General features: G+C 40.0%; 1 protein-coding gene and 1 non-coding gene across 13 annotated transcripts; both read left to right on the top strand.

Moving 5' to 3' along the window:
- The first annotated feature begins 3,103 nt into the window (after window positions 1-3,103).
- FKBP5 (FKBP prolyl isomerase 5) lies at window positions 3,104-119,999 on the top strand. Of its 12 annotated transcripts, none has more exons than XM_046006364.1 (14): window positions 3,104-3,228; window positions 10,575-10,646; window positions 10,877-10,980; window positions 61,883-62,006; window positions 64,220-64,349; window positions 67,717-67,861; window positions 81,688-81,830; window positions 82,771-82,885; window positions 96,986-97,142; window positions 103,351-103,441; window positions 105,802-105,885; window positions 114,353-114,538; window positions 116,854-117,093; window positions 117,769-119,999. In XM_046006364.1, the coding sequence occupies exons 5-14, from the start codon at window positions 64,245-64,247 to the stop codon at window positions 117,871-117,873; spliced, it is 1,371 nt and encodes a 456-aa protein (XP_045862320.1). In that variant the 5' UTR covers window positions 3,104-3,228; window positions 10,575-10,646; window positions 10,877-10,980; window positions 61,883-62,006; window positions 64,220-64,244; the 3' UTR covers window positions 117,874-119,999. The 12 variants fall into 12 exon arrangements, with proteins under 12 accessions (XP_045862320.1, XP_045862319.1, XP_045862318.1 ...); XM_046006363.1 differs by having other exon boundaries at window positions 64,223-64,349; XM_046006362.1 differs by lacking the exon at window positions 61,883-62,006.
- On the top strand, window positions 25,245-25,348 carry LOC123942868. The gene has a single exon (XR_006818502.1). It is a non-coding gene; the product is annotated as a U6 spliceosomal RNA (small nuclear RNA).
- Window positions 120,000-144,179: the final 24,180 nt, after the last annotated feature.

Here is a 144,179-nt window from a genome sequence, read left to right on the forward strand (position 1 = left end):
TTTTTTCAAAATTAATGAAAAATTGTGCAGATGTGATAAGAAGCCATGAAATGACATATGTTCACTCCACCATGTGTTCTGACTCTTAAAACAATGCATCCTCAGGGCACCTGGCTGCCTCAGCCATTAGAGCATGCAACTCTTGATCTTAGGGTCATGAGTTCAAGCCCCATGTTGGGTGTAGAGCTTACTTAAAACAAAAACAAAAACAAACCCCCCCCCCCCCCCCCCCCCGTACATCTTTCCTGTGCAAATCTGCCTTTGAAAGGATTTTGAAATCAACATACAGGTAGCTCCATAGCAGACGGAATAGGACTTATGTGGGCTGAGTTCAAATACAAGCTTTGCCACTCCTTGAGGTGCTACCTGGAGAAGTTAGCCAAACTTCAGTTTTCTCGGCTAATAAATAGGGCTAGTAACACACACCTACCCCACATTGCCATTGTGAGACTCAAGTGATACAGTGCATGTGAATAAATGTAGTGAATGCCAAGTACTTTAAAAATGAGATGTGATTTGAGCAGGATCACAGTATTCCCAGTGACAGTGACAGGTAGGACTGGCTACATAATTTGCAGGTCCCAGCGCAAAATGAAAATGCAATGTTGAAAAATTATGAAGAATCTCAAGACAGTGACAGCAGAGCATGAAACCAAGTGCAGGTCACACGTCCCTGAAGCCAGCCTTGGTAACAGGCCCTGCAAAGAACCGCTCTGTGCATTAGGAAAGGGCTGTCTTTCCCACACCAAGGTGTCTGCAGCCATAGCCCACATTATCTTTGAGTTCTGAAGGGCAGCAGTGTTTGGGGAAATTGCAAGCATACGTGTTTCCAAATGCCAAGGAGGGCAAGTGCAGTGACCGGAGTGGTTTTCTGAGAGAGTGGGTGGGGCCAGCCAGGCTGCCATCAGAACTGTGGAACTGACTGTTCCCCACAGACTCTGGCCTAGAAAAAAAAAAAAAAGCCTGCAGCTGTATCTACAGGCTCTGTTGTTGTTTGCTGCGGTGTGTTACAACACAGCCTGGCAGCCTCCAGGGCCTTTCTGTCTTCCTCCTGGAAGAGCCTGGTCCCAGAGCATGTGACATGACCACACAGCCCTGCAGATTTGCCCATATTGCTCCTCGCTGTTCCCTCAATTACTAGGCTTTTCCAGGTCTGCGTGCTTTCTGCTCACACTATCCTCTGCAGTCCGGGGATCCCCTTCCTTCCTCTTCCACATCCGTCCGTCTGGCAAACACCATCTCTGAAGACTCCATCTTTTAGGAGTCAGCTCTACTGTCACCTCTTCCGTGAAGCCTTCCCTGCCTTTCCCAGGAAGAGCCAATTGCTTCTTTTTGGAGCTGCCCACTGTAACGTAAGTGGTATTGACAGGTAGTGTGGATGTTACTATTTCCCTGGCTAAAGCTTTCAAGGGCTGCCACAGTGTCTTTTCACCTATGTATACTCTGCACACAGCACTTGCTATCAGTAGATTCTTTTCTTAAATTATTTATTTGAGAGAGCGCATGCGCACAAGAAGGGGGAGGAGCAGAGGGAGAGGAACAGGCGGACTCCGTGCTCAGCCCAGAGCCAGTTGGGGGGATTGATTTCACAACCCTTAGATCATGACCTGAGCTGAAACCAAGAGTCCCACACTTTACCAAGCCACCCAGGCTCCCCTGTTGGTAGATTCTTTTTTTTTTTTTTAAAGATTTTATTTATTTATTTGACACAGAGAGAGAGATCACAAGTGGGGGGGAAACAGGCTCCCTGCTGAGCAGAGAGCCCGATTTGGGACTGGATCGAGGACCCCGAGATCATGACCTGAGAAGGCAGAGGCTTAACCCACTGAGCCACCCAGGCGCCCCTGTTGGTAGATTCTTAATCAGCTTGTGTTGGAAACTTTTAGAACAGATCATTGAAGGATAAAAGGTTGGGTTTGGGTTTAATCACCAGTGTCTTCTTGAATTAATGCATGAATAAATTGTTTCAGTGGCATCTGGTAAAGAGGGAAACTTCCAGGCATTAAGTCAGGCCCCTTGCCCTTAAGGAGGTTTCAGTGTTGGTTCTAGGTGCCCTCTCGGCAGGCACCATCTCCTGAAGGCAGCGATGGTGATTTGTTGAAGAGGCTCTTCAGAAATACCTAAATGACCAACATGACATAATGCAGAGAGCAGATTTGGAGCTAAGGGATGTGGCTTCTGGTTATGAGACATCAGGTTTCCACAGGTGACTATTAAGCTCCAAAGCTATGGGACTTTAGGTTTCAGTTTCCTTAACAATGAGAGGATTGACCTAGTTATCCCCTAAAGGCCAGGTGGGCCAACTCAAGCCTCTCTTCTGAATCTCTATGGGGAACTACGCAGAGGGAGCCACCCTTCCAGCCTTCGCGCTGGAGGAGCTTGGCCCCTCCTTAAGGAGAGTTTGCTCAGCAGGTCTACCCTTTGTTGATGACAGGGGTGGGATACGACAGGGGGCGATCAGAGAACACAAACATTTTTTAAGGCCCTTTGCCATCTCAATCGCCTAGTATCTCACGCTTGAAAGCCACGGCGAAGCACTGTCTTCACAGTCACTCAGTGTCCATGCGGAAATGCATGCTAAACTCGGTCTCAAAGTGGGATTTCCCCAGCCTCAACTGGGCATCTTTGACTTCCTGGTGCTAACCCGGTCCCCTTACCTGACACAAACAGCCAGGCCTACCTCTCTCCATCCTCCGAGGGGTAGGCCGGGTAAACAGAGAGGAGGGCAGAGCTTTCAGAGATACTATTCAGATGTGAAGTCAACTAGCTTGTTTAGGCATGAGTTTCTCTGGAGGTAAGAGATGGTGTGAGGGGGCGTCGGTCAGTTTCCTCCATCCCTTCCCTCCGGCCCCACAAAGGCCAAGGGCCAGACACGTGGGCCGCTATGGAGGGGCGGAGTTTACACTAAGGCGGAGGTGCAAATGGACGGGGGCGGGGCCTCATTTGCATGGACGACGCGCGGCCACCAATCCGGACAGGCGGAGCGACAGCCCGCGCGCCTTTTGGGGGCGGACTGACAGCCCCAGGGCCCTATGGAAGGCGGGTCCTGCGGCCGGCGGGGGCGGGACCGTGCCGGGCGCTGCCCGGGGGATTCGGGCCGGTTCGCGGGTGCTGCCAGTCTCGGGCGGCGGCGTCCAGCGCGCGGACGGCCTGCCGGGCGGGCTGGGGGCCGAGCAGCGCGCGGGTGAGGCAAAGAGAGACCGGGCCGAGGAGCAACCACTGCGACAGGTACCGGCGCCATGGCCGTAGGGATGGGGCGGGCGGCCGCAGCGCCCCAGGAGCCGAATTCCCTTCTTCGCGGTCCGGGGGCCGCCGCGCTGCGGCGCCCCCTCACGCACGGGTTCCCAGCCCCCGGAGCTGCACTTCGGGGCGAACGGTGCCGGGCAAGCCTCGAGGCGAGCGCGCTGGGTGCCCCTAGCCCCACTGCGGAGCCCCTCTGCGCCCCGCCGGCCCGGTGCTCCCTCTCGGAGGCGCGGAGTCCGGCGGCCGCGAGAGCAGCTCCCCGCCCCCGCCGCGCTCCCTCTCGCGGAGGCGAGGCCGGTCGCGCCCGCTTGTCCTCACCCGGCTTTTGTTTCCCGCCCGAGGTGACAGGTCCCGGCTCCGGCTCCCGTCGGCAGCCCCCGACTCGCCCGAGGCTCGGCGCCTGTGACCGCGACCGCCCGGAGCAGGCTGCGGGACCCGCCGAGAGCCGGGCGGCGCGTGAGCAGCAGCCGCCGCGGGCGGGAGAGAAACTTCGCCTTCTGGGGCCCGGGCGGCGGGCGAAGTCGAGCCGGGGTGAGCGGTGCGCCGGGACGCCGCGGGCGCGATGGAGCCGCGCACACCTGGCGGGGCCCGTGGCGGGCGAGGATAACGGAGTGTCCCGCGGCTGCGCTCCTCGCTTTCGGTTTGCGCTCCCCGGGCGGTGGGTGTGGATGCGTGTTCTCCGTTTTCACCTGCCGCCATGGGACAAGTGGCTGGGATACAGCATCCCGGTTCGCGGCCGCTCTTGGAGGGTGCCAGTGCAGCGCCGTTCTAACAGGTGATTATTCTCTTGCCAGGTGAAAGCCAGTTAAAACTTGTTCTAGGGCTCCTCATTCGGTTCACTCCTAGAACGTTAGAACTGCTTCCACTGATGTCTGAAAAGCTGTGCTGGCGATCGTATAGAAGCCAAACCCAGTATTGATTAAAAACAAACCCAACCATTTGATGGGGTCAGCGTGTAGGACGAGCTTGGAGGAACATTGTAGTCTTACTTAACAGTTCGGTTTCTGCAGTGGTGGCAAAAGCATAGTAAGGTACAAAGTAAATGGAGAATGCAGAACTCTAGATATCTGTGGTTCAGGACAGCGTGTACAGCGTTTGGCCGCCATTCAGTAAATTCTGCATGAAGTAGTTTGAGCTCGTAGTTTTGGATTTACTTTTCAGGAGGATGTTTTCCAGTGGAATAAGGCTTAGCGTTGAATGGGAGCTTTCTTTACCTCGCTGAGGATAGACAGGAGTGTTTATTTTCATTGTCTTACCATTTTGTTAGATTGTGGGCAAGGGAAAAGTTAAGGCATATTTCGGTTAAGTATTTTTAATAGTCTATGGAATTCTGTCTCCCCCCGCTCCCCCCCAACACCCGAGGGTTTTTACTTAAGAGAATTATAGTAGCTTTCTCTCTTGCTGTTTGAATCAAAATTCAAGGATAGACTTGAAAGATTTTTTATTATTTTAGGGAAATCTTTATTTGTCATACTTTCACTTAACCATTTTCTCTTCGTCTCTCTCCCAACTGACCTCCACTTAATCTACAGTTACGGCCCTGACCAATGTAAGGCATCTACAGAAAAAAATACATTTAAAAATAATACATAACAATTTTTAAAATGTGGTTTTTACATATTTAAATTTATTTGTAACACCTGATTTAGCTCGATTTTTTTCTGATGTGTCTTTATCATCTTCTGGGGATGATTTATATTTAAAAGAAATGTAACTCTTTAAGAACAAAGTTATAGTTTTGATTTAATTATGCTACTTTATTAGTATTTTACTGAATTGTAATTTTACTATTTACCTAGCTAATTAGTAACACCATTTAAAGCTGAATGCTTTAACCAATAGGCTTGTTGTGACTGGGATTTTTAAAAACAAAATCAAAGATGGTCTTTATGAAATGTTTTCTGTCACTAAAACAACGGGCTTAAATGTTACGAGGTCTTTGTCTTTACAACATTTAACAGAACAAATATTTTTCTGAATCTTTAATTTTTTAGTTATGGTAGTTTAGGTGAATTTCTTTTTTAAAACATAATTTTAACCAGTTCAACATGAAAAACATAAAATACTGGATTAGGCAACTAATTAAAACTTCAATTTTCTGTTTATTCTTGGATTGGAAGAGAACACATACTTTGGGTTATTTAGTTTCCTAAAAGTTTTTTAGCTTAGAATGAATCAGTCTAGAGAAGAAAGAACATTGTCTTTCTGCAGCTGTAGAAGAAATTATTGCTATTAAAGCTAAGTTGTCTTTTTGATGCTTACGGTAGGTTGTCCTGTAGAGTGGGTTTTATTCTGTATAAATAGTTGTAAGGAATCTTATAAGTCTGGGGGTCTTCATTGTTTTGGATGATTTAGGTGATTGTTCTTTAAAGTGTATAGGAATATACTAGTTTTAACTACTGTGTGTAATTTACTATGTATAATAAGTATTATAATCTGTATCCTATGGTGATATTTAAATATACCACATATGAAAAACTTATATTTCATAGTTTTATTTATATAAAAGCATAATTTAGGAACTTTATAAAAGTACCTTTTAATTGAAAACCCATTTTCAAATTCAGTTTTTTCATATTTTACTGGGTTTTTTGTCCACTTTAACTTGTGGTAGACCATATCATAAAATTATCAACCACATTTCAGTTTCAAAATTAAGCATAAGTTGAAGTCTCACATCTATATGGTAAACATTGTGAGTGTATTTAAGTCATTTATCCTCAGGTGTGGTTCCTTTTGAATTTTGAATTTGGGAGTGGGTAAATATTTTTGAATGAATAGAACCACAAAAAACAAGGACATTTATTAAAATAGCTAATTTGAAGAATAAATCAGATGACCCTGTTAGACATGAATGTGGCTTTATTTGACAGTTACATGCATGTTATGCCAGAATATTTCTATACAGGCCCTTACTGTAATTTTTCACAATTCCTAAAGAAAAAAATCTGTACATTTTTTTTTAAAGATGTTATTATTTATTAATGAGAGAGGCAGAGGGAGAAGCAGGCTCCCTGTGAGCAGGGAGCTCGACTGGGACTTGGTCCCAGGACCCTGTTATCATTAACCTGAGCAGCAGGCAGATGCTTTACTGGCTGAGCCACCCAGGCACCCAAAGAAAAAAATCTATATTGTACATATTTTGCCACACCAAATTCTGTAATTTTTTAATACTGAACAATCAAATATGTATATTTTATAATTCTGAAACTATTTGAACTTTTATTTATTTATTTTTTTAAGATTTAAGTAATCTGGGGCACCTGGGTGGCTCAGTGGGTTAAAGCCTCTGCCTTTGGCTCAGGTCATGATCCTAGGGTCCTGGGATCGAGCCACACATGAGGCTCTGTGTTCAGCAGGGAGCCTGCTCCCCCCACCCCCCTGCCTGCCTCTCTGCCTACTTGTGATCTCTGTCTGCCAAATAAATAAATAAAATCTTAAACAAAAAAAAAAAGATTTAAGAAATCTGTACACCTGGTGTTGTGCTTGAACCCACAACCTGGAGGTCAAGAGTCACATGCTCCACCGGCAGAGCCAGACAGGCACCCAGAAACTATTTAAACTTTTTAACCTAGCTGATTAATAAATTAGATTTTATTTTATTATACATTTCTGAATTTTCTACAGTGCATTTTGTTTTTTCAAACGATCTCTGGCCAGTTTTATTAAAGAAAAAAAAAATTTTTTTAAGATTTTATTTGACAGAGTGATCACAAGTAGACAGAGAGGCAAGCAGAGAGAGAGGAGGAAGCAGGCTCCCCGCTGAGCAGAGAGCCAGATGTGGGGCTCGATCCCAGGACCCTGAGATCATGACCTGAGCCGAAGGCAGAGGCCTAACCCACTGAGCCACACAGGCACCCTATTAAAGAAAAATTTTGCATGATTTACTTTTTACCAGTCTTTTCTGGCATGCGCTTAATGATATCAGAATCGCCTGGATCATTGATAACCAGGTTGCATACTCTGGTATTTTCCACATGCTGTGTCCAATTCAGTATTACTGCCACTTTAGTAATGAACATGTTTTGGCCAACGTGATGTAGTACTGTATTTCAGAGTTCCTCAAGGCAGGCAGTTGTTGGCTAGGATGACCAGTTTTGCTTGGCCATCTCTGATCATTTTGTCTGCTTGTACCCCATCATGTAATGTCCACTCACATTGAGTTGGAGCTCAGAGATAATCGACTCTAGTGACTTTTGCTTCTGTGCAGCCACCATCTTCTTGCTTTAGATGCAGGACAGCCCCCAACCAAGAGCAGTCGCCAAGATGGCCAAGGAGAGAGGAACAATCTACAGGGCATTTTTAACTTCTGATAATACATCCCCAAAGCGTAAAAGAAAATGAAATCTACACACATAGGAGATTAAGTGGTTGTTAGTATGAAAGTAACTATTGATTTAAAAACAGTAACCAGGGACGCCTGGGTGGCTCAGTGGGTTAGGCCTCTGCTTTCAGCTCATGTCGTGGTCTCAGGGTCCTGGGATTGAGCCCAGCATCAGCCTCTCTGCTCAGCGGGGAGCCTGCTTCCCCCCCCCTCTCTCTGCCTGCCTCTCTGCCTGCTTGTGATCTCTCTCTCTGTCAAATAAATAAAATCTTAAAAAAAATAAAAACAATAACCACTTAAGTGTGACTTAATTTATGAAAAAGATACATACCAGGTAAAAGACTCTTCTGTCGGAAGAGACAGCTGAAAATTAATTATAGTAGGTCCTTATGCACCCTTGTAACTAATCTGTGTAACAGGTTACTAAGGATATTTTAGCAGTATTTGAAACATTAAAATTCAAGTACTCAAAATAATTATATCTCATGTTTTTTTATGAAAAGAATTGGCCTGTACTCGGTTGAAACGTAAAATTTAAGGTTATATATAATCGTTAAATGGAGCAAGTTCATTTTATGCTTAATTTAGTATTTACTTCCAATCTTTTGGAAAATGGCTAGTTAATGAGAGTAAAGGACCACCAGAGGGAGTATGGGGTCTACACATTTGCTGTATCTGTTTTCTACTCTTGGTCTGGAAGAAAAACACTTTAAGAATAAGATTGAACCCTCCTACACTGTTGGTGGGAATGCAAGCTGGTGCAGCCACTCTGGAAAACAGCTTGGAGGTTCCTCAAAATGTTGAAAATAGAGCTACCCTATGACCCAGCAATTGCACTACTGGGTATTTACCCTAAAGATACAAATGTAGTGATCCGAAGGGGCACGTGCACCCGAATGTTTATAGCAGCAATGTCCACAATAGCCAAAATATGGAAAGAACCTAGATGTCCATCAACAGATGAATGGATAAAGAAGATGTGGTATATATACACAGTGGAATACTATGCAGCCATCAAAAGAAATGAAATCTTAACATTTGCGACAACGTGGATGGAACTAGAGAGTATCATGCTTAGTGAAATAAGTCAGTCGGAGAAAGACAACTATCATGATTGCCCTGATATGAGGAAGTGGAGATGCAACATGGGGGGTTAGGGGGGTAGGAGAAGAATAAATGAAACAAGATGGGATTGGGAGGGAGACAAACCATAAGAGATTCTTAATCTCACAAAACAAACTGAGGGTTGCTGGGGGGAGAGGGGGTTGGGAGAGGGGGAGTGGGGTTATGGACACTGGGGAGGGTATGTGCTATGGTGAGTGCTGTGAAGTGTGTAAACCTGGCGATTCACAGACCTGTACCCCTGGGGATAAAAATACATTATATGTTTATAAAAAAATAAAAAAAAATAAGAATAAGATTGTAATTCTTTAAAACAGGAAAAAGATAATGAAAGTTGGAGGTTGTAGCTGTTTAGAGCTGCTGTTGTTTTTGTAACAGTTAATCGAAACTGTTTTCCTAGTTTTAGAAAATGGTACAATTATTAGAAAAGTGAAAATGATGTATTTTCAGAGTGAATAATGGGTTAAGTGAATAATTACACATCTGCGAAAGTTAAGGAACATCCAAATGCTAAGAATGTTTTTTAAGATTAAAAACGTAGTACATTAGAATTGTGTGTCCTTGAAGTTGCTCATTTTTGGGGAGGAGGAATAAAAGATGAACAAAAGGGGCGCCTGGGTGGCTCAGTGAGTTGGGCCACTGCCTTTGGCTCAGGTCATGATCTCGGGGTCCTGGGATCGAGTCCCGCGTCGGGCTCTCTGCTCAGCAGGGAGCCTGCTTCCCTCTCTCTCTCTCTCTCTCTCTCTGCCTGCCTCTCTATCTACTTGTGATCTCTCCCTGTCAAATAAATAAAATCTTTAAAAAAAAAAAAAGATGAACCAAAGTCAAACACCTTTAAAATAGGGTGGTTTCATCCTTTTATAGTAGCAAACCCTTCCTAAAGCAGGCAGTGGTAAATTTCTAGAACCACTTGTAGCATTCTGCCTCCATCTTGGCAATTTATAAGTGATGTTAAATGAGGATCCACTTCTAGTCCCTAAAAATGATCATCTAATTATCAAAAGCAGGGTTGCAAATTTCAAACCGATCTTTTCAAAAATCAGATTTGTATGTATGTTCCTTAATGTTACTATCTCTGGAAATTAAAGAACCTCCTCTGCTTTCAGCTGAAAATTACGCAGTGGAATTTCAAAGTCAAGATGTGTTTGTCATAGACTTAATGCTGTAGTAAATTACTTTTTGGGATGGAGAAAACATTCTAGAGATTGAGTCCTTTTCAGAATATATTCTCTATGAAGATGGAATGGTCTTTACCTATGTTGCGTAGTAGCCGATGGATTATTTCCCTGTTTAACTTTTTTAAAAAGCAAGACAATAAGATAAAACTTGTAATTTTAACACATATTTTGGATTTTACACCTTGCATAAAAAATTATTATGTAGTGGAGGTAACATTTAATGTTTTGAAGTTCTAGTTTGGGGAGATTTGTTATGAGAAGGAGCTATTTTCATTGAAGCAGAACAGGGCAACTTAGATGGAAAGAAGTCTGTTTCTCTTTTGAATCATTCTTGGGTTAAAACATAATGCTTACTAAGAAAAATTAAACAGACAGCTTTCCCATCTTAGATTTATTTTCACTATGAACTTTTAAGTTTTTAAAAAATATCTTTGTTGGTTCCAGGTGGACTCCTCAGAATCTCTTCATTTATACACACACTCACATAGATAAAACACCTATATTTTTTGTATTTTATATAACTGTATATTTTTGCGATATGTTTATGGGCAATCAGTCCATCTTTCTATACTATATGACTTTATGGGTTTATTTATATGTGGGAACCCTCCCTTTTTTAAGTGAAATCTTATTGCATTAAGGGGAGTAAAGTACATGGTTTGCAAAAAGATTGATGTAAAATGTTCATGCAGCTTTTTTCATAACAGGAACGGACTACTGATTCACACAACATAAATGAATCTCAGAAATATATTCAGAGCAAAAGAAGCCAGGCACAAGTATGTACCAAATGATGCCATTTATGAGAAATATAAGAACAGGCAAAACTTTAGGTGTGGTGATAGAAATCAGGACAGTGGCTTCTGGGTAAGGGTTGTGGTTGACTGGAAAGGGGCAAAAGGGAGCTTTCTGGGGAGATAGAAGTATTCTGTAACTTGACTTGGGTAATGCTAATTCAGTGTATACTTGTTGGGTAACTTCTTATTTTCATATAATTTTTAACTTACAGAGAAGTTGCAAGGCCTAATACAAGAACATCGAGATTCACCGTTGTTGGTGTATGCGCTTGATCAAACTTATTGAGCTGACTACTTAAGATCTGGGCACTTTACGGTATGTAATTTTTACTTTAATTAGGAAGAAAGCTACAACAATTTGTTGAAGAGGACAATGATCTTGTTACCTGCAAAAAGTGAAATACCTCAATTCAGACTTCCTCAGTGCTTTCAGTAGTGATGGGGAAAAGGAGAATCTCTGTCAGCCTTTTTTGGTCTTCACATAGATGTACATATGCCGCTTCTCTCTAAAGTTTCCTAATGACCTGTTTCATTAGAAGAAATAAGATTCTGAAAATGATTCAAGGCAGAACTGCCAGCAAGGAAACCCTGCTTGATTTTGTTATCCTATGCACATCACCTAGGAAGTGAGACTGATAGCTAGCAATACTTTCTAGGAATTGAAGGTATTACTCCTGTTAAAAGAGTTGTACCCCTACAGTGTGCTAGGTTTTGCACAGACATGTATAGTTTTTATTTCTTGGAACTTACAGATGAAGAGAAGGCAAACAAATCTAGTTATCATTTTTGGGTGGTGCTGTTTATCATAGAGAGGAAAGATACGCGCTTGTAAAACATATATACTATTCTTGCTTATCAGTAAGTGGTAAATCTAAGCGGTCAATTTGTTCTCTGCTAGTTGCGGTACTGTCATAGTCTCAGTAGAGTGATACGACTTAAATTTCATCCATTTAAATCCTAGCTTAAACTATGACCATTGTTAAAAACATTCAACTTTCCCGCCTCATTAGTTTATATAATTTTAAATATTTGTTTCTAATTTATGGATATTGGTCCTTTTTAAAATTTTTTTTGCATCTATGTAAAAAGTTGTTTATTTGATTATTTACTAGAGTGGAAGATGTTTGAGATAATATGACAGCTAACCAGCATGTCCAATGAATTAATCATTGATACTGGGGATAAATGTTTATTTTCCCTTTCCTAACTAAAACTGTACCTTTATATGGACTATATATTTTCTTTAACAAAAATGAAAAGTTCTTTGAAGAGAAAAATAACTCTCCAGCGTCAACCAACATGGGTAAATGGATTTTTTTCCTTTTAATGAACATATTTATAGTCCTCTAAAATGACACAGGATCTTTTCCCCTTTCATACACATTAAATTTCATTAGTCTATTGAGAATCAATAAAACATTATTTGAAAAGTTTTTGTCTGTTAGAATTTTGTTTTGAGTTGTCAAGCCTTAACAACAGATAGAATTTTTAAGATATTTGGAGTGCCTCGGTGGCTCAGTTGGCCTTGATTTTTGGCTCAGATCATGATCACAGGGTGATGAGATGGAGCCCCACCTTGGGCTATTGCTAGGGGTGGAGCCTTCTTGGGAGTCTTTTTCTCCCCCTCCCCACCCCTCCCCCACTTGTGTTCACGCTTTCTCAAAAAAAGTTTTGTGGTTTTTTTTTTTAAGATTTTATTTATTTATTTGACAGACAGAGATCACAAGTAGGCAGAGCAGCAGGCAGAGAGAGAGAGAGTGGAGGAGGCAGGCTTCCTGCTGAGCAGAGAGCCCGATATGGGGCTCCATCCCAGGACCCTGGGATCATGACCTGAGCCAAAAGCAGAGGCTTTAACTCACTGAGCCAACCAGGTACCCCAAAAAAGTTTTTTTAATTGAAAAGAATTTTTAAAATATCTGTAGGTAGGCTTTTTAAAGACTTTTTTTTTACTATGGAAGTTTTAAACTACACAGACTGGGGAGAATAGTATTATGAACTTCCATATACCTATTTTCCAGATTTATTAAATATCCGCATTTTCGTTCAGGTACTTTTAAGTTCTCACCACTATTGTAAAATAGTAGTAGTATTGGTGCATCAGATTTTTCTGTTTTTTTCCAAAAGTTCTGTTACAAATAGAGAAACTTCAGAAGCAGCATGTTTTAGTTCAGAGACTTGACTTTGGACAAACTCTAATTATGAAACTATTTTAATTGTTAGGTTTTTTCTGTTAATTCATAGGCTAAGAAAAAAATTAATTTTTTTAGCTTTTTTTTTTTTTAAGATTTTATTTATTTATTTGAAAGACAGAGATCACAGGTAGGCAGAGAGGCAGGCAGAGAGAGGAGGAAGCAGTCTCCCCGCTGAGCAGAGAGCCCAATGCGGGGCTCGATCCCAAGACCCTAGGATCATGACCTGAGCTGAAGGCAGAGGCTTTAACCCACTGAGCCACCCAGGCGCCCCTTTTTTTAGTTTTTCATTTAGAACAAAGCAGTGCAAATATTCCATATCTGTATGATAAGTATTATTCATCTGAAAGGTTAGGTTATCTTCAAATTGTATTATCTGAGGGTTGCTATTGTTTTAAATGTTTTTTTTCCGTAACCTTTTGTTTCTCTATAAAGTTAATCATTGCTCCGCTTTCTAGACCGCAAATCTCTATCTTTTGTCTAAACTTGAGGCCCAAATTTTTACCTATGTCTTGAAACTAAATATGTTTAAATACCATCCCTGTAGCAGCTGCACACGAACACCCCTCCCCTTACCCCCAGCTGAAAAGCTCTTCCCAGTTTTCCTCTTCAGCTGTTAGTAACTTCATTATTCTTGTTGGTTATTTTTACCCTTACTTCCTAAGTTCATTGAGTCACTAAAACAGTTTGTTTCTGACTTTATAATGACTCTTTTAATCTTTTTGTCCTTTTCATTTTCAGTATAATAATCTTGATTTGGTTAAGATGTTAAAGCAGGAAATTGTTCCTAATCTATAATGAACTTCATATACATTAAAAGGAAGCTATGTTCCTAAAGTAAACTAAGACATTTTCTTCCCTTCCAGAGAAGGTTTCAGTCAGCCTTCTATAGGCAAACACATCAGTATTAAGGCCTATGTGTTCACTGTATTTAAGCTAAGGTTCTATTTAAGACTTCAGGATCAGCTCAAATACCCTGGAGTACAGTGGCTGGCAGGGCCCTTGAGTCTGAGATATCACTAAATTAAATTTAGATATCCTAATGGTTGTTAGGATTAACGGGACCCTTCTACTCTACAATACAAAAGCCTAGAGAGAGGAGTCTGAGCATAAAGGAAGTGAGGGAGCCTGAAGGGAGTGTGAGTGGTGTGGAAGAGAGTTTCCCAGGATTATTCTGATTTTTTAAAAAAAGATTTTATTTACTTATTTGTCAAAGAGACAGATCACAAATAGGCAGAGAGGCAGGCAGAGAGAGAGGGAAGCAGGCTCCTTCCTGAGCAGAGAGCCTGATGCGGGACTTGATCCCAGGACTCTGGGATCGTGACCCGAGCTGAAGGCAGACTTTAACCCACTGAGCCACACAGGCACCCCTATTCTGATATTTTGATTTAAAATATAAGTTAACATTTTTAAGTTGGTGATGGTGACTCTGCCAGTGATAGGACAGTTTGGTCCTGAAGTCCTGCTGAACTACAAATTTCTTGGGGGCAATAGCTGCACCTCTGGTCCTGAATCCTTATTGTTCAGAGTCATGCTGCAGAGTAAGTGCAAGTTGAACTTCATTGTGGTTAGGACTGATTCTTCAAGGTTGTTCTGTGGTGCACTACAGATGAAAAGTGTGGTACAGACTCTTAAGTAAGACTATCACTACACTGTGATATTGAATAACATATATAGCTTCTCTGAGCCTCATTTCCTCATTTGCAGTACTGAGGGGCAGTTGTGAGGATTAAATGAGACTGTACATATAAAGGCACTCAGCCCAGAGTCTGGTATATATCTCCGATATGTTGATGACATGTCATTTATAGTACATTAATAAGCACTTTTATATTTCAGATCCTAGCTTCTCTTAGGTTCTAAGTAGTGTTGTTGCAGAATAAGTGAGAAAAAAGCCTGTTCTTAGAATATGTGCACAAAAGATAAATAACAACCTAGGTTCAATGGTAAGTGGTAAATGAGTGGTTTACTTAAGGACTCAAAGAGACAAGAATAATTGTTAAGCAGCTGAGAACTTCAGAAAGGTAACAGAACTTGATCTGAGCTTTGAAGGACTAGTTAGCAAGTTCAGAGGACAGTCTCCTTGGAGCCGTGTTGGAATCCTAGCTCTGCTGCTGTGTAACCTTAAGCAAGTTACATGACCTCCCTCCTAGGATTGTTGAGAGAATTAAGTGAGCTGATACGTGTCAAATACTAAGAATGGTGCTTCAGATATGGTTAAAGCATGATAAATTATTAGTGTAAGTTGAGAGAAGAGAAAATACATTTCAGAAAGCATTGAGTGATAATGAAGGGGAGATAGTCTAGGTTTGTTTGAAATGATGAAGTGAAATTGACTGAGGGGAATAATCTGTGGGAAAATAGTTGGTGATTAGTTGGGGCAGAATTATGAATGATCAGGCCAGGTATTATGAGGTCCTTTCTGTATGTACTGAGGGAACGTGGGGAGGATGTCTTGGGTTATTTGTGAGGCATTCTTGCGTGTTATAGATAATGTTTCTAAGTCTGTTATCTCTGGCATTTCTCTCTTTCTTTCCTGATTGCAGTATAACTGAAACTTATATTCAAACTAATTTTGACAGTAAAGCTCATGAACTTCTATCATGAACCGTTTGTCCACTTCTTTTTATAAACATGAATTTTGGACTTTTTTCTCTCCATATTCCAGTTGTTTACATTATCCTTATTCCTTTTCTGCAGGTTTTTGTCTCCGTTCTCAGAAACCCCAGGCTGGATCCTAAATCGCTAGAGCCTTAAAGTAGAAAGAGCCAGGGAGACAGAGAGGAAGGGAGGGAAATAACCTCTAGTCCAGCCATCTTGCCTTTCAGATGAGGACATTGAGGTTCAGAGGAAGTTAAATCACATGTTCAATTACTGAGCTAATTACTGAGCAGGCCTGTACCTTTTAGAGCTAAACTAGGGCTGTTGTTGTTTTTTTGTTTTTTGTTTTTTTTTTATTGTCGTGCCTAGTGTGATTCTCAGCCACGTGGATGGAAATTATAGTAGTACTACTGATAATTTTTCTACTAATTGCTATTAAAAACCAAGATAAAAAATAATTTTACCACTGGGAAAAATGTGATAGTAATTCACACTTCTTAACAAGAAGTCCATGATTACCTTTCTTGGATGAGCGTTACTATTCTTAAAGTAATATTTGAAACCAAGGCTTCAAAATCTGCCTTAAGAAAAGGGTTTCTTTCTTTCATTTTTAGAGATTTAAATTATAAATACAATAGTGTTGTAATCATAAATAGCATTTTCAAAAAGAAGTGGGCTTTTTGTTTCTATCATTTTACAGATTGATATGCTGGTAAGATTAGCATGAAGGGTTGGGAGCTGTTGTACTTTGACCTCCCGGCCTCCAACCCAATACTTCTAGTACAGTAGTCTCTTAAGTTTACATCTTTTCTAGCCTCTAAGATTTTAGTATATGCCACACATCATGGTGAGAAACTTGTTTAAACACTGTTTTCTTGTACACTGTTTTCCTATGGAGATGCAGTGTGGTGGAAGATCTGTAAAGCCCTAAGCTTAGTTTCACTCTAGATGCTCAATAAATACCCCCTTTTTACAGAGAAATTTTTCTTCTCATATGTAAATAATGTCTCTTCCTAGCCAGCAAATAAATCATTATCACACTTGGGTTTTTTTTCCCCCTTGAAATGTATTGTTTTAACTTTGGCAAGATGGTCTTCCTGCATTTGGAAAATTTGCATGGTGTACAAAGACTTTTGTGTCACTTTAAGTGTAATTTTATCATGAAATCATTTTGTACCTGGTAATAATGTTCTATATTCTTCCCCATGATTACAGAAAGAAACAGGCATGGGTTACATAAAGATGCCCCGGACCTTTGCTTATCCTGCTATATTCTTTCAAAGAAAGTAGGCTTCTGGACTAGATTCATTTTTACTAAAATACTAATTTTTCTTCATTATTTTCAAATACTGTGAAGTTGAATTATATAATCCAAGTGTATACAAAATTTTTTTTTCCATGTCCTCAAAGCTTTGTATCAGATCGCTTACTTCTGTTTCCCATGGTTTGGTTTCTTTTTTCCCATCTTCATTTTTTTGAAGGGAGAAGGGATTTTTTTTTTTTTTCCTCTGTCTTATAATCTGCAACTTGTTTTATATTCGGAGGATTCTTTAGGTAGAAGCCCTGCAATTCTTATACATTGAGAAAGAAAGAGACGGTTGATGTTGGAACTTTCATTCTTATATCAGTAATATGATTTATATTTCCATTTTTATAAATCATTAAATTCCTGTTATTGCTATGTGAACTGTCATGTACCATTTATATACGCTCTAATTATGTTTGGTCATATTAAGTTCATCCACTGTTGTCAAAAGTGGAAATACCACGGCTGGGGTGTGTTTATATATTGCCTCTGGATTTGTAGCCATTGACGAACAGGAAACTGAAAGCTGAAAGTTCAGGAAATGTATTGAGACTTTGTGGAAAAAATATATATAATACTTAACTGCTGAAATTCATGGGCATTTGAAGATTAAAATGTTTATATGTGAGTTTAGTTAGAGATGAATATTGTGGATTCTTAAAACAATGCTGTCAGATGCTTAAGTATGGTAATAGATGCAGTATGTGCATTGTAGGCCAGGAAAGTTGTGCAATGCTAGAGAAAAATGCAACAGATTATTATATGTGTTCAACTGTATGCTTTCAAGAAGAAAAAAAACAGCTGGCACATCCGTCAAATTCTTCAAGGATGTCATATTTTCAGAGACTTGCAGTTTTTGGTTTTAGTTTAGTTTATGGGAAGGGGAGGTCTCTATGTTATAAGGTAGCCCATTTTACTCTTAGGAAGTTCTGATGGTTTAAGTTTTATTTTCTCATTTTGAATTGAACTTTGTTTCCCTATAATTTATTAATATATTCTGTAGTTTTCTTAGTGTTGAAAATAAGATATTAATTGATCAAAATTACTTAATTACTTAAAAATTTAAATGTATGCAAGTTTTTTTTTTTTTTAATGAGGCATTTTAGGTGCCTCATAAAATACTATGCATAGGAACCTTTATTTTTGAACTGATTTTTTAAAAATTTTTGTCAGAGGAGATGTGATTAATGTATATGCCTGGTAACCTGTATTTCCTCTTACTGTACTTACCTATTTTAACAGGCTGTGGTTTATATGGATTCAACATTCTTACTCTTGGAGACAAGTAGGAAGTTTTAAATCTTAGAAATGGGAATTTTTTGAATATTGTATTTTTGTTGCTGTTCTGTTGTATATTTCAACGAAAGAGTTGACTAATGACTATTTCACAGCCACATGAAATGAGAATTCTTTTTATTACAGTGTTCTTTTTAGGAATTTTAGCTGCATTATATGTCTGTGGTTTTGGTCATTTTAGTAGTCTCATTAAAATTAGCCTCTTTTCGGCATTGATTTTGGTTTGTATCTGTTAAGGTCATATGTTCACCTCTGAACCATTTTGGCAGCTAAGGGAATAGAAAGCAATGGCTTGGCAAAGATTCGAGATTACTGATTCCACTCCAGGAGGTGAGCAGTGGCTCCCCACTGGAAAGTCCCAGAATGCTGTTTCTAGCAAAAGAAGGGGAGAAATGGACTTGGGGCTGACAAGACAAGGAGTCTCAATAAGGCTAGACCACAAACAGAGTGGGATGAAAGGATAAGAAGTTGAATTTCATGTGGTAGTTGCTCTGTTGTTGCAGTATACAGTTTTTTCAAGAACAAGAATTTACTATTATTATACTTCTCGTATATGTTCTATTCTACAGCTTTTTTTTAAAAAGATTTTATTTATTTATTAGACAGAGATCACAAGTAGGCAGAGAGGCAGGCAGAGAGAGAGGAGGAAGCAGGCTCCCTGCAGAGCAGAGAGCCCGATGCGGGGCTCGATCCTAGGACCCTGGGATCATGACCTGAGCCGAAAGTAGAGGCTTTAACCCTCTGAGCCACCCAGGCGCACCCCCTCTTCTAGAGCTTCTTATGCAGTACCTGTTCATTGTACAAAAATTTAGTTAATGTGTATAAATTAGTGAAGAAAATTAATATTTCATATAACATTTTTTTCCCTCCTCAGATGTTCTTCTCTTAAACTTCATTTAGCATCTAGCCTAATTCTTTTATATTTGGAAGTGTGCTTGTTGAACTATTCTTTCTATAAATTGTGCTTCTGATAACTTAAAATTAATTATGACAGGAATAGGAGTCCCATTTTTAAAGCTTTTGTTTTTGTTTGATATAATTTACCTATTAATTTGTATCTATTTTATGGGAAACTGTAAGCATGAGAGCAGATAGATACCTAGAAGTCAGAGTGGCTTTTACTGAGGAAATGGGAAAAATAGAGACCAAAATTCCTTTGTTAGCTCTTTGAGAGCGTGGTCTAGGCTTGTCTTGTTCACCATCATGTCCGTATCCTCAGGCACAGTGCTTGGTGCACAGGAAGTATTCCGTAAATGATTGTTGAATGAATGATGAATGGGTGCGTTTTTTCATTAAGCATTGAGTGGCTTGTATTTCCTGCACTGTGGATGATCAAGATCGGTTATATTCATCCAAAATTAGAACTTTTGCTGTGAACAGCCTTTTTTATTCTTTTTAAAATTTATTATTGAAATATAATTGACATGCAATGTTATATTAGTTTCAGGTGTACAATATGTATATTTTAAAATTTTATTTATTAGAGAGAGTGTGTGCACAGGAGAAGCATGTGTTGGGGGAGGGGCAGAGAGAATCTCAAGCAGAATCTCAGGTTGGCTCAGCACTGAGCCATGACCTGAGCTAAAGTCATGAGTTGACCACCTAACTGACTGAGCTGCCTAGGTGCTCCTTGGGTGTATATGTTCATTCAACAATTCATTGCGCTACTCAGTGCCCTCCATAATAAGTGTAGTCACCCTCTGTCACCATACAAAGTTATTGCAGTATTATTGACTATATTCTCTATGCTGTACTTTTCATCTTCATGACTTATTTATTTTATAACTGAAGTTTTGTACCTCTTAATCTGTCTCATCTATTTCACCCATCCTCCCACCCACCTCCCCTCTGGCAACCACTAGGTTGTTCTCTGAATTTAAGAATCTGTTTCAGGGGGTACCTGTGTGACTCAGTTAAGCGTCCAACTCTTGATTTCAACTCAGGTCATGATTCAGGGTCCTGAGATCAGGCTCCATGCTGGGCATGGAGTCTGCTTAAGATTCTCTTCCCCTTCTGCCCCTCCCCACCACCCAAGCTCACAGGCTTGTGTCCTCTCTCTCTCTCTCTCTCAAATAAATAAATAATTTTTTAAAAAAAGAGTCTGGTCTTTTATTTCTTTTTTTCTTTACTTTTTTTGGAGGAGGGTCAGAGGGAGAGGGGGAGAAAAAATCTTAGGCAGGCTCCATGCCCAGCGTGAAGCCAGATGTGGAGTTCAATCTCATGACCCTGAAATCATGACCTGAACCAAAATCAAGAGTCAGAGGTTTAACTGACTGAGCCACCCAGGCACCCCTTTTTCTTTCTTTTTTCTTTTTTTTTTAAAGATTTTATTTATTTATTTGACAGAGAGTGAGAGATCACAAGTAGGCAGAGGCAGGCAGAGAGAGGAGGGGAAGCAGGCTCCCCACTGAGCAGAGAGCCCGATGTGGGGCTCGATCCCAGGACCCTGCGATCATGACCTGAGCCGAAGGCAGAGGCTTAACCCACTGAGCCACCCAGGCGCCCCTTTCTTTCTTTTTTTAAGTGAAAATTTAATACTGATTTTTTAAAAAATGATACATATGACTTGAAAAGATACATGCACCCGTGTGTTACTGATGCATTATTGACAATAGCCAAAATATGGAAGCCACCTAAGTATCCATCAATAGATGAATGGATGAGGAAGGCATGACGCACATGATTATTACTCAGCCATAAAAAAGAATGAAATCTTGTCATTTGCAACAACATGGATGAACCTAAAGGGTATTATGTGAAGTTAGACAAGGACACATACCTTTGATTTCACTCAGGTGGAATCTGTAAACAAAACAGAAACAGACTCATAAATACAGAGAGCAAACTGGTAGTTACCAGAAGGGAAAGGGTGGGAGGATGGATGAAATAGCTGAAGGGGATTAAGAGGTACGAATTTATAGTTACAAAATAAATCAGGGGATGTAAAGTACAGCATAGGGAATATGGTCAATAACATTGTAGTAACTTTGTATGGTGACAGGTGGTAACTGCTTATTATGGTAAGATTTCATAATGTATATAAATATCAAATCACTGATGGTATACTGAAACTAGTATTGTATGTCCAACCATACTTCACTTAAAAAAAGGATATATATGTATGTACCTATACACACATATACACCCCAAAAAGAGAAAATCCCTTGTTTCTTCCCCTGAATCTCATTTCAGGATTAACTATTAGTGGTTTGTTACTATTTCTTTTTAGATATCTTCTCGCATTCACAAATAAATGAATTTCCTTTACACAAATAGAATAATAATAATGTACATCTGTTTTGTGACTTGCTTTTTTCCCCTCCCTTCAAGTCATTCTTAAATATCTTTCTGTATTAATTCACATACAGCTGCTTCTTTTTTTTAATTTGCTGTATAATACTCCACTGTGGGAGGGATAGTAATAGTCCTGTAAGGGGACACATAAGTGGCTCAGTCTGTTGAACATCCAACTCTTGATCTCAGTTCTGGTCTTGATCTTGAGGTCACTGGGCATGGAGCCTACTTAAAAAAAAAAAAAAGTCTAGTAAAGAAGTTTTAGTTTGTCCTATTTCCTTTTTTATACTATTACAACTATGTTGTGCTTAATATCTTTCTGCATATAATTTTTCTTCTGTGAGAATATCTACAATAATTTCCTGGAAGTATTGCCAGGCTAAATGATATTTTGCACTTAAACTTTATAGATATTGGCAAATTCACCTTTGAAATATTTTACTACTTTGTACTTTCACTAGGAATATGAGGTGTTATTTTCTAATAACTCTGCATCCTTTGATTTTGCTGATTAAAAGAGTTCAACTTTTTTTTTTGAAAGATTTTATTTATTTATTTGACAGAGATCACAAGTAGGCAGAGAGGCAGGCAGAGAGAGAGAAGGAAGCAGGCTCCCTGCTGAGCAGAGGGCCCGATACGGGACTCGATTCCAGGACTCTGGGATCATGACCTGAGCCGAAGGCAGAGGCTTTAACCCACTGAGCCACCCAGGGACCCCAAAGAGTTCAACTTTTGAAAACTAATCCTTCCCATAGTAATTTGAGATGTTTAGAAGATGATAGATTAATATATTTCCATTACCAGATGTAATTAGCTGAAGTCATGTGGACGATGGTGGTCAGTGTTGTCTAGAGACCTGTAGTGTGCTTTGCACAGATTCAGATCAGAGAGGTCAAGATGTTGGTTTTCTCTAGTTTTTTTTAAATTTTTTTTATTCTATTTTTTTTTTTAAGATTTTATTTGTTTATTTGACAGAGAGAGAGATCACAAGTAGGCAGAGAGGCAGGCCGAGAGAGAAGGGGAAGCAGGCTCCCCGCTGAGCAGAGAGCCCGACTCGGGGCTCGATCCAAGGACCCTGAGATCATGACCTGAGCCGAAGGCAGAGGCTTTAACCCACTGAGCCACCCAGGTGCCCCAGTTTTCTCGCGTTTTGTCTTAGAATGTTTTCAAATAAACATTTATTAGTGATGTTCCAACGGGGTAGAAGGCTCTGAGTGCTGGTTTGAGAAGTTTTGGATTTGTTGTGCTGGGGAGCCATTTAAAGTCCTTGAATTGGGAGTGTACTGTGTGTGCGAGGCTTTACTGGCAGTATGTATAGAGTGAATGGAAGTGAGTGTGCTGGAAGTAGGTAGGTCAGTGGGACAACTGTGGTAATTCAGGAAGGCAATGAAGAAAACCCTGAATATGGTGATAGATACGAATTTGAACGTAAGGTAGTAGGAAACACAGTGAACAGTTGGCAGGTCCTGTTGGTGAAATGGAGAAAAAATATATTACAGTTGTAAACCTAGGAGAATAGCAAGATAATACAGATTAATGAAATAAATAGAGAATAGGCCAATTTTGGAAAAGTTGATTTTCTTCAAAAAGGTAGGGAAATAAAAGGAGGTACCGAAGTATCTAAGGTTAGGCAATTAGAGATCAGAAACTGCAAAAGGGAAGAACGAGCAATTATAACTAGATTTGGTTATAATAGACGTAGCTGCAAATTAAGAGTGGTAAATTCCAGTATGAAGTAGCTGATGGGAAAAGATGTTGGTTGAGAACTACATTTTGGAAAGGCATGCTCTCAATAATGGAAGATGGATTGAAAGAATCAGGGAAAGAAGAAATTAATAATCTGAGGTATAGGGAAAGAATCAGGATATGTATCTGCATATGATACAGTATTTACTTGGTATTTTCCAGGTAGATACTTTGTTCTTTCTTTGGTAGCGATACCTCAGAAAATTTTAATAGTTATTTTAAAGATGGATTTGAAGTTAATATTCTACTTGAAAAAGGGGTCTTGGAAAAGTAGTTTTGGTGTCATATGCTATGTTCTTTTTAGTTTTATAAAATGCTTTCATCTTTTTTTAATATCTCTGGGTCCTAAACAAGAAAAAATACTGCTTACTGCTGGATAAAGTCCAGATACCTTGTGCAGTTTAATTGGTCATTTAAAAAAATGTTTCCTGGCTTATGAAATGTGGCTAATAACCACTGGTAAGAATCTATCCTTTTAGGACATAGTAAAATCTGTCATAGCACTTGTCAGGATGGAGCCAATTCACAGGAAATGATCTAGGATCAAAGTCAGGACCTCTGACACTATGTGAAATGATTATAGTTGCAAGTTCAGGAGTCATTCTACCTGGTTCCTCTGTTCACTAGCAATATTGTGCCTCTTAATTTCACCATCTGGAAATGGCAATATCTCTTTCTATAGCAAAGTTCTATAGGGTTATTGAGAGAGGCTCCATCATGGAACTTACATTCTAGTAAGGGGAGACAAGAAATAGCCAAGTAAATCTATGTGCCAGGTGGTAAATGGAGGGGAAAAATGGTAGGGCGGATTGTGATCGTTTCTTGTTCTTATATGTTGGGTAATAGGGAAGGCCTCTCTGATAAGAAAGTGTTTGAACAAAGACCTGAAGGAAGTGAGGGAGCAAACTGTGTTTCAGGGTGGGGGTAGGGTGCTAGAGGGGACAGCAAGTGCAAAGCCATGGGGAGAGGCATGTTGGTGGGGGTATAACAAGGCTGGTGTGGCAGAAACAGAGTAAGTGAAAAGAGAAGCAATAGGAAAGTAATTTCAGAGCTAGCCACTGACCAGCATGTAGGGTGTTAAGTATAAGAAGGACTTTGGATTTTATTCTGTGTGAGCTGGGAAGCTGTTGGAGGGTTGCCAGAGTAATTTTTTTTTGTTTGTTTGTTTTGTTTTTAGCTATTCTGATTGTCACCTCTTCCCTTAAGAATACTTCAGTTCTCTATTTCCTTTGGAATAAAGTTCACATGCTTATTCTGGCACAAAAGTCCTTCACAGTTAGCTTCTGCCTATTTAGTTAGCATCATCTGCATCCTTTTCGCATGTACCCTCCACTTTAGCCAAATCGGATTACATGCGGTTCCTTGGATGGGTCATGATGATTCACGTCTTTGTGTCTTTCTGCATGCCCTTTGCCCTGTGAGAAACCCTCCCTCCCAGCTCACAGAGTCATTGGCTGTGTTTTAGAAGGCCCTTTTTGTGCTCCTAGAGACCCTGTGCCTTGTTCTCTCCCCATTCTCCCCCCTAGCAACTTCCTGCTCAAGCCATAGTCCTGGAATGTGCTGTGTGCAGTGTTCTTTTACCAGCCTTGATTTTTACTCTTGCCACACCCTTGCCAGTTGAAATTAGTGTCCATCTTTCAAGAACCAGCTGGAGCACTGCCCCCCTTTGCTTGCTTTATAAACCGCCATCTTTTCTCTACGTTTATAAGTACTTTGTAGCTCTGTGATACTTAATCACAGTTATCTTGAATTGAAATGTTTCTTTGTTTTGCCTCACACAAAATCCTTGACCTTATTTATTTTAGTTTCCATTGTGGCTCCCAGTGTAGGGTCTTGTGCAGAGTTCACGTTTGGTAGGTACTCATGGTATGCAGGATTCATAGGATTATTAGAAAACTGTTGGGTTTGAAGATGCTCAGGACCACAAGAAAAGTTGAGACATCTGTTAATTAACAAAAATTTACTGTGCTATAATGTTGGTGATGGCATGGCCATCTTGGTTCTCTCCTATATTTGCTATTGGTACAAAAAATTAGTGTATCCCCTTTAAAATGTAGTTTGGCAAAATGTATTCAGACACATAAATGTTTCATGGGTTTTGACCCAGTGACACCACTTCCAGAAATCAATTTAAGAAAATAATACAGTGGTCTCTTCTCAGTACATGCACCAGAATTGGAATAATACAGAAAAGGTTAGCATGGCCCCTGTGTAAGGAAGACACACAAATTTGTGAAGTGTCCTATATTTCTTGTAAGTAATACCTCAATTAAAAAAAGAAAAACCTAAAAAAGAAAATAAACCAGAATGACGATTTCAACTACTAATATTGAAAATTTATTATGTGACAGACACCATGCAAAGCCCTTACTTAATTTACTCCTCAAAATTCCAAGAGGTGTGACTACTGTTATTTCACATGATAGAGGAGGTAATTACACAAAGTAGTTGAGCGACTTGACCAAGCACCACTCCTATAACTGCTATGTTGTCAAGCTAAGATTCTCACTGAAGCAGTGTGTTTAAAGCTTCATATGCCTGGGTGGCTCAATTGGTTAAGTGTCCCACTCGATTTCGTCTCGGGTCATGATCTCAGCATTGTAGCATTCAGCCCTGTGTCAGACTCCACACTCAGCAGGGAGTCTGCTTGAAATTCTCTCCCTCTCCCTCTGCCTCTCCTTCTTCTTGTGTGTGCATGTGCTCTCTCTTTCTCTCTCTAAAATAAATCTTTAAAGAATCCATACCTTTTTTTTTTTTTTAAAGATTGTATCTTTAAATAATCTCTACACCCAACATGGGGCTTGAACCCACAACCCTGAGACAGAGTTGCACATTCCACCAGCTGAGCCCGGCAGGCACCCCAAGAATCCATGCTCTTAATTATATGATAAAAGCCTAGGCACAAAAATGTTCACAGCAGTGTTATGTAGCATAGATATATTGGAAGCAGTCTACGTTAGGAATTAATGTCCATCTATTCAATGGGGTAATTTTTCTAAAAGCTTTATTGACATAAAATTCACATAGCATGGTATTCCCCTCTTTAAAGTGTATAACTCAGTGGTTTCCAGTATATTTACAGAATTATGCAGTTATTACCATTATCCCACTTAAGAGCATTTTATCACCCCCAAAAGAAATCACACACCCATTAGCAGTCAGTCACTCCTACTTCTACCATTACCCTAGGTAACCACCAGTCTACTTTCTGTCTCTGTGAATTTACGGACATTTCATATAAATGGAATCCTACAATAATAGGGTATTTTGTGTCTCACTCTCATTTAGCATATTTTCAGGGTTCATTCATGTAGCATGTTATCAGTACTTCGTTGCTTTTCAATAATGTGTTGTATAGATACACTGCATTTTATTTACCCATTCAATAGTTAATGGACATTTGGATTACTTCTGCTCTTTCGCTATTCTGAATAATGCTGTTATGAACATTGATGCACAAGTTTTTGTGTGGACATATGTTTTCATTTTTCTTGGAATTGATCAAATGATAATTTTAACTTTTAGAAGAACCACCACACTATTTTCCAAAGCAGCTGCACCATTTTTACATTCCTACTAGCAATGTGTGAGGGTTCTACTTTTTCCACATCTTTGTCAATACTTGCTATGATGTGTCCTTTTCCTAATATTCATCCTGGCGTATATGGAGTGGCTTTGATATACATTTCCATACGGACTACTAATGTTCAGCATATTTTCATGTAATTGTTTGCTATTTTTATATCTTCTTTGGAGTAATGTCTGTTTGAATACTTTGCCCATTTTTAAAAGATTTATTTATAAGGTTTATTTTAGAGCAAGTAGGATGGGGATCAAGGGGCAGAGGGAGAGAGAGAGAGAGAATTTCAAGTGGACTCCCTACTGAGTGTGGAGCCCACAACCCCGAGATCATGAGCTGAGCTGAAATCAAGACACTTAACTGAATAAGTGACCCTTAAGGGTGTTCAATGTAGGGCTTGAACTCCCACCCCTGAGATCAAGAGTCACATGTTCCACTGACTGGGCCAGCCAGACACTCCTGCCCATTTTTAAATTGGGTTATTTGTTTCTTTGTTACTGAGTTGTAGATTTTTTTTTATTGAAGTCTTGTTGTGATAATATATTAGTTTCAGGTATACAATATAGTGTTAAAATAATGTAGTTAACTACATTATGAAATGCTCACCCTGATAAGTGTAGTTATCTATCACAAATATAAATTTACAGTATTATTGACTGTATTCCTTATGCTCTACTTTTCATCTGGGACTAATTTGTACCTGGAAGTTTGCTCATCTTAATCCCCTTCACCTATTTCACCTCTCTCTAGCCCCCTCCTTTCTTGTAGCCATCAGGTTTCTTTTTTCTGTATTTATGAGTCTGTTTCCACTTGTTTTCTTTTTTAGATTCTATGTATATGAAAACATGTGGTATTTGTCTTTCTCTGTATGACTTATTTAGCATAATACCCTCTAGGTTCATACATATTGTTGCAAATGTATGATTTCAGTCTTTTTTAGGGCTGAGTAATATTCCATTGTAGATATATACCACATTGTCTTTAGTTGTTCATCCATTGGTAGACACTCAGTTTGCTTCCATATCTTGCTTATCATAACTAATGCTGCAATAAACATAAGGGTGCCTGTATGTTTTTGAATTAGTATTTTTGTTTTCTTTGAATAAATACCCAGAAATGGAATTACTAGGTCTTATGGTATTTCTAACTTTCAATTTTTTGAGGAACCTCCATACTGTTTTCTGTAGTGGCTGCACCAATTTACATTTCCAACAACTAATGCAAAGAGGTTCCCTTTTCTCCACATCATCACCAACACTTGTTATTTTTTGTCTTTTTGATAATAGCCTTTCTAACTATAGGTGTTGGGTGATATTTCACTGCGGTTTTGATTTTACTTTCCCTAATAAGTGATGTTGAGCATCTTTTCATGTACCTGTTGGCCATTTATATGTCATCTTTGGAAAAGATACCTGTCTATTCAGGTCCTCTCCCAGATTTTTTTTTTTTTTTTTAAACAAGAGAGAAACATTTAATTTTGCTTGTATGGAAGCTCATAAAAATAGGAAACTCAAAGAAGTAAAAAGCAGGGAGCTTTTATACCTTTTAAACAAAGAAACAATAAACTTTTGAAGAATTGACAAGACAAAGAAGTTTGGGCTTGGTGTAGCATTTCCAGTCTTCTCTGCCCAGATTTTAATTAGTTTGGTTTTTTAGTGTTGAGTTGTAGGAGTTCTGTATTTGCATGTTAACCCCTTATTGAATATATTAGCTGCAGATGTCTTCTCCCATTCAGCAGTTTGCCTTTTTTGGTTTGTTGTTGGTTTCTGGCACCGTGTAAAAGCTTTTCAGTTTGATGTCCCAGGTGGTTTCTTTTTTTTGTTTTGTTTTAAGATTTTATTTATTTATTTGACAGAGATCACAGATAGGCAGAGAGACGGGCAGTGCGGGTGGGGAGCAGGCTCCCTGCTGAGCAGAGAGTCCGATGTGGGGCTTGATCCCAGGACCCTGGGATTATGACCTGAGCTGAAGACAGAGGCTCTAACCCACTGAGCCACCCAGGCACCCCACAGTTGTTTGTTTTTGCCTTTGTTTTCCTTTCCTGGGGAGACATATACAAAAAATATTGCTAAAACTGATGTCCGAGAGTTTACTGCCTGTGTTTTCTTTTAGAAGTTTTATGGTTTGAGGTCTTATATTTAGGTCTTTGATACATTTTGAGTTTATTTTTGTGTATAATATAATAAAGTGGTCCAGTTTCATTCTTTTGCATGTAGCTGTCCAGTTTTATCAACCGCATTTATTGAAGACACTGTCTTTTTCCCATTGTATATTTTTGTCTCTTTTGTCATAACTTAATTTCACTGTATAACCTGGGGTTTATTTCTGGGCTTTCTATCCTGTTCCATTAATCTATGTGTCTCTTTTGTGCCAGTACCATACGGTTTAGATTACTGTAGCTTTGTAGTATAGTTGAAATCTGGTATTGTGATACCTCCAGATTTGTGCCTTTCTCAGGATTGCTTTGGCTCTTTGGGTTCTCTTGTGGTTCCACACAAACTTTAGGATTGTTCTAGTTTTGTGGGAAATGCTATTGGTATTTTGATAGGGATTGTATTGAACCTGTGGATTGCTTTGGGTAGTATGGACATTTTATTTTACTTCTTTATTTAAGAATTTATTTATGTATTAGAGAGAGAGAGAGAGAGATACTGACAGCAAGCGAGGGAGGGTGAGGGCCAAGAGGACTCTGCACTGAGTATGGAACCTGATTACAGGGCTTGATCTCAGAACGTTGATATCATGACCTGAGCCAAAATCAAGAGTCAGACACTTAATCAACTGAACCACCCAAGTGCCCCTGGATATTTTAATAATATCAATTTTCCCAATCTATGAGCATGGTATATCTTTTTATTTATTTGTGTCATCTTTAATTTCCTTCATCATTGTCTTACAGTTTTCAGAGTACAGATCTCTCACCTCCTTGGTTAAATTTATTCCTAGGTATATTATTATTTTTGATGCATTTCTTTTCTTTTCTTTCTTTCTTTTTTTTTTTTTAAGATTTTATTTATTTATTTGACAGAGACACAGGGAGAGAGGGAACAGAAGCAGGGGAAGTGGGAGAGGGAGGAGCAGGCTTGCCCCGGACCAGGAGCTCAGTACAGAGCTAGATCCTGGGACCCTGGGATCATGACCTGAGCTGAAGGCAGATGCCCAACGACTGAGCCACCCAGGTGCCCCTGATGGATTTATTTTCTTAATTTCTTTTTTCTGATAGTTATTAGTCTATAGAAACACAACAGATTTCCTTATGTTGACTTTTGTATCTTGCAATTTTACTGAATTCATTTATTCTAATTTTTTTTTGGTGGAGTCTTTAAGGTTTTCTATATATAGTATCATGTCATCTGTAAATAGTGACAGTTTAACTTCTTTCTTACCAATTTGGATGCTTTTTATTTCTTTTTCTTGTCTAATTACGTGACTAGGACTTCCAGTACTAAGGTGAATAAAAGTGGTGAGAATGGGGATCCCTGTCTTGTTCCTGATCTTAGAGGAAATCGAGTATGATGTTAGCTGTGGGTTTATACATGGCCTTTATTATTTGAGGTATATTTCTTCTGTACTCATTGTTAAGAGTTTCTATCATGAATGGATGTTGAATTTTGTCAAATACTTCTTCTGCATCTATTGAGATGATTGTAATTTTTATTCTTCATTTTGTTAATGAATTTTTTCATTTTTCATTTTGTTGTACCACGATGACTGATTTGCAGATATTGAACTATGCTGTATTGCTAGATTAAATTCCACTGGATAGTGTTGAATGATCCTTTTAATGTGTTTTCAAGTTCAGTTTGCTAATATTTTGTTAAGGATTTTAAAATTTATGTTCATCAAGGGTATTAGTCTGTAAGTTTTTTCAGGGTGGGTTAGTGTCTTTGTCTGGTTTAGCAGCAGGGTAATGCTAGCCCTGTAGAATGAATCTGAAAACATTCCTTCCTCTTCTGTTTTTTTGAAATAGTTTGAGAAGGATAGATACTGTAACTTGTATGTGTTTTATAGAGTTCACTTGTGAAGCCATCTGGTCCTGGACTTTTGTTTATGGGGAGTTTTTTGACTATCAGTTGAGTTTTGTTCCTAATAATTGGTCTGTTGAGATTTTCTATTTTTTCTTGACTCAGTCTTTGAAGACTGTTTTTGTTTCTAGGAGTTTTTCCATTTCTTCTAGGTTGTTCAGTTTGTTGGCCTATAATTTTTCGTTGTGGTGTCTTATAATCCTTTGTATTTTGTGGTCTCATTTTGGCCTCTTTCATTTCTGATTTTATATATTTGGGTTCTCTCATTTTTTCTTTAAGAAGTTGATTAAATGTCAATTTTGTTTATCTTTTCAATGAACCAGCTTAGCTTCATTGATCTTTTCTGGTTTTTTTTTTTTTTTTTTTAGTCTATATTTAATTAATTTCCCCTCTGATGTTTATTGTTTTCTTCCATCCACTAACTTTGGTCTTAAGTCTTTTTTTCATTCATTTTGGTGTAAGGTTAGATTATATATTTGAGATTTTTCTTATTTCTTGAGGTAGGCCTGTATCACTAATAAACTTCCTTCTAAGAACTTTTTCTGCATCCCAAATATTTGGAACCATTGTGTTTCCATTTTCATTCATCTCCAGGTATTTTTTTATTTTTCCTCCTTGATTTCATTTGATCCAGTGGTTGGCTATAGCATGTTTTTTAGTATCCACATATTTGTGGGTTTTTTTTTTTTCCAGTTTACTTCTTGTAATTGATTTCTAGTTTCATACTGTTGTGGTTGGAAAAGATGTTTATATGTTTTAATCTTCTTAAATTTATTGAGACTTGTTTTATGCCCTAACATGTCATCTACCCAGGAAATGTTCCATGTGTACCTGAAAAGAATGTATATTCTGCTATTTTTGGATGGAATGTTTGTATACATGTGTTAAGTCTGTCTGGTCTCATGCATTATTCAAAGCCACTGTTTACTTACTGGGTTTTTTTTTTTTTTTTTTTTTTTGTCTGATGATTTATCTATTGATATAAATGGAGTGTTAAAGTCTCCTGCTGTTATTGTGTTCCTGTCAATTTCTCCCTTTGTATCTGTTAATATGTTTCATATATTTAGGTGCTCCTATATGTGCGGTGCATAGATATTTACAATTGTTATATTCTCTTATTGGATTGGCCCCTTTATCATTATGTAATGCCCTTTTTTTTTCTCTTGTTACAGTCTTTCTTTCAAAGTCTATTTCATCTGATACAAATATTGTTATCTGAGCTTTTTTTCCCCCCCACTTCGTTTTACATGGAATATCTTTATATTGCTTTCAGTCTGTATATATTTTTTAGGTCTGAAGTGAGTCTCTTTTAGGCAGCATATAAATGGATCTTGTTTATCCATTCTATCCCCCTGTTTTTTGGTTTTTTTTTGATTGGAGCATTTAGTCCATTTCCATTTAAAGTTACTGATGGGTATGTACTTAATGCCATTTCTGTCCATTGTTTTTTGGTTATTTTTATAGTTCTCTGCTCTCTTCCTTTGTGATTTGATGCCTTTTCTTGGTGTTATGTTTGGATTTCTTTCTCTTTACTTTTTGTGTATATATATTCCAGGTTTTTGGTTTGTGGTTACCATGAGGTTCATATATAACAATCTATGTACAGGACAGTGTATATTAAGTTGATGGTCACTTAAGTTTGAACACATTCTAAAAGCACTACATTTTTACTTCCTCCTCCAAGTTTTTATATGTAATGTTTTATATTTTTTTATAATTTTACTAATTTTATCTTTTAACCTTTATACTATTTTTATAAGTAATCTTTTTTTTTAATATTTTATTTATTTATTTGACAGAGAGAGATCACACGTAGGCAGAGAGGCAGGCAGAGAGAGAGAGAGAGAGAGAGAGGAGGAAGCAGGCTCCCTGCTGAGCAGAGAGCCCGATGCGGGGATCGATCCCAGGACCCTGAGATCATGACCTGAGCCGAAGGCAGCGGCTTAACCCACTGAGCCACCCAGGTGCCCCCAGTAATCTGCCTTTTTTAATGAGTGTTTAAAAAATTTATTTTATTTAGATTCAGTTAATTAACATATGGTGTGTTATTACTTTCAGAGGTAGAGTTCAGTGATTCATCAGTTGCATATTAACACCCAGTGCTCATTACATCACATGCCCTCCTTAATGCTCATCACCCAGTCATCCCATTCCCCCATCCAGATCTGCTACTACCTTTTAATATATGTTTGCTTTTACTGGTGAAATTTTTTCCTTTCATAATATTAATTATGGCCTTTTCTTTTCAACTTAAAGAATTCTCTTTAACATTTCTTGTAAGGTTGAATTACCGATGATGAACACCTTTAACTTTTGTTGTCTAGGAAGCTATTACTCCTTCAATTCTGAATAATAACCTTGCCAGGTAGAGTACTTTTGGTTTTAGGTTTTTTCCTTTCAGAGCTTTGAATGTATCAAGCTATAGCCCTTTCTGGCCTGCAAATTTTGTGCTGGGAAATTAGGGGACAGCCTTATGGAATTTCCATTGTATGTAACTGTTTGCTTTTCTCTTCCTGCTTTTAAATTTTTCTTTAACTTTTGCCATTTTAATTATTATGTGTCTTGGCGTGGATCTCTTTGGGTTCATCTTGTTTGGGGCACTCTTTTCTTCCTGGACTTGGATGTCTGTTTCTTTTTCTAGGTTAAGGCTGTTCTTAGGTATTACGTGTTCGAGTAAGTTTTCTACTCCTTTCTCATTGTCTTCTCCTTCTTGGACCACTATAATATGAGTGCTGATATGCTTGATGTTTTCACAGAATCCCCTTAACTAATCCTCTTTTTTTTTATTGTTTTTCCTTTTCACTGTTAAGCTTTATTGTTTTCCACTTTTCTGTCTTCCAGATCTCTGGTCCATTCTTCTGCATCTTTTAATCTGTTGATTCCCTCTAGTGGATTTTTTCATTTCAGTTATTGTATTCTTCAGCTCTGAGTGGTTCTTTTTTGTATTTTCTATTTTGTTGTTCAGGTTCTCACTTCATTCAATCTTCTCTCAAGCCTGGTGAGTTAATTTATGACCATTACTTCAAGCTGATTGCTTATCTCTGTTTCATGTAATTTTGGTTTTGTTTGTTCTCTCGTTTTGAACATATTCCTCTGTCCCTTCATTGTGTCTAAATCTGTGTTTCTATGTATTAGGTAGGTCAGCTACATCTCCTGGTCTGAAAGTAGTGGTTTTATGTAGAAGATAATCTTTGGTATCCAGTAGTGTGGTCCCCCCTGGTCACCATAACCACGTGTTCCAAGGGTGTCCCCCTGTGTTGGCTGCATGTGTTGTCCTGTAGGCTGTGCTTGGGTTGCAGGATTTTTTTTCTCTTTCAGTGCCCATGGTTCTTGGTCACTCCACTTCAAAGAATGAAGAGGTAGACCAGAGTGGTAGAAAGGGAAGCAAGGTTTGTTGAGCAATTTATTGAGTGATAGCAAAGTGATAGTACAAAGCTCCCAAGGAGGGAGGGGACCTGAAAGGATTGTACTGGAGTTTCTAGGTGTAGGGGTTTTTATGGGTTTGTTGGTGAGTTGTTTCAATCTGATTAACCCTCCCTGCACCTGTTATCCAATCAGATTTTTTTCACCTATCATATGGGAAAGTGTGGAGGGTTCCTTCCAGGGTGGTGTAAAATCCTTTTAAGGGTGGTTTCATCTTAGGGCAGGGGGGATCCCTTGTCCCTGCCTGCCTGCCTTCCAGTTATCCTCCATCACTGTTGGACATGGCTGACCCTCAGCCTGGTTGTCAGCAATGACGGGCTGCACCCTGTAGCAGGGGGCACTGGTGTGCAGGTTTTGCCCCTTGCATGGCTGCTGAGTGGTTCTGATGGAACTTTTAGGGACATGCTAGTGAATGGGGCCAGCCCTCAGCCCTGTTATCTGCAATTGACTGGCTTCTACCTCTGGTTACACTGGTGGGCAGGGCTTGCCCCCCCCCCCTTTATTCCCATGGCTAGCTGAGACACCTCACTGTGGCTAGTAAGAGCATGCTGGTGTGTGGGGCTAGCTCCCTCATTCTTCAGGGCAGGAGTCTGGAGGTGTGCTTGGAGGGGTACCTCCTAGCTAGAGCTGGCTGCCAGGTATGACTGAGCAGTAGTTGCCCCATACCCTCCAGGTATGGTGGGGTGAGAGCCACCAGGGAGGGACACCTGCCAGGTGGGGCAGGTCCACAGGGGAATGCTGGGGCTGGGCTAGCATGCTTACAAGGTAGGTAGAGAGTGCCAGAACAGGCTCCCACAAGTATCTGGCCAGTAGGTTGACGGAGGGCAAGAAAAACGGTGCCCTCCAGCACTTCCATTTTCCAAGAAAGTTCCTGCAGATTGCTATCCCCTCCAACACACGTTTCCAAAATTAGTCAGTAAATCTCCTTCACATAAAACCCATGTACTAGGCAATTTCCAGTACATGTGCTGGTTTTGAACTGGGTGGTACTAGTGCCCTGGCCCTTTAACAGAGGAGTCTCAGTTTCCTATAGCCTTGTGGCTCTCCCAGAAATAAGCCCCTTTCAGATTCCGATAATATGGGGTCTCATCTTTTTGGTGCAGGTCCCAGGGCCAGGGGTGTCCATTGTGGGCTTGATCTCCTGTCTTCTCCATGCCTGTGATATCTCTCCCTCCTGCTGGGGGTTGCAGCATTGGGGGTTTGGTTCACCAACTGTTTATCTGCCCTTCCTCCCCTTCTTCTTCTTCTTTTCTTTTTAAAGATTATTTATTTGAAAGAGAGAGTCCACGCATGCGCATATATATGCACAAGTTGGAGGAGTGGCAGAGGGAGAGGGACAAAAAAAACTCCCCGCTGAGCAGGGAGCTGATGCAGGGCTTGATCACAGGATTCTGGGATCATGACCTGAGCCAAAGCAGATGCTTAACTGACTGAGCCTTCCAGGTGCCTCTCACTCCTCCCCATCTTGATGTGGTCTTCTCTTTATGTCTTTAGCTGTAGAAGATTTGTTCTGCCAGTCTTTAGGTCCTTTTCAGAGTGAGTTTTATCACAAGTAGTTGTTCCCTCTGTATGTCCTTGATAGGAGGTGAGCTCAGGATCCTCCTATTCTTTCTTTTCCCTCTCCTAGAGGCCAAGATGTTAATATATTCTAGATAACAATGCCATTACCAGATAAGGGATTTGCAAAATTTTCATCCCATCCTTTGCAATATTTTTTCACTTTCTTCATGGTGTTCTTGGAAGCACAGACATTTTTAATTTTCATAAGGTCTCATTTATTGATTTTTGTTGTTTCTTGTACCTTGTTTCACATAAGAAACCATTACCTAGGGAAAAATGAAACAAGGCGAAACCAGAGAGGGAGACAAACTGTAAGAAACTCTTAATCTTAAGAAACAAACTGAGGGTTGTTGGAGAGGAGGGGGGTGGAAGGGATGGGGTGGCTGAGTGATGGACACTGGGGAGGGTATGTTCTATGGTGAGTGCTGTGAATTTTGTAAGACTGATGAATCACAGACCCGTACTCCTGAAACAAATAATACATTATATATTAATTTAAAAATATATCATTTGAGTTAAAAAAAAAAGAAACTTTACCTAGTCAAAGGTCAATGAAGATTCACAGTCCCTATGCTTTCTTCTAGGTCATCTTAGCTCTTACATTGTAGTCATTGATCTATCTTGAGTTCCTTTTTGTATATGGTATGAGGTAGGGTATCAAACTGTAATTTTTACTTGTGGAAATCCATTTGTCCCAGCACCATTTGTTGAAAAGAATATTATTTCTCCCATTGAATTGTCATAGCAACCATTTTGAATATCAGTTAAACATAAATGTAAAAGTTTATTTCTCAGCTTTCAGTTTTCTCCCATTGATCTGTGCCTCTTCTTACCCTAGTACCACATGGTCTTGATTATTGTAGCTTTGTAGTAAGTTTTGGAACCATGAAGTGTGAGTCCTCTCAACTTCGTAGTATTTGAGGTTGTTTGGCTATTTTATTCAGTTTTGCTGTGAACCTACGATAGTTTTAAAAAACAATGTCCATTAAAAAAAAAATACCCTTATGTTGTAATAATTGGGATTGTGGTAAACTCTTTCTTCCTTTCTTCATTCCCTAAACTTTGTGTAATATATAACTATGTCAAATTTTATAATTTTAACAAAGTTTTGTCTAAAAGAATAAGTTTAACTCAAGAGGCAACTTTTAGTTCTGTAGATAAAAACTCAAGCTACCTAACTTTCCAGGAAGAGTGTGTGAAGGTGAGGATATAAGGTTATGGGTAGAAATGAACTAGTCTCAGATTTGGTATTCAGTCTTGATTCTCCTTTATCTCTCCAGTGCTTCCTTCAGTTTATTCTCTGCCTTTTTTACCCTCCCTTACACCCCAGCTTAAGACTTTACTCAGGGCACGTTTTGCATGGAGCACTGGGTGTTGTGCAAAAAGAATGAATACTGTTACGCTGAAAAAATAAATAAAATGGGAAAAAAAAAAAGACTTTACTCAGAACAATTAGATGAAATTTGGGGACTCTGGCTAGTTTGTATAATTGCCGTTGATAACTGGAATGAATGGCAGCTGAGTAGCATGAGGTCAAGGAGCCGGATAATGCAGTCTGAGCCACAGAAGCCACTTTGATGGAAAATAAGAGGGGGGAAAAGGAAGCCATCCAAGCAGCACTCTTTAAGAGCGTTCTCTGCCCCTCTTTTGTTCTGTCAGTTTCTTTTCTATGTTGTTTTCTTATGATTCTGTATGCTTTTTAAGAGTGGATACCTGCAAGTGGTGCCAGAGCTAGTAAGAAGTTTAAATAGATACACAGAGAATCAAGCCATGTAGCTTGGTGACCAGTTGCTGTTCATATGTTGTTTTTAAGTGCTGCTACAGAGTGTGTGTGTGTGTGTATGTGTGTGTGTGTGTGCTAAATAGTTTGGGAATTTTCTTTCCAGCTTAAGCAATATTAAAATCTCATTATACTGATACTTTATAGGTTTTGCATATAATCAGTGTCCATTTGAAGTTTGTTGTAAAACAAAAGTAAGTTTTATAGACCCCCTAAAGAGTACTGTCAATTACAAGCCAACTTTTGTGGCATTATGAAGTATTTGAAGTATTAAGGTAATTTTTACTATGTAATTTTCAGGTGAATTAAAAGAAGAGGAAAAATAGTTCTTCAGATGTTTAAAAATTATGGTATATGGCCTTTAGAAATGTAAAGTCACACTTTTTTCATTCCTTTAAGGTTTAAAACAGTCATTTCTTACATAGATTAAAAGAAAAAAAGAGAGACTGCAATTATCCAGATTTCCAGAAATAAACACAAAACTGTAGTTTTGACTGCCATTTTTTTAAAAAGTAGCTGCCATTTTTGGAGGTAGGGCCATTATCAGTTGTAGGCTTTGACTTTTTTAACGTCATAGAAAACCTATACCCTTCAACTTTCAGACTCAAAATTTGTCCTAAACAGTGCTTATTTTATCAAATATGTTTTCTCCCACTTGAAACTCCATTCATAATACTTGTGGTTTTTTTTTTACTGTGTCTCCTTTCTCTGGCTTGAAAATGTACTTATGGACTTGTGCTTCTGGCCAAGATGGATTAAGAGAGATTGATTTACTCTCTTGGCTGTAATCACATAACAAACAAAAACCCCAGAAAAAATATATGAAGCTTCAAACACTGAACAACAGGCAGCACAAGACAACGATCACCGAGAAACCAGAAACAGATGAGCCCTACAATTATCCTAGCTTACTACGTGGAGAGAGTTTCCAGGATGCGGTGTAAGGAGTGGGGAGCTCAGCTGTTGCCTTGAGTTGAGGAGAGAGGGCTGGAGTTCAAGGAGGACAGAGTTGCTACAGTTAGGAAAGGAAAGAGCTGCACAAAGAGAGAACTCCATAGGTCTGCAAAGTCCCTCTAAAGTCTTTAGGTGAGTGCTAATCAGGGCATGTATTTTACGGAAGCTACCCAAAGCCAAGAAAAAACCACCCAAAAGGATTACAGGGAACAATCTCTGATTCTCAGTTTGTATTCCCAACCGCCAAAGAGGAAAATATGTCTAGGATATTGGATAGAATACTTGGATTAGCAGTGGGGCAACTGCCTTAAACTAAAGAGTGTTCTGGTCCCTTCTAACGAAGCATAAAAACAGACCTCAGGAAGATTAAGCTATTTCCAAGTAGTTTAACTGCACCCCAGAACAAAGCTTAATATTTATAATTATACAAAAATATTTAGTACTCACCAAGGTAAAAATTCACATTTGGCTTCCAATAAAAAAATATCAGACTTGGAATGAAGCAGGAAAATACAGCCCCTGAGGAGGAAAATCAATACGTCCAAACAGAGGCATAGATGATAAAATTAGTGGACAAAAACATTAAAACATTTATTTATGAGTATATTCCGTATGTTCAGAGTATTATAGGAAAGATTGAGAATGTCAAATATAGATATGTAATATATTTTAAAGACCGAAATTGAACATCTACATATGAAAACTACAATGTGTGAGATGAAAAATACACTTCATGGGATTTATAGCACATTAGTGCAGGAGAAAAGATTAGTAAACTTGAAGCCAAATCAATACAAATCATCCAAAATAAAAGGAAATAAAGACTGGGGAAAAAATCAATAGAGTATCAGTTAGCTATGAGACAACTTCATGTGGTCTAATATAAATGTAATTGTAGTCTTGAGAGGAGGGGGTACAGAAAATAATTTTGAAGAAACAATGGCCAAATTTTTCCAGATTTGTTAAAAACTCTAAGTTCAGAGATCCAAGAAAAAGAGGAAAAGGGGAACAAAAACAGATGTGACAACTAGAAAACAAATAGCAAAATGTTACATTTATACTGATCTATATTAATAATCACACTAACTATAAATGACCTAAACAACCCAGTTAAAAGGCAGAATTTAGTAGATTGGTACATAGTAGATTGGGTATGCTGCCTACAGAAACCTACTGTTCATATTAAGATACAAATAGGCTAAACGTAAAAGGTTCGCAAATGATATTCCATGCTAATCCTAGTCAGGAAAGTTGGAATAACCGTGTCAGTTTCAGACAAACTGGATTTTAGAGCAAAGAATATTAACAGGAAAAAAGAAGACCATTTCATTGATAAAGTAGCCAGTTCAAAAAGTGGAATTAATAGTCCTAAATATTTATACAGCTAATACACTTCAAAATACACGAATCAAAACTGACAGAACTGAAAGGAGAAACAGATCCACATTATAGTTGGGAATTTCACTATCTTACCTTTCAGTTGATAGTATAAGAAGACAAAATATCAGTAATGATTTAGGTGATTTAAACACTATTATCCAATTAACCTAATTGACATTTATTTGATGTCTATCCAATACCACAGAATACACATTTTGTTCAGTTGCACAGAGAACATTTTACTAGTATAATATGACACATTTTGGTCCCTAAAATAATGTCAATAATTTAAAAATTACTTACATCCTAAAAAGCAAGTCATCCGACCAAAATGGAATTAAATTTAAAATTGATAACAGAAAACTATCTGAAAAACCCTTAAATATTTATAAACTAATACACCTTTAAGAAATTTATGAGTCAGGGTGCCTGGGTGGCTCAGTGGGTTAAGCCTTTGACTTCAGCTTAGGTCATCTCAGGGCTTCAGGATCAAGCCCTGCATCGAGCTTTCTGCTCCGTGGGGAGCCTGCTTCCCTTCTCCCCCCGCCCCCACCTGCCTCTCTCCCTACTTGTGATCTCTCTCTCTGTCAAAAAATAAATAAATAAAATCTTTTTTTAAAAAGAAATTTATAGGTCAAAAGAAAAAAGGCAAAGGTGAATTTAGAAAGTATTTTGTACTGAGTGGAAATAAAAACTGTTCAGAATTTGTGGGAAGTAGCTAATGCAAGTGCTCAGAGGGAAATTCTTAACATTATATGCCTGTGTTAGAGAAGAAGTAAGGTTGTAAATCAGTGTGTTGAGCCTCCACCTTAAACTAGAAAAAAAAAGAGAAAATTAAACCCAAAGTAAGCAGAAGAAAAGAGTTAATGATAAAAGTTGAAACCAATGAAAAGTAGAAAGTCAATGGAATGAAAAGCTGGCTTTTTGAGAAGACCAGTAAAATTAATAAACCTCCAGCCTAATGGATCAGGAAAAAGAGACGACACAAGTCACCAAAATCAGGAACAAAGAGTTGGTAAAAGCTGTAGATCCTGTAGGTATTTAAAGGGTAAATAAGACAGTGATGTTAATTACTTCATGCTAGTATGTTAAATGGATGAAATGGGCAGATTCCTTAAAAGACACAAAATACCAACCCTTACTCTGGAAGAAATAACCTGAGTAGTCCTTTACCTATTAAAGACAATATATTCCCCCAAATAAAATTCTGGACCCAGGTGACTTCCCTGATAAATTCTACTGAACATTTTAAGAAGTTATAATACCAGTTTTACATAAATTCCTCCATAACATTGATGAGGAGGGAATACTTCTTAACTCACTCTGTGATACTGGTATTATCTTGTTATTAAACCAGACACTGGCCTGCCTAGCTCAGTTGGTAGAGCATGTGACTCTTGATCTCAGGGTTGTAAGTTCAAGCACCACGTTGGGTGTAGAGATTACTTTAAAAAATAAAATAAGTAATAAATAAATCCATCCAAGTACATTGCAAGAAAAAAAATTATAGACCAGTATTCCTAATGGGAATAGTCATAAAATTCTTAACGAAATTTTAGCAAATTGTCCCCAACAACATATAAGATGGATAAAGTACAATGACCGAATGGGATTTGTCTGAGGGATGCAAATAGTAATCCCTCATTATTTGTGTTTCACTTCCCATGATTTCAGTTACCTGTGGTCAACCTCAATCTGGAAGCGTATGATTCTCCTGATATATCGTTAGAAGTTCAATAGTTGCTTAACACTATATCACAATGCCTACATCATTCACCTCCTTTCCTCTCATTGTGAAGGCATTTTATGGTCTCACATCTTCACAAGAAGGGTGAGTACAGTTCAATTAAGATATTTTGAGAGAGACCAAGTAACTTTTATTATAGTATGTTGTAATTTGTTCTAGTTTATTATTATGTTAATCTCTTACTGTGCTTAATTTATAAATTAATCTTTATCATAAATATGTTTGTATAGAAAAAAACAGTAAATATAGCATTTGCTACTATTTGTAGTTTCAGGCATCCACTGGGGGGTCTTAGTTATTCTCCTGCAGAGAAGGTGGGGAGGGGCATACTATGTACCACATTAACAAAAAAGAGAAAGAAAATTAAAAAGAATATTATTATAGTTAAATTTTAAACATTCAATATCTAGGGATAAATTATGTAAAGGATGTGTAAAATCTCTACACTGGAAGCTTTTATAAAATATTACTGAGATAAAAATAAAGAAAACCTAGGTAAATGAAGAGCTATTATGTTCAAGGATTGGAAGACTCAGTATTGTCACTTCTCTCTAAAGATGTAGATATACCAGTCAGAATCCCAGCAGGCAATTTGTAGGAAGTGATAAGCTGGTTTTAAAATTCATATGGAAATGAAGGTCTGGAATAACCAAGACAATCTTGATGAAGAACAGAGAGGATTTAACGCTATCTGACTTCAAAAAATTATTATAGCTATAATAATCAAAACAATGATATTGATGTAAATATAAACAAATAGATTCACAGAACAGAGAGTCCAGAAAAAAATATGGTCAGTTAATTTTTGAGTGTGGTGCTAAGGAAATTAAATGGAAAAAGAATAGTCTTTTCAATAAATGGAACAATGATATTCCTATACAAAACAAAACAACCTGAATCATACCTTAATCCATACTTTTCATCATATTCAAAAGTTAATTCAAAATTGGGGTACCTGCTTGGCTCAGTTTGTTAGATACCTGATTCAGCTCAGATCATGATCTCAAGGTCCAGGTATCAAGTCTCTTGCTGGGCTCTGCATTCAGTGAGGTGTCTGTTTCTCCCTCTTCCTCTACCCCTCCCCTGCTTGCTTGCTCTCTCTTTCAAATGAATAAATAAAATCTTAAAAAAACAAAGTTAATTAAAAATTAAAAAGAGACATGTTTCCACTTATATGAAATTCTATAAAATACAAACTATTCAGAAAGCAGATGAGAGGTTGTCTGGAGACATGAGCTGGAGAAGAATGAACTATAAAATCATTTATTTTATTTTTTAAAATTTTGTTTATTTATTTGACAGAGAGGGATCACAAGTAGGCAGAGAGGCAGGCAGAGAGAGGGGGAAGCAGGCTCCCTACCGAGCAGAGAGCCCGATTCGGGTTCTGAGCCACCCAGGCGTCCAGGAATGAACTATAAAAGTACACAGGAGGGGCTCCTGGGTGGCTCAGCTGGTTAAGCATCTGTCTTCAGCTCAGGTTGTGGTCCCAGGGTCCTGAGATTGAGCCCCACATCTGGCTCTCTGTTCAGTGGGGAGCCTGCTTCTCCCTCTCCGTATATGGTATCTACCCACTTACGTTCTCACTAGCTCTCTCAAATCAATAAATAAAATCTTTTTTTTTTTTTTTAAAGATTTTGTTTATCAGTTTGACAGAGAGAGACACAGTGAGAGAGGGAACTTAAGCAGGAGAGTGGGAGAGGGAGAAGCAGACTCCCTGCTGAGCAGGGAGCCCCATGAAGGGCCCACGCAGGGCTCAATTCCAGGACCCCAGGACCAAGATCTGAGCAGAAGGCAGAAGCTTAACAGCTGAGCTACCCAGCTGCCCCAAATAAAATCTTAAAAATAAAAGTACAGTATTTTTATTAAAAAAAAGTACATAAGAAAAATTTGGGGGGTGAAAGATATGTCCATTATCTTGATTGTAGTGATGGCTTTATAGCTGTATATACATATATTAAAACTTACCAAGTTGTATACTTTATTATTTTATTTTTTTTAAGATTATTTATTTATTTGACAGAGATCACAAGCAGGCAGAGAGAGAAGGAGGGGAAGCAGGCTCTCCGCTGAGCAGAGAGCCCGATGCAGGGCTCGATCCCAGGCCCCTGGGATCTTGACCTAAGCCGAAGGCAGAGGCTTTAACCCACTGAGTCACCCAGGTGCCCCAAGTTGTTTACTTTAAATATGTACAATTTATTGTAGAGTCTATGTCACTACATTTGTTTTAAAAATGTACTTGAGTGTTTTTCAGTGTTTATATTTTGCTGCTCAAATTTCAGGATCACATAAGGAACTTAACTAATTTTTCAGTGTTAAGTTTGAGGTGGGAAAACATGCACTGTGTATTATCAAGTTCACTTAATGTTTTAACTTATCACAAAACTGAAAAACTGTAATAAATGTACCAACTTGGGCTTTCTGAAATTCTGAAGGAATGTTCAGAATGATACATATAAAATACTAGATTTAATTTTGCTGTCAGATTAGAACATTGTTCAACTGGATGATAAATAGAGAAATGGGAAAGAATGTTACAAGAACCCTAAAGATAAAATGGAGGAAGTCAATAGAATTCTAGGCTTGGGAGAAATTCTTAGGATTTTGATTGGATGACTAGGTATTTATGTAAATAATGGCCCCTCAGATATGTCCACATCCTAATCTCTGGAATTTGTTAATATGTTACCTTACACAGTTGAAAGGATTTTGCAGATGTGATTAAACATTTTTTTTTTTTATATTTTATTTTCATTTTATTTATTTTTTTCAGTGTAACAGTATTCATTCTTTTTGCACAACACCCAGTGCTCCATGCAAAACGTGCCCTCCCCATTACCCACCACCTGTTCCCCCAACCTCCCACCCCTGACCCTTCAAAACCCTCAGGTTGCCCCAACCTCCCACCCCTGACCCTTCAAAACCCTCAGGTTGTTTTTCAGAGTACATAGTCTCTTATGGTTCGCCTCCCCTCCCCAATGTCCATAGCCCGCTCCCCCTCTCCCAATCCCACCTCCCCCCAGCAACCCCCAGTTTGTTTTGTGAGATTAAGAGTCATTTATGGTTTGTCTCCCTCCCAATCCCATCTTGTTTCATTTACTCTTCTCCTATCCCCCTACCCCCCCATGTTGTTTCTCCATGTCCTCATATCAGGGAGATCATATGATAGTTGTCTTTCTCTGATTGACTTATTTCACTAAGCATGATACGCTCTAGTTCCATCCACGTCGTCGCAAATGGCATGATTTCATTTCTTTTGATGGCTGCATAGTATTCCATTGTGTATATATACCACATCTTCTTGATCCATTCATCTGTTGATGGACATCTAGGTTCTTTCCATAGTCTGGCAATTGCACTACTGGGTATTTACCCTAAAGATACAAACATAGTGATCCGAAGGGGCACGTGTACCCGAGTGATTAAACATTTTGAGATGGGGAGATTATCCTGGATTATACAGATGGGCCCAACATAATCATAGGGGTTCTTAAGAAATTTAAGAAAGCAGAGAAACTTTCCTGGCTGTGGTCAGAAGGAGATGTGACTGCAAAAGAAAGATCAGAGACATACAGTATTGCTGTTTTGAAAATAGAGGAAGGAGCCGTGAGCCAAGGAATGTGGGTGGCCTCTAGAATCTGAAAAAAAAGGCAAGGAAATAGATTTTCTTCTAGAGTCTATAAAAGGAATACAGCCCTGCTAACACCTTGATTTTTTTTGTCCAGAGGGCTCTATTTCTGACTTCAGAACTATAAGATAATACATATGTTTTATATAAGTGATTAAATTTGTAATTTGTTACTGCAGCTATAAAATACAAATAATAGTATCCAAGGTTGTAGAGCTCAGAATTAATAGTGTTTTGCCAGAGCATTGCAATGGAAAGTGAATTCTGTAATCCCAAAATAACTTTTTCCATTCCTTGGGACTTGTTTTTCCTTCCGCATTTCAGATCTCATTTTTCCATAAAGTAAAATGTGTATTTATTCATTAAAAAATAATTCTAAACATAAAATATTATAGTTGGAATAAATCTTAGCTATCGTTCTAGTCTGATCTCCTGAAATTTACAGTTGGAGAAACTGAGCAACAGCCAAAGATTCCATAGCTAGTTACCAGTAGATCGGAGCTTAAATTCAGGCATGGTTCAGTGTTCTATCATAGAAATTTGTCCTGGAATTGTGGAATATCTGAGTCACTTTTTGGAAGAGGGTGTTAACTTAGGGAGATAGATGAATCTTTGTCTAGTTGACAAGATTAATTGTGGGATTAATATGTCACCTTGGAAGGGCCTAAGAACCTGATCCTTAAGAGATGGAATAAGTCACAGACTTCACTGGTCAGTAACTTGACATGCACTTGGGGGAAGGTACCAGCTCAAAATGGAGGGGTTTGGGAGAAAATAAATTTTCCGGGACATCTGGGTGGCTCAGTCAGTTAAACATCTGCCTTCGGCTCAGGTCACAATCCCAGGGTCCTGGGACCGAGTCCTGCATCAGGCTCCTTGCTCAATGGGGAGCCTGGTTCTCCCTCTGCTTGCTGCTCTCTCTGCTTGTGCGTGCTCGCGCTCTCTCTCTCTCTCTGACAAATAAAATTTTTACAAAAATAAGTAATAAAATAAATTTTCCTTATTCTTTTTTTTTTTTTTTTTTTTTTAAAGATTTTATTTATTTATTTGACAGAGAGAGATCACAAGTAGACAGGCAGGCAGAGAGAGAGAGAGGGAAAGAGGCTCGCTGCTGAGCAGAGAGCCCGATGCGGGACTCGATCCCACGACCCTGAGATCATGACCTGAGCCGAAGGCAGCGGCTTAACCCACTGAGCCACCCAGGCGCCCCAATTTTCCTTATTCTTGCCTAGATCTGTTACAGTATTACAGATTCAGTTTTCGTCAGACTTCTCGCCAGACACTGCATCTGTCCTGTAATGGAAGATCTACTCGTTCTCAAAACCCAGTGGCCACAGAGGGCTTCTGGACATCAGACCTGAGAGCAGCACTCTTTCCCTTCTCTGTCCTCTGTTGCTGTTCTCCTTTGGCACCTTTATGGTGGGGATTTAAGTTGGCCAAGGTTTTTGTTCCTTCTATATAAGGTTTTGTTCACAGACCAAAAATGCTGTTCTCGTATAGTTTTTCTCTTGGACATAATGACCTTTGGAAAGAATATATTAAAGCCATGTCTTAAATCAGCTTAATGTATATTACAGTGCTTTAATAAGACGGTACTAGAAGAGGATACAGTATGACATAGAACTTTTATCCTACCTTTCTTCCCTCTGCATTTTATTTTATTTTTTTAAAAGATTTTATTTATTTATTTGACAGAGAGAGAGAGAGATCACAAGCAGGCAGACAGGCAAGCAGAGAGAGAGGGGGAAGCAGGCTCCCCCGCCGAGCAGAGAGCCTGATGTAGGGCTTGATCCCAGGACCCTGAGATCACGACCTGAGTGAAGGCAGAGGCTTTAACACACTGAGCCACCCAGGCGCCCCTTCCCTCTGCATTTTAGCTCTCTAAACAACCTTTTCCTCCAGTTGTGATTTAATGTATCCTCAGAGATTGGCAGCTGCCGGTAGTCTTCTTCTCTTGACTGCCCATGTTTAAGGAAAACTGACATGATTCATAAGATGCACCTGCTGTGTGTATGTATGTATGTATAGCCATATATTTACAGTGAACTTCGGAGATATACTAATTTTGCCAGCATTTTATTAGAACAGAATGTTATTTTGACTTTTTTTTAATAGTTGAACACTCAGGTACTGTGTAATTCTCTAGATTTTTCAGAGTAGATTTGGAGAAGGAATGTAGTCAACTGGTAATGATATTTCAACACTAATTCCTTACCCTAGTGTCTGATATTTTACCATTTTTATATTGACTGCTATTGAAAATCACAATTCACTTCAATGTTTGTTGAGTGCCTCTTCTACTCCATTCACTTACTCTACCTGGTGGAGGTATAAAAATGAATAGGACACATTGTCTACTTACGGACCTGTCTGTAATGTTCATAGATCTTTGTCACGTTACCTTGTTGGCTTGTTCTTAGAAATCATCAGCCAACTTGGAAGCAAACTGTTTGACCCTGTGAGTCAACCTACGCTGATAATCTATCAATATGATACAGGTAGAATTTGATTTTTCTATCAAAAACATGAGCAGACATGTTCAGAACATGAAGTAGTAGAGGCTTACTCCTGTCTTTACCCTTAACAGAATATAAGTTCTAAGAAGATAGAAATTGTTTTCTGTTGTTTACTGCTGTGCCTCCATTGCCTAGAACAGTGGCACACAGTAGGTACTCAGTAGCTATTTGTTGAATGGCTCCTTATCTTTCAACTTTGAACTCAGATGTGTGTGTATAAATGCTTTGGCTACCTGTTCCTCTGTGGATACGTTTACCTTATCTCCCAGTGTCCTGAATTTAGTTACATGGCCATACTTACCTGCAGGGTAGGACACAGGTTTATTCTAGGAAGCTTTGTGTCCTGTTAAAAAATAGAGGTCTTGGGGCGCCTGGGTGGCTCAGTGGGTTAGGCCTCTGTCTTCAACTCAGGCCATGATCCCGGGGTTCTGGGATCGAGCCCCGCATCAGGCTCCCTACTCAGTGTTGAGCCTGCTTCCCCCTTCTCTCTCTACCTGTCTCTCTGCCTACTTGTGATCTCTCTCTCTCTCTCCCTCTGTCAAATAAACAAATAAAATCTTTAAAAAAAAAAAATAAAAGAAAAAATAGAGTTCTTATTAATAAGGAAGAAGTGGAGAAAAAAGACTTGAGAATTATTGGCAGTCTCTTCCATAACTCTAACCAGTGACATCTGTCAGATGTACCTTTGAGCTAAGAGGTGTCATGACTTGGCATGGAGTAGGCTACAGCTAGTGACGGCTACAAGGCAGTGTGTAAAAGTCAAGAACGTACCAGAGAAGGATTCACATGTTTCCCTGAGGTAGTAAAAGAGCAGTAAATAATTTTATTTGAACAACGGTATTAAAGGAATGAGAGGAACTGTGCTTTCAAAGTGCTGAGAGAGCTTTTTGATCTGTCATTGGTAATATTGCTGGCTGCTTCGGGGACCGTTTGCAGTTTTTAAACTGTTGAGCTGTATTGCTAAGAGTCCTAGTAATCAGAAATGAGGCTTAGACATTAAAAGTTTGAGAACATGGTTTTATTTACTTAGTAGAAATTGCTGTATACTTTTATCTTAATTTCCATGTAGAGTCTGATAACTCCCCAACGAACATCCAGACTTCTCTCCTGAGTTCAGGCCTTGTCTCTCTGACTACCCTCTGGATATCTCACAAAAACTCTTTGCTCAACCAGAGTTCTCTTCCTTTACATTGAAGGTGCTCCAAAATGTTTGAATTAAATTTAACAGTAAAAATAAAAATGCCTGATGAGGGATGCCTGCATAGCCCAGTCGGTTGAGCATCTATCTGTCTTTGGCTTAGTTCATGATCCCGGAGTCCCCGGGATGGAGACCAATGTCGGGCTCCCTGCTTCGTGGGGAGTCTGCTTCTCCCTCTCACCCCACTTGTGCATTCTCTCTCACTCTCTCTCTTAAATAAAATTTTTTTAAGTTAAAAAAAAAAAGATTTCAGTGGTTTTACATTAACCTTAGCAATTTATTTAAAAAAAAAAAAAGAAAGGGTCCTGATGAGTGGAACCATGAAGTGTTTCATCTTTTTGTCCCACCCAAGTTTGAAAAGAATCATGAAAGTAATATATGCTTATTGTTAAATGATTTTAATGACCTAAAATAAAATTTAAGAAGTGAAAATTTCTTCCTGTCTCCCCCTTCTCCCAGATCTCATTCTCCAGAGTTATTTTTACTGGCTACTTTGATAGTAGGTATCTTTCTAAACTTTTTGTGTAACATATACACTATTTTCCTTCTGAAAATAAGATCATATTATAGAATGTTTGCAACTCACCATTTGCTTAATAGTATATCTTGGACATTTCCCATCTTTTCATGTCATTATTAGAAAGTTATTTTATCTGGAATGGCTAAGAACTTACCTGTTCTATATTAATATTTCCAGAGTTTAGCTTTCTTAATTCTAAGGGAAAAAATGATGAAAAAAAAAAAGGCATGTAATATTCACATAATTTGCAATCTAGTGCTATAAAATGATTGCACACACCAAAATCTACAAACAGCTGGGGACCGTGGTTGGTTGCTGCATGTAATTACAATATAGCACATTGTCACATGTCTTATCCCCTGTGATATCATCAACTGACTTTTATTTATTTACTTTTTTAATAGCCCAGTGGACCAAGTCATCACTGGGCACTGTGTACCATAACAATACACTTCACTTATTACAATAGTAATCTTTTTCAGTGACTGAGCATTTATAAAATCTTAATTCAGCTGTTTGAATGTTTTTAGTATTTAGACTCTTAATGATTCTTTACTGTCTATATTTCTCATCCTTTTCAAAGACTGTATTTTTGTGGTATGAATTTGCCAGATTTTATTTAAATATTCCCACGACCATTCTATTGAGGAAAAACTTTAGCATCCTTTTATTTAGCCCTATGGTAAACTTAGTGGTAACTTAAGCAGTCTGTAAGTGTTTGATGAACAAATCCACGCTTGACTCTTTGCCCTATGTATTTAAGTATTTCTGATCCTTTCTTCTTTTTAAGCCTTTGCTTTCTCTTTCTCTTTTACCTAAAGCATTTCACCTTTTCCTTTGCTAAGCCTAGTGCAAGTATCACATGGCTCACCTGTCACTTGTGCATCTTTATGCATTCCCCTTCTACTTAACTTGTAACTCATAATATGCTGTCTTCTCTCATTTCAGTTTCTTAACCTCTCAACCTTTACCTCTGCCCAGTGCCTATGGGAGATCCTAGGGGATACACATAATCAGCAATTCCCCTGCACAAAATGGAAAAAAAAAATTTAGCCGAATACTTATTCACAGATGTCCCATTTTATTCTAAGTAGACTCCCTGAATATTTGAGAAGTAACTGTATCCACAAAATAAAGACATGTAAGAAAAATGTGCAGTCAGATATTAAGAGTATGCCAAAATCAAAAACCTTGCTTTAAAGGGTACTTTGAACAGAGTAAATGAAATAAATAATGGACATAGCTGATAATCAAATGGTGATCTGGACATTCCATTAAAGAAAATCTCTCAGAATATAGAGCAAAAAGCCAATGATAGAATCTAAGAGAAAAGCCCAATGTTTCTTAACTTTTTGTGCACATTAGAATCATCTGAGATACTTTTTAAAAACACTGATGTGGGAGAGGGAAGATGGTGGAGGTGTAGCAGACTGAAATGACATCAGATCACAGGAGTTCAGCTAGGTAGGTATTAAACCATTCCAAACACGTACAAACTCAGCAGGAAATAGAAGAGAAGAAGAGCAGTAATTCTAGGAACAGAAAATTGATCACTTCTAGAAAGGTAGCAAGTGCGGAGAAGTGAATCCTAAGCAGCAGGAACATAGACCACAGGGGGAGGGGTCTGCTCCCGGGAAGCAGGGGAGCAACAGAGCACAAAATCGGAACTTTCAGAAGTCTGCTCCACTGAGGGACATCACTCCAGATGCTAAGCAAGGGTGGAGCCCTCTCAGGGACAGTGTGGTCTCAGGTCCTGCGGGGTCACAGAAGGATCAGGGGTATCTGACTGTAGCAGAGCTCCCAGGTATGGGAGTGGAGAAGCTGACTACAGAGACAGAGCCGAGGAGTGAGCTCTCAGCTTGGGGTTACATTAAACTGTGATCCTCGACACAGTCCCGCCACTGCTCTTTGAGCAGGGACCCCACAAGTGGCAGATCTGGGGAGACTCACCTTCCTTCTCCGGAGGCAGGAATCTGCTGGGTTTGGAGACTCCAAACAGGGCCATGCGTCAGACACAAATGCTTGGTCACAGTTCGGAGTTCGGAGCATGGCTGGAGACCAGGGAGATGAGAGGGATTGACTACTTTTCTCTGAGGGCGCACTGAGGAGTAGGGACCCGAGCTCTCAGCTCCTCCAGGCCAGAGATTGGGAGGCTGCCATCTTCATTCCTGTCCTCCAGAGATCTATGAAAAGCATTCAGGGAAAAAAAGCTCCAAGAGCGAACCTGAGCAGATTACCTAGTCTGGCCCCTAGCAAGGGTGGTGCAGTTCTGCCTCCAGGCAAAGACATTTGAGAATCACTGCAACAGGCCCCTCCCCCAGAAGATTAGCAAGAACATCCAGCCAAGACCAAGCTCACTAATCAAGGAGAGCAATGGAACTCCAGAGCTAAGGGAAAGCAACCCATAGAATTCCTGGCTTTTCCCCCATGATCCTTTAGTCTTGCAAAATTAAATTTTTTTAAATTTTATTTTATTTCTTATTCTATCTTTTTTTTAAAAATTTTATTTGTTTATTTAACAAGAGCGAGAGCGAGCACAAGCAGGCAGAGTAGCAGACAGAGAGGGAGAAGCAGGCTCCCTGCTGAGTAAGGAGCCTGACATGGGGCTTAGTCCCAGGATCCTGGGATCGTGACCTGAGCCGACTTAACCGACTGAGCCACCCAGGCACCCCTCTTATTCTATTTCTTTAACTTTCCCTCTTTCCTCTTTTAACGTTTTTTAACTAGTTTATCTTAACAGTACCTTTCTAAAAAAACAAATCTTTTTAAACCTTCATTGTTACAGTCATATTTTATCCCTTCATTGTATTTAACCTTATTTTTTGTATACATAAAGGTTTTTTTTCCTAAAAAATTTTCGGATACAATTTCGTACAGTAGATCAAAGTATACCCTAATCTAGCACATGGCTTTGTTTTCGTCTCCAGCCTGAGCACATTCCCTCCTGTTTTCTTTTTTTGAATGAACTTAACAATTCCTTTTTTTAGAATTTTAAAAAAATTTTCATCTTGACAGTCATATTCCATCCCTTCATCATGTTTACCCTTATTTTTGTATATATATGCTTTTCCTTCTTTAAAATTTTGGGAGATTGTTTCTTTTTTTCTTTTCTTTTTATAATTTTTAATTTTTTTATTAACATATAATGTATTATTAGTCCCAGGGGTACAGGTCTGTGAATCATAAGGTTTACACACTTCACAGCACTCACCATAGCACATACCTTCCCCAATGTCCATAACCCACCACCCTCTCCCTATCCCCCTCCCCCTGGCAACCCTCAGTTTGTTTTGTGAGATTAAGAATCTCTTATGGTTTGTCTCCCTCCCGATCCCATCTTGTTTCGTTTATTCTTTTCCTGTCCCCCAAACCCCCCACATTGCCTCTCCACTTCCTCATATGAGGGAGATCATATGATAATTGTCTTTCCCTGAATGACTTATTTCGCTAAGCACAATGCCCTCTAGTTCCATCCACGTTGTCTCAAATGGCAAGATTCCATTCCTTTTCATGGTGCATAGTATTCCTGTGTGTGTGTGTGTGTGTGTGTGTGTGTGTGTGTGCGCGCGCGCGCGCGCGCACGTACATACCTACCTACCTACCACATCTTTATCCATTCATCTGTTCATGGACATCTAGGTTCTTTCCATAGTTTGGCTATTGTGGACATTGCTGCTATAAACATTTGGGTCCATGTGCCCCTTCAGATCACTACATTTGTATCTTTAGGATAAATACCCAGTAGTGCAATTGCTGGGTCATAGGGTAGCTCTATTTTCAACTTTTTGAGGAACCTCCATGCTGTTTTCCAGAGTGGTTGCACCAGTTTGCATTCCCACCAACAGTGTAGGAGGGTTCCCCTTTCTGGGAGGTTGTTTCTTCTACGAGACCAAAATACACCCAAGATCAAAGTGAGTGGCTCTGTTCTATTCACCAGTCCAATACACACACACACACACACATACATTTTTTTTCCTTTTCTCCCCTTTTCTTCTCCCCCCGGTTTTGGATCTCTTCTGATTTGGTTAATTGGTACATTTTTCTGGGGTCTTTGCCACCCTTTTAGTATTTTATTCTCTTGTTCATATATTCTTATCTGGATAAAATGACAAAATGGAAAAACCACAAAAAAAAGAACTAGAGGCAGTACCGATGACTAGGAACCTAATCAATACGGATATTGGTAATATGTCAGAACTAGAATTTGGAATGACAATTCTCAGGATGCTAACTGGGCTCGAAAAAGGCATGGAAGATATTAGAGAAACCCTTTCTGGAGAAACAAAATGCCTTTCTAGAGAAAGAAAAGAACTAAAATCTAACCAAGTTGAAAGAATGTCCAATGGAAAAAAGACAGTCTCTTCAACAAGTGGTGTTGGGAAAATGGGCAGCCACATGCAGAAGAATGAAACTGGACTATTTTTTTACACCACACACAAAAATAGACCCAAATGGCCGGAAGAGCTCAATGTGAGATATGAATTCATCAAAATCCTTGAGGAGAACACAGGCAGCTACCTCTTCGACCTCAGCTGCAGCAGCTTCTTCCTAGAAATATCACCAAAGGCAAGGGAAGCTAGGGCAAAAATGAACTATTGAGACATCAGCAAGATCAAAAGCTTTTGCACAGCAAAGGAAACAATCAACCAAAAGACAGCTGACAGCAGGGGAGAAGATATTTGCAAATGACATATCAGATAAAGGACTAGTATCCAAAATCTATAAAGAATTATCAAACTCAACACCCATAGGACAAATAATCCAATCAAGAAATGGACAGAAGACATGAACAGACATTTCTGCAAAAAAGACATCCAGTTGGCCAACAGACACATGAAAAAGTGCTCCACATTACTTGGCATCAGGGAAATACAAATCAAAACCACAATGAGATACCTCCTCACACCAGTCAGAATGGCTAAAATTAACAAGTCGGGAAATGACAGATGTTGGTGAGGATGTGGAGAAAGGAGAACCCTCCTACACTGTTGGTGGGAATGCAAGCTGGTGCAACCACTCTGGAAAACAGCATGGAGGTTCCTCAAAAAGTTGAAAATAGAGCTACCCTCCAGCAATCCAGCAATCGCACTACTGGGTATTTACCCCAAAGATACAAATGTGATCTGAGGGGCACGTGCACCCGAATGTTTATAGCAGCAATGTCCACAATAGCCAAACTATGGAAAGAACCTAGATGTCCATGAACAGATGAATGGCTAAAGAAGATGTGGTGTATATATATACACAATGGAATGAACAGATGAATGGCTAAAGAAGATGTGGTGTGTATATATATACAATGGAATACTATGCAACCATGAAAAGGGATGAAATCTTGCCATTTGCAGTGATTTGGATGGAACTAGAGGGTATTATGCTTAGCGAAATAAGTCAGTAGGAGAAAGGCAATTATATGATCTCCCTCATATGAGGAAGTGGAGAGGCAATGTGGGGGGCTTGGGGACAAGAAGAATAAACGAAACAAGATGGGATCGGGAGGGAGACAAACCATAAGAGATTCTTAATCTCACAAAACAAACTGAGGGTTGCTGTGGGGAGGGGGGGTGTGGAAAGGGTGGTTAGGTAACGGACATTGGGGAGGGTATGTGCTATGGTGAATGCTGTGAAGTTTGTAAGCCTGACGATTCACAGACCTGTACCCCTGGGGCAAATAATACATTATATGTTAATAAAAATGATAATAAAATAAAAATGCTAATGCCCTTAGGGCACCTGGGTGCCTCAGTCAGTTGAGCATCATCCAGCTTTTGGTTTTTGCTCAGGTCATGATCTCAGGGTCATGAGATAGAGCCCTGAGTTAGGCTCCACGCTCAGTGTGGTGTCTGCTTGATATTCTGTCCCTCTCTTTTTGCCCCTCCCACTCATATGTGTGGTCTGTCTCTCAAACGAATAAATAAATCTCAAACAAAAAAACCCACTGAGGCCCCAGCCCCACCACAGACCAATTAAATGCAGATTCTCTGCAAGTGGGGTGCTGGCATCAGTGGCTTTTGAAAGCTTCCCAGGTGATTCTCATGTTTATCCCATGTTTAGAAATATGCTTAAGAGCTTTGAAGGATAAAACCGAGATAGGTACAGTCTGTCTAGTGAGACTTTGAAGTAGAGGACAGACAATGAAGGAAATGAAATAATAGTAGGAACTTCCCTGAGATCCCCAAAGACTCATCTTAAGCAATTAAAGACCAGGATATCACGGCTTCTTTGGGAATTAAGAAAAGAAGACACAATATATCCTGTGATAAGTCTGAACCCCAGAATAAAGAAAATCCTTATACCCTTTATAAAGAATGGGAGCCACCTTGTATACTAGGGAGAGAAGGAAAGCTACCCATCCTACTTGGTCCAAACATGACTTCTTGACCCAAACATGGCTTCTGCTTTCTTCCTAGACATGGTTCTCTGCTTAATTTCTCTTGTCCACTCCTGCTTTTGATAATGCTGACCCAAGACTACCTTGGGAAGAGCTGTTCTTACAGTTGCTGTTTAAAAGCCAATTTGTGCTTCTTTGTCCTCTCCTTCAGTCTGATTCCTTCTGCCTTCTAATTCAGTGACACACCTTTTCTTGTTTTCCAGCTCAGTCAGAGCTTTATCGATTTTTCTATAATTCCAGGGCCCTCTTGGAGAAAGTTGATGATTTAGTACTGTCTTTCAACCTTTGGAATTTGGGTGGTCTAATATTTTCTAGATTTTTTTGTTTTAATACTAATATAATACTCGAGAACAGCAATTCATCGAAGTAGTCAGTGACAGAGTAATTATAAATTTGGGGGCACCTGGGTGGCTCAGTCATTAAGCATCTGCTTTTGGCTCAGGTCATGATCCCAGGGTCCTGAGATTGAGCCCCGCATCAGGTTCCTACTCAGTGGGAAGACTGCTTCTCCCTCTCCCACTCCCCTTGGTTGTGTTCTCTCTCTCTGTTAAATAAAAAATAAAAATCTTTTAAAAAATTATAAATTTGATCTGTTAACTTTGCTTTCTTCAGTAACTACTTGACCTGAGGAAAGCAAGTGTAGCAAAGCATTGGATGTATCTAAGAGATGGAATAAAGGAGGAAGTAGTTTGTAGCTATAAAGTGGTAATTCTCTTGAGGATTCTCTTTCCTCTCCTGTCTTCTTAACTGGACATCTGAGCCTTAGGTCCCTGAAGAGTTGATGCAGTGGTCCCTGCTGGAGGCGGGGCTCAGCACTTCTGATGTGCACTGAGGATGTACACTGGAAATGAGCAAGGCATCTTCATTTGAGAGGAAAATAGGAGGATTAAAGAGAGAAGTCTGGCTGACTGTTCTGTTAATTTCTGTCTTGCTCTGGCCTCAGACTTATTTGTTTTTTAAAAGAGCGGGGGGAGGGGCAGAGGGAAAGGGAGAAGCAGGCTCCCTACCGAGCAGGGAGCCCCACATTGGGCCTCCATCCCAGGACTCAGAAGTCATGCAGGACTCCAAGATCATGACCAGAGCTGAAGGCAGATGGTTAACCGACTGAGCCACCCGGGCTCCCTTTTTTCTTTTTTCAATTGTGCTTAAATATACATAACATAAAATTTATGGTTTTTACCGGTATTAAATGTGCAGTGCAGTGACAGTAAGTACATTCACACTGTTGTGCTATTATTACTACTTTTGTTCTCCAGAATGTTTTCACCTTCCCAAACAGAAACTCTGCACCCATTAAAGAACAGTTCATGCCCCCTTCCTCCAGCCCCTAATAACCTCTATTTTACTTTTCTGTGTCTATGAATTTGCCTGTTCTAGGTACCTCATTAGAAGTAGAGTCCTAGAATATTTGCCGTTTTGTGTCTGGTTTATTTCACTTAGCATAATGTTTTTAAGGTTTATCCATGTTGTAGCATGTGTCAGCATTTTATTTTTATGGCTGGATGGTTTAATCATACATATAAGCACAGGCACCATATTTTGTTTATGGACACTTGGATTGTTTCCACCTTTAGGCTATTGTGAATAGTGCTGCTATGGAGATTGTTGTGTACGTCTCTGCTTTCAGTCATTTTGAGTGTATATCCAGGTGTGGAATAGCTGGATCATAATGGTAATTCTGTGTGGAACATTTTGATGAACCACAGAGGATGTGCATTTTATATTCCCACCAGCAATGCATGAGGGTTCCAGTTTCTCTTCAGTCTCCCCAGGCATTTGCTATTTTCCATTTTTTGAAAATAGCTATTCCAAAAGGTGTGAAGGTATCTAAGGGGGAGCATAACATGTGATCCCAAAATATGCCACTTGGGTATGTGGACTATTTTGAGCCAAAGGCAATCGAGGTCTAACAGATTGAGGAAGAGGTAGGTTGATTGATCAATTCAGTCATGCATACATACATACATACCTACCTCTCCCTTCACTGCCTAAAAGAATTTACATGGAGGGCCTGTACCAGGATGAGAGCTAATACCAGAGATAACTTTTTATATAAAAAAAGACTTATCTGCACAGTAGGGCAGTAGGTAAACATTTGTTTACCAAACATTTGTTCCTCCCATCATCCTGTGGATTGTCTTCCTCCCCCTTGAAGCCCCACACCCCTACTCCCTTCTCCTTCGCTCAGGATGGCTCATAACACGTAGTTAGTTGCTTGTGTGTCTGGGAACTTCATATCTTTGGGATTCCCATAGGTTGAAAATTTGGGGTTTTTTTCCTTGTTAATCTTTCTTATGTCAACTTAATTATTAGACCAGCGAAAGAACCTAGAAGGGAAGAAGGGGAAAGTTTTCCCCCTTACGTATTTCATTGTGATTTTGATTTGCATTTCCCTAAAAACTAATGATGTTGAGCATCTTTTCATGTGTTTATTGGCCATTTGTACATCTTTTCACAGGTTCCTTTTTTGAAGGAAAAAAAATATGTGAGGGAATATCATTCATCATCTTCCCATTCCCCATACTAGTGTGGAGGAAGGAAGTTAACTAGGGGAAAATAGATGGCTAAACATAGTGTGCAGCTTCATATGGATGTATAGTCTGCCCTCATTTGTGATCTTGTTTTCTCTGCTTGCATATTTATCCTTTTGTATGTGTATCTTGTCTACATATCCTTTTGTATGTGTATCTTGTCTACAAAGAGATAATTCCTCTTGACACTCCTATGTGTTAATGGACTTGAATGTTTTGACAGAGTCATGGGGTTGAAAGTCAGTGAGGGCTTTCTGCTTCATCCTTACGTGGGTATTTTCAAAATTAAGATACATTATTGCATTTAGTTACAAGTCCTAGGGTATACCTTTTTCCGTGTGTGTTTTCTTTCTTTTGTGTTTTAGTTTTAAGAGGCTGAAAGCTGTTATGACCCAGGCATCTGTGGTACTTAGAAAGAATGCTACTGTTGTTTTTCTTTGCCATTAACAAAGATTCCAGTTCTGATATTATTTTTTTTGTCTTCTCTCTGAAAACTCTCCTGTTAGTAGGATAATCTGATTCAGGTTATCTATATTTTAACAGAGAACAACACAGTGAGTAATACACATGGAGAACTAGTGGATAATACTTTAAAATGATTTCTCAAAAAAAAAATGATTTCTCATTTGGGGGATCTGGCAATTTAGTTACGTTAACTGAATTTTTCAATACAGTGTTGGTGAAATTTTAAGCGCATTCTCATTTTTCTGTTATGTCTCAGGTGTTTGCTGACTTGCACTTTGGAGAGTGCCTGCTTATCTGGCATGTCCATAACAGAACTGTGTGTTCCCTCTCTGATGTACTGGGTAGGAGTTTCCCCCCTTTGGACAGTTCAGAACAGTGAGCTTTATCATAGATTAATATCCATAGCTACATAGTGATTTCAAATCCAGAATAAACCTAGAGTAGGGGAAAGAAGAAAAGGCTCCCTTATGAAAAAAGGGAAACTTTCTCAGTGTGTCTTGCTGATTTTCAGGAATTGTCTCATCTTACTGCCTTTTTTCATATAAGAGTAGGTCAAGGAAGAAGGTTTTTTAAAAATTTGTTGTGTTTGTTTATTAAAACTATACCCCAAAGGACAAACTGAAATTGATGGGAGAAACTTGAAGAGTTCAGTTTATTTCTTTATTGTTCCAGATTTATCTGCCTTTGAAAGTTGAAAGGTGTTTCATTGTTTTTTATCTTTGTGTTTTAATTACTCGTGCTACCCCTTTTCATATACTCCATACTACTCGGAACTATTGTCTGAGATTACAATTACTTGCATCCCTTTAAGTGTTAGAACCAAATGTGAAGACCAAATTCCTTTATCAAATGAGACATAAAGTTAGCAAATCAACTTATAAGTTCTCTATTGAAGTTTAGCAAACAATTGTTTCCAAGGGGTAAGATTAGAACCAAAAGAAATGGCTTTTTAAAGATTTATTTGTTTGATAGAGTGATGTGAGCAAGTAGGAGTGGCCGGGGCCGGGGGGGAGGTGGCGCGGGTAGCGGGAGGGGCAGAGATTCTCAAGCAGACTCCTGGCTGAGCACAGCCTAATGACCCTGAGTTTATGACCTAAGTTAAGATTAAGAGTCAGACACTTAACTGACTGAGCTGTTCTGTTTTTTTTTTTTTTTTTAAGATTTTATTCATTTATTTGACAGAGAGAGAGATCACAAGTAGGCAGAGAGGCAGGCAGAGCGAGAGGAGGAAGCAGGCTCCCTGCGGAGCAGAGAGCCCGATGCGGGGCTCGATCCCAGGACCCTGAGATCATGACCTGAGCCAAAGGCAGCGGCTTAATCCACTGAGCCACCCAGGCGCTCCCTGAGCTGTTTTTTGATTAACAATGTTTTCATTTTAAAATGTAGTGGATCCCCAATTGATAAGCATTAAAAAGAAAGGCAATGCCTTCTGATGTGGGGTAGTCATGCTTTTTCAGAACTTTTAGTTTTTTTGTGGTATTTGTGCTTGCGCGCGCGCACACACACACACACACACACACTCTCTCACTCTCTCTCTTAAATGATTTGAAAGTAAGTAACAGACATCATGACACCTCACACCTAAATAGTTCAGGATGTGTCTCCTAAGAATGAGGGTATTATTCTACATAGGACCATAATACTGTATCACACTCTAGAAAGTTAACATTATAGAGTAATAATAATCTAATGTACAGTCTTATTTTTTTAAGTCTTTCTAATTCTGCCCAAAATGTGCTTTTATAACACTTCCATCCCCCTAATCCAATATCTAGCCACAGATCACACATCATATTTGGTTGTTGTATCTCTTTAGTCTTGTGTGTGTGTGTGTGTGTGTGTGTGTTAGTCACCATAAAACACATCATTAGTTTTTGATAAAGTGTTCCAAGATTCATTGTTTATGCACCACATCCAGTGCTCTATACAATTTGGGCCCTCTGCAATACCCACCACCAGGGTGGGTTAGGTTAAGATCAGATTCCCTCACCTCTCTCCTCTCTAAAACCCTCAGATTGTTTCTCAGAGTCCAGTCTCTCATGGTTCTTCTCCTCCTCTAATTTGCCCCAGTGCTTGTATCTCTTTGTCTCCTTTAAACGGGGACAGGCCCCCTGTCTTTTTCTGAGTGAGGGATAGTTCATAACATTAACATTTTGAGGCCTCTAGTCCAGTGGTCTTATATGATATTCCACAACTGATTTTGTATTTTTCTTCTTCTTCCTTTTTTTTTTTTTAAGATTTTATTTATTTATTTGACAGAGAGAGACACAAAGAAGAGGGAACACAAGCAGGGGGAAGCAGGAGCAGGAGAGGGAGAAGCAGGCTTCCCGCTGAGCAGGGAGCCTGATGTGGAACTCTGTCCCAGGACCCTGGGATCATGACCTGAGCTGAAGACAGCCACTTAACGACTGAGCCATCCAGGCACCCTTGTCTTTTCTTCTTGATTAGTTTCAGATTAAATACTTTTGGTAGGAATACTGCATGTGTATGTAGTTCCCATTCCATCACATCACATCACAATGTAGTTCCCATTCCATCCAGGAGGCACAGTGATCGCCGTGTTTTATTTTTTGGTAATGCGCCGTTTGGTCATGATGTAGACTGCTTGTGCTAAGATCAGATCATTGGAAAGCACTTTTTCTTTATTTAGTAATCTGAAGGTTCATGTTTTGAGACTGTATGGCTGTCCTATTCCCTATAACCTTCCACCTTCCACCTGTTTATTTTAATTTTCTCATTGATTTTTTTTTTAAGATTTTATGTATTTGACAGAGAGAGATCACAAGTAGGCAGAGAGGCAGGCAGAGACAGAGAGAGGGGGAAGCAGGCTCCCTCCTGAGCAGAGGGCCCGATGTGGGGCTCGATCCCAGGACCCTGAGATCATGCTCTGAGCCGAAGGCAGAGGCTTTAAACCACTGAGCCACCCAGGTGCCCCTCTCATTGATTTAATTCAAGATTTGCCAGGGGTCTATTGGTAGATGTCAGTTTATCTATGAAGGCCAGGGCATTTTTGTATGTCAATGTATTTTTCCAGGAGTAAGATTCATGACTCCCCAAATATTTAAAAGATCTTTTCCTCTCTGTTTTGGAGGTGCCTTCTACAAGTCTCCATGCATTAGAGAAGTCTGTCATAAGCAGCTGGTTACTAGAAGCTGGAAACCAACCCTGTTCATGTAATTTTCCTAATTATCTAGCCTAGCATCACGTACAGCTGGGTACGTAGTTTCTGTTGTTGTTTGTTTGAGAATGCTTTGTTCTGGCCTCTCCCTTATCCCGAGCCAAGCATTTGGATCTTTTGTGTTTGGTATAAACTGTACTAGAAAATAAAGCAAAGGGGCTTAGCCCCTGGTCTTTGGTATTCTCTTTGAAGATTTTTGGACACAGCAGAATTTGATTTGTCTTTGTTGGCACTGAAGCAAATTTAGGTCAGTTGGAAATGAGTGAAAACACTGCAGTGTATTATTATTATACATTGACTTTAGGGAGCTTTATCCATTATTATTAGCCTAATAGGGAATAGCTGTAGCGTGATTAATCTTGACTTTCCCCGCTCAACCAGGAGAGCGGTGTGGAATCGATTATGGCAGCAGCCAGTGAGGTGTGTTTTGTTGCATCTATTCATTGGCCCATTGGTTTGGTTTGCCTTGCATGAAAGTGTCTGTCATTTGGGTGACTGATAGTAAGAGCTAACATTGGAATGTATACTTCTAAAAATATACTTCTAAAAATACACGTTATACCATTTAATCCAGAAGATCACTCTGTGAAAGTAGATGTTATTATTCCAATCACACAGGTGAGGAGAAAGGCTTAGAGAAGTTAAAGATAGCCAACATCAAACAGCTTGTAAGAGGCTCCAAATTCCTGCTTCTTTTGTTTTAGCAGTCTGAAAGGTGGAGGCAGTCTAGGGGATCTACCTATGAACAAAGCATGGCCCTTGCTCTCAAGGACCTTTTCTTTTTACCTTTTTTTAAGATTTTATTTATTTATTTTGGCAGGGAAGAGATTGGGAGAGTGAGAGAGCACAAGCAGCAGGGGCAGAAAGGGAGGGGAGAAGCAGGCTCCCTGCTGATCAGAGAGCCCAATGCAGGGCTGGATCCCAGGACCTGAGCCAAAAGCAGACGCTTAACTGTCTGAGCCACCCAGGCACCCGTCAAGAAACTTTCAAATCTAGCAAATGTGTCTTCTTAGAAATATATGGTAGCACATCGAGGGAAGAGTTCAGGAAGCACAGAAAAGCGCAGACAGCTTCCATGCATAGAGTCAAGATTGGCCTGATGGAGGAAGAATTTGAGAGGGAGGAGTATTTGGAGGGGAAGAAAAAGAGTGACCAAAAGCATGGAGATGGGAAAGCAGAGGGTTTGTTATGGCTGAGGAATTGCTCCGATTTGACTAGAGCATGAACTGCATGAAAGAAAGTAAAAGAAAGCAATGGAAGCTAGACTTGTGAAAGCTAGGTTAGGATCAGATTGTGAAGGGCCTCGAATGGCATGCCAGAGAAGAACCTCATTCTAGATAGATATTTTGAGCAGGAGATGAAAAATGTATCCCTAAAGGGGACCCAATAATAAGCATGTCAAATGCTTACATTTTTATGTAAGTTATGATTCTGTACTAATCTCTTCACATACATTATTTCATTAACGCCTCACAGGAACTCCAGGAACAATGTACTCTCTCCCTTTTACGGATGTGAAATTGAGGCCCAGCCTGATTAAGTTTGCGGGTGTCAGACAGATACTGCTGGAGCTGAGACGTGGACTGGGGTCCCTCAGCTGCTAACACATGTCTGTTTACCACTCTGACATTTTGCCATTAAAATAAAAAAAAAAAAGGATTTATTTATTTATTTTAGAGAGAGGGCACGCGATAGGGCGAGTGTGCATGGGTGGCGGGAGGAGCAGAGGGAGAGGATTGTCAAGGAGATTTCCATCTGAGTGTAGAGCCCAGCTTGGGGCTCCATCCCAGGACCCATGAGATCACAACCTGAGCTGAAATCAAGAGTTGGAAGTTTTAACGACTGAGCCATCCAGGCACCCCTGTATATTGTCATTTTTAAAATCAGGTCATCTAATAAGTTCTTAATTCTCTGTCAAGAATATCACTACAGGAAAAAGACATTTTCAAAGTTCCAAAAGTACTGCCTGTGGGTGTGTAATCACATTAAGGAATATAATCACAACCAAACCTGACTTGTACTGCTCTCTAATTTGACAGCAGCGCTGGACAGGAAATTGAAGAGTTGAATGATATTTTATGTACATGCCTTTTGACATCAGTACATGCTCATGGCAGATGTTTTTGTTTTCATGTTCAATGTTTAACCTCATTGGCCCTGTGTAAATCTTAGATCGGGGAAGGCCTTTTCCTAGGGAACAGATGCTTAAAGCAATGATATTTTTCCTAGCTAAAATATGTTTCTTCTCAGCAGGTTTTCTTACTTATAAAAGACCATGACTACTGATGAGGGTGCCAAGAACAATGGAGAAAACCCAGCAGCAGCTGTGGCTGAACGTGGAGAGGATATCACCTCTAAAAAAGATAGAGGAGTATTAAAGGTGAGGTTACAAGGATGAATGACATGCAGGGAAATTTGCTATCTGGAAGGATTACATATAAAAACCTTTGTTTCTTTCGGCTGGAGGTAGAGGTGACTAATGTTTATTGGGGCTTACTAAGTGTTAAACACTGCAGTCAAGTTCATCTGCATGACCTGAGGTTTATTTTTAATCCCAGATTATAGATGGTGAAACTGAGGCCCAGCTGGGTAAATAAAGGCAGGTCTGGGATCCAGATCCAAGTTCTGTGTGACCCTAAAAGGCTGTGTCTCCCAGTTCTCAAGAGTGTACACAAGGGTTATTATTTTAACGTAATATTTAATTGTATTAAAGCTGGCTGGTGACCATTCAATTTGAGACTTATTAGAGGAAAATGAAAAGCTGACTTGCAGAGTTCAAAAGGATTTGTTTTTACATACAGATTATTGTTTGTGCAGTGAAGATATTGTTTGAGGTTTCATCAGAGAATATATCTTTTGAATTAGCTTTCCTCATTAAAACACACTGTATATTTTTCACTCTATAATTAACTATTTCTACATGTGTGTTTTTGTGTCTCACAATAGTCTTGTGAGACAATGAGCACATCTTGACCCTTACATTTATGGAAGGTGTATATTGGTATTCTATGTAAGTAAATAAAGCAGAGCTGAGAGAGATTAAATGATTTTAGTCATATTAAGTCATTATTTCTCCTGCACTGTTGTTATTCATGCAAGTTTTGTATAATTTTTTTCTTGCTGAATTCTAATATTACCACTAAGCTGAGTTTTAATATCTCCTTGTGTTAGTAGCAGCAAATGAGAATTTCTTAGTTTGTTTTGTCTAATCTTGCTTATATGAAAGCTTTTTTTCTGTGCCTGGATCTTCTGAATATACATGTTTTACTGTTAGCTTGCTATATGCCAAGGTAAATTTCAGAGTCTTTCAACTCTAGAGTGAGGGACTTTTTATGCCCTAGATTTATATCCTGCTGTCTTTCAGAGGGCCTCTCAACCCATAACTATATGAATCACTTCTCCCAAACTCCAGGATACTTCTGGAGACAGTAGGTATTTTGCAGGCTGTCCTCAGCATCTCCCTGCTCTATGAGAGTCCTTCTCTTTCATCTTTCAGTGTACCCATACAAAGAACATAGTCCCCAATTTGCCTTCAGCCCTGCTTTGTTCCAAGGAGTAAATCTGCTAAGATTTTTAGGCTTGTAAGAAACATTTTGAGATTGTAAGCCCTTTAAATCATATCATTTATTCCTATCTAGAGCCTTGGGTTTCACTGTGGGGCTTTTGGTTAAGATTAAATAGGTCTACTTTGTGACCTAGGGCAATTTAGTTAACCTCTCTGTGTTGAAATTTCCTCATTTGTAATATTGGAACACTACTATCTACTTCATACAATTATTGGGATTACATAAAGCATTTGGCACAGTGATATATATATGGAGATTACATTATATATAAGACATATAAATATGTATTACATATACATATATACATGTTATACATACATAGACATATACATACATATATACATTTTCAGTATGTGTATGTTTTATTTTGTTTTTAAAAGACCGAGGCACATCTGGGAAATCAGTGACTAGCTCAGGAGGATAAAATTACATTGTGGAGCTTATATTTTTAAAATGAATCTAGACTAGATTGTATCCTTAAAGTATCTCCTTTAGGTAACTCTTCACATCTTCCCATTTCTCCCAATCCAGAGCCCCTAGCAACTAACATTCTACTCTCTGGTTTTGTGAGATCAGGTTTTTTGGTTCCATATATTAGTGAGATCCTACAGGATTTGTTTTTCTCTATTACTTAGCATAATTCTCTCAAGGTCCATCCCTGTTGTCACATATGGCAAGATTTTATTCTTTTTATCACTGAATTAACATTTCACTGTGTATATATGTACCACATTTTCTTTATCCATTCATCTATCTGTGGACACTTAGGTTGTTTACATAGCTTAGGCGTTGTGAATAATGCTGCACTGAACATGGGGGTACATACATCTTTTTGATCTAGTGTTTTCCTTTTCCTCAAAGAAATACCCAGAAGTGGAATTGTTGGATTATATGGTAGTTCTGTTTTTAATTTTTTGAGGAATCTGCGGACTGTTTTACACAGTGGCTACACCGGTTTACATTTCCACCAATAGTACATGAGTGTTCCCTTTTCTCCACAACCTTGCCAACACTTATTATTTCTTGTCTTTTTGATCATAGACATTCGAACAGGTGAGGTTGTATCTTGCGTGTTTGATTTGCATTTCTGTGCTTGTTTTGTTTCTTTTTCAGTTCTTGTTAGGAGTGTATAGAAACACAACTGATTTCTGTGTGTTGATTTTGTATCCTCCCACTTGACTGAACTCATTAATTCATTCTAACAGGTGTTTGGTGGAGTTGTGGTAATGATTCTTTTCCTTTAAAGAATGTCTGGATTTTTGAACTAAGAAAGTTGTAGAATATAAATTTACAGTGTTTGTGTGGTAATATGAGAGTGGGGCTGGGAGGACACATCTTAAGGAATTTCGGAGTGGATAATTGAATTCTTTATATAAAAATTCAGACTCTTCCTCTAAAATGACGTTTCTTGGACATTAGCTACCAACCCCTGTTACCTAAAAACATGATTAATTTAGCATAGGTGATTGATGGAATAAATTATATCACCACATGCCTGGATTTTCTTTTCTTTTCCCAGAACTGACCAACTGCATTAGTGGTCTGCTCTGCCAAGAACAAAATAAATACACTGAATTTTATGACAGCTAACTGTTTCTCTGGAGCTTTTTTGGCATTTGTTTTACTAGAAAAGGTTGTTCAGTATCATACCAAACTATGCAGTGATACTGGTTTATTTTTACACATTAAATAGTCCTCACAAAAGAGGAAGTATAACCTGTTCTATCAGGAAATCGAGCTTTTTGAAATTAAACCAAACTAATGGAATCTAGTCAAAAGGTAATGTTTTTAGCAAAGGAGGGAAGCAAATAAAATCTCACCCTTGTAACTTTGCTCTAGACTTCTTTTTGAATGGTTTTGAAAGTCCACTAATCTTTTTGATCTAATTTAATTTGTGTATAAACTAGCTCTGTGTTTTGAGAGATTTTAGCATGAAGCAGGATCTATTGGTTATATTATTATGTTATTTTGAGGGAATAATTAAATATAGGAATAAAGATTGAGAGTAGTATAGGACAGTTTTCTAACAGCGGGGGTATTGAGAGAACTGGGAGGGAAGCCTTTAGAAAGGGCATAATTGTCTGTAAACCTGCCTGGGTAATGTGGAGTGGATTGTGTGACATTTTTATTCTCTGATTATAATGAAATCAGTTCCTTTTTCTTGATGTTTGTCTTTCCTAGATTGTCAAAAGAGTGGGGAATAGTGAGGAAACACCAATGATTGGAGACAAAGTTTATGTCCATTACAAAGGGAAGTTGTCAAATGGAAAGAAGTTTGATTCCAGTCATGATAGAAATGAACCATTTGTCTTTAGTCTTGGCAAAGGTAAGGGGGTATTTTTGAGTTGTGTTTTGCTTGGATTTATTGCCATTTATAACATAGAGGAGCTAGTTGATCCTGTCTAGGAGCTAGTGGATTTTTAGGGGGTCCATAATGTCAAAATTGTTTTCTTTTCTTTTTTTTTTTTTTAAGATTTTATTTATTTGACAGACAAGTAGGCAGAGAGGCAGGCAGAGGCAGAGAGAGGAGGAAGCAGGCTCCCTGCTGAGCAGAGAGCCCGATGCAGGGCTCTATCCCAGGACCCTGGGATCATGACCTGAGCCGAAGGCAGAGGCTTTAACCCACTGAGCCACCCAGGCGCCCCTCAAAATTGTTTTTGTTTTCTTAATACTACTAAGATGTTGTTTATCTTTTTGCTGTATTGACGCTTGCACAGACGACACACAAGCTGCAGTGGTAGAGGCGGCCAGGGCCCCGGCACAGGTCTAGGCGCAACACCAAGCTCTGCCAGTAATCATTTATGCCTCGCTGCCCTCATTCACTGTGTAAATAAGGAAAAGAAGGGAAGCCAGTTTCACTTAATGTGCTTGATGAAGTGTAAAAAATACTAATTTTATTAAATCCTAATCCTTGAGTTTCACATTGTTTCGCTGCTTTGTAACAGATAGGATGCACACATTGAGCGCTCCTGCAGACCCAAGTGTAGTGGTAGCTCATGGAGAAGCACTCGTGCACTTGAGTACGGTTTTTCAGAAAGCACCATTTTTATTTGAAAGGGCAAACTGTTGTTATTTAGACTTGATTATTTAGTATTTGGAAGATACTTTCTTAAAAATGAATGAAGTAAGCCTATCGAAAACTATCGAGTTTTCAAATAAAAATTACAGTTTCAGGCAATGTGTATCTGCCACTCTGACCTTCGCAGCTTTCCAAAACTTAAGAGTTCTGATGAGATCAATGGGTTTTAATGAACAAGATTTTAAAAACATTATATAATGAAATGTGCTAACATTTGGAAGATCTGCGTAACTCAGTGAACTAATGTTTTCCCAATACTAGATGTTACAAGATCATGCATGACTAAAAGATCCACTCATTCATTGTGCAAGCTAGACCAGTGGATTTTAATGTAATATGATATGAAAAGTTCATTGATATGCTTTCAAATTCCACACTACAGCTCACCGTTACGAAAAACCACTAGTCCAGCTTTGATGTCATATCAGATGGTTATATTCATAATTATCTTGAAAGGCTATTAAAGTACTCTTACCTTTCCAACTATTTATCTTTTGGGGTTTGGATTTCTTCCGTAGACTTAAACCAGAATTGCAACAGGTGAATGCAAAAGTAGGTATGAGAGGGGCGCCTGGGTGGCTCAGTGGGTTAAAGCCTCTGCCTTCGGCTCAGGTCATGATCCCAGGGTCCTGGGATCGAGCCCCTCATCGGGCTCTCTGCTCAGCAGGGAGCCTGCTTTCCTTCCCCTCTCTCTGCCTGCCTCTCTGCCTACTTGTGATCTCTGTCTGTCAAATAAATAAATAAAATCTTAAAAAAAAAAAAAAGTAGGTACGAGAATCTAGTTGTCTTTTATTAGGTAGACACATTTGACACTTAAAAATTTGTAAAACAATGCCATCCTCACTAATAATTTTTTTAAATATAGTTACTTTTCATAAAAATAACTTGTGTTAACATATAATGAGGTTACTACTATTTTTCAGTGAGTTGGTAAATAATTATTTTCTTTAAATTTTAATGTGGTAAATATCAATAAATAATTTAGAAGTTCCTTCAGGTCCTCAATTTTCAAGATTTAAAGAGGGTCCTGAGGAAAAAATGTTGAGAACCACTATTTTCGGGTCTTAAATGTGATTTATACTAATTATTTTCGAATGCTTTTAAATGCCTTTAGTTAATTTCAGTTGTTTGTTTGTTTTGGGTGGTTTGGTTTTTGTTTGTTTGTTTGTTTGTTTGTTTGTTTTAGTCTTGTAAGGAGAATAGTAGCCCATACATCAAATTGAACTTTATGGACCATGTGGCTTGTTGAAAGTTAATGGCTGAATTACCAATTTTTTTTATTCTTATCTGCTACAGATATAACGGACTTCTAGTTGGTTTCCAGATTGTGAGAGAAAAGGAATCCCCCTGTCTACCACTGTGGCTCTGTGTTGATTATCATCCCTTTCTTCTTCTTTTTTTAAAAGATTTTTTATTTATTTATTTGATAGAGATCACATGTAGGCAGAGAGGCAGGCAGAGAGAGAGGAAGGAAAGCAGGCTCCCTGCTGAGCAGAGAACCCGATGTGGGGCTCGATCCCAGAACCCTGGGATCATGACCTGATCTGAAGGCAGAGGCTTTAACCCACTGAGACACCCAGGTGCCCTTCTTCTGATTGTACCATTTTAGGTGAATTGTTAATTAAGCATGGATCTGGGAAAGGAAATAGCAAACAGGAACTATGGAGTTAAACTCTTTTTTTTTTTTTTTAAAGATTTTATTCATTTATTTGACAGAGAGAGATCATAAGCAGGCAGAGAAGCGGGGTGGTGGGGGGAGAAGCAGGCTCCCTGCCAAGCAGAGAGCCCGATGCGGTGCCCAATACCAGGACTCTGAGATCATGACCCCAGCCAAAGGTGGAGGCTCAACCCACTGAGCCACCCAGGTGCCCCTGGAGTTAAACTCTTTCTGCTCCTCTTATACTCTCCCTTCCCTGGTACTCACAGGCATAGGTCATGGTGACTTCTGCTTTCTGTCCAACTGTATTCTCTCCAGGCTCTGGTGTTTGCTAGGCCACTGCTCCCTTCTCCTTTGGGTCTTTAGTGAGTCAGTGGTCATGTGAGAATGTGAGATTAATCTTGTATTTCAGTATGATACCAGTCAAAATCAAATACACATTCCCTTTCTTGATAAAGCGGATAATGATTGACAGTTAAATTAGAATTTGTCTCTTTTTTTGTTGATTTAGGGATGTGAACTTTCAGGGCCACCAGCATGGCTGTGGTATCAGTGTTTAATCGAAATGACCTTGGAGTAAATGGCCTCATCAGACATCTTAGACATCTTTCTTCCCACTGCCCTGTCCCCCAAATTCTTACTCTACCCTTTGAATTTCCGTCTTGAAGAAGCTGATGGAGTTAAGATAACATACCTTCTCTCAGCAGCTATCTTTGCAAGTAGACTTAAGAATTGCTAAGAAAAAAAAAAAATTGCTAGGAACTTACGCTACTTACTATCTTTTCTACCCACATTTTCTTGATAAACTACCCTATGATGAATGAGTCTTTTATGTTTCCTAGAATTTGGAGCTGAGATAAAATAGGCGACTTCCAGTTAACTTGGTACTTACGGCACGCCTCTCTAGAGACACTGTGGTTTCATGGGGAGAGGAGCATCCACCTGGGTGTTCGGAAGCCAAGGTTCCTGTTGTCACTCTTTCTGTGTTATTTTTTTTTTTTTTAAACAGACTCTTTTTTTTTTTTTAAATTTTATTTAGTATTTTGACAGAGAGAAAGAGATCATAAGTAGGCAGAGAGGCAGGCAGAGGGAGAGGGGGAAGCAGGCTCCCTGCTGAGCAGTGAGCCCGATGCGGGGCTCGATTCCAGGACCCTGAGATCATGACCTGAGCCCAAGGCAGAGGCTTAACCCACTGAACTCAGGCGCCCCTTTCCTGTGTCATTTTAACACAAGTAAGCCACCTAACCTTCCTTCCTCCTCTAAAAAGGAGACCTCTGTGGAAAAGCTTGAAGATTAATCCTGGCTATGATTTCATTCTTGGACCTTCGGCAAAGAGTACAGCGAGGTACTGTGTAAAAAAAACTGTGTGAAAGGCTAAAAACCAAAACAATGGCAGAAACTTTAGAGGTCTCTGTTAGATGATAATTAGAAATATGAGTAAAGAGCAATATACTTCTGGTAAATCTTCTGTAGCAGAATGTGTTCAGTTGACTGTAAAGCAAGAAACATTGGTTAGGCAGTTTATAGTTTTATACCTATATTTATGGTAGTAACTACTTCACCGAAATGAAGAAAAATAACATAAATGGACAGTAGCATAAATACTCTATATTGAGCTCTCTTGATTCCTTAAAATTCACCTTTCCCAAGGGATTAAATAGAAATATTTCAGTGGAAAGTCACACTGATTTGAAGATTCTGTTGTGATTTCAGTATTTAAAATAGAATTATGGGGTGCCTGGGTGGCTTAGTCGTTAAGCGTCTGCCTTTGGCCCAGGTCAACATCCCAGGGTTCTGGGATTGAGGCCCACATCAGGCTCCCTGCTCTGTGGGAAGCCTGCCTCCCCTTCTCCCACGTCCCCTGCTTGTGCTCCCTCTCTCTCTCTCTGAGATTTTCTGTCAAATAAATAAATTAAAAAATAAAAATTAAAAAATATAGAATTATGAGTGCTTATCTATAAAAAAATTGCCATAAAAATACACATACCATATATATGTACATTTATGCATCCACATACATTTGAGCTTTACCCACAGGTTGGGTGTCTATGTGTCCATTGCTCTTCCTGTGCCGTCTTTTAAACTCCGTGCCTCACTTCTTTCATTTGTAAAGTAATGATAATGATAACATATACTGTTATACACTGAAGAGTAAGTAAGACATTGCACACCATTGTTTAGCACATATAAGCACTCACATGTTTGTTACTGTTGTTACAGTGTTAGGATTATTGGCTTCCTAGTGGAATGGCAGAAACTGTGCTACAGCGGTTTGGGTCCTAACTCTATTTGCTATGCCTGCATACAGACTTCGTGAAATAATGCTTAACCATCTTTTTTAGCCCCAGGATGTCCGGAAAGACAAAAACTGAATCAATCTAAGACAACTGATTATTACTACTTCAGAATATGTTACACAAATTAGAATGAAGAGATGGTGGTTTCCCTTACTGGGTTTTCTTTCTTTTCTTTTTTCTTTTTAAGATTTTATTTATTTACTTGACAGAGAAACAGTACAAGCAGGGAGAACGGCAGGAAGAGGGAGAAGCAGGCTCACTGCTGAGCAGAGAGCCCGGCATGGGGCCCAATCCCAGAACCCAGGGATCACGACCTGAGCCAAGGGCGGACGCTTAACTGACTGAGCCATCCAAGCTCTCTGCATATTGGGTTTTCTTAACTAAATCTTACATGTTCTGAATTCCTAGAACTGTGTTCATAACTCATTTTAAAGGAAGTTGAAATAAGGACTCAACATTTTCCAATATACTTCCATGGTAGAAGTTCTGGTTTTTCCCCCTTCCTCCCTAACAGGTATATTATTACTAAAATTGAGAAGGGATCGATTTGGGAAATGAAAGAATTATTTCTTTCAGTTCTTCGAAGTAAATCCAAGCATGCTTAGGCTTTGCCCATCCCCACCTACCCTTATCTAGATCTGGTGATTTCTTAGGAGAGCTGCTTCAGTGAAGTTGTTTTTGATGTTCCTGGTATGTGACAAACATGGTTGGGAATTATGAAGTGAAAACGCCTGTTATTTTCTTCACCAGATCTGAGAAGAGAAACAAAGAAACCAATCATTTTGGATTCTTCACATACCTATACTTCTTTCTCTCTTACTATTGAGATTAAATTATAATGAAGTAATATCAACAGTCTTCCTGTAACATTAATAGTCTTCTCTGCTGTGTGATGACCCATGATCACTAGTAAAACCAACTGTTAATTTCGTCAGTCATTAGTATATTGGAGTAAGAGGGAGAAAGTCTATGTTGAAAGACTAATAGCTAATACTAAAGGGAAATGGGAAGTTGTTTAATGGGTAGAGTTTTAACATTGCAAGATGACAAAGTTGTAGAGACTGGTTGTACAACAATGAATATACTGAACAGTACTGACCTGCACACTTAAAAAGGGTTGTGATAGTAAATTTGTATGTGTATGTGATGAAAATTTTGCATGTATTTTACCACAATTAAAAAAAAATTTTAGAGATTTTATTTATTTATTTGACAGACAGAGATCACAAGTAGGCAGAGAGGCAGGCAGAGAGAGAGGAGGAAGCAGGCTCCCCGCGGAGCAGAGAGCCCGATGTGGGGCTCGATCCAGACCCTGGGATCATGACCCAAGCCGAAGGCTGAGTCTTTAACCCACTGAGCCACCTAGGCACCTCTTAAAAATGTTTTAAATCAATAAAGCAAAATGTTAGAATGTTCTAAAGTGGTCACTAAAGTTTTTATTGTGGATGAAAGTATTCCATGATTAAATTAAAATGTTATATTTTTAAATTTATTATATAATTTTTAATTTTTTCTTTATTTTATAAATCTGTTTATTTAAATTCCAGTATAATTAGCATACAGTGTTACATTAGTATCAGGTTACAGTATAGTGACTCAACAATTCTGTACATTCAGAGCTCATCATGATGAGTGTACTCTTAATTTCCTTCACCTATTTTACCCATAGCCCCAGCCACCTTCCTTCTGGTAACTACCATTTCTCTATATTCAAGATTCTGGTTTTTGTTTGTTTGTTTGTTTATTGTCTGTTTTTTTTCTTTGTTCATTTGTTTTATTTCTTAAATTTCACATATGACTGAAATCATACAGTATTTTTCTTTCTCTGACTGACTTCTTCTTTTTTCTTCTTTAAAGATTTTGTTTATTTATTTATTTGACAGACAGAGATCACAAGTAGGCAGAGAGGCAGGCAGAGAGAAAGAGAGGAGGACACTGGCTCCCTGCAGAGCAGAGAGCCCAATGCGGGGCTCGTTCCCAGGACCCCGAGATTATGAGCTGAGCCGAAGGCAGAGGCGTTAACCCACTGAGCCACCCAGGCGCCCCGTGACTTCTTTCTTTTTTTACAGAGGGGGAGATGGGACAGGGAGAGAGAGAATCTTAAGCCGGGTCCATACCCAGTGCAGAGCCCAACTTCGGGCTTGATCCCACGACCCTGAGATTATGACCTGAGCCAAAATCAAGAGACGGACACTTAGCAGATTGAGCCACCCCAGTGCCCTGCTGACACTTATTTCCCTTAGCATTGTACCGTCTAGATCCATCCATATTGTTGCAAATGGGAAGATTACGTTTTTTTTTTATGACTGAGTAATATTCCATTATGTGTATGTGTATATATCTGTCTTTATCTACATCTTTATCCATTCGTCTATTGGTGGACACTTGGGTTGCTTCCATTAAGATGTGTTAATATGATTTTTAATAGACTTTAGTCTTAGAGCACTCTTAGGTTCATAGTAAAATTGAGCAGAAGTTACAGAGTTCTGATACATGCCCCATGCTCACAAATGCATAGCCTCCCCTCCTATTGTTTTAACAGCATACCCCACCAGAGCAGTACATTACTGAAATTGATGAACCCACATTGAACCTATAAAATTTTGTGGGCCTTTTTTTTTTTTAAGATTTTATTTATTTGACAGAGGGAGAGAGCTCAAGCAGGGGTTGTGGCAGGGAGAGGGAGAAGCAGGCTCCCCACTGAGCAGGTAACCTGATGTGGGGCTTGATCCCAGGACCCCAGTACCATGACCTGAGCCGAAGGCAGACACTTAACCAGCTGAGTCACTCATGTGCCCCAATTTTATGAGTTTTTTTGTTTGTTTGTTTTTGTTTTTAGAGAGGGGAGTGTCGGGGAGGGACAGAGAGAGAGAGAGAGAGAGAGCAAGAATCCAAAGCAGGCTGCACACCCAGCACAGAGCCTGATGAAGCCTGACAAGGGGCTCAGTCTCACAACCTTGAGATCATAACATGAGCCGAAACCAAGAGTCGGACACTTAACTTACTTGAGCCGTCCAGGTGCCCGCAAATTTTGTATTTTAAAATGTATTCTTTGATTACACTTTGCAGAAGGAAGAAAAAAGTACAGTTCATTGCCTACAGTTAGGTATATATAGAAAGCATTTGAACGTAGGGACATTATACATTTGTACATTATACATTTGTTTAAATATGTATTTTTACTTCAGATAGTGTTAGAAATAGGACTCCTGAAATTGATAAATTGTGTTTGAGCTAATGAAATGGAAGTCCAGGTCAAGTGTTAGAACAAATTCCATATTCTTGGTGTATTATACCTATTATTATGATCCTAAAGTTCAAAAGACCCTAAAGATTAAAAATCTTAAAAATGTTTAATTCTGCTTCTAAGAATTCAACCTAAGAAAGTATGGTAGAAGCTTGCTTAACAAACTCCAGACTATGCTCTCCATTCTGTTTGCAAATATGTTGAATGGTACTGCTATTTTCTTACTCTGTGGTATGGTTCTGTACTCTGCTTCAGCCAGTTCAAGTGGGCCTTGTCAATGCCCTCCAGCCACAGACCACTGGGGACACAGGTTATAGAACAAGCTGGGTTTTTTACTCATTGTAGGGAGGGAAAATGCATATGGGAAATTGTGGGGTATTTTAGTAGGAGTGTTCAAAAGGATTTACTATGGAATCTGAGCTTGTATTAGGTGATTTGAGGAAGGGTTTAAGGAAGAGGGTCTTTGCTCTGGATGGGATATTGTTAGGATGTGGGCTGAGTCTTTGGGTATCTTAATAAGTCTTATCTAGGGGGAAGGCTGAATAGACAGAGACTAAAAGCTACACCTGCTGGAGAAGCAGCAGTCACCCCTGTCAGCCAGGAGAGGGGGATGTTTGGTATTTGGTAGGTTGCAAAATGACCTTATTTTTTGTCCAGACAAAATTTTGAAGTGTTTTTGTTTTGTCTCACTTTTTCATGGTCTCGGAGTGACCTTGTCTGATGTTGATGTTTTGTGAGATTGTTTATGTCCAACAGGAAAATAGCATGGCCTAGCTTCCCCCCTGGCCTGCTTCAGACATCATTAAGGCCTAGCTGTCAGTGTCAAGCAGTTTCCAGATGTTAGGGGCTGATTTTTCTTCCTCTTAGTAAGAATCAGTTGAAATCTGTTTATCTCTATTGTGCTTTTTGTAATTATAGACTTTAATTAGATCATATATAAAATACTTTGTGTTTTACATAAAACAATTCATGTAGAGAGAAAGAGGGATTATTTCAATGAAAACTTGAACATTTTTGGAAAGACTTACTAAGATGAATTGCTAAAAGCATTTTTTAAATTGCTATTGAATTAGGGGTGGGTAAAAGGCAAAAAACAAGTAGGCCATTTATACCATATTTTTACCAGAATTTTACTGATTGCTTTACAAGTAACTTCTGGTTCTTAGTCCACTTTAAAGAAACCCACATTATAAATTGAAGTGATATATCATAACTATGTTGTATACAGTAAAGATGATGTGAAACTTTTTATCTAAAGCCTTACCTAAAGACAAGGAGTTGACTTTGTTACAAAGATTAGTGAATTAACATACTTTGATATGTTTTAATTTAAAATAAATGTTCGAGACATGTGTATGTTCTTTTTTTGATTCCTCACTCAAAGCAACATTTTAAATTAACCTACCAACTATAGTTCTGATTTTCAGGTAACAGGCCTTTACTATGGAAAAAAAAAAAGCTACATGAAGATTTAGGTACAGAATTGTTCATTAACATTTAAAATAATAGGGGCGCCTGGGTGGCTCAGTGGGATAAGCCCCTGCCTTCAGCTCAGGTCATGATCCCAGAGTCCTGGGATCAAGCCCCGCATTGGGCTCTCTGCTTAGCGGGGAGCCTGCCTCCCCCACCTCTTTCTCGGCCTGCCTCTCTGCCTACTTGTGATCTCTGTCAAATAAATAAATAAAAACCTTAAAAAAATAAAAATAAAAAAGAAAGAACGTGTTTATTAATGGAAATGATGAAATTATAATCAAAAGGTGAAATAGTATATAGTTATTAAAAGTCATTTTTCAGATACTATCTTTTAATAAGAAAAATGCTTGTACAGTATGAAATGTAAAGAGTAAATCACAAAACCAAATAAACTATGACCAGAATTTTAAGAATGAATATGTAAAAATTTTAAATGCCAATGAAGTGTACATATATAATTTGGAAGAAAATGAACCAGGAAATTGACAGTTTACCCCAAATACTGGGATTTCAGAGGTTTTAAATTTTATTTTCTGTGTTCTTCTGTACTTTCCAGGTATTCTATGATAAGTAGAATACCTTTTTTTAATCAGGGGAAGTACATTTCTTTTTAAAAAGTTTTTATTTAAATTCTAATTAGTTAACTTAGTTAACATACAGTGTAATATTAGTTTCAGGTGTACAATTTAGTGATTCGGTATTTCGATACAATACTTGGTACTTATCACAAGGGGAAATACTATTGGTTGTTTTGTGTGTGTGTGTGTTTTTTTAAGATTTTATTTATTTATTTGACAGAGAGAAAGATCACAAGTAGCGGGGTGGGGGGGGGAATGGATGCCGGCTGCAGGCTCCCTGCTGAGCAGAGAACCTGATGTGGACTTCCATGTGGGGCTCGGTCCCAGGACCCTGAGATTATGACATGAGCCAAAAGCAGATGCTTAACTCAGTGAGCCACCCAGGCGCCCCTGGTTGGGTTTTTTTTTTTTTTTTTTTTTTTTTTTTAAGATTTTATTTATTTATCAGGGCGCCTGGGTGGCTCAGTTATTAAGTGTCTGCCTTCAGCTTGGGTCATGATCCCAGAGTCCCTACATCGGGCTCCCTGCTCAGCAGGAGGCCTGCTTCTCCCTCTCCCACTCCCCCTGCTTGTGTTCCCTATCTCACTGTGTCTCCCTCTGGCAAATAATAAATAAAAAAGATTGTATTTATTATTTGAGAGAGAGAGAGAGATTGAGAAAATGAGTGGGAGGAGGGGCAGAGGGAGACGCAGACTCCCTGTGGAGCAGGGCGCCTGATGCAGGACTCAATCCCAGGACCCTGGGATCATGACCTAAGCCAAAGGCAGACGCTTAACTGACTGAGCCACCCAGGAGTCCAGAAGGAAATACTTTTTGCGGAGGAGAGAGGGGAATACTTTTTAAGAAGAGTCCCTGGATTGGCAGTTTTATGGTTCATGCCCATGTGACTTTTTCCTCAGTGTGTTTCACTCAGTAATGGGAGCTCACTGTAAGAGAAGCTTTATGTTCCCAAATGAGAAAAAAAAGCAAAGGCACGGGCATGATTTTTTTTTTTAGCTTGAGGCTCCTATGGATTTAACTGACAGGCTAATGTTTCTGACTTCTAAGGCCTAGTGTAGACCTTATCTGTGAATTAAACTTTTGCTGATTGCTCAAACCCCCACTCAAAAGCAAAAGCCCCTTGTTTGTAGTCTGTGTTAGTGTTTACTATTTTTTGTTTAAAACAAAAGCAGTATGTGTCTTTCTCTTCCACTAGCCATACTACATTGCATGGTCTTTGGAAGGAAAAAGGGAATCACCACCTTTGTATTAATAGCTATACCTTTGTTCCTTGGTAATTGGCTAAATGTCTTGAACAAATACACAGTAGTAACCCCCACAATATGAAGATATGCTGAAGGAGTATGTCTTAAAGTATGAGAGTTAATTAATAGTGAAAAAAAATGTTCTTGAGAGCCCTCTCTAAAACCTAGCAGCCTTTGAGGAGAATCAATGACAGGAAAGTCAGCCTATGAACGGCAGGCTTTAACATTTTGCCTGATGATTCTGGACTATTTTCACAGTAGAACCATGTATGAGCATATAAATTGATGTAGCCATTTTGGAAGGGCATTTGGGCAATATGTCTATCAAATAAAAAATGCACGTCAACATTGCATTTCTAGGAATTTACCTTCCAGATTTACTTGCACAAGCTAGACAGTCATATATGGACAGATATCCTTATTTAGAATATTGTTGTTAATATGTTTCTCAATACAAGAGTGACTGGAACATTATCCTGCCATTTAGAAAGAGGTAGGTCTATTTGTATTGATGATGGTGCTGTCCTTTTATTATTTATTATTTTTATAAGTAGGCTCTATACCAAGCATAGGCTTGAACTCATAACCCCGAGATCAAGAGTTGCGTGCTCTACCGACTGAGCCAGACTTCCCCAGTATGATTGCTGTTCTTTTTATCTAATAATTCGTACAACTATATGGAAGGCACTATTATTATCTGCCTTTTGCAGATGAGAAACTGAGGCACAGTGGTTAAGTAATTTGCCCATCACTTGTAAGGAGCGGACCTGGTATTGAATCCAGATAGTTTGAGGTTAAAACAGGCTGAACTTTTTTTTTTTTTTTTTTTTATTATTTATTTATTTGACAGAGAGAGAGATCACAAGTAGGCAGAGAGGCAGGCAGAGAGAGAGGAGGAAGCAGGCTCCCTGCGGAGCAGAGAGCCCGATGCGGGGCTCGATCCCAGGACCCTGAGATCATGACCTGAGCCGAAGGCAGCGGCTTAATCCACTGAGCCACCCAGGCGCCCCAACAGGCTGAACTTTTACCCTCTAAAATGTACATTCTCCTTTCTACTCATGGGGAAAGATCAAGATATATATTATTGAGGGGGTGGGGCAGAGAGAATCCCTAGCAGGCTCCACACCCAGCGTGGAGCCCAGCTCAGGGCTCCATCTCACAACTCTGGGATCATGACCTGAGCCAAAACCAAGAGTAGGTTGCCCAACTGACTGAGCCACACAGGTGCCCCAAGATGTTTATTAAATTAAAAGCCAAATTGAATGTATAGTATGCTGTCATTTGTGTCTTAAATCTTTTGAGAAGTGACAGCACACATTGGAAGGATATAAAAGGAATAACAGTGGCTTCTTATAAGGAAAGAATGGATACCCTTTCACTTTATATCTTTCTCTCTTGTGTGTGCTTTAATATAATAGTTGTACGAACTTAGAAATTTTTAACTAAAATAAGTGCTGATCTTTTGAAAGATCGTAGTACTTAAGCTGTAGTCATAAGTCAGAATGTATAATCCATCTCTACTTACCTACGTAAGTATAGAGTGCCCCTTATTCTAATATCCTGTCCCCCACTCTCAGTTCAGGATAATGACTTTCTTCAAAATTTACTTCCACTGGGATTCATTGTTTACCTGAATTTGCTGTCCTTAAGTTTTTGATTGACGTTGTACCTTATTTTCGTATTTTATTCCTTCAGCTCACCTACGTTTTTTATTGTTTCCCAAAGGATTTGAGACTGCTTATTGTAAGATATAATTACAATTATATAAGCCAGGGGCACGTAGGTGGCTCAGCCAGTTAAACGTCTGGCTTTGGCTCAGGTCATGATCTCAGGGACCTGGGATGGAGCCTGCTTCTCCCTCTCCCTCTGCCTTCCACTCTCCTTACTTATGCGCTCACGTGCTCTCTCTCTCTCTCAAATAAAACAAACAAAAAAACCCAATTATATAAGTTAATATAGCTCTACAGTTGAGTAAAATCAACTTCTCTTTCCTGGAAGGGGGGAAGAAATTCTGAGTTCAGTAGTTCTTGTGATTTCACAAAAGAACACATAATCATTTTGTTTAAAAAAATTTTTTTTTTCTTTTTCTAAGTTTTGAGAAGACACCTTTCATGGGCCCTTTTATGCAATTTATACTTCTCCAGTTGTTTGTTGTTTTTGTTTATCCAACTAAAGTATAAGCTTCCTTAGGACAAATTCCATTTTATTCCATACTATTTTTGTTCTATCTATACCTAGAAAATTGCCCTTATTATAGTTGAAATTATAAATTAAGAAACAACCACAACCCACCTACATTTCAAAGATTATGTTATTGCCCCTTTCGAAGATACAGTCTTTGAGCAATTTAGAAATTGATCCTACTTTCATTCTTCTCAGCAGGGAATCTACTCTGATCACCCTCAAAAATCACAATTTATTTCTTAGTGGGTAAATATTACCAGGTTCTTTTGTAGCCCCTATTTACTGAGTGTGTAATGTAAAGAGCATAGGAAATTCGTTTGAACTTGTGTTTTTTATGGTTAAATATTTTTAAATAGGGCCTATAGCTTTCAACCACATTTTTCTTTCTCTTAGGCCAAGTTATCAAGGCATGGGACATTGGGGTGGCTACCATGAAGAAAGGAGAGATCTGCCATTTACTCTGCAAACCAGAGTATGCGTATGGATCAGCTGGCAGTCTCCCCAAAATTCCCTCAAATGCAACTCTCTTTTTTGAGGTAAGTACGTGTGTGATGTTGCCTTGTTAGCATCTGTTCTACTATAGTGCTGGCTCTGAAGCAACAGGCAGTGGAACAAGTAGCTAGGCTTGCCACTGAGAATCAGATCCAACTTATTTATTTTGGAGCTTGGCTTCTTGAATTGTTTCCCACAAACCCAAGGGGTGTGTGCCAGTGCTTTCTTAGAAACGTGTTTCTGGCACAGAAAGGTCGTATCCAAATAAACAAAAGACACCAGGCTTAAGAAATAAAGGTTCTGGTCAGTGGTTTGAGTATAACCTACTTGAAATTGCCCAGAAGATAGGTTGGAAAAGGGGAGGTAAGTGTTGAAGTGTACCCAAACCAAATTGTAAGGTATTCTCATATTAGGTTTACTCTTTGTCACAGATCTCACTCCTTCATTAGAAGTGGTAGGTGGTAATAATCTTACTCACCCTGTGTTGACTTATATATATTTGTCCAAATCTGATGAAAAAAATTAAGGGAGGAAATGCCTGAAACATCATAAGTAGGTAAAAAAACACTTTTAGTTGATCATAGGCCTGATTCATAAGATTTATTTTTATATTGAAAAAGGGAATTCCATGAATCTGGGGTGGAAAGGTGGTGGCCTTTAGAGTCAGACAAAACAGTTCTGGGCCAGCACCTTGTAGTTCTGGCTTTTTGCCCACAAGGCAGCTTTCCTAGTATTTCCTGTCTGTCTTTGCACTGCAGCCCCACAGGATGCAGTCCTAGACATTGTCATTACGTGAAGGCTCTTTCCAGGTATTGAAAGTGCAGTGTTCCTTTTTTCCTACTTTTCCAATAACTGAGATGCGTAGATAAATATAAAAGAGTTTTATTTTGTAAAATGAAAGGAGAATTGGTTGCCCTTGTCTTTAGTATGTTCTGTTGGCTCTGTTTGGTCTTTTCTCAGCCAGGTCCTTTTTTTCTTTTCTAGATTGAGCTTCTTGATTTCAAAGGAGAGGATTTATTTGAAGATGGAGGCATTATCCGAAGAATCAAACAGAAGGGAGAAGGATATTCAAACCCAAATGAAGGAGCAACGGTAGAAAGTAAGTATTGCTGTGACAACAATACTTAGTCCTTAAAAGCTGGGTCCCATTTATGGGGATAAAATGGAGATTGCTTTCTAAAAGTGGGTTTATAGTAATAAACAAATATAGCCCAAGAATAGTTTCAAATTGAACATTTATTAAATAGTGACTTTATTTGATAAATATTCATTCCAGCATGTCCCTGCCAGGTCCTGTGCCAGCTTCTGTAGACCCAGAAAGTGAATAAAAGGTAATCCCATCCATCAAGTCCAAATCTATGGACTCCTTCAAGTGCCAGCAACTATGTTAGCTGCCTTACATATTTACTTATTCATTTATTTCTCCCAATAACATTATGAGATAAGATTTATTATCCCCAGGTAAGAAAAGTAAGTTGAGGGAAGTTACATAAATTGCCCAAGGTTACGGAGTTACTAAACAGAGCAGTTAGATTGTAGTGCACTTCAGAACTCTCAAACCCACTTCACTGGCTTTTCTCAAGATGAAAAAGTTCATCTTATATCAAAATTGGATAAAATTGTTCATTCTATTCTAGGAGACCTGGGTTCAAGTTCTCTTTTGCCATTTATTGGATGACTTAAAGCTATTCCATTTTTTATTTGCTAAGTTTGGAGTAAGGATACTACTGAGGACTGGGATACAGATCAGTCCTCCTCCCTCCCAGAGTACGTTTGACATACCCCCATTTGTCATCATGTGCCCTACACTATAGTCAGTGCTTGCCCCTTTCCCCAGTATCCAGCTTGAGCACCAGAATCTTTCTTCATCTTTTTGTTTCCAGGACCACCTACAGTGCCTTCCACTGTAGGTGTAAGGTATATGCTCTCTACATGCACAGATGTTTGAAAGATGCCATTCGCTGAGCTGAAGTACTTTCAAAAAGTTGTGAGAAGACATAGAAAAATACTTCCACTAAGAAAACACTCAAAGCACTAAAAAAAGGATGGCAATATGAACTATGATATAAGTTTATTTTATATAAAATTTTATTTTATTTAAAATAAAGAGTTCATTTGGAACAGTAAACTAGAATGATTGATCTTATCTTTACCATTGTTTGTACTATTTGAGACCCATGTTTCATTTCTGAGAGTCTGGCAAATTAGTTCGATTGAGTTACTCATTTAATTGGAACCAGTTATAAATAGTAATACTATACTATTGCAGTTGAAATGCTTAGATAACTATTATCATGGTAACTTTTGGAATAAATGAAGAGGAGCCCACATGTTGGAGAAATAGCTAGACCCAGGAGTCAGAGATAGGATTCTGGCTTCAGCTGACTCTAACTAGCCCTTGCCTCTCTGAGTGTTAGCTTCCTTCCTTTCTAGTGACACAGGAGTAGACATCTTGATTTGTAAGGTCCTGCTAGCCCTGATCATTCCATGACAGAATTCTAGGAAAGTTACAGGGATGATAGAAAATTACCTTTAGCAAGTACATAAAAGGTTATCTATAACATGTATTTAATTTTTTATTATGAAAATTTTCAAACAAATACAACAATAGAGATTTTTCCCCCTATGATATAGTAACTCCCCAAAATTCAACAATTTATAATGAATATTTTTAAACTGGAGGTTTTTGGCAACCAAAATAAAAGGAAAATTTTTTCCTGATTATTGACAATGCCACAAAGCCATCACTGCAGAGTTAACTTTGGGGCAGGCTAAATTCAATCAGATCTTGCTTTTAGTAGTATTTTCAGTGGGAGTCTTTATTTTTAGCTTTCCATTTAAAAATAATTTTCAACTTACAGATAAACTGTGAAACTAGTACAGAGAATTTCTCCTATATGCTTCACCCAGCTTCACCTAATGTTCACATCTTCCCTCGCCATGGTACATCTATCAAAGTCAGGAAATTAACCTTGATGCAATACTATTAACTGTTCTGCAGATCTTATGTGAATTTCATCAGTTCCCACCCCGATGTCCTTTTTCTGGCCCATGGTCAGATTCAGGATCCACCATTATTATTGTATTTAGTCCCTCTAACAGTAGCCTCTCCAGTGTGTGACAGTTGATAAGTCTTTCTGTGATTTTCATGACTTTAACACGTTTGAAGACAACTGGCTGATATAGAATATACTTCAGTTTGGGTTTGTCTGATTAGATTGAAGTTACATATTGTTTTGAAAAATACCATATAAGTGATGTTGTGCCCTTCTCAGGTCTTCATTATCAGGAGGTACATGTTAATGATGATATTAACTTGGGTCTCTTGGTTAAAGTGGGGTCTGCCATGTTTCTCCTTTGTAAAGTTCCTATTTTTGCCTTACTAAGTATCTCACTGGGAGAGAACTACTAGGAGACCGTGCCTTCCCGTGCTGATTTTAACGTCCATGAATGATTTTGTATGCAACAGTTATTACTGTAGTACTTGCCTAATGGTAATTTTTCTACTTCCATTGTTCTTCTACAATTTAATTGGAATTCTGCTATAAGGAAGAGCTGCCTCTCCTCTCCTATTTATTCAGTTGTTTTCAATAGTGTGGACTCATGGGAATTTATTTTATTCTGTAGGTTATTATTCATTGCTATTCTTATTTGTTGCTCAAATTGTCCCAGGTTTGGCCATTAGAAGGTTCTTTTCAATGTACCTTCTTTGATTTTTAAGCACTTCCTTACTTTTTTTTTTTTTTTTTAAGATTTTATTTATGAGGTGCCTGAATGGTTCAGATGGTTAAGGGTCTGCTTTCAGCTCAGGTCACAATCTCCGGGTCTTGGGATTGAGCCCCATGTCAGGCTTCCTGCTCAACAGGGAGTTTGCTTCTCCATCTCCCTCTGCCTCTCTCCCGCTTGTTGTCTCTCTCTCTCACTCTCTCTCTCTCTCTCAAGTAAATAAATAAAATCTTTTTTAAAAGCAATTTTACTTAATTGTTTTAGAGAGAGCAAGCAGGGGGAGGGGGACAGAGGGAGAGAATCCCAAGCAGACTCCATGCTAAATGCAGAGCCTGACCCAGGGCTGTCTCATGACCCCAAGATCGTGACCCTAACTGAAACCAATAGTTGGACGCTTAACCAGCTGAGCCACCCAGGCGCCCTAGTACTTCCTTACTTTTGGTACAAGATGCTCGAGGCTCATTTTGTAACTTCCTTGCCCCGGGGCTGGAATTAGCTGATTCTGCAAGGAGCTCTGATTTCTTTTATTAGAGAAAGGTGTTTAGAAACCAAGATCCAGGTACTAGGGATACTCACACTGTGGAATATTATTGCTTCTAGAACCTCTTAAGCAGACAGAGCTAGGAAATGTATGTGCCTCGATGTGTATCTATAACCAACTACAGGTATTCTTTCTCAGCCTGTATATATATTACAAACTGTGAGTACATACTAACCCTCGCAGTTCCAGTCCAACACCACTAGTTCATTCTCACTTTCCTTTGCTTATTTAAAACTGTTTTCTCCAGCAGTGAGAAAACTCACTCTCATTATCCACAATATATTTATTTGTTTAATTGTAGTTTATACAGAAAGTAGTTTTAAAATTGCTAACCCACACCCTGCGAAAAACAAACTTTCTAAATATAGGAAATAACTTGTGCATAGTTCCTTTAGTCATGAGCCTTAGAGCATACATTTGAAAACACTGCTTTCCAACTTAGATTAGTTCCTTTTCCTCACTCCCTTCAGTGTAGTCATGCTATTCCTTTATAGTGCAGTTACGTTCATTTGTTATGTTTGTGTCCAGCACACACTGGTTGATGTTAACTATTTATTTGTGCTTGGGGTAGATGAAACATTACCATGATTCTAAACTATACAATAAGATATACACAGAAATGTTTTTCCCCCCTCATCTCTACTAACTTGTTCTCATTTTCCCATTATTTCCACCTTCCTTCCTACCTACCTCCTTTGGCCACTAGTCACAGTTCCTGGTTTATACTTCTTGTATTTCTTCTGCAAAAATGAGCTAATATCTGGGTTTTTTCCCCCTTATATCCCCTTCCCTTAACATTGCTATAAGTGGATTTTAGAAATATTTGATTAATTCTTTATCTCATTTTACTTTTTCTATTTCCAAATATCTTAAGACAGGGTTATGGACTGATTTTTGTCTTTCATCTTGTTAGGATTGTACTTTCCTGGGAAATTTTAGAGTAAATGGTTTATTTTTACTTTTTCTCCCAAAAGCCCTTTTTGGTTTTCTGGAACAAATCAGTTATATAAAAATGTATTTTCACTTATCAAGGGTAAGGTGTCCTGCTTTCCCTCTTTGAAACAAGTTTGCCATGTGTGGGAGGAAGACAGAAGGTTAACTCTGTCCGAAACCACGATCACCTTGTTCTGGAAAGTCTTCTCGGTCTTTACCAGTTTGCCATTTCTGATAGCATCACCTTTACATTTAGATTCAAGGCCAGGAAGACATCCCAGAACTAAAGGCAGTTCTGCAGTGAAGGAGAACAGGACAGTGATGATCCATCATATATCATTATAGACACGCAAGAGTTAAGAGTGCCTGTCACTTCTGTGAAAAGGGACAGTGACTAGTTGGGGAGGGACACACAAGTTTTGGAAGTGACGGACTTGAATTCTGAATCTTGAAATCACTACTTGATATTCTTAGGACTTTAGACAAGTTACTTGACTACCTTGGGCATCCAGATTTGTCATCTGTAAAACAGGAATAATAATCTTTATACCCACACGGGTTGTTGCGACAGTTAAATGAAGAAAGTTGCCTAATACAGGACATTTAATTTCTTTTTCTACCCTATATTCTGCTTATATAATTTGTTTTGCTTCCTGAAAATAGATTTAAGGAAGGAAATCCTTGACTCCTCTTTATCTTATATCCTACATCCAATGCAACACCAAATTCTTTTGACTCTACCAGAGTTGACCTAGAACCCCTGACTAATTTGCCTTTGTTGTTAACAACAGTCTTCAAATTAATTTTATAGCTTCTTAACACTAATTATACCTAAATCCTATTTCTCCAGGATTGTCGTTTGTTTGGGTTTTGAAGAATAAAGTTATGGACTGAATCAAAAGGCTTTTACTGAATTATGAACTTTTGCTTCCTTTTAATTATTTTGTATGTGGAAGAGGAGAGAACTTATGTTCGTTGACAGGATTTATTCTTCCTCAAAGAATTTTTTTAAGATTTTATTTATTTGAGAGAGAGAGAGAGAGCTCAAGCAGGAGGAGGGGCAGAAGGAAAGGGTGTGAAGCACCACAGAGCAGGGAGCCTGACACAGGACTGGATCCCAGGACCCTGGGATCATGACCTGAGCTGAAGGCAGACGCTTAATCGAACCACCTAGATACCCCTCAGAAAAATTTTACCCTCTCTGTCAGGATCGTAATAATTGCAGATCAATTTTTAGATTCTGTTCCAGTGTGTTTTTCTTATGTCAATTAAGATGACCATCTTGTCATTTTTCTTCAATCTTGTTCTTTTTCCATTAAAAAAGAAAAGTGTTCTAAGGTAGTCTATTGATAGTGGTATGAAGACTGATACTTTAGTCATCATACTTTAGTTGCCAACAGTAGCTACATGGTTACCTTTAAGCTTTGCTTTCTTAGAAATCTGACATAAGGCTCTAAATAGCTACCACTCCTCCTTCCCCAAGTCCCCTGTTGGGTCACTTTTTTTTTTTTTTTTTGGATTTGTTAATCTCAGTGCTTCGAGTAGACACATCAAAATGCTGGCTGTTTGTGGCTCTCTCTCCTCACAGTGCCTTCAACCTCATTTGAATGCAAAAATGCAGAGAGTTGTCAGTCTTTTCAAATATGAACATTTCAGCACAACCACCTGCAGGATTCAGTTTGCTAGAATACCCTTCCTTCTCAAGTCCTTTCCCTATCCAGATTCCACTGAATTCCTAAGCGATGGGCAAGGGGTTTGGAGAATGATTTTTTTAAAAGAGTAAGAAATCCATAATTGTGCTGGAAAATAGAATACAAGAAGTGGACCAGGAATTATGAAGAATTTCTGGAATAAAGTAGATAAAATTGGAGGGATGGAAACTAGACTTAGGAAATCCAACTCAAAACAGGTGTAGAGAAGATCTCTGCAGAGGTACATACCATTCTTCTCAACAAACTTGGGCAGAACTCCAAGCTCAGAGTCAGCTGGTGCAAGGGAGCAAAAGCAGGCTATGGGGCAATCATCAGGTTTCTTATAAAACAATATGGAACAGCTGGGGTAGTAAACTTTAGTAGCAGTATTCAACTTTGGCTGAATTTAGAATTACCTGGGGAGCTTTTAAAATCCTGATGCCTGGACCAACTAAATAAGAATCTTAAATCTCATAGGCTGGAACTCCAGGCACACATTTTTAAACTCCCTGGGTGATTCTAATTTGCAACCAAGGATTGAGAATTACTCTAGGGTCTGGCTATGTCTTTGCTCCTGGACTAAAGTCAGTAAGGCCAGATTTCTAAAATAAAATAGGGATCTGCCTCAAAAGACTCCCTGTATTAGGAGTTGGACTAGAGAATGAGGACATATTGAATGGCTTGAACTTATAAAACAGATTTAAAGAGGAAGGAATGTGAAATAGCTCTGCAATAGTAAAGAGGCTCAAGTGTTTTATTCCTGAAATAAGACCTTTTCATATATCACAACTGGGGAAAGGTTCCCCCAGCCTTCATGGGTGCATCGTGCTCAGCTCATAGTAAATACTCTGTAAATATTTCTGGAACCTCCACCCCTAGATTCCCATAATCAGCCCACCCCTTTGGGGCAAAGACTGCCATTGAAATGTATCTGACTGCTTAGAAAAACTGAAAACCAGTGCCAGATATCAACAATCATTTGATCTTTCTGAATCCTTCCTTTACAATATGACTAGATAACAAAAGAAATGTCAGCAAGTACCCATGAGAAAAAGAAGCACCAAGATAGACTAAGAAGAAATAGAAGAGAATTTTTAAAATATTTATTATTACTGGGGCGCCGGGGTGGCTCAGTCAGTTAAGCGTCCAACTCTTGATTTCAGCTTAGGTCATGATCTCAGGGTCCTGGAATCAAGCACCATATTGGGCTCAGCATTCAGCACAGAGATCTGTTCATCCCTCTCCCCCTGCTCCTCCTCCCCCTCCATGCGAACACATGTGCGCTCTCAAATAAATTAAAAATCTTTTAAAAATACAATACTTATTACCATCTTCAGAAAATCCAAGATATGGAAGGTGGAAGAAAGAAGATAGGGATGAAAAAAATCAAAGATAGATCAATTAAATCTAATCAAACATGTGATAGAGGAAAATTTCCTAAAGATAGAAGAGCCTTAAGAGCCGAAAGTGCCAGTTGAGAGGGGCCTACAGCAGTAAAGAATGCTTTTTCCCCTAGATATATTCTGGTGAAATTTCTTAATCCACAGCTTAAAAGAAAATTTTGAACTTTTTTTTGAGGAATAAGCTCTATGCAAAGCAATGAGAATCACAGTGACATCAGACTTACTCATGATACTAAACACTACATGGCAATGCTTTGAGCATTGCAACTATGAGTATTTTGAACCTAGAGTTGTATACTCAGTCAATTCCTTTAAGTAGAAGAACAAAATTAACTTTTTGGAATATGCAGACTCATGCCCTTTTTGAAAAACAAAAAAACAAAAAAAACTGTAGGATATACTAAAATATCACAAAAAAATAAAGCCAAGAAGTGAAGACTTCAAGGCATAAGCAACATTAGTGAGCAAAAAAGTAATTTCCATAACATGTCAATAAAGTTGGATGCATTTAACTTGACATCCTGAAATGGCAAAACTATAATACAAGTAATAGTAGTTTAACAATCTGGAATTAGGTTCTGGGTCATTTCAACAAAATGCCATGCAGATGGGAAATGGAGGGGGAGGCAAAATTGCCAAAAATTAATTTCTTGGGGCACCCCGGTGGCTCAGTCAGTTAAATGTCCAACTCAGTTTCGGCTCAGGTCATGATCTCAGGGTGGTATGATTGAGCCCTGCATCAGGCTCATACTGGGCATGGAGCCTGCTTGAGATTCACTCTCCACCTCTCCCTCTGCCTCTCCATCACCATCATCCTCCCTCTCTCACACGTTCCTTCTCTCTCTCCCTCTCTCTTTCTCTCAATAAATAGATAAGTATCAAAAACCAAATGGTACCAAAAATTAAAAATAGAGGAATGATTTCATGTATGCCCATGTTGAGATCTGATAGAGCTATGAGGTTTTTTTGGTTTGTTTTTCATATACTTTTGAAGTATTTGTGAATGTCCTGGTAAATTTGGCCCAGTAAGAGAGAGCAAATTCTTGAAACCACTTTATTATATGTTTTCACAAAATAAAGTAGTGTTGCACTTGGTCTAAAATGGACACTGTTTATTCTTTCAAATATCTTGAATTTATGTAGCTCCTTGTAAAAACGGCTCAGGTAGAGTAAAATCTTAGTAGAAAATAAAGTCTTTTTTGTTAATTTAAAAAATCCAGCCAATGGGTCGTTTATTTTAAAATAGTATTAAAAGACAGAAGCTCCATATCAGTAAAAAGTTTAAATAGCTCTTGGATTTTATTAAAAATAGGAGTACTTAAAAAAAAAATAGGAGTACTAACTAGTATTCAAAAAGGAAAATTCCCAGAAGTAAGTGAAAATCACTACCGTTTTCCTTAAGGCCCTGTTTTCAAATTAATTGTTAAATAAATATTTACTTTCTGGCCTTGAACTGTGTGTTAGGCACTGTAAGGTACAAAAGAAGGGGAAGACATTGTCTTTGTCTACCAACTTTGAGTTTTATTCATACTGTGACAGCCCTTTCTGTGGAGCCATTAAGTGGCTTCTTGAACAAAAGTTCAAAAACATGCTTAATCTGGTATAATTTACCTCTGATTGCAGGAAAATAATCGTAGCCAGCTTCCATTGAGTTCAGCTCTGTGTATCACATGGTAGGTACCCTGACATAAGAATGAACGAATGCAAAAAAAAAGAATGAAAAGAATGAACGGATGCCAGGTGTTGGGCTAAGAGCTTTCATTCGGGCCCTGATTTAATCCTCTCTGCAATTACTAGTTAGCTAGTATTGTTTTCTCTGTTTTGTGAATGGAGAAACTGAGCTTCAGATAATTTCGATGACCTTGCCCAAAGCCACAACTGTTAAGTGACAGAATGGGATTAGAATCCAGGTCTGACAAAAGTGCTCTCCCCATGTAAAGACAGGAGTGGTGCCGATTTGTGTTCGTGTAGAATTTGTTGCTGTGCGTATGGTCCCTATTTAGACTAAGATCTATCATCTCTCATCCATTTGCATGAATTCTTCTAGTCAGGTAACTGGGGTGTCCGCCTGCCCGCAGTTAGCCACTGCCCCTCAGTTCCATCCGCGATCGCACGATGTTACTTGGTCGTCTTGCACAGTAGACGGTGGTGCAGAGGAGGAAGGAGGCAGTTTGGGGGAAATCTGACCACCATGTTTGCAGTTTCTTTTCTAATCAGTGATTAATCTGCCTCTCCTGATTTAGAACTCCATCTCTGTTTCCTTATTTGCCTTTTCAGGGGGTCATTAAGAATCCACTATCTCTTGGATGTTCTGCTCTATTAGGCAGGCAGAGAGAAACTCATTTGGCATGAACTAGGCAGCAGAAAAAGCCCTTGCCATGTGGGAGTAACCTGTCACAACCTGGTTTTCTCTGGCCAGATGACTGGTCTTGTCTAGTAGTAATGCCATTACAACATTCCCATTCAGATCCCCATGACCCAGTAATTGTTTTGGGAATGAGTGCAAAGCTATCAGACACCAGCTACTATAATTAGAAAAGGGGAAAACAGACACTCACCAGAGCTAACATCTTTAGGCTGGAGCATTTACGGCACATTTTTTTTTTTTAGGTTATGGAGCCTCCTTCTCAGTTCTGCTTCCTAAAATACAAAGTCTACAGTTTTTGGGTTCTCGCATTCCAGTTTTTGTTACTGCAGTACACTCTTTCCTTTTCCCCCCTATTTTAATCGGAGTACAAATTGCTGTCAGCACATCGAGTTCATGTGCCAGCCACATTCAGAACAGGGTGTTCTGTGCTCTTCAAAACAAAATTGCTCTAGGGCAGTAAGAGAACAATAAGTCAGAGCTCCAGTTTAAGTGATGTTTTGCAGCAGACCCGGCTTACTTGATGTGGTTACACTCGGATTGCTCAGCAAAGCTCGGGTAATTTCATTTGGTTTGACTTCATGGGGTTTGGAGGACCTCCCCCCTCCAAGTTCCATGGATTTTAAGTCAAGAGAAAATGTTGTTCCTTTTTGTGTCTTTTTTTTTTTTTTTCCTCTACCAAAAAAGCCCTAAGCATCCTGTATGTACTTTTATTCTCTTTGGACACGTCATAGATCATTTACTTCCCGTAAATCATGCTGGTTGGAATTAGCAACAGACCTCTTGAGCCCTAGAGGCCGAGCTCCCAGTGAGTCATGATGGTTATTATTAAATATTTATTAAGTGAGTATTTGTACTAAGAGATGCAAGGTCAAAAGCAACTACAGGTCTTCCTAGCCAAAGCTGCCACGGTTTTCTTTTGTATCAATTGTTGAGACAATTAAAAAAACAAAAACAAACCCAAGCATTGGACCTGGAGGAGCCAGGCATGTTTGATCTGTCACCATGAAGGGGGCCTCTGCTGTGACCGTCGGTGGCATTTCTGTGGCTCCAGGGTGGCGTGTGAGTTCTTGTCAGCAGTCTTGTAGAACTTGTCACACCAGTGTTCCGAGTTTAGAAATCAGTTAACAGAAAGATAGCCTTTGCTACTTGTAGATGTAAAGAATCAATGGGTTATATACTCCTTGAACCTGTGACACCTTCTCTCACACTGACATTGAGATTTGAAAAGGCTGTGGTTTTCTTTGTACACATGAACTGGTATGTGTGTGTGTGTGTGTGCACGCGCGCATGTATCAGTTGAAGACTTGATGGCACTGTAGGTAGTGTTCAGGTCCAACTTAAAAGAGATATACCAAAAAAAAAAAAAAAAGATTAGTCCATATAAAAGGTACTAAATATGAGAATTATTGCGGATTTTTACTTTCCTATAAGGTAGCCATAAAAATTGGTTCTGTCATTTATTGTCTTTTATTGTCTTGCTTTCATTATAGTTTCCTTGCCTTCCTTATAATTTGAAATCTTTTTTTGCTTGCTTGCTTCACTTATCTTTCCCAACACATTTATTATTAGTAGCCAGTCTTTTTTTCCCCCTCTAATATGGGTTGTCCCACGTAAAGAGAACTTCTAAAATTATTTATATAATTTTAACATCAAGTACATGCATCAAGCTGAAAACTGGCCTAGGAAACTGACACACAGGCAGGAATCCTTTGCAGAGTCTCTGGATTTCCTGTTTTGAAAACACATTCAAACTTGATCAACCAAAAACCACAATGAATGTACTGATAGTTTCCTCCCCGACTAAATGTACTCTCCTTTAGGGAGGAAGACATTTCTAACAATAAACCTCAGACAGAAAAATCTGTCAGCTGAGTTGTGAAGTACTAGGATAATAAGTCTCAAGTCTTGAGAATATTCCTCAATTCAGAGCTGAAACTCACTTTGCTCAGCAATTTTTTTTTCCATGAAAAGTATCATCACATTAGTCTACATCAAATTTCTTGGGCAGATTTTAAAATATGTAAGAGCATAAACTTCTCAGGACTTTCAATTCCTTTAGCAACATCAATTTTTATTTATTTAAGTAAAAATATCTTTAGCCTTAGACACCCTGCAGAACCTCTCTAGATGTATCTGAAAATAATAAAGCTGAATTCATTTTGAGACTATTTCCCAGTTCAAAAGAATTTTCAGTGTGCTATCAATTGATTGAGTTTTATATGATCTAGAACATTCCAAAAGTGATTGTAATAGAGAGGATCAGCTACTTTTATGACTGTGGGACATGGAGCAAAATTCCTGTATATCAGCTCCACCCTGAGAGCCAGTGTATTTCTTGCCCTTGTTTGGAGAGTCACACCTCTCTCTAATTTGGCCCAAGTTTCTTGGACTCCATCCTACATCTTTGTTGGAAGCACATCAGGATGGTCTTATCCTAGTAAATCAGAAAAGGATAGAGAACTTTATTTATTTATTTTTAAGATTTTATTTATTTGACAGAGAATGAGAGAGAAAGGCAGAGGGGCAGGCAGAGGGAGAGAGAGAAGCAGGCTCCCTGCTGAGCAGAGAGCCCAATATGGGGCTCAATCCCAGGATCCTGGGATCATGACCTGAGCCGAAGGCAGATGCTTAACCCACTGAGCCACCCAGGCACCCCAGGATAGAGCGCTTTAAAGCATAAATGTCCATGTGACATTGTGACTCTTGACATCTATACCACTACCATTTGCTTTTCAGGGTTTCTCGAATTTTTCAGGCTTGGGCTTAAAGGTAACCTGATCAAATAATTAATGCAGAAATTGGCTTTGAAACTGGTTTCTGGCCTGTATCAGAGAACTGTATCACTGAGTCATAGATTCATTGGATTGTAGAACTTCAGAGGACCTTTGAGATCATGTAATTCAAAAGTAGAGTAAGTTGGAATTGAATTTATGTTTGGAAACTAATAATTGTCTCATGAAACAAGTATAACATAATGAGTAATTTTTAGTCTCTCTAAAGCAAGTTAAAGTTAGAGAAACTCGTGTTAGAAAAGAAGAATTTTAGGAAATTGTTACATTTGAATCCAGGCCATTACAGAGGTTAGAATAAAGAATTTTCTTAGGAAAGACCAATTATTACTTTGCTTGGTGACTGCTGTGCTATTGCGTGAGCCATCCATCTTTTCTTACTGAGTCAAAGACCCAAGTGGAAGAAAATGAATGTCTTTCTTATGAAAAGTAGTCGGAAAGATTCAGAGAGTTGCTTATCCTAGAAAAAAAGTAATGGATCAAGAAAAAATACATATCTATATGCATTTTTCCTATTTTGTCTTGAAGAAACAAAAGCTTTTTATCTGATAGGAAATCACCCTGGGAATGAGGTGAGTGAGTCTAAGTGGAGCAGGAAATTAGGCCCCAAGAAAGTGACCTCATAACGTTTCAGAAGAGATGGTTAAATAATTTGATTTGTGAAGTTATAGTAGACTGATGATTCCTTCACACTTTACAGTTATCACTCCAGTGAAGCATATAGCTATGATACAGTTATTGATGATGCTGGCTTTGGGTTTTCTGTTTTTACTCAAATATATTTGTGAATGAGATTAAGACTCTTAAGAAAGAAAAAAGAGCTGCTTTATTCAGTTAACTTTTGTTTATCTTTGGGGAAATAGTCATTTAGTTGTTTTTTCCCCCCAAGCATCTGAAGTCAAAATGTAGTTATAAATGTTTAGGTCATTGTATACTTGATACTAAGTTCGTTGCACCTTGATAATTATCTAGTAAATATTCTAGCATTTCTTTTTTTTTTTTTTTAAGATTTTATTTATTTATTTATTTGACAGCGAGAGAGAGAGATCACAAGTAGGCAGAGAGGCAGGCAGAGAGAGAGAGAGGGAAGCAGGCTCCCTGCCGAGCAGAGACCCCGATGTGGGACTCGATCCCAGGACCCCTGAGATCATGACCTGAGCTGAAGGCAGCGGGTTAACCTACTGAGCCACCCAGGCGCCCCAATTCTAGCATTTCTTGATCCTGTGTTACAGGTGAGGAAATTTCTGTCATATAGTAGGTTTAAATTAAACCTGTGTTTCTGCTTTTTTCTGTTTTTCCCTTAAGTTATCTTATTTTTTTTTCAAGATGTATTTGTTTATTTTATAGAGATGGTGGGGGGCAGAGGGAGAGGGTGAGAGGGACTCCTCAAGCAGACTTGCCACTGCTGAGCAGGGAGCCTGACACAGTGCTCTATCCCAGGACCCTGAGAGCATGTCCTGAGCTGAAATCAAGAGTTGGCCACGTAACCAACTGAGCCACCTAGGTGCCCTCCGCGCCGCCCCCGCCACCCCGAGTTATCTTATTGATAGAGTTGTTGGTAATTACAAGTTTAAACTTAGAAATAGGATTGCTCTTAAATTTTCAGACTGGGTAGGTAAAGTGTCAACAGGACATACCCCGTGTGTCTCTAGATGAAATGAGAAAGGGGAAATAATCATTTATCATTTCTCTAAATTAGCCAGACCTGTGGAGCAGCTTTATTGACTGACCTGTCTCCTCGCCCTCAGTTCACCTGGAAGGCCGCTACGATGGAAGGACGTTTGATTGCAGAGATGTGGTATTCATTGTTGGGGAAGGAGAAGACCATGACATTCCAATTGGAATTGACAAAGCCCTGGAGAAAATGCAACGGGAAGAACAATGTATTTTATATCTTGGACCACGGTAAGCAGCATACCAGCTCAGTACACAGTGAAGTTATCTAAAGGACAGGGATTTTAGAGTGTGTGTGTGTTATAAGACGGAGGTCTGCTTTCATTCTTTTGCATATAGTTCTTCAGTTTTCCTCACACCATTTACTGAAGAGACCATCTTTTCTCCATTATATAGTCTTGCCCCTTCTGGCACAGATCAATTGACCAAATAAATGTGGATTATTTCTGGGCTCTCTATCTTGTTCCATTGATCTATTTTGTGCCAGGATTACTGCAGTTTTGTAGTCTGTCTTAAAGTCTGGGAGTGTGATACCTTCACCTTTGTTCTTCTTTCTCTAGATTGCTTTGACTATGCAGGGTCTTGTGTGGTTCCTTATAAATTTTAGGATTATTCTAGTTCTGTAAAAAATACTATTGATATCTTTTTTTTTTAAGATTGTATTTATTTATTTGACAGACAGAGATCACAAGTAGGCAGAGAGGCAGGCAGAGAGAGAGGAGGAAGCAGGCTCCCTGCTGAGCAGAAAGCCCGATGCGGGGCTCGATCCCAAGACCCTGGGACTATGACCCGAGCCAAAGGCCGAGGCTTAACCCACTGAGCCACCCAGGCGCCCCAAAATACTATTGATATCTTGACAGAGATTGCATTGAATTTGTAGATTGCTTTGGCCAGTATGGATATTTTAATAATATTAATACTTCCAATCCATAAGCATGGTATATCTTTCCGTTTGTGTCCTCTTCAATTTCTTTCATCAGTGTTTTATATTTGTAACATGGATGGACCTAGAAGGCATTATGCTTAAGTGAGAGAAGCCAGACTGAGAAAAATACCATATGATTTCACTTATATGTGGAATCTAAAAAAAAAAAAACAAAACAGAATCATAAATAGAACAAACTCGTGGTTGCCAGAGGATTTGGGGGCAGGGGGTACCTGTTGAGCACAAGGCAAAGGGGGAATTAAGAGGTACAAACTTATGGTTATAAAATAAGTCACAGGGATGAAATATATAGCATAGGGAATATAGTAAATAATATTGTGCTAATATTATATGCTAATAGATAACTGAATTTATCATGGTGAGCCTAGTGTAATATGTAGAATTGTCACATCACTGTGCTGTACACCTGAAACTGATATAATGTACTCCGCTGTACTTCAGTAAAAAAAAAAGAGTATGTATATACTTGTTTTTTCAATCAACGTTTTAGAGTTTCCAATGAAGTTAAGGCTAATAGTGGAAACAATTAATTCAGGCAACAGTTAAGTCATGGAGTGAATTAATGGGCCATATAATATCACAAAGATCTGCGAGCCTATTTACTTGACTATTGTGTGTCAAAGAGAGGACTGACAGGCAAGTTTTGCTGCTTAATTGTTTTGCCTGCCATATTGCCAAGACAGGAAGCTATTGGCCCATCTCACATGATTCTCCTGCCTCTCTCCTTCCTTTTCTCTAAATTAGATGGGAGGCAGTAAAACATGTGAGGGTTGGAAGTAGAAGAAGCATTTGGATGATTTATTACTACTTGAATTTGTGCCACCTGTTCTTATACAGAGTCCCTGAAAAAAAAAAAGTGTTCTTCCTGGATCTAAAGGCAGCGGAGATGACTCATTTTTGCCTAAATTTTTCCCATCATAAGGATATCCATTAGCACTTCCCAGCTTAGAACTATCAGACACCAACAGCTCTCTTGTGAAAACATGTTTGGTATTATTTTTAGACCTAAAATTATACCATGAATCTAACCCTTCTATCTTGAGAAATAGACCCTTGAGAGAAACCAGGGTGTTTTGATTCTGTTTGCATGAAAGCGCATCTGCTTATCTGCTGTCTCCTCCCTCTCTGGCTCCTTGGATTTCAGCCCCTAGGATCTGAGTTCTTGAGGATCCGGATGGCCTGCACTCACCAGTAGGTACAGTCGGCCTTTTGTACAGTTGCTTGCCTTTGTGGAGCCTCAGGAGTAATCCAGTAGCATATTCCTCTTTGCCCTCATACTCGAGCCCTAATTCTATTTCTCAAATGAGGGTTTCGCCAGGCCTACAAATGCTCTGCACCTTGACCCCTTTTACAGCCTTCATGGAGGCACTTTTTATTTCATGCTTTCTTTTTCTCTGTCATCCTTTTTCCACTACTATATTTCTGTTTTAGTGTGTTTTATTTACATTTACCCTATAGTTGTTCACTTTCAGGTGAACTTATTTCTCTCATTCTAGAAGGAACTGTTTTTTACTCAGAGCATAGAGAAGGCTGTCTCCTCCATATCCAGGTAATAGCTAATTATTTTTAATGTAGCTTTCTAAAATTGTTGTTCTAGACTGATATAAAGAGAGTGGTATTTATGTTCCCTGTATGCTTGCTGATTTAAGCTCCTGGAGGATAGATAATTCTGCATACATGCAAGCATAGATTTTATGAATCAGTTCATTATATTTTGAGCTAGCTAACAAGACAGCCTCGGAGGCAGCTGTCTCAAGTTTAATGGCAAAGAGATACAGAAATCATCCTTACATAATCCAGGCAAATAGTTCCTTGCACACTTAAATTGTTTGTTGCGTCATTAATGGATAGTGCCTCCCCCCGTACCTTACCAGCTGTGTCTGCTTGGGCAAGTCACTTAACTCTCCTCAGCCTCAGCTTCTCTTTCCATAAAATGGGGATAACAAGATCTACGAACATAAAGTTGTAGAGGTCTGAATGAGGTAATTAATGCACGTGAAGAACTCTGCAGCGTGCCTGACACCTAGAAACACTCGGTGTATTTGCTGTGATTGCTATGGTGGTGACGATTTTTCTACTCCATTTTGCCCCGCAGACCACAAGAAAAAGGAAACCCTGTTTTAACATACAGTGGGTTTTTCCAATCTTTTCAGTCATAAAAGTAATCAAGTTCTCAAAAATTTCTAGGTACAAAAGTTTTTCAGACATTCATGGAAACAGTTCAGCACGGTTAGAAAGAAACCTGTTCTTTTCAAGATCCTGGCTAATGCGTTGAGGTATATGACGTGCCTACTCAGCAGTGTGCGGCCGGCCGGACACGCCCGGCAGAATGCTGTCCAGACAGGCAGGCCGGCCCCACGGCAGGCGGCTGTGAGTGTCCGCCGTGGGCTTGCTTGTGTTGCTCAGATCCCCACACACCACAGAACACTGCATCCCAGCGTCGCCATGAGTGTGGCTGCCACAGACTCACGCTCTATAGTTCTCTTGCATCATCTGCATTTCGTTCTCTAGAAGATGTTCAGGGCACACCTCTGCGACTCTGACAGACTATTTGGTGGGATGTTTTCATAATAAATTCCTAAAACACATCCACAAAACCAATTTTTTTCCTTCTCAGAACAGCATCTTTTATATTGTGTTTAATACTGTTCAGTACTTTTGTATTGTATTCATTTCAGGTAAGGTATGGCTAGTTACAGTTTTTTTCCCTCCCTTTCCTTATGTTTCTGTCCTGCACCAACCCCAGACGAAAACACGGGCTGCCAAGACACATAGTGTTTAGTTATGAGGCAGTGGCAGATTAAACAATAAACAGTTTTCCAGGGACACAGAGAGTCTGAATTTAAATCCTGGCTCTGCTGCTGCCACTTTGTGTGACTCTCCGGAAGCACTACTCTCTGAGCCTCAGTTTCTTCATCTGTAAAAATGAAGCAGTCAGTAAGCACTTGTGGTACAAATACTTCTTATATGCACATAAAGCCTTAACGGTCATTAATAGTCACGTTTTGTGTCTCTGCTGTCTGCAGGCAACTGTTAATTCAAGAACATTACTACCAGATTCTTTGTTACTGTAGCTTTGTATCTTTGGGCTAAGTCCTGGAATTCCATTTGTGGTGTTCTTTCAGTCAAATGAATTTGTGAGCCCCAGGTCCTTCAGTGCCCAGGCCCATCTAGCATAAGTCAGACAGCTTTCTGTATAACCTGGAAGTCAGACTAGATGCTCTCAAAAGAGTTTGGTGTGGGCTTACGCCTCCCCAGGATTGTATACTCTACATAAGTCTTCTCAGAGTCCTTCATGTGAAGCCCCCCATTGCCCCCACCCCTAGCCATGGGACTTTGATTCATGAGTTCCTCTAAGCAGCTTGTCTTATCCTCAGCACTGTCGACATTTGGGGCCAGATCTTTCTTGGTTGTGGCAACTATTCTGCATGTTATGGGATGTTCTAACCACTACACGCTCGTAGCACCCCGGTAGTTGTGGCAAACCCCAAATGTCTAGATATTACCAAATATCCCTATTGGGGGGATGGATTAAAATCACCCCTGTCGAGAGTCACTGGCCTAAGGTAAGTGTCATACTGTCTGTTGGGTTTGTACCTGTTGATCACAAGGTTCCAAACGCCACATTCTGTCAGTAAACATGATCAGCAAGGACTCACCTGTCTACCTAGTTCCCCGCAGTTAAGGAATGTTCTATTATTTACCAGATGGTAGAAAGCAAATAGGAGCTACATGGGTCTAAGAGCTCGAAGTACAAAACTAGTCATGACTGCCTAAAATTGGCCACTGGTAATTACATCCTCTTTGATTTCTTTGCTGAAGATACCCTTTGCCCTGCTATTAAAACTACCACATTCCTACCAACTCTCTTTGTGCCTCTTTGCCTCTCTCTGGCTCCAGCTTTTATTTTCTTGTGTAATAGTGGAGGTGAGTAAGTACTTTCTTCCTGAAAATTTCAGGCAAGGGGTAAAGAAAGTGGTATAAGCAGAGGATAGGAGTCTACCCCCTTCTAGTTGTTTTGCCCCAGAGAAAGTGGGAGGTATTAGCAGCCACCGGGTTTGGGCATTCTTCAGCCCATAGCCTGAAAGTGGGGATTTACTAAGTTATCTTGCAGTACCATTCCATGTATTCAAGAGTAGTTTGGCCTTGAAACATACGGGAACAGAATATATTCCAGTGAACACTTCCAAAATATGCTGGGCATTGTACTGAACGCTGGGAATCCATTGGACCAGACAGACCAACCACCAGCAGAACTTCCGTTCTAGGAGATGTGTGCTTCTTGAATGCTTTGGGTTTTGCTAAAGTCTTTTGGTGATCTGAAAGAAAATAGAAAAACAATTTATAGACCCTCAGTCATTTTCTTCAGTACATTTTGGCTCCCAGGCGTCGTGTTTATGGCATGATAGCTGCGGAGCTCTAAGAGTATTTCTCTTGATGGGGGTTAGAGCTTTGCTAGGGCTGGTCTTTTTTTTTTTTTTTTAAGATGTTATTTATTTATTTGACAGAGGTCACAAGTAGGCAGAGAGGCAGGCAGAGAGAGAGGAGGAAGCAGGCTCCCTGCTGAGCAGAGAGCCCAATGCGGGGCTCGATCCCAGAACCCTGAGATCATGACCTGAGCCGAAGGCAGAGGCTTAACCCACTGAGCCACCCAGGCGCCCCAGGGCTGGTCTTTTTGATTATGTGTTTGTTCTATCATTTGTGTGTTCCAGTGTCCTTTTAAATGTCTTGCAGAAATACTGGGAGGATGAATTTCTTTCCTGATGTTTTTCCTTTCTTCCCCCCACCCCTGCCATTTATCTGACTGGAAGTGGTACTACTGGAAGGAGAGTCCCCTGTTAAGTTAAAAGTGTCTTATATAACATAGCTACTAATAAACAGCGTTGTAGAAATCACAGTGTCTGTTGTCTCTGTCCTGCTGATAAACCTCTGAGGGAAAGTCCTGATAACCAAACAATGGCTATTTTATAAAAAGAACTAGATATTACATAAAGCAGAGGAAAAGGCAGTGACATTTAAAATCCCCTCAAGGGGTGCCCGGGTGGCTCAGTGGGTTAAAGCCTCTGCCTTCGGCTCAGGTCATGATCCCGGTTTTGTGGGATTGAGCCCCGCATCGGGCTCTCTGCTCAGTGGGGAGCCTGCTTTCCCCTCCTCTCTCTGCCTGCCTCTCTGCCTACTTGTGATCTCTCTGTCAAATAAATAAATAAAATCTTAAAATCCCCTCAAACAAGCTTTCCCAAGGTGTACAGGTGTTAACATTACATGTGATGATGAAGGAGAAAAAAAAACGAAATCTAGCCTGGTTCCTTCAAAAGCCAAGCAGGGATACTACACTGTACCTTCTGACCCACAGCTGGTTTGTCTTCAGGGTCCCCAATGTGTGTAGGGTGCAGATGAGAGCTCTGTGCTAACATGATGCCTCAGAACACCAGAGGAAGTGCCTGGAAATACATCAGTTCTTTTAAAGTTTTGTTTTCTTACTCTCCATTTCAGATACGGTTTTGGAGAGGCAGGAAAGCCGAAATTTGGCATTGAACCTAATGCTGAGCTTATATATGAAGTGACACTTAAGAGCTTCGAAAAGGTGAGAAAATAACCAACTTCTCTAAATCATGGTAGATTTCTTCTCTGTCCACTTCCCAGAAACGACTATCTTACATTGTTATTAGTGGTGTGGATAGATGGTATTTATTCGTATGTTGTGCTTTTTGTGACGAAGTTTGTCTCTTGCCTTTGACACTGCTCCCAGAGTCTGGGAGAACTGATACTGCACAGCTGATACACAGCTAAGGAGCTCAGTGTTCTTATTTTGTTCCTACGTGTCAGCCTTTTTTTTTTTTTTTAACTTTTTTGGATAGAATCCAAGACTTGTTCCCTTATTTGTTCCTAGACTTGTTCTTTCTGTACTTTTTTTCCTGGGTTGAAGACAAAAAGGTCCACGTTCTGCCAAGCAGCTCCTTGGGGGAGTGGGGTGCAGTTTTCCGAAGCTGAATGGATTGTACCCTTCTTGGAGTCGTGGAAAGGAAGTTATCCAAAATGCAAGGCATCATGGACCACCAGGCTCTGTGACAAGAGACACAAGAGACAAACCTGCTGACCCTCCAGCCTTTTCTTTTCCTACCCGTCCACGTCTAAAAATGAGAGAGTTTGTCAGTTGCTTTGAGTTCCAGAAGCAGCAGCCCTCCTGGAGCGTGTTTGTCTCAGGCCTACCTCTGGAGGCTCCGAGCAGCAGTTTCACCCGACACACACAAAGCAGATGTCTGTGCTTAGGCATGCCATCATGGCCAGCAAAGTCCCCTCTGCAAATCCAAGGCCCGGCTCTTCCCGGAGAGCTTCTAAGAACTGCATTCTGTAGGCCTGTAGCGCTACCCCTGTGTTCTGTACGTTAAGCTGTGGACTGGAAATGTGACTGTTTATATTCTATTAGACTTAGTAAGGAAATGATTGTCCTGTGGGGCTGGAACTTTGGGCCAGGGAAATCAGGGAAAGGCTGCTTTGGGATTCTCCCCCAACAGTGATGTTCCTGATCATACCCCTCACACTCCATGTTCCCCCAAACAACCATATTATGCTTTTGTCAGGACCATTGCGTATTGTCCGGGTATCTCTCCTGAAGGCCTGCCAGCTCAGCTCCAGTCCTCCAAAGCTGCCTCCATCGCACGATGGTTTTTATTATTAAAGAGAGAGAAAATAATCTTTAGCATATGGTTATTTCAACCTTGGCTTTCCCATTTCCATTTTAGTCAAGTAAGCCACAGCCCCCTCCCATCCACAGCCCAGCAGACGCTTCTTTACCGTGGCGCATTCTCACTGTTGTGTGCTGTAAGGAGCCCCCACGCGCTCCCCGCTCCAAGAGCGTGGCTCCAGGATATTTGAAACCATGTATATTTGAAACCAGGTGAAAGTGTGATGTTGTTGGAAGCAACATTTTAATTCTCTGCCTCATAGTATTAATAACACACTTATACCCCATAGAAACCAAACTCTGTATAAAAAATACTGAGGGTCCTTGTTACTAGATTTTAAAATAATAGAGCTAAATTGTCAGAAGCAACACAGGGTTGCCAGAAAGACTGGTAACTCTCATTATTCACTTGGTGGGGCGGTGGCCGCAGGAATACATCAGTAATTGTTTCTTGAATAGGGAGAATTGTACAGTTCCTCCGGTTTCGTAATTCCTGCAGTAGTAGCCCTGACACCGCCACTGTCATTTCCCCCAAAGGATCCCAGATTGTTCTGTTGCCTCTTGACACTCCCTTTAAATCCAGCCATTCAGACTGAAAGTGCAGTGGGCTCTGGATTCCTATCTCTAATGGTGGAGAGTGATAATACACACCATACAAAATAGCAAATGGTCACGAAATCCCTGGAAATATTTCTGCATCTATGTTTTACTTGAAATCCCCCAGGTACCCATCTGCAGATTGACACAGTTTGGAGGCTTTAGTTGTTCCACTGGAGAGACAATGACCTGGCCTGGCATTTAAAAAATTGTGTGTGAATACATATCTGTGACTTGACTATAGTAGTGTTCCCGTTTTAGAGTTTGAAACACTGAGGCTTGAGAGGAACAACTTGCTGAAATTGTAATGGCAGTTTGCTGGGGAAGTTTGTGGGAGGGAGATGAGGGACGCTGGGTTATGTTGTGTGTCCTCACCTCATAACTCCAAAGATGCGCTCTTTAACAGCACACGATGGCTTAGGTTCCGTACTGTGCTTTTGCCTGCTCTTCCTTCTTGGGCACCACGGGCCAGACTGCAGCTTGGTCATTGTGGAAGGTGAGTTCTAGCCTAGCAGTGAGTGGGCAGTGGCACCCAGTTTTAAAAGCCAGTGCGTCTTGAGGTGCGGGTATCTTAGAAGAAACCACTGTGTGTTCTTACAGCCATTAGCTGATGCTCTTTCCTTCTCTGTTCATCTAACCGTTGTTACAAATTTACACAACAGGCCAAAGAATCCTGGGAGATGGACACCAAAGAAAAATTGGAGCAGGCTGCCATTGTCAAAGAGAAGGGAACTGTGTATTTCAAGGTGTGTGAGTCCTTGTACAATCTTTTCCATCCCAAAGAATTTGTTCAGGTTGTCAGTGAGTTGTGCTGACATCCCCTACTCTGAATTCTATCAGCACCCTTTTGGGTAAGAGTATGTCTGAATTTTTACAAGTCTGTCATTTTCAGTATTAGAAATGGTGAGAAGGAATGGATTAATGTGACAAAAAGAATACAGATGTTTCTTTTACACATTCTACTCTAGATTGTAACTGTCCATAAAGGCAGGCCAGGTCTGGCTTGCCCTCCCACCACTGTATTTCGCAAGACCTAAGGCATCTTTTTTGGTACATAGTTGGCACTCAGCAAGTGTAGAATTAATTAGCAAGTGAGAATTCCTGGAGGTAAGTTTCACATCATCTTCCTTTCCGCTGTCTCAGTCGAGCCACTGAGGCACATACAAAAGGAAAGAGAACTCGCATGGATTCCAGAAGAAACCAAAAGGAAGAGAATATTCATTTCCTCTAGTGGCCAAAATGATCCCTGCCACACTTGGTTTTGTGAGGAATCTTGAAAAACTCCTGAATGACATTTGTTTTGATTGCTTCTTGAAAGCCATTTCTAGTTATATCTAGGAATGTGTTACTTAAACCCCCAGATATAAGAGAAAAAGAAATAGCAGTTCTCATCAAAACGTTCTGCCCGTTGCCATTGCTTCCCCACCCCCAACCAAGTACCTTCTCCATGTCCAGCAGAAAGGGTTTAGAGAGGAAGAGTGAAAGAATGGAGTTTTGTCAAGGGTTTTTTTAATCCTTGCCACTGCCATCCAAAAAATTGGATGATGTTTTCAACAGCCTAAAGCAGTGATGCATAACTGTCCTTCAGCAAGTTTTTATGGAGCATCTGCTGTGAGACTTGCTCTTGCACGGACAGCCTTGTCTGGGGTAGGGGGGAAGCAGTGTTACCCCCATGAAACAGCTAGAGAATGATGTAAGACTATATATAACCAAGGCAGAATTCACACAGCCAGGGGCCGATATGTGCGGTGGTTGTTTTTCAGACTTTGAAAACTGACACATTTTTGGGCCATGATACCAATTTAGTGGAAGTGCATTATATTATGTAGTAATGATAAATTTTGTTTCATAAAATTTGTTCAGTTGTGTGTGAGTGGGTACTGGATCATAACTGAAAACATATTTGTTACTGTGGGTTATAGCTAAACACATTTGAAATCTGTTCAATAGTTAATATGTGATTATTTATATTTATCTATAGCTATTATATATATACTAAGGTAATATGTATGGGTCACCAGAAAGCTTGGGGGAATAGTGTAATAAGCTCCAAATTGGGAAAACCGGGCTTTATGGCTCCAAGTGGTTTAAAGCTATTTAACGTCAAAAGAGGTTACTTTTGTGTGTGAAAGGTGATGGAGTTAAGGGCGCCTGTGTGGCTCAGTCGATTGGGCATCCAACTCTTTTTTTTTCTCCTCTAAGATTTTATTTATTTGTTTGACAGAGAGAGACAGTGAGAGAGGGAACACAAGCAGGGGGAGTGTAAGAAAGAGAAGCAGGCTTCCCGCTGAGCAGAGAGCCTGATGCGGGGCTTGATCCCAGGATCCCAGGGTCATGACCTGAGCCAAAGGCAGACGCTTCACAACTGAGCCACCCAGGTGCCCTGGGCATCCAACTCTTGATTTCAAGGTCATGGGCTCGAGCTCTGCAGTGGGCTCCACACTCATTGGGGAGTCTGCTTATCCCTCTCCTTCTACTCCTCTCCTTGCTTTCTCTCTTTCTCACAAATAAATAAATAAAATCTTAAAACAAAAACGTGATGATGGGACACATGGGTGCTCAGTCAGTTAAGTGTCTGCCTTTGGCTCAGGTCATGATCCCAGGGTCCTGGAACTGACCCCTGCATGAGGCTCCTTGCTCAGGAGGGAGCCTGCTCCTCCCTCTGCCTGCCCTTTCCCCTGCTTATGCCCTCTCTCTCTCTCTCTCTCGAGATAAATAAATAAGTAAAATCTTTTTTTAAAAGTGATGGGGTTAAATTAAATGATCTCCAAGTCTTTTTCCAGCCCTAAAGTTCTGTGATTTTCAAAATTCTTGAAAAGTAATTTTGATTTTTTTTTAAAATTCTAATTGAACTATACTGGATACTTCTAAGCTATTCAAGTAAGTTTCCACATGAGTTATGTGTAGACTCAAATACACAATATGCTAGAATGAAATATTTTTTGTAAAATCCCTTAGGACCATAGGTCCCAAATGGTGTTTCCTATAAACCTGGAGTCTATAAAAGTCCTTACTGTATTTTTATTTCCCAAACTTCTAAGTAGAATATTAATAGTTTGGGGATGGGGGCGGGGAGTTGGGGTTTTGGCATCTGACTAGAATTGTATCAACTCTGTGTAGTAAAACAGCTCAGCTATTCAGAAGCTCTAATTGGTTGCTGATGACTCAGAACTTTAGGGAACAGTATTGGTAATGAAGTAATGTGGCAAAGCCACGTGTTGTATAGCTGTGTGCTGAACACAGAGATGACCAGAATTCGTGATCAGTGGCAGAAAGCAGGGCTTCTGTGTCCATACGGTTACTTAACTTTGTTGCTTCTGAGCATCACAGTTGCAGTAGTGATTTGTGTATTTCATAATATTAAGAAACTTCTAAAAATTACTGGTCTTTGGATAAAATCTGGATCAGCAGTCACACATATGGAACATATTATTTTTAACATGCAGTTTGATAGACAAAATCTGTCAAAACATTAGTCTTTTGGGGGAAAATTAATGGAAGGTTGAAAACCACTGACCTAAGGCTTTTCTCCCAGAATGTCTCCGAACATTTTGTACTACTAGAGACTTCCCTGGAGGCACCTTCATAATTATAGGTAAAAGATCCCAGCAGTGATCCTAGTTTTAGATGTAAGACTTTAAAATGGTTGGTAGGTAGTTTCCTATACACATTCCCTTTTAAAATTTCAGGGCAGGTTTCAGTCTGCCACTCTGCCCTCCTGGGCTTCGTATTTCCGAGTGTTTGACTTGGCACGTTGAGCACATGCGCAGAGTCCAGATGTGTGGGTGAGAGCAGAGATGGGGCGAAGTAAAAATCTACACTTCATGACATCTGGTACATTACAGCTCCAGTTTCATCGACCTCTGGGTTTGGTTTACACATAAGTAGGTAGATTTCTCCCCTTAGTAAAGAGCTGAATTGCGCTCAGTTTTTAAATGGGAATCGTTTTGCTATTTATATTGTCAGCTCCTCATATCAACCTCTGAAGGCTAAAGAGAAGAAAGGCAGAAGACTATCTTCATTTAACTCTGAAAATAATTAACAGAGAACAACATGTGCCAGGCATTGTGCAAGCCAATTAAACAGACCTGATTTTTGCCCTCAGAGCTGATAGTGTCCTGCAGGACAGGAGCATTAACTATGGGACTTGACTAGTGTTTCTGTTTTCTGACTTGGAGACAGTGGTAAGAAGGCTGAGGACCTTGCAGTGATACGGGGCTCTCACGCCCCCTTGTGCTCCTTGGGAAAAAAGCATTTCTCGAGCAAGTCAGTTAAGGATCATCGTTCAACCGCCAAACCCTTTTCAGACAAACCAGGCTTTGCTGTGTTTTGACTTTGCTGAACCAAGAAACCAATGCTGTAATTTAGAAACAAGTCATCCATAACTCTAGAATTTCAGGTTTTAAAAAAAACTCCTAAGGAAGTGTCCGCCCTGCCTCCTTTCTCCTCCCTCTATTCATTTAGTACAGCATTTCTCAGCCATGGCACTACTGACATTTGGGGCTGCGCAGCTCTGTGATGCTGAGAGGCTGTCCTGTGCTTTACAGGATGTGTAGCGGCAGCCCTGGCTTCTGCCCGCTAGATGCCAGTAGCACGCACACTCCTTGCACACATTCCTTGCAGTTGTGACAAAATATTGCCAGATGTCCCCCAGGGAGCAGAATCACCCCCACGCTGAAAACTCCTGTTTTAGTACATTAGAAGCAGAAATACCACAAAACAAGATTCTTGTTCATTGGAAGTTGAGCTCTAAGTACAGTTAGGATACAGATGAAAGAGCTTTTAAGAAATTAAAATGCTGCATAAATGTAAAGGAACTATTACAAAGTCTGTTAGGTATTTTGGGTTTTGGTTTTTTGTTTTGTTTTGTTTGCTTGTTTTTTGAAACCATAGCCCTCTACCATTCTGATTATTTAGAAGCTACCATTATTATTATTCTTTTTAATTTATCTGAAAGAGAGAACAGGAAAGCGCTCAAGCGAGGGGGATGGGCAGGAGAAGCAGGCTCCTGGATGAGCAAGGAGCCCAATGTGGAGCTCAATCCCAGGACCCTGGGGTCACAACCTGAGCCAAAGGCACGTGCTTAACCGACTGAGCCACCCAGGTGCCCCAGCACCTACCATTATTATAAGATATGGGTCATTGTCCTCCCTGGCTTTTTTCTTTCCCTATAATAATACATTAGGAGAGGCGCCTGGGTGGCTCAGTGGGTTAAGCCTCTGCCTTCGGCTCAGGTCATGATCCCAGGGTCCTGGGATCGAGCCCCACATCGGGCTCTCTGCTCAGCAGGGAGCCTGCTTCCTCCTCTCTCTCTGCCTGCCTCTCTGCCTACTTGTGATCTCTCTCTCTGTCAAATAAATAAATCTTTAAAAAATAATAATAATACATTAGGAGATACAACGAAAAGGTAACAGGTACATTTGAGGAGGACAAGGAAGACGCAACTGGCAGAAGAGAGAAAATACGTGTCCTTACCTAGTCTAAGTAAAATGATACCTTTCATTTCTATGCACGTCTCCATTTTTGCTCCCCATGATAGACAAAGTTTTGATTGCATAGTTATATCTTTGACCTTAACTAGGGCTTCTTTGTGCTAAGTATCTTTGGATATTCCAAAGGGATAAGACATGATTCCTATCCTCAGTTGCTCCCCATCCAGTAAGAGAAAAGACAGGGAAAGAAAGAAATGACAAACCCTGAAACTTGTGAGGACTTTCTTCTCTGTAGTGCCTCAAAAAGTAGTGGGCCTCAGGCTCTGATAAAATGTAAGTGTTGTCTTCATTACCTTGGGCTGCCATAATAACATCTCGTAGACTGAGTGATATAAAGAACAGGAGTTTACTCACATTTCTGGAGACTGGAAGTCTAAGATCAAGGTGCCAGCAGGGTTAGTGTCTTGTGAGAGTGCTCTCCGTGGGTTCCAGATGGCTGCCTGCTTGCTGTGTCCTGAATGAACTGTCCTAGGTGCTAGCGGCAGGGGAGAAAGCGAGGAAGGAAGTTCTCTGGTGTCTCTTGCAAGGGGATTAAGTACATCGTGAGGGCCCCACCCTTGATCCCATCGAAACCTGATTACTTGCCAAAGGCCCATCTCCAAATACCATCATATTAGAGATAGGCCTTCACCCTGTGAATCCGGGGCACAGGAGACACACAGTTCAGTCCATAGCATGCATAATATAATTTCCTCAAAAATTTGAGCATTGGGGCGCCTGGGTGGCTCAGATGGTCTCAGGGTCCTGGGATCGAGCCCCACATTGGGCTCTCTGCTCAGCGGGGAGCCAGCTTCCCTCCCCTTCTTTGCCTGTCTCTCTGCCTACTTGTGATCTCTCTCTCTCTGTGTCAAATAAATAAATAAAATCTTTAAAAAATTCAGCATTTGTTATAAAAGGGCCTGGATTTCATTTTCTTATAAATAACCGTATCACAAATGTCTGAGGCCGAGAGGATAATAGACTTTGATTTTAGTATGCTTTCCTTCAAAACTCAGAATTTTTTCGTACTGCCCTTCTATCGCAGAACCTGTGGGTGCTGTAAGTCTTCTGTTCCCTAAACAAGTCACCTGTGAAGTGGGATGTTCAGTGGGAGATGTAGCTTTCCTTTAATTCCGACTTAGACCTTCCACTTGGAACTGGTCTGCCCCATCCTCATCACCAAAAATCAGCATCAGGACTTCTTCCTACAAGTGGAGCTCCTTTCTTGCACCAGCCACTTGAAGTCTTTTGTAACTGGATCATTCTCGTAGATTTGCTCTGATTTTCTCTCTTCTTAGTCTTTGGGTGACCTTTGGAGTGTGGGGAGAAACCTCTACATTGAGGGGTATACACTGCTTTGACTGGTAAGTCCTAGCAACATGATCTTAACACTGCTCATGGGTCAGACATTGGATCTAATATCCTCAGGGATCTGGCGACAATTCTGCCACCTGGTAGAATGTGTCATCTGCTTTCAGGCTTATAGTCAAATCCTTCAGAGACTCCTCACCTGTACTCCCATTTTATTTGTGTATTTACCAGCTGTCACTTCTTTCATCTTAAAATGGCAATGAACACATTGTCCCGGCCCCATAATTTCTTGCATGGAGCATATATATAATTAATTCACATGAATTAACTACACAGTTATAGTTCATAGTTGTTAATTTTCTACCAATCAGGTAAGAGTAAAATATGGTAGGAGAAAGATTTTTCTCATGTAGTTCGCCGACTGACACCTATGTGATTTGTGTCTTAGTTATTTATGTTGTAAGCTGTTCAACTATGTATATTTCCATTGTCTGTAGATCAGAGGTCAGCAGACTACACCCTGTTTTAGGAAGTAACATTCTACTAGGATACAGCCACATACACTTACAAGCAACCCTTGAGCAACATGGGTTTGAACTACACCAGTCCAATTATATACGGGCTTTTTTCGATAAATGCAGTACAGTATCATAAATGTATTTTCTTTTATGGTTTTCTGAATAACATTTTCTTGTTTTAATCTCACTTTATTGTAAGAATACCATATATAACACAAATAATAAGTAAAATGTGTTGCTCAGTTGTCTGTTATCAATAAGACTTCCAGTCAACAGTAGACTATTAGTAAAGTTTTGGGGAAGTCACAATTATATAACACTCCTCATCAGGGAAATGCAAATGAAAACCACAATCATATATCACCTCACACCTGTTAAAATGGCTAAAATCAACAACACAAGAAACAACAACTATTGGTGAGGATGTGGAGAAAGGGGAACCTCCTTGTACTGTTGGTGGGAATGCAAACTGATACACCACTGTGGAAAACAGTTTGGAGGTTCCTCAAAAAGTTGAAAGTAAAACTGCCCTGTGATCCAGTAATCACACTAGTGGGTGTTTACCCACACGAAAACAGTAATTCAAAGGGATACAGGCACCCCTATGTGTATAGCAGCACTATTTACAATAGCCAAGATATGGGCCCAAGTGTCTATTAGTACATGATAGATAAAGAAGATACAGAGTAAATATATAGTAGAGTATGATGCTAAGTGAAATAAGTCAGAGAAAGACAAACACCAGATGATTTCACTCATGTGGAATTTAAGAAACAAAACATGAGGCGAACCATAAGAGACTATGGACTCTGAAAAACAACCTGAGGGTTTTGAAGGGTCAGGGGTGGGAGGTTGGGGGAACAGGTGGTGGGTGATGGGGAGGGCACGTTTTGCATGGAGCACTGGGTGTTGTGCAAAAAGAATGAATACTGTTACGCTGAAAAAATAAATAAAAAGGGGAAAAAAAAATAAATAAAATTAATTTCTATTGTTTAAGTTGAAAAAAAAAAAAAAAAAGAAACAAAACATGAGAAAAGGGCGGGGATGTGAAGACAAACCAAGAAACAGACTTAACTATAGAGAACAAACTGACAGTTACTAGAGGAGAACTAGGTGAGGGGGTGGGTGAAACAGGTGAGGGGAATGAAAGAGTACCCTTGTCATGATAAAAAAAATTTAATAAAATGATAAGTAATTGAATCATTTAAAATAAGTAAGTTATACCCAGATTTTCAACTGCACGGGGAGTCACAGCCCGAAGCCCTGTGTTCAGGGATCAAACATATTGACATATTGTCTGTGGCTGCTTTTGCACTACTGTTGACCGAGTTGCAACAGAGACTGTTTGGCCTGCAAAGCCTAAAATATTTATTATCTGCCCCTTTACAGAAAAAGTTTGGCAACTCCTGGTTTAGATAACTAAGGTTTTCTGTATTTGTGACTGGCACTTACCAGCACGTAGTCTCTACTGTGGAGTGCTGATCGTCAGGAGAAAAGGGAAAAGTAACTTCCCCTTCAAGTAAACTAGTGATAGAGTCTAAAACTACTCACCAGCCTTATGAAAGTGTGACAAACACTAGCACCAAAGAATGTCACCCAAAGCCTTGACGCCCTCCTGCTGGAAGAACTGTCCCCTCGGAAAAGGATGAGAAGGTACTTGCTGGAGAACAAACAGCATTATAGAGTGCACTGTCCTCAACCAGCCCACAGGCCACTGGCACTGCAGAGAGGATGGGAAAGGGGGCCTGCGTGGCCGTCTCCTAAGAGCAAAAAGAAAGGATCAAATATGGTTAGTATGAGGGGATTGTTTCATTTGGAGGATTTGGTTGTCTCGGGGAGGCCTGAGCTTACAGTTCTTGGGTACCCCCTCCAGAGCCTGTACAAGAAATAATCCCGTGCTTTTTTTCTCCCAGGGAGGCAAGTACATGCAGGCAGTGATTCAATATGGGAAGATCGTGTCCTGGCTAGAGATGGAATATGGCTTATCAGAAAAGGAGTCTAAAGCTTCTGAGTCGTTTCTGCTTGCTGCCTTCCTGAACCTGGCCATGTGCTACCTGAAGCTTCGAGAATACACCAAAGCTGTGGAATGCTGTGATAAGGTAACGAGTGACCTGCATGTTGATATTCCAGATCTTTTTCTCCATCTTCATACTTGGTCGTCTTTTACTTTTTCTTAGCCAAGGGGTGGAGGTCTTTTCATTTTGCTTTCTTATATTCACTTGTTTACTTGGGATTATTTGTTTCTCATTATGAATTGGGAAACTCCGAAAGATTGCGATTGCATTCAGATTTTTTTTTTTTTAAGATTTATTTCTTTTAGAGGGAAAGAATGTGCACACGCACGCAAGAGAGTGGGGGAGGGGAGAGGCAGAGGGAGAATCTCCAGCAGACTCCCCACTGAGCAAGGAGCCTGACACGGGGCTCCATCCCACAACCCTGAGATCATGACCTGAGCCAAAATCAACAATCAGATGCTTAACTGACTGAGCCACCCGACACCACACAGTGAGGCTTTTCTGATGCATAGACTATAATATGTTATGAGTAGTTTTGTTAAAATTGGGGTGCCTGGGTGGCTCAGGGAGTTAAGCATCCAACTCTTGCTCTCAACTCTGGTCATGATCTCAGGGTCCTAATTTCAAGCCCCACATTGGGCTCCACATTGGGCATGAAGCCTACTTTAGGGGAAAAAAATTTTTTTTTAATTCTTACAATCCATGACTTTCTTTAAATCTATGGTATTTGATATTGAATCGGATATAAGAACTCCTCAGATTCAATGTAATAAGAACAGACTTAACTTAAGCATTTCAAGACTTAAGTATGATAGACTCGCAGCTGCTTCCATAGAGGATGTACACAGGCCACTTCCATATACTTCTGGGATTGTTTCTACAGGCTCAATTTCCAGGTATGGAAGTAGAGTCAAAACGTAGGATTATTGAATATTACCCATGTATTTTTTTCTCATTATTATTGGCAACAAAAAAAATCTTGTTTTCGTTTTTATTTTTGGTTACTAATGAAATCATACATCTTTTTATTATTAGTCATTTGCATTTTTTCTGTGAATTGCCTGTTCACATCCTTCAACTAGATTATTTGTCTGATTTATATTGATTGAGGCAGTCTGTGCATTATGACTGTTAACCCTTTGTCTGCCAGTAGGAACCTTGTTCTCCTCACTTGTAAGAAAAGTGTTAATATTTTAATATCTGTCAGATCTTTTACTTTCTAACTAGATAGTTCTCCCCCTCCCTAAGATGATAAAAATAATTGTTAAGTACTTGCAAAACCTACTCTAACTAGGTGTGTTTTTTAAAAAACTGATTAAAAATAACCCTATTGGGGTGCCTGGGTGGCTCAGTGGGTTAAAGCCTCTGCCTTTCGCTCAGGTCATGGTCCCAGGGTCCTGGGATCAAGCCCCGCATCGGGCTCTCTGCTTGGCGGGGAGCCTGCTTCCTCCTCTCTCTCTCTCTGCCTGCCTCTCTGCCTACTTGTGATCTCTGTCAAATAAATAAAATAAAATCTTTTTTTAAAATAAATAAATAAATAAATAACCCTATTATATTTTGATGGGGGAGATTGCATGGAAGTATATTTGGCCTAGAATCCTTCGTGTTTTGATATGAGGTAAAAATTTAATTCTTATTTTCCATGTTCATAGCCAGTCTCGGCCCCATTTAGTGCAAAGTTAATCCTTCCCTGCTGATTTACATTCCCACCTTTGTCCCTGTTATTTTTTTTTTTTTTAAGATTTTATTTATTTATTTGACAGAGATCACAAGTAGGCAGAGAGACAGGCAGAGAGAGAGAAGGAAGCAGGCTCCCTGCTAAGCAGAGAGTCCGATGTGGGCTCGATCCCAGAACCCTGGGATCATGACCCGAGCCGAAGGCAGAGGCCCTAACCCACTGAGCCACCCAGGCGCCCCCCTGTTAAATCTTTTAATATACATACACATGAATCTGTTTCTGAATGCTTTGTTCTGTTCCATGGTGGAACTGTTTGCCCATAGACTAGCAATCAAACTTTTAATTTCAGTGGTTTCATAATGGTTTTTTCCCCCCCTATGGTAGGTCAGTCCCCTCCTATTATTTTTTTTTTCCCAAAATTTTCTCAGCCATTTTGGGCATTTACTTCTTCCACTGAATTTTAAAATGAACTTCTTCAGAGGCCCCTCCCAAGTCCCCTTAGGATCATTATAGAAATTGCATTAAATACAGAAGTTCATTTGGGTATAGTTAGTTGGATTTTGATCAATAGTATTTATTTACCTTGAGTCTTATCTCTTCAATACACTTTTCCGAGTCCCCTTGGCCAGAAAGCTTTGGTAAGTCATTTAAATACTGAACTTCTTTGAAATGTCCACAAATTATATTCATGCTTTCTAAAATGTAGACTATCTGTCCCTAGGCCCTTGGACTAGACAGTGCCAATGAGAAGGGCTTGTACAGGAGGGGGGAAGCCCAGCTGCTCATGAACGAGTTTGAGTCAGCCAAAGGTGACTTTGAGAAAGTGCTGGAAGTTAATCCCCAGAATAAGGCCGCACGACTGCAGATCTCCATGTGCCAGAAAAAGGCTAAGGAGCACAATGAGCGGGACCGCAGGATATACGCCAACATGTTCAAGAAGTTTGCAGAGCAGGATGCGAAGGTATGTATAGACAGAACCACCTTGCCTTTGGGTCTGTCAAAAACTGACCTTGCCCCTTTGATTTTTGTGTCAAGAAGGTTAAGCATAAGGCACACGGGCAGGTAGACAACCCGAGAGGCACAAGAATGGACAGAATGATTCCTGACCCGATCTGAGGCTGGTTTGGATCCAGAAGTAGAACAGGCTGTTCTGCTCACCAGACATACACAGTTGTGAGGCACTGACATGTCCGTGGAAGAGAGGAGAAAAGGAAGTTCCTTGGAGATGTACTAAAGTTTGCTAGTTTTTAAAAAGCAAACACATCAAGTATTTTTTCGGATAATGCTTCTTTGTTGAGACTTCCCATGTTCCCAGGAAACGGGCCACCATGGGGAAGCCCCACCATCACGCCCTTTACATCGTCAGCCTCCCCTCCAGCAAAGTTGTATTCTGGTCCTGAACTCATCCTCCACTCCCCAGCCCTCTTGTCGCGGCACTCCTTCCTCCCTCCACCAAGCTACTCTCGTTCTCCAAAGAAAAGTGAAAGCTACCCCGTCTTAACTGTTGGCAGCTCTGCCCTCACTTAGCCACCCAGCCTCACCAGCCACCCTGCTGTCTGAGGCCAGGCCAGCAGTCGGCAGGGGCCAGGAATTATTTGAATGTTTCAGTTCTTTTGATTTCTTATTTCTTCCTCAGGAAGAGGCCAGTAAAGCCATGGGCAAGAAGACCTTAGAAGGGGTCACCAGTGAAAAGGAAACAGAAAGTCAAGTGATGGAAGAAAAAGCTGGAGGCCACGTATGACCCCACGCAAAGGAGGGAAGAGCCCTAATGAACTCGGCCCCCTCCTCCATGGGCTTTCACCCAACTCAGGACTAAGCAGTGTTTAATGTAAAGTTTATTAGAGTCTGTGTGAGTCTGGAAGCAAATGGCAAAACCAGTAGCTTCCCAGAAAACAGCCACCCTGCTGCTGCCCAGTGCTCTCCTTGAGGGGGTGGCATGGGACCACTCCAGGTGGAACAAACAGAAATGACTGTTGGTGTGGTGAGAGTGAGCCAACAGCTAAGTCCAGCTCATTTCAGTTTCTGTCAACTTTCAATATCTAATTCAGGGTCCCTTGGGATAATCCTAACAATTTGGGGCTGTTAGGTTTTACATCTGATTGAACTTTAATAGCACTGCAGAAACCTAAAAATAAATGCTTCATGACTTTCTCCTTTCCTTCCGTTGGGTGGGGAGAGGAGGGGGAGGTTTTGTTTTTTAATTGACTGAAGTGCTAGCATTTTTACCCAATAGAACCCATGGGGAGAGGGGTCTGGAATCCCCTCAGGTCCTCCTCAGCAGCACCAGACTCGAAAGCCAGAATCTCAGCGGTCACTAGCTTGCTGACTTAGCCGAACTCCGCCCCCCTCACTAAGCCAGCCTGCTTGGGAGAGTGGGTCTCTCTGCACCCAGCCTGGCCCTGGAGGAGGGAGTCTGTCCTTCCCAAAACGTCCTTAAGCAATGATAATGAGCAGAGGGAGTTTCTAGATTAGCTTCCCCTGCTGTCCATGAAGTTCCGAGATGCTGAAATGTGAAAAGAGGAATCAGAATTGTGCTTTGCCCCCTCCTCTGTCCCTTGTAGGATGTAATGTTGAGTACAGTACTGCCGGCTAGCATTGCTGCTACTCCGTTTCTTATTTCCATTCTAACCCTTGCTATTAAGATTTGAAGACCTGTTCTTAAAATATCTCTGACCTGGGGTGGATCCATTTACATATCCATTTAGGATCCATGCAGCTTTTTTTTTTTTTTTTTGTCTTTAAAAAATTACCGGCTCATAAACATGTATACTGGTTAATGAAACTTTATTTACACTCCTCTATCATGCAAAAAAAATTTTTTGACTTTTTACTACTAAATAGCTTGATTTTATAAAAATAGTATCTGTGGAGTTGAAAAAAGAAGGTGGTATTCTTGTACATTAAGAGTTTTCCTCACAGATTTGGCACGCAGTAGCTTTCTTTTCCTGCCGATGGCTTCTTCGTTCTGGTGTGAGTTGTGAAAATGAATTGAAAACCGCTTCCCATGCAGACACATCTCACCTAAAGCTCCAGTCCCGCGGCATGGAATCAGGGCAAGTCTTAAAATACATACACATAGTGAAATCTTGGACCTCACGGGTAAGCAAGACTGAGCGTGGCTTTCTCTCCCTGCGGCCTGAGAAGCACTTGCAGGCCCACGTTTGCAACCGAAGGAAATAGTAGCTCCAGCCTGGAACTTCTCACTTGGTAAAATCCTAAAGAACACTGGCAATTACTAGTTTTTACTTTAATGGTGGTTTTAGCAAAACACTTCAACTGTTAGGTTTCGATGTGGATCCTAACCTAAAAATCCTTTCCATTTATACCAGTTTTCTTCTCCATGGAACAAATGGAAATTGTTTCTCCTTTGACAACTAGAATCCTTTTAATTTCCCATTCTTGTCTTTTTTCATAAGATTTCTTTAAAAAGCCCCAGTCTCGCCGAGGAAACATGAAAAGCAGAAGTCAGTTTTGCTTTGTTTGCTTGACTCCTTAGTATGTGTAGCTCTGTTGACTAGAGCAGGACTCCAGTGAGGCCAATACTGAGATTTGATCCTAAAAAGGCCAGTTAGCTTTTTGCAGGTAACAACCCAAAAACGATTCCAAAACTTAGATTACCCAGCCAGTTGTCTTCTGGGTGTGTGTTACGGGTCACCTCGTGGCAGGGGAGAGCTGGGGTGCGCGAGTGGTTCTGAGCAAACGATGGTGAGGTGCCACGCGATAAAAAGAAACTTCGTATATTCTTGTATCAAATTCAGTAATCTCAATTTGTCTGGAAACCAGCAGATGTCTTTGAACCATCTTTCAGACTGCATTTGGAGTGCTGAGGCAGCATATGATGAATTAAAAACTTGTTTAAAAAAAAAATTCAGATGCACTTTTTTGTGTTCCTTAAACAACCAAATGTGAGTTCCCATTGTTCTTGGGTTTTGTTTAAATAGTCCTCAGGCAAAGTTGTTTTGGTTGGAAAACTAGTGTGGGCCAAGCTGAAGAAATGCGATCTCAGAAAATTGGCTGGAGACAGTGTGGTCCTCTTCGCTCTGAGGCAGACCTGGAAATCAGCATCGGGCTAAAGGAGTGATGTGCCTTTGTTCAATTGAACCCAACCACCAGAAAAACGAGGAATTTGTTTTCTCGCCCGCTGGTAGGTTATTCCACCACTGTAATAACCAGTGTAGGTTATTACACTGATTGTGTAAGGCAAGTGCAGTTTGGGAAACAGGTTTCATTGTGCCCTCTCTACGTAAAACGGAAACACGTGGCAGGGATATTCTGGGTTCAGCATGTGTTTCCTCTTCCTTAAGTAGCATATTTCATCAGATACTCATGGTTACATACCCTGAAGTCGTAAGGAGAGGCCACCTAGACTGCAAAAGAAAGGTGACACAGCTGAGCGCTGGTGGCGAGGCTGCCTCTAGTCGTTCTTACCACTGGCACCTGCGCACGGCCCTGGTGGGCTCCGAACGCCACCTCTGAGTCCCTCAAAATTCCTTGCTTCATCTCCAGGTTGAATTCGACTCCTACCCCTCTGCTGCTAAGTTACCTGGGAATGAAGGAATTCCCTTTATTTGCGTGTGTTTGCTAAGCAAATAGCGATCATACTAGGGCTATTAAGGATAGCCAGAGAAGTTTCCCAGCTGTAAGTTTGTGACCTGGGTGATTCAAGGCAGCCTGCGTCCACTCCAGACCATGAGGAGTATCAGTGAAGACCTTTGTCCATGCTTGTTCAGCCTTCTTAAGCACAGTGCACTGGGATGTATTCTCTCAGACTGAACGCTGGGGGACTCGCCAACATCTGTGACAAAATACATTGAATTTGAGCTGTTTAGTCAAAATCCCAAAGCTCCAAATTCCCTGACCTCGCTGTATATTTCCATCAACTGGCTGCTTATGTGTTTGAATAGCAATGACTGGCAAAATTGTACATAAAGGGACATTCTTTGATGGCTTGAGAAAGCTTTCAGGGACCGTCACTCAGCGCTTCCTTTCATATTTTTCTCCTTCTTGGCTGACATTCAGAGTGGGGGGTAGGGACAGAATACCAAGAAAGTAATTTTCAATAATTTCAATAATTCAATAATTTCATCACTGCTGTTTGCATAACTTATCTCGATTGATAATTGCACATCATGTACATGTGTGACCTTAGCAATACATTGCAGAAAAGGGACATTGCAGGGGCGCCTGGGTGGCTCAGTGGGTTAAAGCCTCTGCCTCCGGCTCAGGTCATGATCCCAGATCCTGGGATCGAGCCCCGCATCAGGCTCTCTGCTCAGCAGGGAGCCTGCTTCCCTTCCTCTCTCTCTGCCTGCCTCTCTGCCTGCTTGTGATCTCTGTCAAATAAATAAATAAAATCTTTTTAAAAAAGAGAGAGAAAAGGGACATTGCAGAGGGTAACTCCCAGGAGGACCTTTGTCAGCATCCCTTTGGGGTAACCACTACCTACAGATGCGTCAACCGGAGCATCGTACCCAATACAGGAATTCCTGAAGGCTCTTGGAGAACCAAGTCAGGGAGGACCCAGAATGGTGAAGTGGCCACCCACAGTCATCCAGGTCAACTGATGGTCCCTCACGATTCCAAAGTAAGTCTTTTTCTAGTCTGCAGAAGATCTCCTGACCACTGGAATGGGCTGTTGGTAGTTCTTTAAAATCCTCAAGCATTTGGTAAACCTGAAATGGCAGCAGAGCCATAGGCCTCATAATTCTACTTTGGAGTAAAAACGGGGGAAATGCACTAGTATGTAAAGGATAGGCATGTTTTGCTTTTTAAAGAATATTCTGGCAAAGCTGGTCGAAGGGCATTCAAGAACTTTCCGTGCTATCTTTGTAGCTCTTTTATAAATCTAAGTGTATGGATAAAATACCCAGCTCCAGAAATTCTGCAGTAATTTAAGGAAATAACTTAAGATGTATGCAAAGATTTCGTCCTAAGATAGTAATAGGAAGTAAATATACATGAAAGGGGATTGGTTAAGTATAATGAAGCATTACATCAGTGGTGTATTCTACAGTTAGTAAAATGACACTTTACAAATATTTTCAGTGATACAGTATAGGAATGCTGACAATACTAACTTCACTTTGGCCCTCCCTCTTGTTCATCTTTGCCCAGAAACCTCTCTTGGGCTGTGTGTTCTGGGTCTCTTGGAGGTTACTACATCCCTTAGAAATGCCCACCAAAGACGATGGGGGCAGGGCTTCTTTTGACCTCCCGTGAATCTGTTCGAGATCATCATCTGGTCCTTTCTGATGCACAGATGGTGCCACGGGATCTGATGAAAAGTTGCTGTAGTTGGGCCCACGTACACCCTCCGAGATGCATGTGAGCCCTCTGGTCTTGCTACAGCGCCCTTCAGCATGCCCCCTACCCTAAAATCTGTGGGGTAAGGTCTGGATCTTGCAGAGAACAACTATACAGCCACCATGGAACATCCTCCCTCCAATCCCCCACTGTAGTATTTACCCTGAATAAAACTCTGTGTAAACCATTAAGAAGAAGAAGAAAAATGCTCTGGGTTGAGAGAAGGAATTTTGGTGTTTATTTCGGATCTTCTTCTCTGGGTATTAGAACACAACCCACCACCTTGGAGTCTGATTGAAGCAAGAAAAGGCAAAGGTTTTCCTTTCTACTCTGCTCATTATGAGCAGACACTTAAATATTCCTACTTGGGGGACCTGCACCTTTATCTCCCTAAAAATTTTGACCAAGGAGATAAGGTGGGAAGAACAAGGAGCCAATGATTGGTATTTGGGGGTGTCATGTCCAATTCTAGTTGCTCTACTAACTTAATCTGATGTCTGCTCACAGCCATCTTTTCCCACTGAGAATTCCTGATCTCATCAGTCTAAAACTTTAATCCTACATGTATACTCTCACCCTCTACAGACACCAAAGTCTTCCTAAAAATGACATCAGTATGGACATACAGTTAATATTCATGTGACCACCACTGAGGGATCCAGGAACTCACTTATTCCTTGACTCCTCACTGTCTCAGCACCTAGTACACCATCACCAATCTAGTACACAGTAGATACTCAATAAATTCGTTTCCTGTCCTTTCTCATACAGCAGCCCCACACCTCGATTTCAGTGGTCCTTTATTCCTGTTACTTGTCTTGATAATGTGGAAGCCAGAACCATGTGGTTTCTTAGCAATCCTACAACCTGATTTTGGTGTTAAAGTCCTTGAGATGGTGAACCAGCAGCAACTTGAGTAGAGGGGGTGGGGCATAACTGCAAAATGGATCTGTGTATTCAGACTATGCTGATTTTAAATCTGCCTCTAGTCACACTGATAACTCAAGAGTTCATCCTGAACAGATCAGGGAGGAAGATTCTGGGAAGACCGCAGAGGAGGAGGCACCAGAAATCTCTCCACACCTCCACGACAGTTGCACTGGCAGAATCTAATATAACTATTTTGCAACTCTGGGGTCTGTTGAAGACCAAAGGCAACTTCCCAAGGAAGGCATGGATGGTAAGTTGCAGTCAGTTTCACTCAATTTCAAGTCTTAGCACTATAGCAGTTTACCCATCTGCCACCCCAGCCAGGCAGGAAGCTCTGCAGACTTTTTCTGGAGCAGCTTCCACAGCAAAAAGCACTCTGCCCCTGAATATTGGGGATCACATTCTGCTGATGGCTGCTTCTGTTCATTGAGGTGCAAAGAGGTTTCACCTACCCCTGTGGTTGCAAGCTCTTCCCACTCTGGTGAAAGTGACTTCCAGGGAGATTTAAAGGGTCAGCAACCTTTTTGCCCACCCTTCTTCATTTTTCACATTTTCCCCTTTTGAGAGGCAGCCATTAGAGACTAGAACATTCAGAAACAAGTGTGCATATTGGGGGCAATTAGCAAGTGACAGTACATGTCTACGGAAAGGCTCAGGAAAGACCTTAAAAAAGACATTACATTTGCCCCTCAGTTTGATCCTCTCAGCAGAGACAGCCTATAACAATTAAAAATAAAATCAATAACAAACAGCAAACACTGGGGAAGAGGGAGAAACTGATTTCCAGACTTAATACCACATTATTAGATTCAAATGCTAGTGTTAAAACCACAAGGCATACAAAGAAACAGGAAAGTGCAGCCCATTCAAAGGAAAAAAACAAATACAGAATCTGTCCTGAAAAAGGATGGAAGATATATTATACAAAGACTTTAAAACAGTCTTCAAGATGCTCAAAAAATTAAAGGAAGATGTGGAGAAAGTCAAGAAAATTGTGTAAATAAAAATGGAAATATCAATAAAGAGGAAACATAAAATTGGGGGGGGCACCTGAGTGGCTCAGTGGGTTAAAGCCTCTGCCTTCGGCTCAGGTCATGATCTCAGGGTCCTGGGATTGAGCCCCGCATCAGGCTTTCTGCTCAGCGGGGAGCCTGCTTCCCTTCCTCTCTCTCTGCCTACTTGTGATCTCTGTCTTTCAAAAAAATAAATAAAATCTTTTAAAAAAAATTTTTTTGGAGCGAAGAAGCACAATAATAGACATGAAAAAGTCACTAGATAGATTCAAAGGCAGAGTTGAGCCAACAGAAGAGAATTCACAAACTTTAAAGACAGGACAATGGAAATGGTCCAGACTGAGGGGCAGAAAGAAAAAGAATTGAAAAAAGTAGATGGAGTGTAATCGACCTGCGGGAGACCATCAGGCGGACCAACATACATATCATGGGAGTCCTAGAAGGAGAAGAGAGAGAAAGGGGGGCAAAGAGAATTGTAAAAGAAACCCTGACTTCCTAAACTTAGAGGAAAACTTCCTAAATCTAGTGCAATACATGAACATTAAAATCCACAAAGTTCAACAACTTCCAAATTAGATGAACTCAAAGGGACCCACCACTAGACACATTATAATCATACTTCCAAAAGCAAAAAACAAAGAGCAAATCTTGAAAACAGCAAGAGAAGCAAATCATCACATAGAAGGGAGACTCAAGATTATCTGCAGATTTCTTGTCAGAAAATTTGGAGGCCAGGAGATAGTTGGGCAATATATTCAAATGGGCAAAGAAGAAAAAAGTCAATGAAGGGTCCTCTCTGGCAAAACTGTCTTTCAAAAACAGAGAAGTTGAGATATTCACAGATAAAAGCTAGGGGAGCTGGTGATCATTGAGACCGGTCCCAAAAGAGATGCTCAGGAGAATACCAGCAAGGAGAAATGAAAGGACACTAGATAATACCCTGAAGCCATGTAAAATATAGGTCTCAATAAAGGTAAATATACTGGGCGCCTGGGTGGCTCAGTGGGTTAAAGCCACTGCCTTCAGCTCAGGTCATGATCTCAGGGTCCTGGGATCAAGCCCCACATCGGGCTCTGCTCAGCAGGGAGACTGTTTCTCCCTCTCTCTCCGCCTGCCTCTCTGCCTACTTGTGATCTCTCTCTGTCAAATAAATAAATAAAATCTTTACAAATAAATAAATAAAGGTAAATATACTTAAAAGCTGGTATTATTTTAACAATGGTTAGTGACAGTACTTTTTGTTTTCTACATGATTTAAGAGAACACATTTAAAGAAGGAAAACAATTGGTAATGTAAAAGGTTGTATTACTGTAATTTTGGTATGTAACTCCAAAACTTGTTTTCCACATAATTTAGGAGACTAATACACTTAAATGAGTATTTTATGTATTTGGGCACACAATGTATAAAACTGTAATTTTAATTAATGTTGGGGACAGAGATCTAATGGAGTAATTTTTGTATGTTACTGAAGTAAAGATGCTATACATTCAAATTAGAATATTATAACTTTATGTTAAATGTAATCACCACAGTAACCAAAAAGTTTGGTTGGGTGTCTGGCTCATTGTTGCAGCTCAGGTTATGAACTCAGGATCCCAGATCAAGCCCCCCATGGGGCTCCATGCTCAGCACAGAGTCTGCTTGAGATTCTTTCCTCCTCCCCCTTACTCATCCCCTGTTCTTTCTCTCTTTCTCTCTCTAAAATAAATAAATCTCTTCAATAAGAAAAAAGCACAAAAGAAAACAGGGATGCAAGAAATAAAAGATAGGAAAGCTATAAGGCATATAGAAAACAAATAGCACAATAGCTATAAGGCATATAGAAAACAAATAGCACAATGATGAGTAAGTCCATCCTTATTAGGAATCGCTTTAAATGGAAATGAATTAGGGGCGCCTGGGTGGCTCAGTGGGTTGGGCCTCTGCCTTCGGCTCAGGTCATGATCCCGGGGTCCTGGGATCGAGCCCCGCTTCGGGCTCTCTGCTCAGCGGGGAGCCTGCTTCCCTCCTCTCTCTGCCTGCCTCTCTGCCTACTTGTGATTTCTGTCAAATAAATAAAATCTTTTAAAAAATGGAAATGAATTAAATTCCATCAAAAGATAGAGATTGTCAGAACGAATGAAAACACATGATGCAACTATATGCTGCCAACAAGGAACTCACTTGAAATTCAAACACAAAAATAGGTTGAAAATGAAAGGATGGAAAACTATATTCCATGCAAATAAAAACCAAAAGACAACAAAAGGACTATACTAACACTAGACAAAATAGACTTTAAAAAGATTATAAGAGACAGAAGGACATTATATAAAAGTTTCAATGCATTAAGATATAACAACTAGGGACACCTGGACGGCTCAGTGCGTTAAGCATCCGACTCTTGATTTCTGCTCAGGTCATGATTTCAGGGTTGTGAGATTTAGCCCTACATCGGGCTCCATGCTCAACAGGGAGCCTGCTTGAGGATTTTCCCTCTCCCTTTGCCCCTCCCCCCACTCTCTCTCTCCCTCTCTAAAATAAATAATTAAATCTTTTTTTAAAAAAAAAGATATAACAACTATAAAAGTTTTGTGCCTAATGAGAGACCATCAAAATATGTGAAGTAAATACAATTGGAGAGAAATACTCTTCTATAATAACAAAGAGTTCAATACCCCACTCACAAGAATGGATAGAACCACCAGACAAAAAACAAGGAAATAAATGACTTAACACAATAAACCATCTAGAGCTAACACATACATATAGAATACACTGAACAAAAGGATATAAATTCCTCTCAAGTGTACATGGAACATTCTCCAGGACAGACTATTATGTTAGGCCACAAATTAAGTCTCAATAGATTTTAAAAGATAAATGTCATAAAAAATACCTTTTCTGATCAAAATGGGGTAAATTTAGAAATCCATAGCAAGGGGCCCCTGGGTGGCTCAGTCAGTTACATGTCTCCCTTTGGCTCAGGTCATGATACTGGGGTCCTGGGATCGGGCCCCACATTGGTCTCCCTGCTCACTGGGGGGCCTGTATCTCCCTCTCCCTCTCTCCTTCCCACCTCCCCACCTGCCACTCATGCATCTACTTGCAAGTCCTCTTTCAAATAAATAAAATCTTTTTAAAAATCAATAAAAAGGAAAACTGGGGAATTCACGAAACTGGGGGGGGGGGGGGACACGCTTTTACAACAAATGTGGTACTCAAGAAACAAGAAAGAAAAAAGGAACAAACTAAAGCCAAAGCTAGCAGAAGGAGGAAAATAAAGATAGCAGGGTTAAATGAAATAGACAATAGAAAAAATACAAATAAATCAATGAAACCAAAACTTAACTTATTTTTAAATATAAATAAAGTTGACAAACATTCAGGTAGCTAAGACTTTAAAAAGGAGAGAAGACTCAAACTACGAATATCAGAAGGGAACATGAGGACATTACTACCAATTCTACAGAAATACAAGGGATCATAAGAAATTATTATGACAAATTTTAGGCCAACAAATTGGACAACCTAGAAGAAATGAGTATTTCTTAGAAATATACAATCTGCCACATCTGAATCAAGAAGAAATAGAAAACCTGAGCCAATCAATTACTAGTAAGGAAATTGCTCAGTAATCAAAAAAATCTCCCAATTAAAGAAAAGACCAGGACCATGTGACTTCACTGATGAATTCTACCAAACATTTAAGAAAAATTATCACCAGTCCTTTCAGTCTTAAAAACAAACAACAACAACAACAAAACCAGAGGAAGGAACAGTCCCAAATTCATTTTACAAAGCCAGCATTATTGTCTACTACAAGAAAAGAAAACTATAGGCCAGTATGCCTGATGAACGTAGACATAAAAATATTCAAAACAATATTAGCAAATCGAATTAAGCAGCACATTAAAAAGATCATTCACTATAATCAAGTGGAATTTATTCTGGGAATGCAAGAGTGGTTCAACATACACAAATCAATATGATACACCACATTAATAAAATGATAGACAGAAAAAGCATTTGACAAAATTCAGCATCCATTCATGATAAACTCTATAACTTCAGTATAGGAGTAAAGTACTTCAACATAATAAAAAGCCATATATGACAAACCCATAGCTAATATCGTACTCAATAGTGAAACGCTGACTGCTTTTTCTTTATGATCAAGTACAAGACAGAGTTCCCACTCTCACCACTCCTATTCAGCACAGATTTGGAAGTTCTGGCTAAGGCAATCAGGCAAGAAAAAGAAAAAAAGGGAGCACCTGAGCGACTCAGTCTATTAAGCATCTGCCTTCAGCTCAGGTCATGATCCCAGGGTCCTGGGGTCAAGCCCCATGACCGGCTCTTTGCACAGCATGGAGTTTGCTTGTCCTTCTCCCTCTGCCCCTCCCTCTGGCTCATATGCTCTCTCTCAAATAAATAAAATTTAAAAAAAAGAAAAAGGAAAAAGAAGGCATTAGAATTAGAAAGGAAAAAGTAAAATTGCCTCTATTTGCAGATGGCATGATTTTATATGTAAAAAACCCTTGAGACTCCACCAAAAACTGTTAGATCTAATGAATGAATTCCGTAAAGTTGCAGGACACAAGACTAATGTAAAAAAAAATCAATAGTTTCTATACACTATAACAACAAATTACCTTAATAAGAAAGGAATCCAGGTATCCATCGACAAATTAATGGATAAAGAGGATATAGATAGATAGATAGATAGATATAGATACATATATATATGATATTTATAATGGAATATTGCTGTATATTAATATTCTTAATTATATAACATTAATGTATAATACACATTATATATAATTATATATACTGGAATATTACTCAGCCAATGAAAAGAATAAAAATCTTGCCATTTGCAACATGGATAGAACTAGAGGTATTATGCTAACTGAAATAAGTCAGTCAGAGAAAGACAGATCCTCATATTGAGTGACAGATTTCACTCATATGTGGGATTTAAGAAACAAAACAGATGAACATAGGGGAAGGGAAGGAAAATAAAATAAGATGAAAACAGAGAGACAAACCATAAGAGACTCTTAACCACAGGGAGCAAACTGAGGGTTGCTGGAGGGAAGTCAGTGGGGGATGGGGTAACTGGGTGACAGGTATTAAGGAAGATACTTGATGGAATGAGCACTGGGTGTTACATGCAACTGATGAATCACTAAATTCTACCTCTGAAACTAATAATACACTATATGCTAGTTAAATTGAATTTAAATTAAAAATGAAGAAAAATGAAAGCAATCTCATTTACAATAGCATCAAAACCACTAAATACTCAGGAATAAATTTAATCAAGGAGATAGAAGATCTCTACACTGAAAACTATAAGATGTTAAGAAATTGAAGAAGACACAAATAAATGGAAAGGTATCCTGGGTTCATAGATTGGAAGGATTGGCATCATTAAAATGTCCACACTACCCAAGCCATCTAGAGTCAATGCAATCCCCATCAAGATTCCACAGGCATTTATTTACAGGAGTAAAAATAACAATCCTAAAATTTGTATGGAACCAAAAGAGACCCCAAATAGTCAAAGCAATCTTGAGAAAAAACATGGCTACATGTATCACATCCCAGATTTCAAACTATACTACAGTGTAGTTATAGTCACCCAAACGGTATGGTACTGACATAAAAACAGACACATATATCAATGGAACAGAAGAGAGAAACCTACGTTTCTATGGGTAATTAATCTATAACAAAGGAGGCATGCCTATACAATGGGGATAAGAGTCTTTTCAATAAATAGTGACAGGAAACCAGAAAGCTACATGCAAAAGAATGAAATTAGACCACTTTCTTACATTATATACAAAAATAAACTCAAAATGGATTAATATAAAACCTGAAACCATAAAACTAAAAAAAAAAAAAAAAACAGAAAACATAGGCAGTAAACTTTTTTTTTTTAGATTAATTAATTTGAGAGAGAGAACAAGCGATGGAGGGGACAGAAGGAGAGGGAAAAGAAGCAGACCCCACTGAGCAGGGAGCCCGAATCGGGGCTTGATCTCAAGTCCCTGAGATCAATTGTGACCTGAGCTGAAACCAAGAGTTGGAGGTTTAACCAACAGAGCTACCCAGGTGCCCCAGCAGTAAACTCTTTGACATCAGTCTTAGCAATATTCTCTTGCATCTGTCTTCTCCAGCAAAGACAACAAAAGCAAAAATAAATAATTGGGCTTACATCAAACTAAAAAGCTTTTGCACAGGGAAGGAAACCATCAACAAAACAAAAGCAACCTACTGAATAGGAAGAAAGTTTGTAAATGTCATATCTGATAAGTTGTTAACATCCAAAATATGTAAAGAACTCATACAACTCAACAAAAAAATCAATCCAATTTAAAAATGGGGGCACCTGAGTGGCTCAGTCAGTTAATCTATTTGCCTTTGGCTCAAGTCATGATCCCAGGATCCTGGGATTGAGTCCTGGGTCAGGCTCCCTGCTGTTGTTCGTTTTCTCTCTCACTCTCTCTCTCTCTCTCACTCTCTCTCTCTCTGTCACTCTCTCTCAAATAAATATTTTTTAAAATTAAAAAAAATTTTAAATGGACTAAGGGCCTGAATAGACATGTTCCCAAAATGGCATACAAATTACCACGAAGATATACGCATGAAGATACTCAACATCACTGACCATCAGGGAAATGCAAATTAAAATCACAATGAGCTCTCACCTCACACCTGTCAGAATGGCTAGTATCAAAACAACAAAAAATAACAGGTGCTGGCAAGAATGTGGAGAAAAGGGAAACTTCTTTCACTGTTGGTGGGTATGTAAATTGGTGCCGCCACTAAAAAAAAACAGTATGGTGGGGGCACCTGGATGGCTCAGTGGGTTAAAGCCTCTGCCTTCGGCTCAGATCACGATCCCAGAGTCCTGGGATCGAGCCCCCCATCGGGCTCTCTGCACAGCAGGGAGACTGCTTCCCCGCCCCCCACCCCCGCCTGCCTCTCTGCCTGCTTGTGATCTCTGTCTGTCAAATAAATAAAATCTTTTTAAAAGCAATTTAAAAATCTAAAAAAATTTAAAAAAAGAAAACAGTATGGTGTTTCCTCAAAAAATTAAAAACAAAATTATCATATAATTCAGTATTTCTGCTTCTGGGCATTTACTCAAAGAAAACAAAAACACCAATCCAAAGAGACATATGCACCCCTATGTGTACTGCAGCGTTACCTACAATACCCAAGATATGGAAGCAGCCTAAGTGTCCACTGAGAGATGAATGAATAAAGAAGTGTGTGTGTATATAGGTATATATATACCTATATACATATATATATACCTATATACACACACACAATGTATATATGTATATATATATACACATATGTGTGTATATATACACAATGTGTATATGTGTGTGTATATGTATACACAATGTATATATATACACTATGTTTGTGTGTATGTGTGTAAACACACACACACAATGGAATCTTAATTATAAAAAAAGAAATTTGCCATTTGTGACAACCTGGATGGACCCAAAAAGTATACACTAAGTGAACTAAGTCAGACAAAGAAAGGCAAATACCATATGATTTCACTTATATGTAGAATTAAAAAAAAAACAACAACAAAACTAATAAAAAAAAAAACAGAAACAGACTCAGAGAGCTAATGGTTGCTGGAGGGGTAGGGTGTGGGAGGGATGGGCAAAATAAAGAAAGAAATTAAGAGGTACAAACTTCTAGTTATGAAATAAGTAAGTCCCAGGAATTAAAAGCATAGCGAATACAGTCAGTGATATTGTAATAACTTTGCATGGTGAAAGATGGTAACCATACTTATTGTGCTGAGCATTTCATAATGTATATAAATGTCAAATAATTATGTTGTACACCTGAAACTAATATATTGTATGTCAACTACATTTCAATTTAAAAAATAAAAGTAACTATAATTATTAAGGAACTAGAATGAAAATATTATGGTTTCTCAAGAAAATTAATATTATTGAAATGTCCATACTACCTAAGTTATTTATAAATTCAATGCAATCTCTATCAAGATTCCAATAGCATTTTTTTTTACAGATGTATAAATAACAATCCTAAAACATATACGGAACCACAAAAGACCCCCAGTAGCCAAAAAATCCTGATCACACTTCTGGAGCATCACACTTCTGGATTTCAAATTATATTATAAAGTTATAACAATCAAAAGAGCGTGGTACTGGCATGAAATACACACATGCCAATGGGACAGAATCGAGAGCCCAGAAATACATCCATGCATTATAGGGTCAACTAATATTTGACAAAGGAGTCAAGAACACTCAATGGAGAAAACACAGTCTCTTCAATAAAATTGCATATTCCCATGGAAAAGAGTGAAACTAGACCCCTGTCTCACAACACTCACAAAAATTAACTCGAAATGAATTAAAGACTTAAATGTAAGATCAGAAACCATAAATCTCTTGTAAGAAAACACAAGAAAGAAGGTCCAGGATGCCTGGGTGGCTCAGTGGGTTAAGCCTCTGCCTTCGGCTCAGGTCATGATCTCGGGGTCCTGGGATCGAGCCCCGCATCAGGCTCTCTGCTCAGCGGGAAGCCTGCCTCCCACCCCACCCCACCCCCCCGCCTGCTGCTCTGCCTACTTGTGATCTGTCAAATAAATAAATAAACTCTTAAAAAAAGAAAAAGAAAGAAGGTCCTTGACATGGTTGTTGGCAATGACTTTTTGGATAGGACACCTAAAGCACAAGCAACAAATGAAAAAAAATCAACAAATGGGACTACATCAAACTAAAAAGCTTCTGCACAGCAGGAGAAATTATCAACAAAATGAAGCTGTAACCTATGGAATGAGACAAAATATTTGCAAATTATATATCTAATAAAAGGTTAACATCCAAAACATTAAAAGAACTCACACAAATCAATAGGAAAGCAACAAAAACCCACCCACACACACACACACAAAACCACACCAAAAACCCCCAAACAAAAAATAATCCAATTAAAAATGAGCAAAGGACCTGAATAGACAGTTTTTCAAAGAAGATATACAAATAGCCAACAAGTACCAAGAAAATGTACTCAATATTCCTAACCATCAAGGAAATCTAAGTCAAAAGCATAATGAGGTATCACCTCCCTCCTGTTAGACGGCTGTCATTAAAAAGATAAGAGGTAACAAATACTGGCAAGGCTTTGGGGAAGTGAGAACTCTCCTGTAGTTTTTTTGTTTGTTTGTTTTGTTTTTTTAAAGATTTTATTTATTTATTTGACAGAGAGAGATCACAAGTAGATAGAGAGGCAGGCAGAGAGAGAGAGAGGGAAGCAGGCTCCCTGCTGAGCAGAGAGCCCCATGTGGGGCTCGATCCCAGGACCCTGAGATCATGACCTGAGCCGAAGGCAGCGGCTTAACCCACTGAGCCACCCAGGCGCCCTCTCCTGTAGTTTTGATTGAATTGTAAATTGGTGCAACCAGTATGGAAAAAAATATAGGAGGTTGCCCAAAAACATTTAAAATAGAACTCGTATATGATCCAGGAATATCACCTCTAGAAATAGAAATAATAACACTCTCTCAAAGAGACATGTGCACGCCCATGTTCATTGCAGCATTATTTATATTAGCCAAGACATGGAAACAACTTAAGTGTCCATCAAAAAAAAAATTGTGGTGTATATATCTACACAGTGGAATATTATTCAGACATTAGAAAAAGGAACTCCTGCCATTCTGACAATGTGGATGAACCTTGAGAGGATTATGCAAAGTGAAATAAGTCAGAGAAAGACAAACACTGTCTAATCTCTCTTATACATGGAATCTTAAAAACAAACCGAAAAACCAAATCCTAGAAAAAGAGATCAGATTCATTGTTAGCAGAAGCTGAGGTGGGGGAACTGGATGAAAGTGGTCACAAGATATGAATTTCCAATTGAAAGATCAATCAAGGGGCACCTGCGTGGCTCAGTGGGTTGAGGCCTCTGCCTTCAGCTCAGGTCATGATCTCGGGGTCCTGGGATCGAGTCCCATGTCGGGCTCTATGCTCTGCAGAGAGCCTGCTTCCTCCAATCTCTCTCTCTGCCTGTCTCTCTGTCTACTTGTGATCTCTGCCTGTCAAATAAGTAAATAAATAATTTTTTTAAAAAAGAAAGGTCAATCAGTCCTCAGGATGGAATGTGCCACGCGATGACTGCAGGTACCAGGCTGTAACGGTCTATTCAGAAGTTGTTAAAAGAGTATTTCCTAACAGTTCTCATCAAAAGGAAGAGAACTTTTTTTTTTTTAACCTGTATGAGATAATGGGTGTTAGCTAAACTTACTGTGGCAATCACTTGACAATGTGGGAAAGTCATTAGCTGTACATGGTGCTGTGTGTTAATTAGATCTCAATACAAGGGGCGGGGGAGCAGAAAAATCAAGGGAAAAACCACACTATTCAGAGTGCAAAGGCTCGCAGAACAGGAGAACATATTTGCAAATCATAACTCCGTAAGGGATTAATACTCAGACTATATAGAGAACTCCCAAAACACGACAACAACAACAACAACAACAAACAAACAACTGACTCAAACAGGCAAAGGAACTGGACAGACATGTCCTCAGAGATAACACGCAGATGGCCATGAGATGCACGAAGAGATGCTCACCATCACTGATCACTAGGGAAACAGGAATCCCAACAACCAGATACCACCTCACACCCATTAGGATGGCCACAATTTAAGAAAACAACAAGGGAAAACAAGGGTTGGCGGGGATAGTCCCACTGTTGGTGGGCATAGAAAACACTGTTGGTGGGCATGGAAAACAGGGCAGCCACCGTGGAAGACGGGATGACTGTTCCTCAAAACAGCAAAACTGGAGCGACCCTATGATCCAGCGAACCCACTTCGGGGTATATCCTCAAAAGAACTGAGAGCAGGATCTTGAAGAGATGTTCGTACAGCCGTGTTCCCAGCAGCATTATTCAAAAGAGCAAACACATGGAAGCAACCCAAGCACCCACTGGTAAATGGATGGAAAAGCAAAATGTGGTCTATACTTACAATGGGATATGATTCAACTTGAACAAAGGAAGGAAATCCTGACTTATGCTACTGCGTGGATAAAACTTGAGGACATTATGTGAAGGGAAATAAGTCAGTCACAGAAAGACAAACACTGTATGACTCTACTTATAGCAGGCATCTAGAGTCATCCAAATCATAAAGACAAATTGTTCACGGTGGTTGCCAAGGGCTGGGGCGAGGGGAGATGGGGACTTGCTGGTTAATGGGTGTGAGAGTTTCCAATTTACAAGATAAAATGACTTATGGGGAGCTCCTGGGTGGCTCAGTGGGTGAAGTGTCTGTCTTTGGCTCACGTCATGATCTCGGGGTCCTGGGATCGAGCCCGGTGTCAACAGGTTCCCTGCTCCACGGGGAGTCTGCTTTTCCCTCTGCTTGATGCTCCCCCTGCCTGTGCTGTCAAATAAATAAAAATTTTTTTAAATTAAAAAAAAAAAGGCATGAGAGAGATGGTGATGCTGTACAACAACGTGGATGTATTTAAAAGAAAGAAAAAAACAGAGCGCTTTCCTTAGAAACAGTTCTAGAACCACCCCCCTCGCGCTGGCTCCTTTGTCAGCCCAGCAACCAGTCCCCAAACATTTATGGCCCTTCTGGGTACTATTCCACGAGGGGCAAAGAGGGCCCCTTGTGCTTGAGCAGCTCGCAAGGAGGAAATGAGGCATGTAGATGGCTGGACCACCGCAGAGCATCTGCCATCCCCTACTGGTGCCTTCAAAACCTGGGGGAAAGAGCGGGAAGCTTAATTCTGCCTCTCCAGCTCTCTTGTTCATGCAGAGAGCCTCAGCAGAGGCCAAGTCCAGCCAGGGCCCGCCACACAGCTGACAGCCAGACCCACTAAAGGCATGCGCCCTTCTGCTGTGCTCCCCCAAGCTGACCACCGTTCCCTGTCCAAGCTCCTCTCCTGGCCTCGGGGCTGCAAACTGTGCCCTGATGAGGAATACTCCCAGTGACCCCCTGAGCCACACCAGCCCTCTTGCCCTAGGTCCTGTCTTGTGGGCAGAATCTTAATCTTGACATAGGGCTTTCTCTTAAAAGGTGCTCCAAGCAGAAGTCTGAGGAGCAAGCAACAGCTATGCCCTTGGGTCTATTTTCCTTCTTTCTTCTTCTTCTTCTTTTTTTTTTTTTGAGAGAGATTGAGAGTATGGGCGCAGGTATGCATGCGAACCGTAGGGAGGGAGAGAGGTGGGGGGGTATCAGGCTCCACACCCAATGCAGAGCCCCACACAGGGTTCAGTCTCACAACCCTGAGTTCATGACTTGAGCCAAAATCAAGAGCCAGGGACTTAACCAACTGAGCCATCCAGGTGCCCCAAGAACTTTTCCCACCGCTCACAAACTCTACACCCATCAGCCAACAGCTCTCCGTTCCCCTCCCCCAGGCCCTGGTAACCTCGCATCCACTTTCTGCTTCTACAAATCTGACTACTCTACATACCCCATACACGCAGAATCACACAGCATTTATCTCTTCGTGTCTGGCTTATTTCACTTAGCCCACTGTTCTCCAGCTTCTTCCATGTTGTATCAGGCGTCAGGATTTCCTTCCTTTTAAAGGCTGAATGATACTCCATTGTGTGTCTTGACCTCGTTTTGTCTGTTCATCCACCGATGGATGCTTTTGTTGCTTCCACCTCTTAGAGATTGTGCATAATGCCGCTAGGGGCACAGGTGTGCAAATATCTCTTTGCGATGCCCTTTCAGTTCTTTTGAATAGAGACCCAGCAGCTGGTTCATATGGTAATTCTACTTTTAATGTTTAGAGGCATCATCACCCTGTTTTTCCATCGAGGCTGCACCAGTCCGCGATCTCACCAACAGAAAGGGTTCCAACTTCTCCACATCCTCGCCAAGATTTGTTCTCTTCTGTGGTTTTGATTCGGAGCCATCCTAATGTGTGTGAGGTGACGTCTCATTGTGGTTTTGAGATTGCATTTCCCAGATGAGGAGGGATGCTGAGCATTTTTCCATGTGCTTGCTGGCCTTTTGTGTATCATCTCTGGAGAAATATCTATCCAAGTCCTTTGTCCCTTTTTTATTCAGGTGATTTGCTTTTTTGCTGTTGAGTAATAATACCTAACATTTCTTAAGTTCACATTATAGTCTAGAAACTAAACCAGGACAGGTGAGAATGCTGGCAGGCTAACAGTTTGGTATCCTTTCAAACCCATAGTCTAACCATTTACTTGGGTGGGGAGGGACAGGGAGAAATCGATGTCCTGCTATTTAAAATTATTTTGGATGCACCATTATTCACAATAGCCAAGACATGGAAACAACCTAAGGGTCTATCAATGGATAAATGGCTAAAGGAGATGGGGTAGAGAATATTTTTCAGCTATGACAAAGAGCCTGTCATTTGCAATAGCATGGATGGAACTTGAGGGCTTTAAGCTAAGTGAGCTAAGTCAGACAGAGAAAGACAAATATTGTGTGATCTCAAGCATACAGAATTTTAAAAAGTCAAATTAATAGAAACAGAGAGTAGAATGGTAGTTACCAGGGGCTGGGGGCATGGGTAGAGTCAGGGGGATGTTGTTAAAAAGTACACATTTGCGGGTGCCTGGGCGGCTCAGTGGGCTAAAGCCTCTGCCTTCAGCTCGGGTCATGATCCAGGGTCCTGGGATCCAGCCCCACATCGGGCTTTCTGCTCAGCAGGGAGCCTGCTTCCTCCTCTCTCTCCCTGCCTGCCTCTCTGACTAGTTGCAATCTCTGTCTATCAAATAAATAAATAATCTTTTAAAAAAAAAAAGTACACATTTGCAACCAGAAGATGAATCAGTTCTGGAGATCGAATGCACGGCTTACTGATTATAGTCAACAAGACTGTATGATCTACTTCAAAGTTGTTAAGAGACTAGATCATAAATGTCCTCACCACACACACACACACACACACTCGCATATGCACACGCAGGATAATTATGTGACGTGATAGAGGTGTTAGCTAGCGCTGTGGTTGTAATCATATTGCCATATATCAACGTACTGAATCCACCTGAAGGGACACCTGAAACTTGTACAATGTTATATATCCATTATGTCTCAATTATGAAAAAACTACATATAGAAGAATGATAGAAAAAAATATAGAAAATTATATTTAGAAAATTATCTATACAGAAAAAATATATAGAAAAAGACACATTAACTCATTTCCACTGGCCAGAGTAGAATCAATGAATCAGTATCTGAACTTTTTTTTTTTAGGAAAACCTTTCCAGCTTTTCTGAGAGTTTGGTTTTCCCTTCAAGATTTTGTCTCGGGGGCGCCTGGGTGGCTCAGTGGGTTACAGCCTCTGCCTTCAGCCCAGGTCATGATCCCAGGGTGCTGGGATCGAGTCCCGCATCGGGCTCTCTGCTCAGCAGGGAGCCTGCTTCCTCCTCTCTCTCTGCCTGCTTGTCATCTCTCTCTGTCAAATAAATAAAATCTTAAAAAAAAAAAAAAAAGATTTTGTCTCGGATCTCCCAAACCAGATAACTCCTTGGGATGCAGCTTCCAGGGCTGAGGATTTCCATCGTGACAAGAATCACTTCTTCCCTGTGAAGAACACCAGGCCAAGCCTTACTCAGACTCACAATTTCCACCAAGCAGCCCTGCCAGCTCTCAGTTGATGGAGGGGGCAGGAGAGCGGGGATGGGGAGGCTACACCCTAGCAAGGGAAACATGGTAAGGTAGGTGGGTGCCAATGAGCAAAACCATCCTCTCCCGCTGCGGGTCAGAGTGGCTGACCCATACTTCAGATTTACTGCAGTCACTTTATTTCTTTAAGATTTTATTTATTTAATTGATAGAGAGAGACACCTAGAGAGGGAACACAAGCAGGGGGAGTGGGAGAGGGAGAAACAGGCCTCCCGCCGAGTAGAGAGCCCGATGTGGGGCTCGATCCCAGGACCCTGAGATCATGACCTGAGCGGAAGGCAGACGCTTAAAGACTGAGCCACCCAGGCACCCCTACTGCAGTCACTTTAATCAGGAAATATTTGTAACATACAGATAAATAAGGAAAATAACAATGCCCCTGTAACCCACCACCAAGCATAAATAGATTTTAACATCTTTACCATCTTTGCTTCAGAGGTTTTATTTTTAAGAAATAAAATGTTCTGGGACACCTGGGTGGCTCAGTTGGTTAAGCGTCTGCGTTGGGCTCAGGTTGTGATCTTGGGGTCCTGGGAGCAAGACCAACATCAGGCTCTCTCTTCTGCTTCTCCCTCTGCCCCTCCCCCTGCTCAAGCTCAGGCCCTCTCTCTCGCAAATAAATAAAATCTTAAAAAAGAAAAAAAGAAACTGTTTCAGATCCAATTGAAGGACCCCATCTTTTCCCCTAACTTCCTCCTCAGAGGCCTCTATTACCCCAGAGTTAGTACACACCAACCCCACCGATGATTTCCTCCTTTCACTGAGTCTTTATCTCCAAGCAGCCTAGGCTATGGCTGTGGGTGTTTGTAAGTTGTATGTGAAAGACAGCGATGGGGCCATTCATCATTCCTTTGGCTGCTCAGGGTTGGAAGGAGGAGGAAGAGTCCCCTCTACCATAAAAGCTAAAAAGGCCAGCTTTCCACCCCCCAGCTGGCCTGCAGGCTTGCAGCTCAGGGCAAGCACCGGACCACGGGAGCTGCGAGCCACCCCTGGCCCTGACAGCGAGGGCATTGCCCATAGGGAGCCCGAGGCTCAGCTGCCACCAGGAGCTTTAGTTCTGGACCCTGCTTCTCCGGCTTTCCTGGGGACTCTGTCAGCTCAACACACCCTTTCCTGCTTAAGTCAGAAGCACTGTCTGTTGCTTCCAGTGAAGAACCTGGTTGAAAATTATACTTTGGTCATTTTTTTTTTTTAAGTTTCAAAGGGATATATAGAATGGAAGGGGAGCAGAATATGCCACTCCAAAATATGCCACTTTGGCATGTTGATTATTTGGAACTAAAGGTACTCGAGAAACAACCAGAGCAAGGAGGACATTCGGACCCTCCCTTGTCTCCCTGAAAATAGGAGATAAATATCCCATGTGAAAGATCCCTTTCCATGATGCCTGGGTGGCTCAGTCGGTTAAGTGTCTGCCTTCGGCTCAGGTCATGATCCCAGGGTCTCGGGAATGAGCCCCCCATCAGGTTCCCTGCTCAGAGGGGAGTCTGCTTCTCCCTCTCCCTCTCCCTGAGTCTCCCCCGACTTGTGCATATGTGCTCTCTCTCTGATAAATAAATAAATTTTTAAAATCTGAAAGAAAGTAAGTAGAGAGAGAGAGAGAAAACAGAGGGGAGGGGAGTAGAGGGGAGGGGAGGAGGAAGGCAGGCACCCTTCCTGCACCAGGAAGGTAGAAGGCACTCATTACCAGATACTGGAAAACAAGGGCTGAGAAGGGCTGTACAAACATTCTTAGTTCACCAACCTACTGCCCCAATACAAACCCATCTGTTCAGTCAATTCTAGACGAATGTATTGTTTCTTTGTCCACAAGGTATAAAAGCTTCCTGCTTTGGTCATTTCTTTGACTCATATTTTTATGAAGCTTCCATACATACAAAATGAAATTGGTTTTTATCCTGTTAATCTGCCTTATGTCAAATTATGAGACCAGCCAAAGAACTAAAAAGAAGGGGAAAAATTTTCCTCCCCTACATGATTCATTCATTTTAACTCTACTGCTATCCCATGGTGTAAATTATACATTTATTTATTCCCATTCATTGAGTACATGAGGTTGTTTCCATGGTTTTGCTATTACAAACTGCCACGAGGCATCTCCTTATATTCTTGCCTTTCTGTATCCACACTGAAAGTTCATGTAGGTTATGGGCTTCTACAACTTTACTAGGTATTAACGAACAGTTTTCCAAGTAGTGTGTGTACCAGTTCAGGTTTCCCTAAATATTTCCAACATTTGGTTTTAGCACACCTTAACGTTTTCCCATCTTACAGGACATTAGATCTCACTTTTTTAAAAGATTTTATTTATTTATTTTTCAGACAGATATCACAAGCAGGCTGAGAGGCAGGCAGAGAGGGGGGAAGCAAGTTCCCTGGTGAGCAGAGAGCCCGATGCGGGGGTCAATCCCAGGACCCTGGGATCATGACCTGAGCCGAAGGCAGAGGTTTTAACCCATTGAGCCACCCAGGCTCCTGCCCAGTGCAGAGCCCAACTAGGGACTCCATCCCACGACCTTGAGATCATGACCAAAATCAAGAGTTGGACACTCAACCGACGGAGCCACCCAGGTGCTCCACAGTTTTGTTTTGATTTGCATTTTTCTGAGTACAGGTGAGGCAGAGCATCTTTTCATAGGAAAGATGGTTGAGATCCCCTACATGGAAGTCTCTATAGCTCCTTCCTCTTGAGCTGGTCTATTTCCCCAGGGAAGGATTTTCCCACTTCTGATTTGGGGTGTGGGAGTCCAGCAGTCCCTGTTCTTAGAGCTAAATGAGGCAAGGGCCCTGATGCTGGTGCTAGCCCTCTCCATCTATATTACTAGCACCGCTCCCTCCTCTGTGGACTCACCTCACTCAAGTGTTCTCCTGAAGACACACCCTCCCCATCACATGCACCCAAGTAGTCACTTCCCTGCAAAGTAGATCATGTCCTGATACACCCAGCAAGTGGCCTCAGTAGTGACCAGAGCCCCACCTCAGCAGCTACTGACCCACTACACCTACGAAGCAGCCAAAGCCAGGAACCGTGTTCCACCAAAGCAGCTGTTGCCCTGCCAAACCCAGCAGGTAATCAGGAGAGGTGCACCACTAAAGTGGCTCCTGCCTCCAGGGAGGACAAGCACCACCCACCAGTGCAATGGTAAAGTCACAGGTGGTCCTCAAAGCCACCCAGGCTGTGGCAAGCCCTACCCAGCATGCTGGCAGCAATCACAGCTCAGCCCACAAAGGGATACATCTGGACAGCCTGGTTCTCATAACCAGGGGTACTGCATTCTGAATCCCACAGGATGCCTTCCACATAAGGCCACGCCTTAAAGACCAGTAGAGATATCTGGTCTATTTAATACATAGAAACAAACACAGAACACAAGCAAAATGAAGAGACAGAGAAATATGCTTCAAATGAGAGAACAGACAAAAATCTTTTAAAAGAATGAAATGAAATGGAGATAAGCAAAGTACCTGATAAAGAGTTCAAAGTAATGGTCAAAACAATGCTCACCAAACTCAGGAGAATTATGAACAGAGTGAAAACTGTCAAAGAGAGAAAATATAAAAGGGAACACATCCGCATTAAAGGACACAATAACTGAAATGAGAAATACAGTAGAGGGAATTAAGAGCAGCTTAGATGATGCAGAAGAACAGATTAGTGATCTAGAACAAAGGGCACTGAAAAATCATTCAAGTAAAATAGCAAAAAGAATTTTTTTAGGGGCGCCTGGGTGGCTTAGTCCTGGGATCAAGCCCCACATCGGGCTCTCTGCTCAGCGGGGAGCCTGCTTCCTCCTCTCTCTCTGTCTGCCTCTCTGACTAGTTGTGATCTCTGTCAAATAAATGAATAAAATATTTTTTTAAAGAATTTTTTTTAAAGATTTTATTTATTTATTTGACAGAGTGATCACAAGTAGGCAGAGAGGCAGGCAGAGAGAGAGGAGGAAGCAGGCTCCCTGCGGGGCAGAGAGCCCGATGTGGGGCTCGATCTCAGGGACCCTGGGATCATGACCTGAGCCGAAGGCAGAGGCTTAACCCACTGAGCCACCCAGGCGTCCCTAAAAAAGAATTTTTTTTTTAAATGAGGATGATAATAAGTGTCCTTTGGGACAACATAATGTATACTAACATTCATATCTCAGGGGTCCCAAAAGAAGAAAGAGAGAGGAAGGAAGACAATGTGTTTAAAGACATAATAGCTGAAAAATTCCCTAACTTGCAAAGGGAAATAGTTAAGTTCATGAATCACAGAGACCCCCCAAAAGGATGTCCACACCAAGACACAGTAATTTAAATGTCAAGAATAAGTTGACCAGGGGCACCTGAGTGGCTCAGTGGATTAAGCCTCTGCCTTCAGCTCAGGTCAATATCTCAGGATCCTGGGATCGAGCCCCACATCAGACTCTCTGCTTAGCAGGGAGCCTGCTTCCCCCTCTCTCTGCATGCTTCTCTGCCTACTTGTTAACTCTCTCTCTGTCAAATGAATAAATAAAATATTAAAAAAAAAAAAAAAAAGAATAAGTTGACCATAAGTTGAGCACTGGGTGTTATAATAACTGACAAATTATTGAACACCACATCTGAAACTAATGATATACTATATGTTGGCTAATTGAATTTAAATTTTTAAAATGTCAAAAATTAAAGATAAGGAGAGAATCTTAAAAACAGCAACAGAAAGGGGAGTGCCTGGGTGGCTCAGCTGGTTAAGCATCTGACTCTTCATCTCAGCTCAGGTCATGAGACTGAGCTCTGTATTGGGCTCTGTGCTCAGAACAGAGTCTGAGATTCTCTCTCTCCCTCTGCCTCTCTCCCCACTCACTTTCTCTATAGACAAACAAATAAATGAATAAACTCTTTTTTAAAAATAGCAACAGAATAGCAACTAGTTAAACACAAGGAAACACCCATAAGATTAGCAGCTGATTCTTTAGCAGAAACATTATAGCCAATAGGAAATGACACAATATATTCAACCTACAACTAAGAATACTTTACCTGGCAAGGTTATCACTCAGAACTGAAGGAGAAATCGTTTCCCAAACAACAAGTTAAAGAAGTTCATCCACTACACCAACCTTACAAGAAATG

The sequence above is a fragment of the Meles meles genome, chromosome 5, assembly GCF_922984935.1.
Source record: "Meles meles chromosome 5, mMelMel3.1 paternal haplotype, whole genome shotgun sequence".
NCBI classification, from domain to species: Eukaryota; Metazoa; Chordata; class Mammalia; order Carnivora; family Mustelidae; genus Meles; species Meles meles.

What these genes read in the sequence shown, in the direction of transcription:
- FKBP5 (XM_046006364.1), top strand. Translation starts at nt 64,245, where the DNA reads ATGACTACTGATGAGGGTGCCAAGAACAATGGAGAAAACCCAGCAGCA. An exon ending in AAGATAGAGGAGTATTAAAG is followed by an intron (nt 64,350 to 67,716) that starts GTGAGGTTACAA and finishes TGTCTTTCCTAG; the next exon opens with ATTGTCAAAAGAGTGGGGAA. An exon ending in TGAAGGAGCAACGGTAGAAA is followed by an intron (nt 82,886 to 96,985) that starts GTAAGTATTGCT and finishes CCTCGCCCTCAG; the next exon opens with TTCACCTGGAAGGCCGCTAC.